Source organism: Neophocaena asiaeorientalis, unplaced genomic scaffold, assembly GCF_003031525.2.
Source record: "Neophocaena asiaeorientalis asiaeorientalis breed wild unplaced genomic scaffold, Neophocaena_asiaeorientalis_V1.1 scaffold118, whole genome shotgun sequence".
Taxonomy (NCBI): domain Eukaryota; kingdom Metazoa; phylum Chordata; class Mammalia; order Artiodactyla; family Phocoenidae; genus Neophocaena; species Neophocaena asiaeorientalis.
Genome location: NW_020175528.1, coordinates 3,323,736 through 3,446,131, shown reverse-complemented (window position 1 = coordinate 3,446,131; position 122,396 = coordinate 3,323,736). Strand labels below are relative to the sequence as shown.

The window sequence follows — 122,396 nt, the reverse complement described above, 5'->3', positions numbered from 1 at the left end:
GGGGGGGGGGGGGGGATGTGACCCAAGGTAGGCCTGTGAGCCCAAAGTGTCTCTGGATTCTGTACTTTCCATGACTTGCCTGCATATGACTTTATGTAATCCTGTGAGGCACCCATAGCCTTCAATATATTACTTCTTTTTAAAATTATTTTCCCCTTAAGTTAGCCAGAAGGTTTCCATTTCCTGCAACTAAAGAATATTGACTGAGGACTTCCAGTTTCTGGTCTGGCATGTAAAAAGCTTACAAATTGTCACTCTATCCTAACAACAACTAAAACTCTGAATAAACCAAAAAGTCAACAACTCTTCTTGGATCCATCAGAGAAGTGAGATCACAGAGCAAACCATTGTCTTCAAAATTAGAGATCCAGACAGGTGGATGCAGAGAATTATAACTTGCCATGTTAGGAATCCATGAGCAGAAACTTCTGCAGGAACAAGTACTGGGTTCCTTTTACCTGATATGCATCACATCTAGCTTTAAATAAAAAACTACAAGGCTACTAAAAGGCCAAAAACATAGTTTGAAGAGACAGAGCAAGCAGCAGAACCAGACTCATTGATAAGGCAGGGATACTGGGATTATCAGACTAGGAATGTAGGACAACAATGCTAAAGGCTGTAATAGAAAAAGCAGACAACATGCAAGAACAGATGGCTAATTGTAAGCAAAACAATGGGAATTTTAAGAAAGAATCAAAAATAAATGCTAGAAATCAAAAACATGGTGACAGAAATGAAGAATGACTTTGATGACTCATTAGTAGACTAGACACTCGGGAAAGAACCAAGGAACTTGAGGATACATCAATAGAAACTTCCAAAACTGAAACGCAAAGAGAAAAAAGACTGGGGAAGAATGGAACTGAATATTCAAGAACTGTGGGACAGTTACAAAAAGTATAACATATGCGTAACGGGAAGGCCAGAGAAAAAAGAAAGAAAGGAACAGAGCATAGCGAATGATACAACACCCACTCAAAATCTGTACAAAGGAAATTCTACACGTAGACATGACATGACTTTTTAAAAAACATTTTTACTGGAGTATAGTTGATTTACAATGTTATGTTAGTTTCAGGTGTACAGCAAAGCGAATCAGTTATCCATATACATATGTTCACTCTTTTTTAGATTCTTTTCCCATATAGGCCATTACAGAGTATTGAGTAGACTTCCTGTGCTATACAGTAGGTCCTTATTAGTTACCTATTTTATATATAGCAGCATATATATGTCAATCCCTATCTCCCAATTTATTCCCCCCACCCCCCCCAAAAACCATAAGTTTGCTTCTACATCCATGACTCTATTTCTGTTTTGTAAATAAGTCCATTTGTACCATTATTTTTAGATTCCACATATAAGCGATATCATATGATTGTCTGACTTATACTTCACTCAGTATGACAATCTCTGGCTCCATCCATGTTGCTGCAAATGGCATTATTTCATTCTTTTTTTTTTTTTTTATGGCTGAGTCATGACGACTTCTGAAGCATCTGTAAATAATTTCTTTCTCTCCTTTCTGTCTGAGGAGTCCACTCACAGTTTCTGACCTCCAATTTTTTTTTTTCTCCAAGAGCTGAAGGAATTCCTAAAAGAAGGTAGAATTTAAGAAATTGGATTACCTTTGCAAATATAAGTACTTCTTAAAATCATAGGACTAATAAAAGAGGTCCCATATCCTGCCTGCTCACGTAGTACCCAACCTTCCTATCCTGAACCTATATAATGGTAAAAATATATGAAGAAAACTGAGAGGTAGGGAGAAGGCACGTGAGCATTTATTGGTACAAAATGTAATTCTCTAAGAGCTACATTATTAATTAAAGGTGCTCTGAGTGGGTTTTTACTCCTGCTCTTAATTCACTGGTTCACTGTATTATTTCATCCTTACCATCTATATAAATCTGTTTTGATGGTAATCTATAAATATCAGTTTAGAATTCTTTCATATTCTTATTTTAGTTACACAGAAATTTCAAAAAGTACAAAAAGAAATGAGCTTAAGGAAATAAATATTTCTACAGATATATGCATATAATACACCAACTATAAGAAGATCCTGATCATATCTTGCATATAAATAAGGTAAGAAAAAGGTGCATGTCCTCATTTTCTCTTGTTTGTTTTGGTTTGATTTTTTGGTTTTCATCTGAATTTTCGCTTTTGGTTATGGTGTTTTCTTTTTGTCACTTTTAGATCCTAGGAAAGGGTCACATATAAAAAATGGTAGATGTGAAATCCTGTCAGAAGCCCCTCAATTTGATCTCAGATGTTACCTATGTCTTGCCAAAGGTAAAGCTTGTTAATTTATAGGCGCCTATGTATCACATGAACGCATAAGGAGATCCAGGGCAAGTCATATTAATCATGGTGCCTCCCTTTAATTTGGTTACACAGATGGAATCCAGCTAAAATGAATTTAAAGAGAATGAAAAGGAAACGTGAGGGCTTTTCTTAGCACCAGGCGGCAATTCTACCCTGTCTCCCCGTCATACTGGTTCACAGAATCGTTTCAGCCCTGGGGCCATCATTTGCTTCTTCGTGGCTGGAGAAGTAGTCCTGGAAGAATGAGTCACAGCTATGCTGTGAGTCAGACTCAGGTCTGGTGAAGATGAAGCTCTCCCTTTCTTCCTGTGCGTAACAACACGGGGCTCGTCATGTGAGTAGCAGAGTACTTTAAAAACTAAACCTTTTCCTCCCTGTCCTTGCTGTTCGATGCCATAAATAGGTCTGACAAAGACACCTTAGTGTTGCTTGACTCCACCACCCCACCCCGAGGTGCTAGTGACTATTCACAGCCCCTCCTAAGATGCCCCAAAGAGGAAACCAGTGCCCTCCTGTAAAACGGGAAGCCGCTTCTGGAATCGCTGCCCAGGTGTTTGGGGCCTCTTAGCGTCCAGACTGCTTGTTGTGTCAGGAACGATGTCCCCACTGTCCCCGCTGCGGCCATGGAGCTGGATGACTGCGCACTCAGGCAACTTTGTGGAGGCGCAGCCTGAAGTTCTGGACAATTGAGAAGAAAAAGCCTGGACCCCCAAGTTGGAGGTGGGGTGGGGATCCTGCCTCTCCAGAGAATGGTATCTAAAGAGCTGTGGACAAGTATACACACACCAAACACCCTGGTCACTCCAGATGGCGAGATGACCCTCGAGCGATAAAGGTCCCCACTTTCAGAACCACGGCCGGTGGAGCAGATGGGGAGTTGCATGCAGTAGGGGAAGGGGGAGGAAATCGGCTCTCGCTGGATTTTTTGCAGGAATTCCTGCAGGGCCGACGCTGGCTCAGGAAATACATTTCGAGCAGCCAGAGGGATGCGGGGTGCTCTCCGGGTGTGCTCGGGGAGTAGTCGCCAGGGGACAGGGGTTGGAGCGGCAGCGGGGCGAGGGCCGAGGGTCATCGGGGCGCGCGGGGCGAGCGGGGCGGGTAGGTCCCAGAGGACGAGGGCGGCGGGGTCGGCTTGGGGAGGTCGGCGCCTCGCCCTCGGCCTTGGCCTGCGGGAGCTGCTGGGAGGGCGGCCGGAGCCGGCGCAGGGGCGCGGGGAGCGGGCTGGACGGTGGGATGGCGGTGGGGGTCAGGGGACCCGCACTCGAGGACCCGGGAGGCTGCAGGAAAGCCCGCGGTGGTCCCGACCCTGTCCGTGCTCTGAACTCCGGCCTCCTCCCACTGCAACTCCTGGCCTCTCGCCCATCAGACCTGGACGTGGGTCTGACTTCTCACGCCGCGATTTCGTTGTCATCTCAGGAAGTTACTTGGCCCCTGCAGACCTCCATTTCCTCATCTGTAAAATCGAGTTGGAAATATTTCTTATGTCCTAGCAGTGTGAGAATTCAAGGAATGAACGTAAAGCAATTTTACTAAGTGCCTGCTACATGCTAACTGTTCAGTACATTTTAGCTAGGGCTATATTAGCTCAAACTCTTAGGAACTCATAACATCCCCAATCCATAAGGATCCTTGAGGGCACGTGTGCAGTCTGGGAAAAAAATGGAATTGAATTAACTTTCTTTCTAGATCAATGCCGTCCAATAGAAATATAACACAAACCATATATGTAATTTTCTAATAACCACGTTAAAAGGGTCAAAAAATCAAGTAAAATTAAATTTAATGATATATTTTGTTTAAGCCACTATATCCAAAGTACTATCATTTCAACCTGTGGCAACAGCCCAATTTCAGGAGCTTCAGTCTCCCATGTGCTGGACAGCACAGCTCAGACTCCTTGCCACTATTTGAGTCTCAGCTCAAACGTCACCACCACCTTTGACTATGTAAGTAGTGGCCCCTGTTTCCTCCCTCCCTTCATACACACACATTCACCATGGCTTTACCTTATTTTATTTTCTACACATTATTTATCACCATGTGAAATTACCTTGTTTACTGTTTCTGTCTCCCCATTAGAATCTAAGCTCCAAGGCTGCAGGTTTGGATCCTCAGCACCCAGCACAGTGCCTAGCATACTGTAGGCAGTTGTTTAATACTTGTTGGATGTATGAGTTAATGAGTTAAATGAATAGATGACTGGTAGTATCTACCTCCTCTACAGACAGAACTACTCAATTCTGACTAAGAAGATCCCTCAGCATCATGGAAATAATATTATATTTGAAGAATAAAGAATGCATTATACTCCCAGGAATATGAAAACAGGCTTCTATAAATCTGACGATTCATCAGGCAATGGCAAGTGACTTAGCTACCACCTTGTGCCTGAGGTTATAAACTAACCCTCCCAACTGTGATGATGTAAGTTTCAGATGTTCTTCAACTGCCGTTTATTTACTTCATAGATTATCTGAAATGTAATGCCGGCTCAAAGATAAAAGACTTTTAAAAAGAGTTTTAAAATTAAAGATTAATATATAAAAATATTAGACTGAGTCTAAATGGTGAAGAGCCAATCCACTATGGATGGGTTAACCTTCACTAAAGAGAGAGTAGATGGCCTGGCCTAAGATTATGTATATCTGCTCTGCTGAGACCATCTAACACACGAGCTTTCTGGATAAAACTAAATATTTGGGCTATGGGTCAATAACAATGGTTAAAACCTACTTCTGGACAGGCTACACAATTAAGGCAACAAATGTGTTTGTGGTACTGGTTCTGATGGACTCATATGCTGTTATAAATTGGTTAGTAAAATAGTGGTCTCCAAACCTAGCTGCACAGTAGAACTGCCTAGGGAGTTTCACAAGACAGAGATTCTAATTCAGGCACTCTGTTGGGGCTTTGCAACCTGTCGTTAGAAAGTTCTCTTGGTGTCTTGAATAATCAGCCAGGTCTGGGAACCTCACAGCAGAATTGTCCACGTGCCACCAGAGGCAGATTCACCAGGACACCAAGGAGACTCCATTTTCAAGGGCCTAACACCCGCACGGGTCCCTCCCAAAGCCTTGTATCTAATTTCGTATTTGTAATTTTATATAATTTTTTTTTAAAAAGAAGGACCCCTTAAGCTAAAGAGATGTGCAGACTTTACTTATTATATGACCTGGATGGCATCCTGTACTGAAAACAGTCCTACATAGGACATTATTGGCACAATTGAATAAAATGGAGTGGGGGTTGTAGGTTACAATAAAGTATTGTATTACTGTTAAATTTCATAAATTTATTAGTTTTACTGATGTTACTTAAGAAAATATCCTCATCCTTAGTAAATGCAAATTGAAACATTCAAATGATAAACTGTTAAAAAAAAGAAAAAAGAAGAAGAAGAAGGTCCCCTTGTAAAGAGTTCTTTCCTCACAAAACCTGAATCTGCTTCTGGCTTTAAACTATACTGTCCCAGAAAACCACAGCTACAGAGCAAATCCAGCCCTCTGCCTGTTTTTGTACAGGCCATAAGAATGGTTTTTACATTTTTAATGGTTGAAAAGAAAAGTAACACTTTATGACCTGTGAAAATTATATGAAATGCAAATTTCAGTACCTATAGGTAAAGTTATATCGTTCACAGCCATGCTTATCTGTTTATAAATTGTCTGTGACTGCTACACAACAGAGCTGAGTAGTTGCAACAGCGATTGCGTGGCCTGCAAAGCTTAAAATATTTACTATCTGACCCTCCAAATATTTACTATCTGACCCTCCAAATATTTACTGTCTGACCCTCCAAAAAGTTGGCCAACCCTGACCTATACCATCGAATGATTACATCATAGATACAATAGAAAATTGATTTGAAAGGGTTACTTTATTTAATGTGAAAAGCATGATAGGGGAACTGTTTAACTCCCATTGTAGAGAGATTTATTCTATGAATCTACAAGTGATTGCATTCAGATGTGAATATCAAAGACTTTACAGAACCATAGCATCTTATTCAACATTATTTAGAGTAAGCTGTGCTTGGTCTATAGGTTAGGAGCAGTGTAGTATAAGACCGAAGCGTTTGTGAGATGATTCAGGATAGAATGATTATAAGTAAAAACCTTCCCAGATAGAAAATACTGGAAAAATCTTGGAGGATAGTTGCAAAAGATGTATGCCATTAATGATTAACCATTAAGCATAAAATAGTATGTGCTCTGGGTTGTGGAAAAGTATAGTAAAATGTTGCTAAAGTTCTACTTCAAAGTTTAGCTCAGAGGTAGCTTATGAAACCACTTAACCCAATACTTTAAACAAAGCTAAAAACATTTGAACAATAACGATTAGACGAATTGGGCAAGAACTGTGACAGATCATCGAATTCTGGCAGCAAAGGAGAGCAAAAATATTGATTTAGCTGTCCCTCTTCAAAGTCGTATGATGGACACCTATGCAGAGCAGTGAGCGTAGCTCTGAAGATCTGAGATGGAGGAGAGGAGTCTTTGAAAGGACAGCCAGTGTAGCAACCTGAGTTGGTGTGAATGCTGACTGGTCAGGTTCTGTAGACATAGCAGATTTCCCAGTCAGACAAACAGCAGGTGGAAAACTAGACCGAAGGACAAATCAATTGGGAAGATTAGTAGGTGAAATGTTACTAGGTTGGGAGGTCAATGATAAAGGCAGAGCTTTTTTTTTTAATCAGTCAGTTGACTTTACAGAATTTATGATTGGATCATACAAAAGAGAACAAGAAATCTTCCTTAACTGATTCAGGGGCCCAGGTACTTTGAAGATCCCAGTAGTCTGCTACTCCAGCTTCTGAAGGAATCTTGGCTGTTTGAAGACAATTGCTTCTGTGTCTTTTGGAAGGAGCACAGTCCTCTGCATTCCAAAGACTACCTGGGAATAATATCCCAAATGTAGTCCAACCTTTCCATTTTCATGATAAGAGAAGGGTCGTGAGAGCTGGAAGGTAAGAGGTTTGTTGAGTCAGTCTGAAGGATGAGTGATTTACCGGGCAGACATAGGGAAACAGGAAGTAAAGCAACATTTTGGAGCATCTGCCATGTGCTAGGTACTTTGCATATGTTACTTCATTATCTCCACATCCCCTCAGTATAATTATCATTGATTCCACTGAACCCCTGAGGAAACAGAGAGGATCAGTTTCACTCTTGCAACCAGCCAGCCAGTAACTGTAGAGCTGAAATATGAACGCAGGTCTGTCTGTCTGCCTGGCCCTGAGTCCTTACTCCTTCCTTCCTTCCTTCCTTCACCATGCTGTTCCTGGCAGGCTCTTCAAGCAGAGAAAGCAACAGCAGAAAAGCACAGTATCATAAATATGTTTTCCCACTCTAAATGACCGCTAAGACATTCCTTTAAGTTTATTAGAGTTATAAAAATAAAACTAAACTAATACACTTCATCAATTAATAATACTGTCTCTAAGGTGGAAGGTCGCATTACCCATTGTAGTCTTTCTTAAACCAAGTGTCAAATCCTAAATCTCAGAAATGTCCTCAATTTGGTGCCTTTGAGAGTTTCTACAATTTAACCCTCCAAATTGACTGCAAAAATTGTCTCATATGCTGATGCAAAGCTTTGCTGACGATTGGTTGCAAGACAAGGCAAGCAGCCATCCTGGCCCTTTGTTCCAGTTGTAACTAGTGTCTTTTTCACCACACTCCAATTAGAAATGAGGCTGTACAGGACATGGAAGCAACCTAAATGTCCATCAACAGATGAATGGATAAAGAAGATGTGGCACATATATACAATGGAATATTACTCAGCCATAAAAAGGAATGAAATTAAGTTATTAGTAATGAGGTGGGTGGACCTAGAGTCTGTCATACAGAGTGAAGTAAGTCAGAAAGAGAAAAACAAATACCACATGCTAACACACATATATGGAATCTAAAAAAACGGTACTGGTGAACCCAGTAGCAGGGCAGGAAAGAAGACGCAGACATAGAGAATGGACCTGAGGATGTGGGGAGGGGGAGGGGGAAGCTGGGACGAAATGAGAGAGTGGCATGGACATTTATACACCACCAAATGTAAAATAGATAGCTAGTGGGAAGCAGTCGCATAGCACAGGGAGATCAGCTCCGTGCTTTGTGACGACCTAGAGGGATGGGATAGGGAGGGTGGAAGGGAGGCTCAAGAGGGAGGGGATATGGGGACATATGTATACATATAGCTGATTCACTTTGTTGTACAACAGAAACAAAGCAACATTGTAAAGCAATTATACTCCAATCAAGATACAAAAAATTTTTTTAAAAAAGAAGTGAGGCTGTAGTTCTAAGTCTTTCCTCCCACGGGGGTTTCTTTATCTGAGCCATTACAGGAAAGAGTCACATGATCTTTCTTCCCTTAGGTAATGGTCAGTGGTAAAAACACATTCAGTAAATCATTAGAGGAATTATTACCAGCTCCTTTAAAAAATGACATATGCTGCCATTTAGAAGTCCTTTAGTATGTTATCTGATCAATTTGTAGATATTTCGATCCCCTCTCAGACTGCATCCTCCAATTTGTCAAAGCTTATTTACATTTTGTTGCCCATTCACGAACCACTCAGAAGAGGCTGTAGGAAGAAACTCCTACCAACTAACGCTGTCTTAAAGCCTTCTGTCTACTCTAAATTCAGTAAATTTTTTGTAGACCTAGGCCTAATCTCAGATTAAACAAAACAAACGGTAACTAAGTAGATGGCCTCTTTAAGTCTGCTTGCTTTACCACAGACGAACAAGCCAAGACTATCTTAATTTGGAGTTCAGAAAGCTCCCTCCCCAACTTAGAAGTAGAGGGAAAAAGAAGACCAAGCATCAACTTAAAACAGACATTTCATAATTACAGGATTTAGGTTTGGAATCACTTCACTTAATCTTTGCATGATCCGGAACTCAACCCAGAAGATTAAAAGAACAGTATTTTCAATTCCATTCATGAAAATTAAGGACTTGGCTAGAGTTAATAAAGCTGAGAAAAAAAATATATAAGCTGTTAGTCAAGGCAATGTAATCCTTATCCCAATGCCAAGTGAAAAAATTTTAGTCATTTATTTCCATTATAATAGGTAATACTTTTGCTTATAGATTTGTAAAAGAGGACAGATAATATCCTGAAGGTGAGTCCCTCCATGTGGGAGAACCATATTAAGATACCACTGCTGGAGCAACCCCAGAAGCTTATCAGATCTAAATAAAAGATTGATGGTGATTCTGAGTTTAAAATTTAATGTCCAAGGCTAGCTACTAAATGTTACATTACAAGAATGTTGACGGTACTGTAAATCAATAAAGTCAATTATGCTCTCTTATGGGATTAATTTTATAAGATAAAAATTATTTACATATTACTGTGTTTTTTTCCAAGGACATTATTTATTTATTTCACTTACTGTCATTTGTCAAGATTTTCATTTTGATGGATTTAATGGATAATATTTAATATATGGTACATTAGAAGTTCCTACCTATAAACATGGCATACTGGGTTTGCAGATACAACATAATAACCTGGTATACCTAAATTCAAGGAAATAATTACCAACTTTTAATTATATTTAAACTGATCCTCTCCTTGGGAAAAGGAGCTCCAAGACAGCTATATTGTGCTCTGAAGACACAATCAAAATAATACTCATAGCTATGAGGCGTCTTTGTAAATAAATGGTGTCTGTTTATCCAACACTCTAGTTACTACGTAAGTCTTTTCCCAAAACCAGGTTACCAATTCACAGGGGCTTTACCTTTGACTAAACCCATCTCTCAAGTGGGTTAGAGGCTTGTGTGAGAAAGTAAATGACCTTTGTGGGTTTAAAAAAGGCTGTGAGGTTAAGACCTGTGAAATGCCACTCAAAGGTAAGAGCTGGCAGTGTTTTCTCCTGGCTCTGTCATTAATGTTCTCACTGATCTCCCTTCCCCAGCTTCCAGGAGGGAAAAAAACCATCTTACTAAATAATGCAAATGTAAATACTGTAACAACATATGCCTCGAATTGTGTTTTCATAAAATTATAAGATCTAGTTGTTTTTTTAAAATAAATTTATTTTATTTATTTATTTTTGGCTGCATTGGGTCTTCGTTGCTGCACGCGGGCTTTCTCTAGTTACACAGGGAGCGGGGGCTTCTCTTCGTTGTGGTGCGCGGCCTTCTCATTGCGGTGGCTTCTCTTGTTGTGGAGCATGGGCTCTAGGCGTGAGGGCCTCAGTAGTTGTGGCTCGCGGGCTCTAGAGTGCAGGCTCAGTAGCTGTGGCGCAGAGGCTTAGTTGCTCTGCGGCATGTGGGATCTTCCTGGACCAGGGCTCGAACCCGTGTCCCCTGCATTGGCAGGCAGATTCTTAACCACTGGACCACCAGGGAAGCCCCAAGATCTAGGTTTTTTGATTTAGGTTGATCAGACCCTTGGTTACATTTCTAATCAAGAAATAAAAGATGCCAGTGTGAAAAAAAGTCTCAAACATTATCAGAAGGCATCATTCAAAGCATATTTCATAAGTTATAAGAAGTTATAATTAGTTTTTTAACTCAGAATTCAAATCTGAGAAAGACAAATTCCCAGGACAATAGTGAATTACTTTATTATTTTGTTTTCTTAATATAGGGGTGGGTATATTTTAATCGTGGAGGAGAAATCCTGTTTCCTATTCCTAAATATATTGGATTAAAGCCATATGTGCATCAGGTTAACTAGGAATAAGGACATTTTTAAAAAGCTTTAATCATGTGCATTCAAAATAAGGATATAAAAAGCAATAATCAATTATATTTAAGTTCTGGAATCAAGAATTAACTCAGAAAAGTTTTACTAAGTTTTCATCAGCTGATATGATTATTTGTTTTAAAATGTTTCTAGTATCAACTTTAAGCTTTTTTTTCTTTTTCTGGGTAATTTGCATCATTTCCCCTTTTATAAATTCCCGTATTTGAAAAAACACAAAACATATGAAAATTTATAGGGTTTTAAAAATTGCAAAAGATACGAACACCTGTGTGAAAGTCAAACATTACAGATATGTATAAAGAAAAAGTTATTAATCTTCCCTTCACTGCCTCCAATTCCATCCCCCTGAGAAGCACAATGTTAACAGTTTAGTGTATATTCTCCTCAGGAAGGAAATACGTACGTTTATTCAAACACAAATGCATAATTGTAAAGGCTCGTTTTATAAAGTCAGAATCAAATCATTCACATCATTCAACATATTAATCAGGACTCTTGGTTGCAAGTAACAGAAACAGAAAGTTGTTTAGCTAAAACGGGGGATTTATTGGTTCACTAAACTGAGAAGGTTTCAAGAATAGCTGGATCTAGGGACTTAAATCAGCATCTGGTTTTGCTTTGTCTTGGTGCTGGTCTTCTCTATACTGGTCCATTCTTGGGCAAATCTTCCCTCGTGGTGGCAATAGCTTACATCTTCACAGCTCCAAAACCAGGGGAAAAAAGAGTATGTTTCTCTTTCAACAGAATCAACGAAAGTTCTGCAGTTTTGCACTCACTGCCTCTGATTGGATCGATGAAATGTCCATTCCTGAGGCCAGAGGAATACTCTCGTTGTGATCTTCCAGTCATGTGTCATGGGTACACATGGACTGAGAATAGGCTCCCTGTCTTAGTTTGGACTTCCATAACAAAAATATACTAGACCGGGTGGCTTGAATAACAAGTATTTACTTCTCACAGTTCTGGAGGTTGGAAATCCAAGATCAAGGGTTGGATTTGATCTGGTGTCTGGTGAGGATACTCTTACTGGTTTGCAGACTCTGAGAGAGAGTCTCAGAGAGAGTCTGTCTCTGACAGAGACAGAGAAAGAGATGGAGATGAAGGAGGAGGAAGAGGGGGAAGAAGGGGAGGAGGAGGAAATGGAGAAAGCTCTCATATCTCTTCTTATAAAGGCACTGATCCCATTCGTGAGGCTCCACCCTCATGAACTAATATCCAAAGTACCCAAAACATCCCACCTTCTAATATCATCACATTGGTAGTTACAATTTCAACATATGAATTTGGCGGAGTGGGAGCCATGGGCATAAACATCCAGTTCATAATACTCCCAAAAGGAAAACCACATTTACCAGAAAGGTTAATGAATCCTGGGTCAGCAAAAACAACACATTGTTCATTACTTCCTGTATCTCTCTTTCTTCACTTAATAGTACATTATGGACATCCCTCCATATAAAGTAATCAATGTAATATAATGTCAATAATGGAAAAAAACCACCTCATTTTTGTAAATTCCTATAAAGTATACCATGTCACTACTGATGAATGTTCAGCTGTCTCTGCTCCCCCCACTTCCCATAAAGTTTTATATTATAAGCAGTGCCGCAAGAAACTTCCTTCTATTGGCTAGTTCATTTATTTTTGCAATATGGATTCCTCAAAGCAGGATTGCAAGTTCTAAAGATGAACATATTTAATGTTTTAATATTTGTTACCTGATGTTGGGGGACAGAAGGAATGAAAAGTGCCCACAAAAGTGGGAAGGCATCTTGAGACTGAAAAAATTAGCAGGCAGCTCCATCTAATCAATGGATCCATTTATTAAAGGGTAACTTACAGGGTGTAATGGGGATCGAGCAGACAACCATCCAGCATTCGCAGCTGCACTCAGCACCACCCAGGGGCCACTGAAACAACTTTATAGTTAACCTAGGGTATGGGGGTTGGTGCTTGGAAACAGGACATCCATTCCTAAGTCAAGATTTAGGAATGGGTGACTAGTCTCATGGGCGCCAGGAATACGTCAGTGAAGGTCTTCATCATTGTTTGGAGACTAACAGAGCATAGAGGCCACCTGGTCCTAATGATTATTAAACAATATCTTAACTACAAAGCCCTTGATGACAGAGAAGTGATTTACCACACAGTATTGTCCTAGGTAGCCTCAGTGAAGGGACAGGACGAACTAAAACAGGTCCAAGAAGGTGTTAGTTATGCTAACAGCCATATAACTGATTATATTTCAAAATCTGTTGTTCGCATTCCCATCCACAACGTGGGATGAGAATGTTGGTTTCCTCACATCCTTGACAATGTTGTTTTATATGTTATTATAACCTATATGTTATTATAATCTCTTCCGTTTTTTCAAATCTCAAGGGTAAAAATGATATCCCACTCATAAGAAGAATGACAAATCTGCATACATGAGAAACATTTAAAATCTGCATGTCAATAAAAAGACAACTTTAAAAAAATGTTGAAAACCAGATTCAGAGAATATTTGCTGCAGATGTGACAACTGAAGGTCTCTAATTTGTGGTTCCTTAACAATTTAATGACTATTTATTGTTCTTTCATATTTTGACTGGCCACTTAACCTCTTCAGGTTGTTGGCTTATTTTGTAATTGATTGCTGATATTTTTTTTCACCAACTTTAGAAGTTCTTTATATGTTAGGAATGGTTTCTGAATTTTATCAATTCCTCTTCTAGGGACATATGTTTATCCTAACATAGGATTCTTTACTTTTAATTAGTTGATGCAATATATTGAATAATGTTGATATATTTCTCAGGACTGAGTCATCTTTGCATGTGACCGCAAGACATTTTTCTCAATCCACTTTTAGATTCAATTTCCAGTTATTTTATTTTGAATATCTCTATATAGAGAGATATGGTTTTTCTTTGTTTATGCATTTTATTTTTAAGCTTTTTTCTACATATATACATTTATAAAAATACCTAAACATAATCATAAATTTTTGCATCTTTTGTTCCTTTTTTGCTTTGCTATTCGCAACCTCCTTCTCCTCATCACCCACATCTTTCTTTCTCCACCCTCACCTTTACCTCCATGCCCATATGGCCAGGTTAAAAATATATTGTGCATCCTCCCATATTTGTTCTTCAAGCTGATGTAATCTTATAAATGCGGATGTGTGTATATGTATATATATTTTTAAATTTTTTATTGAAATATAGTTGATTTACATTTTGAGTTTATTTTTGTGTATGGTGTTAGGAAGTGTTCTAATTTCATTCTTTTACATGTAGCTGTCTAGTTTTCCCAGCTCCACTTATTGAAGAGGTTGTCTTTTCTCCATTGTATATTCTTGCCTCCTTTGTCAAAGATAAGGTGACCATATGTGTGTGAGTTTAGCTCTGAGCTTTCTATCTTGTTCCATTGACCTATGTTTCTGTTTTTGTGTTGTAATTTTTTGTTCTAGTTCTGTGAAAAATGCCATTGGTAATTTGATAGAGATTGCATTGAATCTGTAGATTGCTTTGGGTAGTATAGTTATTTTCACAATGTTGATTCTTCCAATCCAAGAACATGGTATATCTCTGCATCTGTTTGTATCATCTTTGATTTCTTTCATCAGTGCTTATAGTTTTCCGCGTACAGGTCTTTTGCCTCCTTAGGTAGGTTTATTCCTAGGTATTTTATTCTTTTTGTTGCAATGGTAAATGAGAGTGTGTCCTTGATTTCTCTTTCTGAGTTTTTGTTGTAGGTGTATAGGAATGCAAGAGATTTCTGTGCATTAATTTTGTATCCTGCTACTTTACCAAATTCATTGATTAGCTCTAGTAGTTTTCTGGTGGCATGTTTAGGATTTTCTATGTATATCATGTCATCTGCAAACAATGACAGTATTACTTCTTCTTTTCCAGTTTAGATTCCTTTTATTTCTCTTTCTTCTCTGATTGCTGTGGTTAAAACTTCCAAAACTATGTTGAATAATAGTGGTGAGAGTGGGCACCCTTGTCTTGTTCCTGATCTTAGAGGAAATGCTTTCAGTTTTTCACCATTGAGAATGATGTTGGCTGTGGGTTTGTCATATACAACTTTTATTATGCTTAGGTAGGTTCCCTCTATGCCTACTTTCTGGAGAGTTTTTATCATAAATGGGTGTTGAATTTTGTCAAAAGCTTTTTCTGCATCTATTGAGATTATCATATGGTTTTTATCCTTCGGTTCATTAATATGGTGTATCACATTGATGGATTTGCATATATTGAAGAATCGTTGCATTCCTGGGATAAACCCCGCTTGATCATGGTGTATGATCCTTTTAATGTGCTGTTGGATTCTGTTTGCTAGTATTTTGTTTAGGATTTTTGCATCTATGTTCATCAGTGATATTTCAGGTGTACAGCAAAGTGATTCAGTTATACATACATGTATATATATATGTAATAACCTTTTCCATTATAGGTTATTACAAGATATTGAGTATAGTTTCCTGTGCTGTATGGTAGATCCTTGTTGGTTATCTTTTTTTTTTAACATATTTATTTATTTGGCTGGGCAGGGTCTTAGTTGCAGCATGCGGGCTTTTTTTTTTGGTTGCAACTCTTGGGATCTAGTTCCCTGACCAGGGATCACCACTAGACCACCAGGGAAGTCCCTCAGTTACCTATTTTATATATAGTAGTGTATATATATATATATATATATATATAATAATAATTATTATTATTATTTTGCGGTATGCAGGGCTCTCACTGTTGTGGCCTCTCCCATTGCGGAGCACAGGCTCTGGATGTGCAGTCTCAGTGGCCATGGCCCACGGGCCCAGCCGCTCCGCGGCATGTGGGATCCTCGCGGACTGGGGCACAAACCTGTGTCCCTTGCACCCGTAGGTGGACTCTCAACCACTGTGCCACCAGGGAAGGCCAGTAGTGTGTATATTTTAATCCCAAACTCCTAATTTATTCCTCCCCACCCCTTCCCCTTTGGTAACCATAAGTTTGTTTTCTATGTCTACAAGTCTATTTCTGTTTTGTAAATAAGTTCATTTGTACCATTTTTTTTAGATTCCACATATAAGTGATATCATATGATATTTGTCTTTCTCTGCCTGACTTACTTCACTTAGTATGATAATCTCTAGATCCATCCATGTTACTGAAAATGGCATTATTTCATTCTTTTTTTTATGGCTGAGTCGTATTCCATTGTGTGTATATACCACATCTTCTTTATACATTCATCTGTCAATGGACACTTAGGTTGCTTCCATGTCTTGGCTATTGTAAACAGTGCTGCTATGAACATTGGGGTGCATGTCTCTCTCTCTTTTTTTTTTTGCGGTACACGGGCCTCTCACTGTTGTGGGCTCTCCCGTTGCGGAGCACAGGCTCCGGACGCACAGGCTCTGCGGCCATGGCTCACGGGCCCAGCCGCTCTGGGGCCTGTGGGATCTTCCCGGACCGGGGCACGAACCTGTGTCCCCTGCATCAGCAGGCGGACTCGCAACCATTGCACCACCAGGGAAGCCCACATTTCTCTTTTTGAATTAGAGTTTTCTCCAGATATATGCCCAAGAGTGGGATCGCTGGATCATATAGTAACAACTTTGGGTTTTTTTTTTTTTTTTTTAAGAGTTATTATTTATTTATTTATTTTATTTTTTGGCTGCATCAGGTCTTAGCTGCGGCATGCAGGATCTTTCACTGTGGCATGCAGGCTTCTCTCTTGTTGTGGTGTGCGGGTTTTCTCTTCTCTAGCTGTGGTGCACAGGCTCCAGGGTGCATGGGCTCTGTAGTTGTGGCGCACGGGCTTAGTTGCCCCACGGCATGTGGGATCTTAGTTCCCTGACCAGGGATCAAACCCACGTCCCCTGCATCTCAAGGCGGATTCTCTCCCACTGGACCACCAGGGAAGTCCCTATTTTTAGTTTTTTAAGGAACCTCCATACTGTTTTCCATAGTGGCTGCAGCAATTTATATTCCCACTCTATGTATATGTTTTTAAATTTGTCTTTCTAGGGATTTTTCTTTGTTGGGGGAAACAGGGTTAATGGGAGTGGAGAAGGCTCTTTGAATCTATGGATTTTTTTAATTAGTTCTGGAATTTCACACAAACACACCAATTCCAAGAAACAGACAACCATCAGGCCAAAATAGTAAATATACTAGGAAATAAGGCACCATGAGCAAGATCCAGCAGAAAGAGTAGATGTCACTAAAGGACTCCAAAGACCTCATATTGGATATATCAAACACAAAATATGAAATAACTATTTTAGAAAAATACAACAAGCTTGAAAAAATGGGCAGGCAATACGAAATCATTTAAAAATGTCAAAGAGACTTAAAGACCATTTGAAACTTATAAGAATGAAAAATATAGTCACGAAATTAAAAAATCAATGGAAGATTTCCATTTATGACAATATGGTTACCAAGATATTTTGGACCACTCTCCCACTGAAAATAACAAAAAAATACTGGCTAAATTAGAAAAAAAAATTATGTCTTAAGGACATCAAAGAGCTAACAAAGTAGTAAGACATAATCAAGCCAAAATCTAGGTCCAAGTGGAAACACAGAAAAATAAGCATAGTTATGAAACCAGTAGTTATTTATTCAAGGTAATTTCTAAATGTACTCTTACTTTGTGTGAGGGCATTGCCTCATAATCTGATGTCGTGATGACCCTATGAACAAGGACTCAACAATGAATAGCTGTCCCGTACACCCTGGGGATTCTCAACAAGTGTGCTTATCTGGAAAGGGGCCAATTGGGAGGGTGCTTTCCTGGGCATCTCAGAATTCGACCTATCACTTGAAAGTCTAGACCACAGACAGCCAACCTTGCTGAACCAGCACAGTGATAGGCGTGCAAACTCTTAGCTAACAATATCAAAGTTGAATGGGATTGGGGTAAGGAGAACACACGATGATTGGAAAGGATAAGCTAGCCTGTCATTCTTCCTCATGCTTTACCCGCAACAAAGAGGTCAGTGGAGAGGGCGCTTATCCTCAGATCCAGGAGGAGCCAGGCGGCAGAGCTAAGTTCAGACCTGCAGTCCTTTCCGTACTATGGTCACCACGTGACTATTGCCTGCCACAATCTCCTTGCCTGCAGCAGACGCATTGGACTAAATTCAACTCTGCACACGCCCCACTCTAACCATCTGTTTGTTATTGCTCAGAGCTCTGATAACACTTATTGCCGGTACTCCTGCCTCAGTCAGGGTGCCTCTGGCTTCGAGGAATAGGAAGTCCAGCTCAGATGGGCTTAGACAATAAAAGGGGATGTTCTCGCTAAAATTTTTAGAGAGGATTCTCAGTTTAAGCACTAAAGATGGATTCCAATTGACTTAGGAAATAACAAAGTTGTTGATAGGAAAGAATATTGGGTAGCTCAAAGGCCAGGTAGAAAGAACCAAAATTAGGCTACAGAACTATTTTGGTCATGACAGTGCACTACATCTGACCCAAGTTTCCATTCTGTCCTGGGCTGTTAGCTTCTTATCACCCTGTCGAGTGCCGATGTGCTGATCACTTCCTTCTGAAATAGCAGACAAATAAACAAAACAATAATAAGCTGTTTGCCATGAACAAGAAATCCTCAGGAACAAGGACCTAATTTATCTTGATCTCTATCTATCCTCCTGCCTAGAAAAATGCCAGGCCTAAGGTAGGTGCTTGGTAAAATGGGTTGAGTTCACACACACACACACGCACACACACACACACACACACACACATGAACACACACTTAAAATGATGCAAAAAATCATATGTTCTTTTCATGGTAAAAGCTCCAACTGGAATTTATCTACCTCAAGACAACAAGCATAAATGTAGCTTTGCTTAGCACCAATTTTTGCTCACAAAGAATTGATGTCCCTCATCGGGACTATAATGGGTGATGATATTCAGTGAGCAATAGGTACCAGACCCTCAATTATCTCATTTAAAACCCATGACGACTCTATGACTTAGGTACTCTCTTATCCTTATTTAAAAGGAGAGAAAATTGAAGCTTAAACAGTTGTAGTAACCTTTAAATGATGGCTAAATCTGGATTTTTAATCCCAGGTCACCTGACCCCAGAATTCTTGGATGAACCTTTGAAACTCTGGTCAGTTTCACAAAATAAAATGTATTAAAGTTGTATCTGAAACAACAATTACTCTTCTGAATATTGTTTTTACTTTTCTAGACTAGTCATTAGCATCCATAGGTTTAAGCAGGTTTTAAGGAACTGAAAGCTTTTCACTATATTGTAATCATTAAAAAAAATAAGGTTTGAGACTTCCCTGGTGGCGCAGTGGTTAAGAATCCGCCTGCCAATGCAGGGGACACGGGTTCGAGCCCTGGTCCGGGAAGATCCCACATGCCGCAGAGCAACTAAGCCCGTGCGCCACACACAACTACTGAGCCCGTGTGCTACAACTACTGAGCCCGTGTGCTGCAACTACTGAAGCCCGCGTGCCTAGAGCCCGTGCTCCGCAACAGGGGAAGCCACCGCAATGAGAAGCCCACGCACCACAGCGAAGAGTAGCCCCTGCTCGCCACAACTAGAGAAAGCCCGCGTGCGGCAACAAAGACCCAACGCAGCCAATGAATAAATAAAAATTTTTTTAAAAGTTTACAAGAGAGCTTGCTAGTGAGCAGCAGAGAAAAAATAGAAGTGAACTCTTCCAGGTCAGAGGCTATTCTTTGCACTGTGAGTCCATGTTTGTTTTCATTTTAGTTTCCAGCTTTGAAATTCCCTGTTTTCGCTCTAGTTTTCCTTCTTTTTCTCTGTGCTAATGGTTTAATTATGGTTTTGTGTCCATAAAACAATGTCTGAGCATTGTGACAATTTTGCTGCAGTCAGCATTCTTTGTCTGAGTCTGAGTTCCCTGGAAATTAGAGCCTGCGGCAAATTTTACATTCTGAAGCTTTACTGGAAGAATGCAAACCCGGGGAAACAAGAGTGAAGGGGAACAGGGCACTGAGGCAGGAGGAAGGGGAAGCAGACAGAAGGTGATCTTTGGCTGAGCTGGCCCCCCACACTTCACTAGAAGGCACAGTTGGTTGCTCAGTCATGTAGGAAATTTCCAGAGACCACATTGAATCATTTCTTAGAAGACTCCTTTGGGGAGAGGATGGAGAAAAATCATCCATGGATTCTTTTCCATCCTCTCAGTGGTTGAAATGTTGTTTGATTTTTTTATTGAAGTATAATTGATGTACAATATTATCTAAGTTACAGGTGTACAGTATAGTGATCCACAATTTTTAAAGGTTATACTCCATTTACAATGATTATAAAATATTAGCTATATTCCCTGTGTTGTACAATATATCCTTGTAGCTTATTTTATATCTAATAGTTTGTACCTCTTAATCCCCTACCCCTATATTGCCCCTCCCCGCTTCCCTCTCCCCACTGGTAACCAATAGTTTGTTCTCTATAAGATGTGGTATGTATACACACACACACACACACACACACACACGCACACACATACAATGGAATATTACTCAGCCATCAAAAAGAATGAAATTTTGCCATTTGCAACAATATGGATGGACTTGGAGGGTTTTATGCTAAGTGATGTCAGACAGAGAAAGACAAATACTGTATGATACCACTTAGATGTGGAATTTAAAAAATAATGCTAGTGTATAATAACACTAAATATAGCAACAAAGGATCAGTGGTTAACATTTACTTCATTGGGTGTTAATATCCTGCAGTTCCGGCATGGTTTGCAGGCTCCTCCTGGCAGCCATGAAGAAACAGCAGTGGCTTCTGCCACCTGTGAGCAGGCACAAGCCAGGGACATCCCCTTTCTGCCTGCAGCCTGCAGCATCTGGGCCCCCTCAAGCCAGTGTGCCTCCAGTGGTTCTGTTGTATCTTGTACCTCCGTGGTGACAGGGAGGGTCCAAGGTGGGAAAGAAGGGGCTGCAGTGGGAGGTTTGAGGCAGGGTGATAACTGGGCTGTACCACGGTGAACTGGGAGACCCGGAGCAGCTATACGATGGGCCCAGCTGGCTGAGCAGGAAGAAAGTGACGACGGCATGGCTTCTGCAGAGGTGGAGATTCATGAGCTTTCCTACCACAGTGGTCAAAACGACCTCTCTGTGGCTCCCAAGAAGGTGATTTTCCTGGGGGGGTCTTGAGAAAACCACGGCTGAGCCTAGGAAACTCAGTCTGTCCGAAGCATCCTGACACATCTTCTTGTGCACATACAGGAGATTTCCCTGGGGTGTATATTTAGACGTGAATGGCTAATTTAAAAACACAAAACAAAATTTTGCCATTTGCAAACATGGATGGACTTTGGAGGGCATTATGCTAAGGAAAATAAGTCAGACAGAGAAAGACAAATACTCTATGATATCACTTCTATGTGGAACCTAAAAAATATGACAAACTAGTGAATATAACAAAAAAGAAGCAGACTCACAGTTACAGAGAACAAAGTCGTGGTTACCGGTGGGGAGGAGGGGGAGGGGAATGCAGAAATGGAGAAGGGGGAGGGGCAAGCTACTGGGTGTAAGATAGGCTGCAGGGATGTATTGTACAACACGGGGAAAATAGCCAATATTTTGTAATAACTGTAAATAGAGTGTAATCCTTAAAATTGTATAAAAATAATTTTTTTTAAAAAGAGAAGTGAATGGCTGCATCATTGGGAATGTCTATCTTCAACTGTACCAGGTATTGTCATATTACGCTCCTAAATAATTACTTCTTACTGATTTGGTCTCATTCTTTTCCTTTCCTATGTATATGTCTAAAACTCATCTACCGTTTAATAAATTCACCCTGGAGTGAGAGGAATCACTGAATATACCTTCCACAATTTCCCCCTGCTTACAGAAATCTCTTGCCAAACTCATAGGGAAACTGAAAATATGAATTAAATGACGTCTGTGAGGTATTTTGAACTCGGAGAAGCTGTTTAAATCCACATTAATTTTCAAACCAAAATTTCCCATTGTTTCCAGGAGAGGGCACAAATTCATTTTACGTCTATTCTTAGTGCTTTTCACCAGCCTCTCTAACCTCACGTCACAGGCAAACATGCCTGTCTGCAAGCATACACACCCTAACTCCTATTTCGCACTCACCCAGTAGACACACAGCCTCTGCTATCATTTCAGAGTCCATGATAAGCAGCCTTGAGCAGGCGCCTCACCCGGCTGCAAGATCCAGAGGGTGTGCAGGGACTTCTTGAGGCTCCCACGGCTGGGAACTGGCCTGGAACAGAGAGGCAGGGAGGGTCTTACCAATTAAATACATGTGGCTTTAAGTTATAGTTCCTATATTAATTTTCCTCACTTCCTCTGCCATTGGTGTTCCAAGAGTGGTCACATGAATTGTCCCAGGCAGTAAGGGAGTGAATAGTCTGTAGAGAGATTTAAAACAATAATAAAACAGACTAAGTTGGTCTGCTTTTACATAGTCCCACACTGGCAATTCTACACAATGTCAGATACAATGTGAAATACTCTTCCTCTCTCCAAATCTTTTGTTTGCCTAAATTCTGCAAAAGTTCTGTGGTTACTATTCAACTTTGTAATAAGTAAAACTAGCACATATTGTCACTTATCGTTCAATAAACATTGTATTCCGCATGGACGTTAACTCACAGAAGCCTTCGCATAACTGGACTAATCTACACGAGTTTGTTTGATAGCTTAGTTCCTAATGGTTTGGAATCATTCATGCTTGCTTTGGGCACATTTCATGTCTCCAATTCTGGTGGAGTTCTCTGCTTTTGCATTTACACACTGGATTTGAAATAAGAGGCAGTCTTGGGTATAACAGAACTTGAGCTACTTCAATTCTCTCATTCAATTTAATTCTTTCATTTTTCTGCGACCACTTGGAGCTTTAATTTGTGATAAAATTTTAAAGTGAAACAGTGCAAACTGCAAGGTGGACCATTTTTGTCTGATAAAAATAGAAATTAGTTCATACGTGAAATTTAACAGCATTTGAACAATACCTTTAAAAATTGAAGTTGGGTCTTCCCAGATGGCGCAGTGGTTGAGAGTCCGCCTGCCGATGCAGGGAACACGGGTTCATGCCCCGGTCCAGGAGGATCCCACGTGCCGCGGAGCAGCTGGGCCCGTGAGCCATGGCCGCTGAGCCTGCGCGTCCGGAGCCTGTGCTCCGCAACGGGAGAGGCCGCAACGATGAGAGGCCCGCGTACCGCAAAAAAAAAAATGAAATTGATTCCCTCTTAGTTGTCATTTTCCTTATTTGCTGTTTAATTACTATTCACCTGCCATGTTATTAGTTTCTGTGGCAGACTAATATGTAGGTATATATTCCCCCTCCGTTTGAAAAATAGTAATGTAATTAAAAAGTAGTAATCCATTACTTTCCCCCCTTTTCTGATCCTGGAATCCTTTATTTTATTACTTATTTATTTTTATTGGCATGATTATACATACAAAGTTCAATAAAAGAAAAATGTCACGGTGGGTTTTTTTCTGTTCATATTATTTTTCTCATTTTATTACTATTACTGAAAATAAGGTATAAAGGAGGATCTATAAACCGATGCCATGCTCTGTGTGTCAGATACAGAGGGCACACCACTGCCCCCCAGAGCTAAGAGCCAGGGTTGGGGGAGAGCTGCCCTGGCTGGCAAGCCTTTCCCCTGCCACTCGGCTGTGAATCTGCCCACAAGGGTGATGGGCATTAACCCTCACTTTTCCCTCAATCTTCTTCTTTGATTCAGAGATATATAGTTAACTGAAATGACAACTCCATGAGCACCAGAACTTTGTCTTGTTAGCACTAATCCCAAAGAACAGAGCGGGCAGTCAACACATTCTTGTTAAATGAAGGAAGGAACGTGGTGTCACTTTGCACACATGTGACTGTGCACGTGTTCCTGTTTCTGAGCGTTTAGCGTGAGCGTTCCCAGCATAAGATGGGACCCCATCGAGAGCAGACGTCGTGTATTTTGCTTCTTTTGCATCCTCCCCATGGCTACCCCCAGCAGTGCCAGAGTCTCCACAGTGGCAGACTGACCAATTGACTACAAGGTCAAGACTCAAAACACTATTCTGAGGAAACTTAAAATGGCCAAGGAGTTAAAATTCAATAAAACAAAATAGCATTTTTTATTCTCTTCTTAGCCTCTTGCTGATTTCTTTTGGTAGAGAGGGCTACTCATTAGAAAATAAAATGCTTAACTTATCAAAAAATACTATACCTGATACTCATCTTTGCCAAATTTTAATAATGTATGGCTGATTTATATAACTGATGGAAGGGGGGTGGGGAATACATCTACCTATGTGTTAGAATTACCAAAGGTTCTAGTCAAAGTAGGAAAAGAGGGGAAATGTAACTTTTAAAGGGTCTGAGCGGCTCAGATAAGATGTTCTTTCATCTAAAGATTACACAATCCAGACTCGGTCTGTAAATAAAGGCTTCAGAGCCCAGAGAACACAAGACTTCTGTCCAGTGTCACAGAAGGGCGAGAGCCAGGACAAGAAGTCAGCAACACTGACTTTTATTCCAGCCTCTTCTTCCATATGACTGAGCTTCTAAAGTACAAGAAAATGGCTCTTTACCTGTTTATTGTATCAACTTGCTTAAAGTAAGATAGGTGCTCCAGAATTATAGCTGTTTATGGTAGCCACTGACTAAACAATGATAAAGAAACTTATAATGATATCCTTACATTGGCAAATAACAAGACACTGATTAAAGAAGATTTGAGGATACTTTTAAGAACCACTTATTATAGCACATAACATTTACAAAGTAGAATTAATAAATATTTATTGAGCATCCACCACGTACATGACCTGAGTTATTTCCTATAGAGACTACTGAATGAATAAATAATAGACACACTTGCGTAACACTCACCATATGCCAGCCTCTGCTTTAAATGCTTTACGTTCATTAACACGTCAATCTTCACGGCAACCTGCTATCATCGTCACCCATTCTACAGATGAGGAAACTGAGACACAGAGAACTTCACCAAGATCAAGCAGCTAGTAAGCAGATCCTCTATAATCTGATCACCTGGCACCATAGGCTGTACAAACTGTGATCCACTTGTTGCCTCAAGGGACATAAATATAGGAAAGGTGAAGGGCAGTGCAGATTTAAAGAACAGTTAAGGAAGACTCTGATGTGCCCCAGGCAGTACACAGAGCTGAGGGAGTGGTCAATCAGAGCTCTTTGGGTCCAAGTGGCAGAAACTAAATTAGAAAAAGCTTTCAAAGAACGAAATAATGCCATTTGCAGCAACATGGATACAACTAGAGATTGTCATACTATAAAGTCAGAAAGAGAAAGACAAATACCATATGATATTACTTATATGTGGAATCTAAACTATGACACAAATGAACTTACCTTGAAACAGAAACAGAATCACGGACATAGAGAAAGACTGGTGGTTGCCAAGGGGGGAGGGGCTTGGGGAGGGATGGAGTGAGATATTGGGGTTAGCAGCTGTAAGCTTTTATATATAGAATAGATAAACAACCAAGGTCCTACTGTATAGCACAGAGAACTATATTCAATATGCTATGACAGGGACTTCCCTGGTGGCGCAGTGGTTAAGAATCCGTCTGCCAATGCAGGGGACACGGGTTCGAGCCCTGGTCCAGGAAGATCCCACATGCCGCGGAGCAACTAAGCCCGTGTGCCACAACTACTGAGCCTGTGCTCTAGAGCCCGTGCTCCACAAGAGAAACCACCGCAATGAGAATCCTGTGCACTGCAACGAAGAGTAGCCCCCGATCACTGCAACTAGAGGAAGCCCACGTGCGGCAACGAAGATCCAACAGAGCCAAAAATAAATAAATTTTTTTAAAACTCTATGATAAACTGTAATGGAAAAGAATATATTTTAAAAAAGAATATACATATATATCTGAATCACTGCTGTACAGCAGTAATTAACACAACATTGTAAATCAACTATACTTCAATTTTAAAAAGAGAAAGGAAAAGCTTTTATAAAAAGGAAGAAAGAAAAGGAAATGCTATTTATTCAATACTTGCTGTCCATACATGTTGTTATGGGCTAAACCTGGGGTCCCTACCCCACCCCAAAATTCATATATTGAAGACTTAACACCCAGTACCTCAGAATGTGACTGTGTCTGAAGAGAGGGGCTTTAAAGAGGCAATTAAGGTAAAATGAGGCCATTAGGGTAGGCCCTCATCCAATCTGACTGGTGTCCTTATAAGAAGAGGAGATTCTGATACAGACAGACACAGAGGGAAGACCACATAAAGACACTGGAAGAAGACAGCCATCTCTAAGCCAAGGAGAGAGGCTTCCGAAGGAACCAACTCTGCTGACATCTTTAGCTCAGATTTTCTAGGCTCCAGAACCATGAGGAAATAAATTTCTGTTGTTCAAGCTAGGTACTTTGTTATGGCAGCCTTAGCCAACTAATATAGAAGGATACTGGGTAGCGTATAGAATAGAAGGAAGAGTTACCGGAACCAGTCAAAGCCAGTAACCTCCAGGACCAGATCCAGAGCCTCAACACACACACACACACACACACACACACGCACAATCTCTCTCATCTGTGTTTGACTTTATTCTTTTCTTCTAACTGCTTTTCTCTCCCAGCTTCAGAATATAAAAGTGTCAAGGATGGACACATCTGACCCAATTTGGGTTGCATGTCTAACACTAGACGAATCAGTTAATTCTCCTCTTTCAGTGAGGAGTCTCTGTACACCCCTGGCTGGTTCATATCCCTGAGTCTGGAGCCTCCTCTAGTTCGCTTTCCCCAAAGAGTAAACCTGCTTTCTGCCAGGGTGGGAGGAAGGCAGTCATTTGGCTGTGGAGAGAAGGAATTTGGGGATCTGACTGCCCCTTCAAAAGACTTTCCATGAACCTCCTGTTTGCAGCCCTGCCTCCTACCCTCTCTTTCAGAAGATCTGTGCCCCCAATCCCAGGGCCTTTCTGGGGTACGGTGCCATGAATGGGCTTCCTTCTTAGGAGTTCCCCATCTGCAGATGCCGGGGTTGCCATTTTCTCAGCTCTGCTGGGTTACTCACCACTCACCTGGTCCCTGTTCCTGTTCCCATAGAGCTGACATTGACCCCACCTCTTCCCTCTGTCCTTGTGGACTTGGGCCATTTTAGCTTGCTTGCTGTCATTTTAGTGGCGTTTTGGAAGGGATCAAAGAAAAGTGCATGTTTTTAAACGGCAATGTTTAACCAGAAGTCTATTCTGGGGATTTTCAAATAATCCTCTCTGAACATGCCACAGTGGCTGGCTGCCTTCAGGCTTGGGAGTGGTGGGATAGAGGACAGAGAGGAGGAGGGAAGCGTGGGCAGGCTCTGGACCCCACCCCTGTATCAAGCAGAAAATCTCTGCCTTTTTCTGTTTTATATTTCGGGGCTTCTCAGATTTCATTTGGACAAAAAGCCTTTAACTAAAAATAGAAAACCTTTAAAACCACTGCACAAAACAAGGCCGTCTCCTACATATTTTACAGAGTTGTAATCATAGTGTACATCCAGTTTGGTATTCTGGTTTTGTTTATTTATTTATTTCACATTATATTGCATTATAAACATGTATTCATATTTCTGTAGCTTTTTCATTACCAGTTTCTTAACCCAGTGCCGGGCACGTGATAAATCCTTAGTAAATAGCGATTGAATGAGTGAATGAATGAATGGTAATATTTAATAGCTGCTGTTTCTAATTTTTTCGTTATTGTACTAATAACTTCTGCTGAGTTCATGCATTCATTCACCTAACACGTATTTGTTGAATACCTACTATGTGCCATGCACTGGCGAATGGTGCTGGGAATAAGGCAATGAATAAGATAGACATGGTCCTTTCCACACCAAGCTTACAGTCCAAAAGAGGAACCTGGCAAGTGAGTTGACAATCACAGTACAGAAGCATAAACGCTATAGCAAACGAAAAGGACTAACCAAAAACTGGAGCACTTAATAGGGGCCACTAACCTAGACTTGAAAGCCTGAGAAGGTTCCCTGGAGGAAGAGACCCAGGAAAATCATTTAAAAAGCAAATGGCCTGCGTACCGCACCAAAAAAAAAAAAAAAAAAAAAAAAAAAGCAAACAGGACGTGACAGGTGCAGAAAGGACGATAAATGCTCCATGCAGAGGAAGCAGCAGGTGCACGGCTGGGCACAGAGGAGACCATGGCACATCCCAGGACCTGGAAGAGGTTCAAGGTGACGGGAGGGCAGAGTGCACGTAAGTGAAAGCCCAGGGATGAACGGAAAGGCAGACAGGAGCCAGAGAATGAAAGATCTGATGGACTCCCTGCATTTGGCCTGCATCCGGAGTCATTAAGCACTCTTAGGGTAAAACTCACTTGCTGTTTCAGGGTCAGATCTGCAGATCCTGTAAGGCCTGTAAGCTGTGATGAGTCTGCAACTCATCCCTAAGAGTAATGGGTACCATTAAGGGGACAATATTTTCACTGCAAAAAAAAACCAAAAAACAATATTATGGCAACATGAAGAATGGACGCAGGGAAAAGGAAGACCACTTAGGACTAGCAGAGAATACAAGAAAACGGCAATGGGGACAAAGAGAGGTAGATGGGTTCAAGGAACAGGCACAGGTAGAAGCAATAAGCCTTGGTGGGACATAAAGAAGAGGAAAGAGGCTCAGATGACGCCAGATTTCCGGCTTAGGTAACGTGTGGGTTGTGGCGCCATTTATTAAGACAGAGATCACAGGATAGGGGTAACCAGTGAGTTCAGTTGGGCACATTGGGATTAAGGTGCCTGAAGAACCTCCAAGAGGAGTTGTCTGTAAAGTAAGTGGAAATGTAGCTCAGAAGCAGATGCGGATCTGGGTACCCATCCTCAGCACGGAAGTGGTAAGGGGTGTGGAAATGGAGAGGAGCAGTGAGATCCCTCAGGAAGAGACGCGAAGGAGAAGGAAGGAGGCGTGTGGTCAGATCCCCAAGGTGTCCTGATAGTTCGGGATGGGCAGAGGGAGTTGAGCCTGCTAAGGAGCTGAGAAAGAGCAGCTCGAGGTGTTAGATGAAATCCAAGGAGGTGCTGGTTTATGGAGGCCGAGCGAAGACAGTGCGGGAGGAAGGGTCAGTGTGTCGACGCCATAGGGACTGCAAAATGGCATCAAGAATGTCACTGGTAGCACAGGGAATGATAGTCAATATCCTGAGATAAACCATCATGGAAAAGAATATGAAAAAGAATGTATGTGTATGTATAACTGACTCACTTTGCTGTGCAGCAGAAATTGACACGACGTTGTAGATCAACTATACTTCAATAAAAAAAAAAAAAAAAGGATGTCACTGGTGCACTCAATAAAGCAGTTCCAAGCAGAATGACAGGACAGAAGCCAGGCTGCAGTGGTTCAGAGCATCTGAATTTCAGACAAAGTATTTAGGCAAGACTTTCAAGAAATATGGCTGAAAGGGAGAAGAGAGAGATAAGACCTATCTGGAGGGGAAAAGAAGGTAAAAGAGACAAGCATGTTTGAATGCTACCATTGGCTCCCTATTACTCTCTATTTAAAACCAAAACCAACCAACCAACCACCAAGACTCCCTAATCTACGTACTATTCAGGGCTCTCCAAAGTTTGATTCCAACCAACTTTATTTTCTACTATCCCCTCACCGTCACCCAGTGCTTCAGCCAAATAGGTTAGTTCCCCAAACGAATTGCACAATTCACCACCTCTTTTTCTCGCTTTATATTGTTTCCTCCCCTGAAACGTCCCTGTCACCTGGTCCAACCCTACCCACCTGTACCGCCTACCCCTGGCTCTCAGGAAAGCCACGATGCTCCACCCTGAGACTCTCCACAGCTCACACTGCTTGTCCCACACTCAAGTCCCTTCTTTTCTTCTGTCCCTAAGTTGTTTGGATATTTCCCTCATGCCCCAACTTGACTATAAATTTCTTGAAAGCATGTGTTGTAGCTTACTTAGCACTTTGTAAGCTCTTTTTTATACAGTATGGGTTCAACAAATATGAATGAGTGAAAGTTCCAATGAACTTCATGGAAGTGTTTATCATACACAGTTGATGCCCTGCCAAGAGGTAACCCTCACTCCAATCCTGTTCTGAGCCCCTGCATTTTCATTAAATAGTAACTCCCTGGGCATACACGATGTGCCGGGCATATCATCTGTTTTACTCATCAATCCTATGAGGTGGCTACTATCATCACCCCATTTTATAGATGAGGAAATTAAGGCTCAGAGAGGTTAGATAACTTGCCCAAAGGTCACACAGCTAGTGAATGGCTGAAGCTAAACTCCAAATTCTGATCTCTTGACCCTTGGAGCTTGTGATCTTATCCAGGACAGCACATTGACCTTGCTGTGTTCTCTCTGCTGTCCTTGCTGACTTGAAGAATGGAGAAAAACAATTTTAAGAAATGTTTTAAAAGTGCAGTAACAGTCATATAAAAGACTGTAAAATATGTTACTTTAGAAAGCCCTTTCAGACTGGTAGAGAAGTCAGTGGATTCTGTCATTTTTTCCTTCTTCAAAATTTGGTAATGAGTAAATAGCATAAACAGTAGGAACCTCCAAAAAACAGCCAAGTAGAATATAGTCGGTGAGAAAGCAAGATATTGGAATATTAGAAAGAAGGGAAGTAGCTAGATAGGAGAAATATTCACTTATCTTGGCTTTTATCTGGCAACAAGATTTAATAAATTCTGAATATTCAACTCCCTGGTATGACTCTGAAAACAATTTTTTTATAAAAATTATATTTGTCAGTGAATCTCCTAGGAACATTCTTTGGTGATGACACAAAATTTTGTGGCTTTAGTTTTCCAAACTTGTAAAAATGACTCTTTGCTTACATGATTTTGTTTTTCTAGTAGAGAAACACCAAACATAACAACTTATCACTGCCTGGAATGAGAACCCTGCCCTCATTCCTAGGTAGTGATCCAGAAGTTGGATTGTATTTTCTGTTTTCACCAACACGTTGAGGTCAGCCTTTTCCACTCGTCTAGTAACATTATTCATTATTTCTCGACAATAATTATTGAACAACTCATTTGTTTTTCTTTGAGGTACCACTTCTAATTAGATATTCATTATAATAAAATTAAAACGTTGTTCAATTTCTGCTAATGGACTGTGGCATTCTTCATATTAGGAAAAGCTTCTATCTCTATGGCGTTATAAAGATATTGAGTCCCAGGAATATTCTGAACAAAGTCAGAAGCAGCCAGTAATAGTTCCTCCTTTGGCCAGATTCCCAGGAATGTCACTGTGTCTTTTCCCCAAATAATCTATTAGAATGCTGGTTCCTCATCTTTTAAAGATGTGCAGTCCATCCTTGTTTGATGTGAAAGATTTCTCTTTCGGTCTAGCTCCCTTTCTTCTTTCTGACCACCTGTCCTCCATCAAAAAGTGCTTTTATTTTAAAAATAAAAGTGAAATTAAAATAGCTGTGTTTTGAGAATTTTTTTCCCCACAAAATTCTAGGTCAGGCTTAGATAGAGAATCAATTTCGGTCAAGATAATTTTAGAACCCTTAGTGAATCCTTTTAGATTCACTAGCATCTAAAATTTTTATAACTGATTTACTATTTATCCCTGTTCACTTAATGAGAAATTTAGAAGTTGGTCAAAATAATTTTTTTTTAATACAGAATTTTAGCGAGGCACTCAATGTCCCGTGTTTAGCCATGCAGCAGCTGGGCTTTATTCTCAGTTCCAAGCCCCAGGGTAGTGGGTGGGGTACATCCCATCACGCAACTGGGTGAGGCCAAGGCAGGGATGAAAATCTGAGGGTGACCTGGAGTGAGTGCAACGTGGCGTACTTTAGCTGTGTCATATCATGTAGAATATGGCACTGCAGTGCCGGCCAAAGGCAGACCAGGATTCAAACCCCAAAGAACCACTCTGTGACCTTGGGAAATCCCTTAACCAACACGAACCCCTGTTTTCTCATTCATAAAATGGAAAACCTGCTATATCCATCACGGTCCAGTCAGGAGACAAGAAACCGTACCAGTTATCTGAACGGTGAGAATTTAATACATACACATATATAAAAAAGCTGTTAAGTAGGTATAATGTTGTTAACTAGGAGACTGAAAAGGTAGAAAGAAGACACTAAGAAATCACAGCAGAAGCAACTATGGGAAACAGCTACCTCCCCTAGAGGTGGGGAAGAGAGGAGGAGGGTGCAGGTAGGACCTAGGACCTCTGAGGATAGCGCACGAGGATAGGGCTGGTGTCTCCAAGGGGGTGTGATGAGGCTGCTTCTACAAGTGAAGGGGGAAGTGCAACCTGGATTCAGACTGCCCCTGGAAGGGATGAATAAGCATTGCTGATGGGAGGCGCACAGGAACAAGAAATAGATCCCAGTCCCCAGGGGAGGAGCACGTTCCTTCTCCCTCCTGCAGCCTTGTAGTCTCCCTCTGGTTTCCCCATGGGCGGAGCCCAACAAGGAATAGCGGGTAAAGCAGAACTGTGGTCTGCAGAGTCCCAGACCCTCAAAGCAGAGCAGACAGCGGTAGGTTTAGAACCGAGAGACAAAAGCCAAGTAACTGGCACAAATATCATGTTTGCAGCACTCACTTCATGCCACGCACAATGCCAAGTGCTTTACACGCATTACCTTATTTATCTTAACAACTTAGCGAAGTATCCCCATTTTACAGATGGTATGTTAGGAAGCTGGGAAGTTACGGAGGAAGACTCCGTAACTCCTCTGCTGTACACAACGAGACATTGTCTGGATCGTATCTCAGTAAGCAGATGTCCCTCCCACGTTACCCTCCCTCCCTGTCCTAATATATTCAATTTTCTCAGAGCTTGCTGGTTCCTGGGGAGAGGCAAGGGGTATGGACAGTCAGAATTTACAGAGGAGCCAGGGGGAGGAAGTGGACCCATTTCCATTTCGTGCTTCAGGTGTGCATAATGTGGCCCTGACAATAGGCAGATGGAAAAAAGGAAGAGCAAGGAAATTCACCTGGCAGGAAGGAGAAGACCGAACTCATGGCCATTGGTCCACTGGGGAACAGTGGTGCTAGTAAGTGATGCCTTGGAGGCTGGTCTGACCCAAGAGGGTTGCCAGGGTGGAGGGTTCATAGGAAGGTCTGTGAAGCTGGGGTGGAGCTCCTGAGAGAATCTCCAAGGGTAGAAGCTTTCTTCCTTGTGTCTTGAGCTATCACTGTGGCCTGGGGCACTGGGACAAGAGAGCCATCTCTGGGCTCATCAGGGCTGAACAAAGAGTTCCAGCTTCAGTGAGAGCAGCTGTGATGAGAGGTGGCATCTTCCTGAACTTTGGAGGTTTCAGGTGGGAAGGCAGAGGCTTTTGCAGCGCCCATGGCCATGTCACCTCAAACAGCTCTAGAAAAAGAGCCAGTCTCTAGAGAGGATTGTTGAGGTGAGAGCCACAAGGCTGAGCGAGTGACACATTCCATCCGCCTTGGATCAAGCTGCCTGGAGAAAAACTCAGATAGAGATTTGCCTGCAGGTGGTTCACTGAGGGGTGCAGTCGACAATAACAGCCATAAAGAAGTGAGGAAAGCGAGCAATTATACTCCAATAAAGGTGTTAAAAAAAAAAAAAAAGAAGTGAGGAAAGCAAGACTGGGTAAAGAGAGAGACTGAACTGCAATGGAGATGCAGCAGAGGCCTAACTGATTCCATCTCCAGTGGGACCTGGGAGGGCCCTTCAAATCGGGACTGATCTTTTAACTCCCACATAGACCAGCCACTGGGTGCCATCCTTGGGGGAGGGGTTGTAAATCTTGTCCTGTGGGAAATTCCTAGACATGTGCCAATTGGAAAATGTTAGCAGCTGACACCCAGCAACTGGGGGAATGAACTTGGTCCTAAATGAGAGATCAAGGAGGCCCACCACAGCATCCCCTGCATATCCATCAATTTTAAAAGTATTTGTTGAATAACTCCACCGGAAACACATCAGTGAGCAAGACAGACAAATATCCAGTTCAAGGTATAGTTACATCTACTAAACCTTTCTTTGCCTCGATGCCCTCATCTATAAACTGTGGATTATAATAGTTCCTAACTCAGGGGATTGTTGTTACGAGCGAGGAAGGGTAGCACACACAGAGCCCTGCCTGGTACATAGCAAGCTCTCAATTAGTATTAGATGTTGTTATCATTACGTATAATGCCCACTCTACAGTGTTTGAGGACTGCCGGGAGGACCAGCAGGGCCGTCAACTCCACTGCTACCATCCTTTGCAGGCATGGATTTGCATGAAGAAGAGGACATACCTTAAGGGAGAAAGAGTTGGAACCCTGGGATTGGTCCAAGTGCAATAGTAAGCAACTCCTGCCGAAAAAGTATGGTTCTCAGTAATCTACCCTGTCGACTGATGGCCAGCCCAGCCCCCAGGGACTCACAGTGGGAGAGGACTGCAGGGAAGAGTAAGTGATAATATACAGGGTGGTTTGACTAATCTCTGTGGCCAAATAAGCACAGTCTCGCCCAGCCAGCAACTCTGGGAGAGGGGATACTCATCAGGCAATCAACTAAGCTCAAGTCCATTTCTCCACATTGGTGCTCCTCAGCTATCTGCCCACCTGTGTCCCTGGACTTGGGCTCTGAACTGGGACTTGAACAGGGCACTGCATCCAGGAATTTCCCTGGGCTCCATTCCCTTGGCCTTATAACCACAAATAGTTGTGTTCCAGCTCCATCCTCTGGCTTACCTGTTGGCTGGGCACGCACCACCTGAGCCTTGTCTGCCAGGTAAGAGGGGCTGAATGACAAAAATGGGAGTGAAGGGTATTGTCTTCACATGGAGTTCCTGTTGGAGAAGTGAGAAGAGACACCAGTTTCTAAAGGGTTTGATCCTTTCAGCAACATGCACACCATTTCTGCTGCCCCTGGAGGGCATTGTGCACTGCAGAAGCAATACTGTGCTTTGCATACCTTGGCCTTGGCAGCCACAGAAAACATCACAGGAGGCCATAGCAAAGGGGGAAGAGGTTACAGGTCCTGAGCAATACCCAGAAGAACTCTTTCACAAGTGTACATGGGACTCCTTGCTAAAGTCTCCAGGGACTCCCTAAATAATAGGGGAGGAAGCTGAGGGTCTGGAGTTCTCACAGGGCAGGTGGGGATAAAACCAGAGAAATTCTAATTTGTATGCTCTTGTGACCCTCTTTGTACCTCCCATCTGCCTCAAGCTGCTATCACCACTCTTGTGTGGCCTGAGGTCTTAAGAGTTACATATGGGTAATTGACATCTGTTGTCTTGTCACTTAACCTCCGTGCTCCCTACTGGTAACCACAGCACAATTTCCCTTGGGGGATCACCAACTCTTCCTCTCTCAGTTCATGAAATAAGGGTGGGGTTGATTGTAGCCTTGGCTCAAGGTATGGGCATGTGACTCAGCCTCACCAATCAGAAAAAATATGACATTTCTTTTGGTCACAATGATTGGTTTGGGGATGGGCACATGATCCAAACAGTCAATAAAACTCAATGACATTTTTACTGGGACTCTTAAGGAAAGGATAATTACTCCTTTCCAACAGACTTGAATGAGGTCTGCTGCTCCTGGAAGCATCTTGTGACCACAAGGGACAGTAATATTTGGAAACTGAGCCAACACTGAGGAGAACAGAGGTGAGAGAGATTGGTTGGGTTCCAGTGATGCCATTGGAGCCCAGATCTCTCTGGGGATCGTTCAGTTATGAGTGTCCGTGTCTCTTGTTTTCGCTTAAGGCTGTTTGGCTTGTTTTTCTCTGTCACTTGCCACCAAGAAAATCAAGACAGATGCAGTCTGTAATATGTGCAGTATAGGATAGGGAACTTAAAAGGCGTCCGATCTCACTTCAGTTTCCGTTTCTCCCTTCATTTAATCCTCATTTCAACTATGAGAGGTAGGTAGGGGTGATGGCTTTATTGTCCCACTGAAAAGGTGATAAAATTATACCCTTGATATGCTGAATGACTGGCCCAAGGTTTTCTAGCTAGTAGATTACAGAGCTTGGGGTTGGTGACCTTCTGATTTGGGAAACAGGAAAAGTCAACAAGATCAGTACACCAAACGAGAGGTGATCTGACCTACTTACTGATAGTAATGTCTTGAGGATACGTTTGGTACTTTAAATGATGCTTCAAACATTTTCTGTTTACATTCACTAATGTCATTTTTTTATTTTGCCATTGGTCATACTAGCACCTCCAAGGGGCTTCTCATATTAATGGGGACAAAAGAAGTTCCTATAGTAAACGAATTCAATGGAGCAATAAGAACTTATTAAATGCTTCAAAACTGTTCCATCACCTTCCACCTCATTCCCTCAGCTTTTGTGCCCTTGGTTCTCCAGAGCTGCTCACCAACATGCCCACCTAAGAGAGAGAGAGCAGAGTTGGGCAAGGATTGTCACAAAAATCAGTGCTGGGCATAGGTGACATTTAAACAGCCCTGAATTTCCTATTCCCAAACATGAGTCACTGCCCCAGCCTGGGAACCCCAGTTGTGAGTGATGCCTAAGGAGATTCAGATAGATAGACAGACTGACTGAATGACTGACCGATGGACAGATTGGTTCCTTCCATTGTGTATCCCAAATTCTCCATGGCCTTACTCTGTCCACCTGAGATGTGAATATCACTTATAGGAAAACTTGGGTGCAGACTCTTGCGCTATTCACTCATGCATTCACGTTACAAATGCTAGTTATGTACCTACTATGTGTCCAACACTGGGCTAGACTCTGAGGATACAAAGCCCACAAATAGACAGTTCCTGCCCTCGACAGCTTTACAGACTCATCGAGAGAGAGCCACAATGATAAGAGTAAGTGTTCTAAGGCAATTTAGGTGCGATGATACAAATGTGTACAGAGTACAGTGGAGGAAAATAAAGGAAGGGTCAGTTCCCCCTGAGGCGGGAGAGCCAGAAGAGGCTCATAGATGATTGGTGTATAAATTGAGTCTTGAAAGAGAAGGAGATAGTTGCCAGTCGATGGGGGTGGGTGGAGGTATTCCTGGCAGGGGAAGCAGCAGGAGTTTGCCATTCCAGTTGCATGAGACAGAAAACCTGAGCCAACTGGTTTAAAGAAGGAGGGAATTTACTAGGGAACTGAGTGAGCAAACAGAAAGGCCAAGGATGGACTCATCAGGCATGGCCGGATTCCGGGCCCAACCACTGTCTCCAGGACTTGTTCTCTATCTGTATCTCATCTGATTTGCTCTGAGATGGCTCCAGAAGTATCAAGATGGTGACAGCAGATCCGACCCTACATCCTCTCAGGTTTCAGCTTCAAAGCAAAAAGACTACACATCCCACGCTTCTCAGAAATGTCTCCTTCTCCAAAAATGTTTCATGGCAACCCATGGGCTCTGGGGAGGAAGCAATCATAGGCCCATCCCTGAAGTGAGCGCTGCGGCCAGGGGAGTGTGAAGCTCTGATTTACTGCGGTCTGAGTCACTGCTTTCCCCAGAGAGTCAGGGTGGAGCCATCCTCATCAGGACAACTTGGACTAAGAGAGTGGGGAAGGGGCTTCCCTGGTGGCGCAGTGGTTGAGAGTCCGCCTGCCGATGCAGGGGACACGGGTTCGTGTCCTGGTCCGGGAGGATCGCACATGCCATGGAGCAGCTGGGCCCGTGAGCCATGGCCGCTGAGCCTGCGTGTCCGGAGCCTGTGCTCCGCAACGGGAGAGGCTACAGCAGTGAGAGCCCCGTGTACCGCAAAAAAAAATAAAAAGAAGGAAAAAAAGAGTGGGGAAGGACAATCCAGGCACTATGATCACAGGAATGGGGAGCTGACCACGAGCGTCCGTTTCAGCTCTAGTCCTGCCGACCTCCACGGCTCCATGGCATTCTGACCAGGAACCTAGAACCAAGCAATTCAACACCACAGAGTCCCAGGTGACTAGCACCAAGTCAGAGTCTCCAAAATGACCAATTTCTGGTCATCTCTTTTGTAAGCATTGTCTTCTCTGGAGCCCACACTTTGGGAAAGGTTTTTATTTCCTTCCCACCAGAGACCCCCAGCCCCTGGGGGGAGCCAGAGAGCAGCTGCAGTCTGGAGAGGCCCCTGGAGTCTCAGGGGAGCCCTGGCTGCCCGCCAGGACCTACCAAGGCAAGGCCGCAGGTAGTGCCATGTCAGTTTTCTACTTTTTTTTTTTTTTAGTTTTAAAAAAACTAAAGTGAATGAATGTTTTTACTCATGTAAAGATTACTCTATTCAAAGTTAGTGTCTGATTTGATTGGCAAGATTTTATTTGATAGGCAAGATTTTTACTAGTTGACACCAGTAAAATAAATAAATAAACTTAAATAGCCATATGTGGCTAGTGGCTGTCTTACTGAACAGCACAGATCTAGATACTTAGCTAAATTATACCGTGTTTTCATTTACTGTTTCTTAGAATAACATTAAAGACATCATAGTTATGTTTCAAAATTAGCTAATGTAAGGAGCTGGTATCTTGGATAAGTGGAGATTCAACCACAAAAAAATGTCAAGGAGCAGCAATAATTAGAGACGATCTCCCAATCACCTTCTCATTGTGTCTAATGTTCTCATATTTCCTTTTTTGGAAGCCAAGAAACAAGTCTCTCCTGTTTCTCTAGTGCTTTTTGCAGAGATAAAAAAAAAAAAAAAAAAAAGTCCAACCACCAGATATTCATCTGAAATACTACCCATCTGGACACTTACTATTCGGCTGTTTGTTTTTGCCCTGAAGAGTCCAGATGACTACTGATTTTGGTATTTCAAATTTTCCTTGGTGCTAATCTTTTTGAAGGTGGAGAGTTGCTGGCCTGGTATTTTGTTGGTTAAAATCCTTTGGGCTGCCTAAGTTTTCAGACCCACTAGAGCTATCTGACGAGAGGGCAAGCTGGAGGAGGGTTCAACTGAAGTGTAGTTGGGTATAATTATTCTGGATATAATCATGTCGTTTTGTAGCTTTTCTTTCTTTTTTTCTTTTTTTTTTTTTTGCGGTACGTGGGCCTCTCACTGCTGTGGCCTCTCCCGTTGCGGAGCACAGGCTCCGGACGCGCAGGCTCAGCGGCCATGGCTCACGGGCCCAGCCGTTCCGCGGCATGTGGGATCTTCCCGGACCGGGGCACGAACCCGTGTCCCCTGCATCGGCAGGCGGACTCTCAACCACTGTGCCACCAGGGAAGCCCTGTAGCTTTTCTTTTTTAATCGATTTTTCTTGTTTGGTCTTTCTTTTCCTCAGCTACAAGTGTTTTGGTGGTGGTGATGGTATGGTATGGTGTGGTTTTGGCTTTATTTTGCTTTAAAACTAGAGGAAAGGCAATCCAAGATGTCCTAGATTTGTAGGTGACACAAGCAATCTAGAAGAGATAGGTGTTACAGGATGCCTTCTGTGTATCTAATTCTACACCTTACTGCTGGTAGGTCTGTTGTGGGACAAGAGTGAAATACAGGATTTGGAGCCTTAGGCATCTGAAGAAATGCACCATTACAAAATAGCCCTATATGTATTTTCAATGGAGTTGGACCATATAATGACCTCTCTGCTAAAACTGGGAAGGACACAGGTATGTCCTTGTTTGGGTGTCACAAAGTTAAATTCTTTCTTGTACCATCATTGCCAATTCATAATCTGAACTTTTAATTCATATTATTTCTTCTTCTTTTAAAAAAAATTTTAATGAAGCATAGTTGATTTACAATGTGTTAATTTCTACTGTACAGCAAAGTGACTCCGTTATACATATATAGATTCTTTTTCATATTCTTTTCCATTGTGGTTTATCACAGGATATTGAATATAGGTCCCTGTGCTATACAGTAGGACCTTGTTGCTACAAAGTTAAATTCTTGATATCACAATCTTTACATGGAGGCAGCAGTGAAATGTTTCTTCTGCTCGCACTCCCACCTCTTCCAAGAACTTGAAAATAAAGTTGCGTCTGCATATAAAACCCTAAAATTCACCCATGTGGTAGCCATGGAGTACACCATATAGATGTCCCTTCAGGAGAGAACCTGGCGTAAGGACTGTCATTAGTTGTCAGCCTCCAGCTGCTGTACTTTAGAGATCTACTACAGGATACATGCCAAGGCCACCCAGGCTGTTCCCAGCCAATGGCAGAAGTACTAGAGCCAACACAGGTCTCCTCTAACAGGCTCCTTGCTAGAGGTCCTTGTTGCCCTGGCCCAGCTTTTACTCAGGGCTGCACTGTCACCTAAAGTTCTTCCAACCCAATCCCACTTCTTTCCCTAACTCCTTTCACAGGTGCCAGACCTGCATTGCAGTCTGAGGCTCCCTACCTACTCATGCCTCCTTATCCCTTTATCCTCCACAGGTGTTTCCCTCAATATATCTGTGGACATCTAAGTCTGTACTAGTGACTGTCTCTCAGAGGACCCGAACCAACACAATACAAAATGAATGAGATTAATTACTTACAGAACTAAACTTGAAGGACATTCTCAATGGTGAGGATACAAACTGGGTCTGTTCTATTCAACACTGTATCTGCAGGGCCTAGTGCAGCAGTTGGCATAAAGCATAAAGTAGCCTCTCAAAAACTTATGAAAGGAAGAGAGGGAGAGAAGAAGGGAAGATTTTGGATTAGCTGAGATTAAAAATCTAACTAAGCTTTAGTGAATGTTTAAAAAAAAAAAACACCACAGCATTAGAAGGAAAAACATGTAGACAGGAGAGGATGGTCAGTTTTGAATTTAGAAAAGGGAACGTCAAAGAGTAAAAATTTGTTATTACTTCCTCAGCACTGTCTGGAGAAGATACACACACACACAGATGCATACACACATTCCAACCTGCATCCATATCTATATATGCATGAATAATAATGTGTAGGAAATAATGGATATATATATTCATATTCCTATTACCTTGCTCAGAATTCTCAATATATACCAAGAATATACCACAAGGGTCAAAGGAAAATGGAACAAACAAAAAAATCTCCTCGAGATACTGCCAATGGAAACATTACCAATCGAGAAAACGGACAATCACCAGCTGCAGGCACAGTCACAGCGCTTCTGTTGCTACAACTTCCCATTTGTGCAATTAGTTCTACACAGCAGGCCAGAGTACTCCTGTCATTAGCGTCTGGCAAACATCCCTCAGTTAAGATGTGGAAATTGCAGTGTCCCTGAGAAAAGGCTCTGGACTCCATCAAGAGCTGTAATCCTATTAAATTCCATCAAACAAGTCTCAGGCTAATTTTTAAAATTAATAACCGTTTAATGTCCACAATAAATATATGTTGATGTTCAAGCATTTTGGCTTTATTCAAATTTACCGAAAGTGATGTTTTCCCACATATATCTTCTTTCGCAATTATCTTAGTGGAAAAATGTGTATGTAGAGTTTGACTTGTTTCTTAGGAAAAATGAAGTTTTTGTTTGGATTATTCAAAAGTATTTACAAGACAAGTAAAACAAGTGTTTTTAGAACTCTGAGGGCAAAGGACTCAGGACACATACTTGAAAGAGTTTTATTAATATCATGGATTTAGGACTGTGTTCATAGCCATAATTTCATGTTTATTTATATATAAACATATATTCATATACTACAGTATGTATAAATCCTTGACATATAATTTTTTATATTTATAAATTCTTTATATATAAAGTTTTTAGAGAAATTCTTAAATTTTAATTTCATTTAATTTTAGTTAATTCTTAAATTGCAAATTCTCTACAGAAACACTTAAAAGAAAATCAACTGCAAAATTCACAGAACTCTGAAGAATCTCGTAATGATTCAGTCTCATAGTTTTAATGTCTTTGTTCGCATATAATATTTATTTGCATAATGCCTTTTAGGTAGTTATCTTACCTTTTCAAAAGCAATAACCTTTAGCGATCTTGAAACTCATAACAAACCAGACTCAAATTGAAAATACAAATTCTTTTATTCCAGATGTTTAATGAGCAATGAATGTGAATCTTTTCCTTGAGGAACAAATAAAAGGCAATTGAATTGAGGTAGATTTGTTGGTTCTGCCTGTGTTTAGAATTGGTTTCTCCAGACCGTAGTTTAGAAGACCAATGAGTAAGCAGGAAGTGATTTGTGAATGGAGAGAATAGAAAAAGGTCCACTACCATTCCTCTCAGGAAATCATGTTCAGTCTGTCACTGCAGTAATGTTGGCACTATAAGATCATTATCATTGATTTTCCTTATTGGTAACTTTCCCAAAATCGAAGAAGGACTTGGAATGAAAACAAACTCTTTAAATCCCTAGATATAATTTCATAGTAGAAGAGGCACATCAGAAAGGACGGGAAAATAAAGGGACACTAGTGTCATCTTTGGTGGCAAAGTTAATGGTGATTTTCTTCTTTCTCTTTTAAAATATTTTCCAGAGTTTATATAATGAGCATGTATTTCCTTTCTACTCAGGGAAATTTTTTCTTAAAAAATAAAAAGAACAAGAGATGGTGACCAAAGATGGAAACCCACGCAGCTTAAGAGACAGCTTCAGTTTTCATTCCTTGGTGTTGGTTAGGGTTGGGTGCTGACACCAAATGCTTGCCTCGAGCTTTGCGAATCAGTGAGGAGGACACAGGAAACGCAGGGTAGTCTGGGGTAAAGGGGTCTGGGCTAATACGCTCTGGTGCTCTGGCATTTCTTGTTCCAGACTCCTGGTTCCTTGTTAGTGGGCAGTCATGGTGGCATTCCTCTCACCTTTGGGGTCCCAGCACTTTCCTCCAAGTAACCCTATCTTCCTTGAAGACAGCTGCCATCTTGGCATGACTCGTGATTATGAGTAATATTGAGTCCTGGTGAGAGAACCAGATGGGTTAATTGCAAAAAGCGTCCATATCTGGATCAATTTATTGCGGTTATTTAATTATGGGAAGTATACCTAACAAACAAAATTAAGATATTTCTTACCTACAGTTAATACTAATCTATCTTATAGACAAAGACTTATCCCCCAAAGTCAACATACTAAAGTAATTCCAAGGCGTTTTGGTTTGATTTGGTGGTGTTAATTATACTCTTCACTTCCTGGCCCTCGTTGTCATCAATGGCCCATACACTGAGGGTATTTTAGGATCAAGCTCGTTTTTTTATTAACACTGGTACTTACATCTTTTCTCATGGCCGGGTCTCCATATTATGTGGTAGAATCCTGTGTCCTCAACAGAATCTTTTTCGAATTCCCGGAGGGCCATCTTCATGTGGAAGTCGGGTGTCCAGTTGTTCTGAATCATTCACCTCAGGCTCGCTCTTCCTTTCCCGTAACGTTTGCTTACACGCTGCTTCCAGAGGAAGAAACAGGGTAGCAGAACCTTTTCCTCAATACCAACGATAGAAAAGTCCTGGGAGAGCGCTCTGATTGGACAGTCCTAGGTCACATGCCCCACAGGGCAGGTGAGGCGGGGGCCGGTAGGAGCAGTGAATGGAATCGGTGATCCTTGGTGCATACACAGCGTAAATCCATCCACTCCAGGCACCATCTCCATCTACACTGAACTCATGGGCCCCAAATGAGGCTCTGCTGGATTGGCGTGCAGTACTGATGAAGAGCTTGGGTTTTCCAGTCAACCAGGGCATTTCATTTACGTATGGCAGGTTTGGGATTAGCGGTTAACCTCTATAAATCTCAGAATCTTCACCTGTAAAATAGTGATTATCACTCTTACCTTATAGGGTTTTTGGCAGAGTTAAATGAAATATTATTGTAAAGCATTTCTATCACAGTTCCTGGTGTATAATAAGTGCTCAGTAAAAGTTAGGGATGATGATGATGATTTATCGCGAAGTGCTTCCATTGGACAAAGTTTCATCCCAAACCAGCAAAGGGCTGCTGACTTTTGTCCAGCGTTGGCAGATGAGTGGAGTTGTTTTCATTCAACACACATTATGTTGCCTTGGGACCCTTATACATAAAGGCTACCTTGGAGCCGTTTTCCTCAACAGAGACAGGCTAATTGAACTTTGTATATCCCTGTCACGGACATTAATCATACTTGTGCCCGCCATTATTTTTTGAGTAACTCTTTAATATTTGGGGAAATTTCTACAGCATGCAGACCTTATTCCCCACAAAGAGTTGTGTTCCTAGCCTCTCTTGCAGCTGAGATGCCGGCATGTGACACAGACATTACCATATGCACTTGCATGAGAATGATTCAAGACATCCATCTGAGCAAAGAGGGTCAGTGATGAGCTTTCATTCTGTAGGTGGCAGCAGAGCTGTCTGGCCTTTGGGGTACTAGTATTGGGAGACTGAATTTCTCGGGGCAGAAATGCATCTGCTGTGCTCACAGGTGTCACAGTGTCGGCAGGTTGAAGTACCTGCGTTTAGTACTTAGCCTTGGTGGCAGCAGTGGCAACAGATTTCTCACGGGGACATTTCTGAAGCAAGGTTTTGGCCACTATTCTGGGAAAAATAGCCTTGGAATAAGTTTCTCCAGTTCTCTTAATGGTAATGTGAACTACATTGTGTTTTAAAATACATCCCTTATACTGCTTGAATCAGCCAGTGTGGACTCAATTGCTTGTAGCTCAGAAGCCTGACCAGTACAATTCCCCTCCAATGTTCTATTCTCAGGAGGAACAGTATGCTTCCAAACATCAAAAAAATCGAACTAGGGCTTCCCTGGTGGCACAGTGGTTAGGAATCCGCCTGCCAATGCAGGGGACATGGGTTCGAGCCCTGGTCCGGGAAGATCGCACATGCCACGGGGCAACTAAGCCCGTGCGCCACAACTACTGAGCCTGCGCTCTAGAGCCAGCGAGCCACAACTACTGAGCCCACGTGCCACAACTACTGAAACCCGCATGCCTAGAGCCCGTGCTTCACAGCAAGAGAAACCACCGCAATGAGAAGCCCGTGCACCGCAACGAACAGTAGCCCCAGCTCGCCGCAAATAGAGAAGGGCCGCGCGCAGCAACGAAGACCCAACGCAGCCAAAAATAAATAAATAAAATAAAGTTATAAAAAAATATAGAACTTTTTTTTTCGAACTAACTTCTAATTCTAAAAATCCTTTTTCACAAGGGTATCTACTGATAGACCCGTGCACAAGAATTCAAAGATTACAGAGTTCCTAGAAGTTGATAGTGTCTGAAAAGCTGAATTCAGAAAAGGCACTTCATCAGTAAAGTATTAATATCCTAACTCTACACTACTATATTTTCCTAGGTAAAAGAATATGGGGATATTCCAGTTTGATAGTTTTGCAGAATGACAGATGTTATGGAAATGTCACGAACAGTATTGTCACTAAGTTGGGCTGCATAAAAGAATTTCCACACTATTTGCTTTCCAGATACTTTTCATTCCTTTCATACATTTGGAGCACTTATAAATCTAGAGACCCATGTGGTGCAGCTGGAGCAGTGTCACGTGCAAGGAAGTACAGCCCACACCTGAGTTCCAGACATGGCTCATGCCTCTAGAAGAACAATTGGAGGGATCCAGGGATAGAGCCCAGCCCGCCATTATGTCCTCTCCCGGCCTCTCCCCCTCAACCTGACGCAGTCCCTGGATTGTTGCTCAGGTGCTTTTCAAGATGGAAAAATTATCTGAGATTTTGAATGAATCCATACCTGAGATTTACTGTACTGGAAAAGGCCACTTACTTAAAACAGGTTCCAAAGTTTCATAGCAGATATTAAAAAAGTGTTTAGGGTTTTACTTTCAAAAATGAAGCTGAAATTCTTTAAGTTAAATTTATTTTGTATTTAACAAAATTTCATCTATATTTGCAGCTATGTGCCAATTCTCATAAAAAACAAAGAATGAATCAAATCTGGATTATTTAGCACAACATTCCCTACGAAATTACAGTCGAGCAAAACATAAACATCCTTCCCTTCACCTTTGATTGTCACAACATCATAAAGTAGAATGTTACTTTTGAAAAAGTAGCATAGGGAATCAATTGTTCGCGTGGGCATCTCTTTAATATTTTTGGCATTAAAAATCATTCTTTTTTGGTCAGCGACCTTTAGTATTCTTCCTTCAGTTGTTCACTGGAGTAATTCATCCAGGTGTTCATTTGTCAAAGAAGTCCATCATTCCTCCACTTCTTTCAATATCACTTGCACCCATCTTATGAGATTCTGGATCTTTTACAAGGTCAGTACTGCACCATGGATTAAATGTGCATTGTATTTCTGTTGCACTTTCAGATGTTTACAAGGTTGATGAATTGACCAGAGACTAACCAACGAAGATGTTGACATACTGGGCCCAGCTAGGTGCTAATATTATGCAACAAAGTACTAGGAGCGCGGTCTAATTTTATAAGTGGTCAGTTCATTGGTGAGTATTCTCGTATTCCCATGATTTTGAGTCTCTGTGCAACTTGGTTAACTGCAGAGACTGGGTAATATATACTTTGGACAACAAGGATCACTTCACCAACCACTCTGCACCCGCAGGGGTTTCGTTCTCTCCACCTCTCTCCTTTCCTAGTGCCTGGAGTTTTAGCGGCTCCCTACCATTATACCAACGCTGCATCTTTGAAGTCCAGAAATCGGTCTCACAGAAATGGACCTTACACAAACCTTCAGAGTCCACTTGGGTGTGTCTCAATTTTGACACATTAAGCTTCTCAGGACATTTAAGCTTTATAATTTTGGTCAGAACTGTACCAAAATGTTCATTGCAGCTCTATTTACAATAGCCAGGACATGGAAGCAACCTAAGTGTCCATCAACAGATGAATGGATAAAGAAGATGTGGCACATATATACAATGGAATATTACTCAGCCAGAAAAAGAAACGAAATTGAGTTATTCGTAGTGAGGTGGATGGACCTGGAGTCTGTCATACAGAGTGAAGTAAGTCAGAAAGAGAAAGACAAATACCGTATGCTAACACCTATGTATGGAATCTAAGAAAAAAAAATGTCATGAAGAGCCTAGGGGTAGGATGGGAATAAAGACACAGACCTACTAGAGCATGGACTTGAGGATATGGGGAGGCAGAAGGGTAAGCTGTGACGAAGTGAGAGAGTGGCATGGACATATATACACTACCAAATGTAGGGTGGATAGCTAGTGGGAAGCAGCCACATGGCACAGGGAGATCAGCTAGGTGGTTTGTGACCACCTAGAGGGGTGGGATAGGGAGGGTGGGAGGGAGGGAGATGCAAGAGGGAAGAGATATGGGAACATATGTATATGTATAACTGATTCACTTTGTTGTAAAGCAGAAACTAACACACCATTGTAAAGCAATTATACTCCAATAAAGATGTTAAAAAAAAAAGAACTGTAGCTCCAAGTTAAATATGCGTTTCTAAGAGCAAATAATAATGTCTTAGTAAATTTTTAAAATCACATGGTAACATCAGTGTCTTTCTACATGTCTCAACAACAACAGAACTATCAGTGTTGGAACCCTAACTTTTTAGTGAGGATATAAACGCAGTCATCAGTCTGTAAATTAAGAAAAGAGTTGCTGCATATTTATGTCCAAATAGTTTTCTATCCATTTAGTCATATTCCACACTTTGTTTTTTAATTTTAAATTTTGAAAACTTAAGTTTTGAAGAATGAAGTATTTTCTGGCTATGATCACTTCAAATCATTACCAGAAAGTGAATTAAGCAATATTTTCACTTCGTAATTTAAAACTACGACTTTTTAATAAAATATCATCTAAAATACGTATGCTGTTGGACAGCATATTCTTGAAATGTGTGCAAAATAAACAATCATTCATTTTCCTATTTGCTCTTTTAAAACAATTTTATTGGGTTGAGGGTGTAGGTTTCAGCATATAATGTAGCTTGCCAAATTCTGTAATCCTTTTTTTTTTTTTTTAAGTCATACAGGGCGTGGTGCCTTCAGAAAATTTTTAACAAGTTGTAATTCTTGGTGTTTTTTTCCTTCGCATTTTCAAAAATAGTAAGAAAATCTAAACCCCACAGGGAAATTCTGGTTCCTACTATTGACTCCAGGATTCCCCTCCTCTAAAAAGTGAGATTATTCTCTGCCGCCATTCTCTGTTGCTTATTTCCTTGCCTGGAGTATTTATGTTCTTAACACTGTAGGCTCATTATTAGAAATGAAGTCTTGGGACTTCTCTGGTGGCACAGCGGTTAAGAATCGGCCAGCCAATGCAGGGGCTACGGGTTCGATCCCTGGTCCAGGAAAATATCACATGCCGTGGAGTAACTAAGCCTGTGTGCCACAACTACTGAAGCTCACGTGCCTAGAGCCCGTGCTCCGCAACAAGAGAAGGCACCGCAATGAGAAGCCCCCGCACCTCAACGAAGAGTAGCCCCCGCTGGCCGCAACTAGAGAAAGTCTGCATGCACCCAGCAATGAAGACCCAATGCAGCCAAAAATAAATGAATAAATTAATTAATTAAAAAAGAAAGAAATGAAATCTTGATAAGGATTATTTTAAGGCTTATTTTATTTTGCTTAGAATGGTGAAAATACTTTAGGAGGAAGAACACCAATGAGGCATCTGAATTCAACTATATCCCCTTGTGGTGACGTGGTCATTGAAAAACCCAATGACTCCATTCCATTCTTGTTTTTCTTTTATTAATCCCTGGTTATTGGGAAGCACTTAGCAAAATAAATATTTTAAATTATTTTTAATTAAAATTAATTAAAAGTAATAAAGAAAGCCTTGATTCCATAAGACTGCAATTGTTCTTAGAAAAACAAATTCTCTGTACATCTCAACTAATCAATACTACAGAAAAAGGCATCGTTGGAAAAGATTTTTGAAGAAGAGAGAGGCGCCAGCGAAGAAGCGCTATTCTCAGGACGTAACAAGGGGTGGTGAGAGCTGAAGATCCGGAGTTTGTCTCCGTTATTTGTCACGGTAATGACAAGTCACTCACTAATCACACGGCTGAAAACTCACTTCTAAACCGCTCCCCGCCTCCCGGACAGAACCTATCTCCCTGTTCTCACACACCAGTAAAAGCAAAAAGAATCTACTGAGATTCTGTGTGTGTAAAGTAAGAGAATTAGAGGAGGAGTTAAAATATAGTAGAATCTCTCTTCTATTTTCTCTTTTCTTTCTTTGGATCTAGATGTCGGAAGGAGGAACCCTCTTTTCCAGCAATCAGCAAGCGAGAATACTTTTTATTTGAAAGCAACTAGAGAAAAACAATCCCCATGAGAGTCCGGGCCGGTGCGGAGCGCGCGGTGCTGCGGGGTGCGCGCCGGGGTGGGGCGAGCCCCGAGCGTCTCCACCGGCCATGAGGGGCGCGGACGCCTGGGCCCCGCTCTGCCTGCTGCTGGCCGCCGCCGCCCAGCCCTCGCGGCCGCAGCCCCCGGAGAGGTAACGCGACCCCCGCCCGCGCTCCCTCCCTTCCGCCCTCTCTTTCCCTCGCCCACGGCTTGGCTTTACCCACTCCGCTTCGGGGCGCCGGGGGACCCACACGCCACCACGACCCCGGGAGGGGGCCGGCCTCGGGGCTCCTTCCGGCGCCCCCCAGCTCCGCCCGCCTCACGGCCCCGCAGCTGGCCGGCCACCACCTCTCCTCTCCCCGGAGATTCAGGCGGGCGCTGGGAAGCACTGGGACCCAAATGTGTGGACTTTGCTTTACTCCTGTTTTCTTCCCCGGAGAGGCTTTGCCCAGAGAGAAGCCTAGGGGAATAACGCGAGTTGCCCAGCGCCCGGGGAGCGGCTCTTGGCAAGTTTAACTCTTCAACCTCTGAGCTGCCAGATGGCTCCAGGACCTGGGCTGGGAGACCCGCCCTATGGCCAACTTTGCCTTCTCCTTTTCAATGAGAGGTTCTGCCAATGGCCAACGATTTTCAAACAAAGAGAGAATTAGGCATCTCTCCAAATCCAGGAAATTAAAACTTTTTCATATTAACCATTACTTGTCTAGCTTTAAAACCATGCACTTCACAGAGCCTAGCTCTCACCCTCGCTCTCTCTCCCCACCCCCGCAGTTAAAATTTCCATTTACCATTTTCCTGTAAGATCTTACCACTTACGTGGAGGACTTAATTGCATATGGATGGATGGATAGATTGATCTTGTTATTATGGTGGAGACAGATGGCAGCTGGACTGAATGTTTTAGCAGGCTAGAATTTATTCTAAGAGCTAACAAGTATTTCAAATCCCGTATATGATGCAGGCAGTCAATTGTCAGTCTTCACTTTATCCATATGAATAGACTGCATCTTTCTGAAATTGACATTAAATTGTTAGACAGTGTTTCAAATTTCTTTTCTTCTTTTATTTCCCCAGACCTGTTTTCACATGTGGCGGCATTCTTACTGGAGAGTCTGGCTTTATTGGCAGCGAAGGTTTTCCTGGAGTGTACCCTCCAAATAGCAAATGTACCTGGAAAATCACAGTAAGCATTTTTTAAAGAGGGTATTCTCCAAAAGTGAATACTGGAAACAGTGGAAGAGCTGCTGCTTTCTTCCTCTGCTGTCAGAATTTGGGTTGGGGGCAAATGTCTGTAATAGTGAATTTGGGAGATTTTAAATAGAACTAGTGGTGCCCTGCATTAACAGTTAGAAAGGGCTCGAGATAATGCTTGCAGGGATAAATTCTTAAAGCAGATGTGTGTCTGAAAACCCAGTCTGACTCAGCTGAGTTTCATGGATTCAAAATCAAAATTCAAAATTCAAAATTCAGGCTATCTTCACGCAAAGGCCCATCATAGAGACTTCTAGAAGCTATTTGTTGCCTGTGCCTTTCATAAATGTCTCCTAGTGGCGGATAGAAGATCAAAGGTAGCACTCACCCCTGACTACTTTATAACCATTAGGGGGAAGAAAAGGGGAAAGAAAAAGAAAAAAACAATCCCACTTAATGTCTCTGACTTAAAACCACCACTAAAGGCAATCTAAGAATAGAGAATAACAATAACTTAGGGGAGAAAAAGCCTAAAAACAAAAACTAACAAAATGCCCAGGTTGGTTACTAATGGCATAGATTATGCTGAGTCAAGGTAAGAAATCAGATTTAGAGACAGCCAGCCTTAAAAAAGTAAGTCCAGATTTAGTCAGCTAGAGTGAGTCATCTTTCCAAGTGAGCATAGTAGTGACCATTATCTTCTTCAGTTTTTTCAATTTTGGGAAGTTGTTTGGTACTTGAACACATTAGTTCACTGAAAGCTTCATTCAGTCAGATTGTACCACCCATGAATTAATGATTTTTAAAAATAGGTACCTCTTATTGAGCACTTACTGGGTGCCAGGCACTGTGCCAAGTAGGTAACAAGCATAATCTCACTGAATCTTTGAAATCACTGTGAGGAAGTATGATTATCCCCATTTTATAGATGAGGAAGCTGAGGTCTAGAACAATCATATAAACTGACTTGATCAAGCATTGGGTAAGTCCGACTTTCTATGAAGTAAAGCCTATTTTGCAGTGAGGCCTTCCCACCAAGAAGGTCATTTGACAGACAGATATGGGGGGGTCTCCTTCCTTAAATAAAAGTCAGTTCCTATATGCATTGATGCTCTCCTGTAAAATATCGGCTATCTAATGAATTGGTACAGATTTCATTATGTTATTGCAACGCATGGGGCCAGGAGAGGATGGTCATGAAAACTAGCTCTGCAATATTGTTATTAGCATAAATGTGAAATAAGGCTCTGAAACAAACATTAACTTGGTTTTTATATTATAGTTGTGTTTTAGTTATGATTAAATGGCTGTAAGTTAAAAATGACCCAAGGAAATTAGTGACTGAGAGGCACCATGTGCCTAGCAGGTAGACTCCATGGTGAGCCCAGTGTTTTGGGTCTTCGGGGCAATGTTAGTTTTGGAGGTGGGGAAGGGTGTCCAGTGAAAGTTGTCCTTGGTAAAGGAGGGGTGTGCCCTCGCAGAGGCCTGACTACCTTATTTTTATGTGTGGGAAAGAGGAAGTATAATGGATGCTCCTTGTGGGTACAATGTAAAGGTGAGGCATGCTGGCTCTCACTCCATCACTCATAAGCCGTGTGATGGATTTATCTTTAAACCTCAGGACTGTTGTGACGATAACATGAGATGGTATGTATAAAGCTCTTTGGCTGAGTGTCTGCGTTAAAGAAGTGCTCACTAAACGTTAGCTACCACCGTTACCGTTGTTGCTAGTATTGACTCATCCTTTCTTCTGACTGGTAGGCAATATGGCAGATCACTGCCACCCCCTTAGTATATTGGCTAAGCTGGGCTTGGCATCAGCTTTAAAGCAGCTCAGACTTTGATGGAACAATAGACTTTGTTATGTGTATCTAGGAAGCACTTATTTCTGTGCTTGGGTTCTCCTGTAATCTTACTGGAGAGATTCTGTGTGCGTTAGGACTAGGTTGGCTCCTAGTAACAGAGATCCAAAGTAACAATCGCTCAACCAGAAGCTTGGTTCTCTCCCATGTAAAGGAATCTGGAGGTAGGCAATTCAAGATTGGTGTGGCAGCCTCAAATCATTAAGCACTCAGTATCTGCTTAGATGTGTGCTCAAGTTCCAGCCATCAGGTTCATGGTTTAGCCAACAAAAAGGAAGAGAGGAAGGGCACAGATCCTCCCTTTAAGGACATTGTGCAGAATTACCTGCACCTGGCTAGTTATTAGTTACATGGCCACTTCTAGCTGCAGGGAAGCCCTGAAATGAAGTCTTCATGTCAGGAATCCATGTGCTCCGCTAAAATTCAAGAGTCTTCTTTTGAATAAAAGTCTTCTATCAACTGTGGAAAGAAGGGAAAACAAGCAAACAACAAGCAGTCTCTGTGACATATTTATTTGTGGTTTGCCCAGGCTGCCTGAACTAATGCTCAAAAGTTGAGTAGCAAATGCAGCCTTTTTGAAAAATATATATTTTTAGAAAGCATAGGTAATGCACAAGAAAGGACTGTACAATTTGCTTTTCTCGTGAAAAGCTTTATAGTTTTCACTCTTAGCCATTTGATTCTGTTTCAAGGGACTGCCTCTTTTATGTTTGCATATGAGTAGCACCAAGAACTTCCAGAGGAGCCCAGTACATTCTCCTGGTTATAATTACAGCCTCAGCAGAATGTTCCCAAAGGCCTTGGATGCTCTCAAGATCTCAGTTTCAAAATATCTTCATTTCTTTGTATTTCACAAGGAAAAGCACTGAATCGTTGGAAAAAATATTCCCATTTCTTCTTCATGGTCCTCTGGTGTGTCAGAGTAGAAGAAGGGAGCTCCCTAGCTTCTGTATATCCTTGGGTTGATAAAAGAAGGAGGACTGTGATAGCACTAAAGCTTGTAGAAGCTGGTAGCCCTAAGGTCTGTCATTCATTCAGCAAATGTGTGTTGGGTCTTGGGTACTACTGGAGTTTTGGTGAACAAGGCAGCCAAGCTCCTTGCCCTCATGCAGCTAGCATCGTAGTTTGGAGAGACAGGCAGTTAATGTTTAAACAAACAAGTAAACAAGAAAATATTACATAGTGATAACTGAATTATAAAAATAAAATAGATACTACTTCATATCCATCAGGATGGCTATTATTGAAAAAGCAGAAAATAATAAGTGTTGGCAAAGATGTGAAGACACTGGAACCCTTATGCATTGCTGGTAGGAATGTAACATGGTGCAGCTGCTGTGGAAGACAACAGGATACTTTCTCAAGGAATTAAACTTAGAATTACCATATTACCCAGAAATTCCACTTCGGGGTATATACCCAAAAGAAGCTAAAGCTGGGATTTGAATAGATATTTATACGTCCATATTCATGGCAGCGTTATTCACAATAGCCAAAAGGTGGAAGCAACCCAAGTATCTATCCATAGATGAATGGACAAACACAATATGGTATACAAAGGAACATTACTCAGCTTTAAGAAGTAAGGAAATTCTGACACATGCCACAACATGGGTGGACCTTGAAGACATTATGCTAAGTGAAATAAGCCAGTGACAAAAGAACAAATATTGTGTGATTCTGCTTACATGAGGCACCTACAGTAATCAAAATCATAGAGACAGGAAGTAGAATGGTAGTTTCCACGGGCTGGGGGAGTAGAGGAATGAGAGTTAGTATTTAATGGATACAGAGTTTCAGTTGGGAAAGATGAGAAAGTTCTGGAGATGGATGATGGTGATTGTTGCACAACTTAATGCCACTGACCCATACACTTCAAAATGGTGAAAATGGTACATTTTATGTTATGTATATTTTACCACAATAAAAAAATTTTTAAAATAAAATAAAACAGAGCAGTGGAATATTAGATAATAACCGTATTCCAATTCCAAAAGGGGAAATCTGTAGAGACAGAGAGTAGATTAGTGGTTGCCTGGGGCAGGGGATAGGTATGGAGATTAACAGTTAATGGTCATGAGGGATCTCAAAGGTGGAAATGACCTATGGTGATGGTTGTACAACTTGGTATAGTTACTAAAAGTTATTTAATTGTGCCGTTAAAATGGGTGAGTTTTATAATATGTTAAATATACCTCAAGAAATATGTAGAAAAAACCAACAAACATAACATAGTGGTGGGATAGAAGTAGCTATGGATGAGGTGGTTGGGAATGGCCACTCTGAGGAAGTGACATTCGAGCTGAGGCCTGAGTGATAAGGATCCAGCCATGTGAAAGTCTGGGGAAGAGCATTTTAGGCAGAGGGACCGGTGGGTGCAAAGGCCCTGAGGTACAGACAAGCTTGATTTGTCTGAGGAACAGCCAGGAGGTCACTGTGGCTGGAATAGAATGAGTAAGCGGGACGATGGGAGAAGTAAAAAAGGTGAGCAGGGGCCTGTAGGCCATGGTGAAGAAGAGTAGGAAGCCGCTGGAGAATCTTAAGCAAAGGAGTGAGATGTTCTGATTTTAAAAGATCATTCTGGCTGCTGTGTGGAAGATGAATTGTAGGGCGTTAAGAGTGGAAACAGGGAGACCGATTAGGAAGCTGTGTGGCCTCCAGGAGAGAGAAGATGGTAGAATGGACAAGAGGGATAACCAAGGAGATGAAGAAATGTGGACTCTTCTCCCTAAAGCAGTTGTCTTAGTAGTTCTGAATGCAGCTAGGGTGGAGTGGCACCGGCCAAGAGGCCCAACGCACCAGGCTCTGGACCCTTGCTTGACATCTGCTCCAGACAGGGCTGTGCTCTGGTGTGGCCTCATCCAAGTCAGTCCATTAAAGGCTTTCTGGAAACCAGTGGATCCAGTCCATTTTCCAGCTCCTGCAGTCAGTAAACCAAGAGTAGAATTCCCACTGGCTATTCAACATCGTAGAGACCTCTCAAGACGGAAGAGTCTCAGAATAGCCCCCAAACTCAAGTTCCCATAGCTAGAAAGATCCTGCTTCTCACCACTCATCTGCTTTGCAGTCCATTCTTCCAGACTGGAGATGTGTCCCAGCAAGGTGGCTTTCACCACCAAATCCTCTTCATCAAACTCTATCTTATCAGTGGGGGCGTGGAGGTGGGAAAAGCCTAACGTTAACGTCTGTATACTTTGAGAAAGGTGAAGGCTAGTGGTCACAAGCAAACTTTCTAGCCATTTGTATTGGACTTTCTAAGATGGAAGTACAGCTTGCAGATTGGAAATTTAGATTTGCCCTTAAATTATAGGACTTTAAAATTTTCCTTGCTATTTCTTGGACGGCTGCACTGTCTAAATACACTATCAACATTGGCTATTTAAATTTAAACTAATTAAAATTAAGTTAAAAATTAAAACTCCAGTTCCTCAGTCACCCTGGCCGTATTTCAGATGCTCAATGGCTACATGTAGATGGCAGCCACCATATTGGACAGTATATAATATGAATATTTCCATCATCACAAAAAGTTCCTTTGGACAGTGCTGTTCTAGAAAACTTTCGAGGTTGATTTTACTCATGTGAAGATATGTTGGGGACGCACGTGCTCCGTGCTGCTTAGTTGTACTTCTGCTTTGCAAACCAGGCAGCTGATGCTTGTTCTGTGTAGTGCCGAAGCTGTGACTGGAACTCAAGCCTCTTGACTCAACTCTATCTTTCTGGCCACCAACTCTTGGTGACCTCAACTAGTCTTAGGTTTTACTAATGAATTTTGCTGAGTGTGTTCTAAAAAACGTATGGCTAGAGTTCAAATCAGAGAATTTGAAGGTTAAGAAGTTGTTAAGTATTTTGTTACTAATGATAACAAAGTTGAGGGTTTCTTAGTTTCTCGTAAGAGTTGAGGTTCAGGACTGTAACCTAAGGGGCATCTGCATAAAATACCAAGTCTGCATACATGGGGGGTGGGTAGGACTTAAGTATGATTTGACAGCTAAGGGAAGTATAATTTTTGGAAAATGGTGGCTGGTCTTCTAAGCGAGCTTGGAAGGACAACATGACTGGGTTGAGGCAAAAGTCACCCAAAGTGATTGAAGGATGAGAACTGCGCCTGTACCAAGCCCGGCAACAAGAAATGAAACTCCAAGTATTGACATACCACCACCTGGACCGCACTATCACAGTGGTCCCCCTGCTGGGTACATGTGCCCAAAGGGGCAAGACTGTGCAGGAGACAGTAAGAGACCTCTGAGATCCCTAAAACAAGTCAGGGAGAGTGGACCAGTGTCAAAAAGAGCACAGCCGGTGGGATGTGGCTCACTGCTACACTGGCAAGGCACGTTTACCAAGAGCCCACCAAGCACGGCTGTAGGTGCTGGAGACACACAGATGAACACCTGGGAGATATGAGCATGGGAGGCTGCCTGGGATGACGCATTCCCCAGGCTCTGGGTGGGAAGAGAAATAAAACCCAACAGGCACCTTGCCTTCTTGGGTCCACCGGCACAAAGATCACCATTCTATTAACGGTTTCCTTATAAATTCATTGCAAACTTGGCATGTCACCCAATCCTTCGGTTCCTTGATCTTTTCATCGATAACTTGTTCATTTTATAATCCCAGTAGAATTGGAGATTCATATTGATAATTTGACACAATTTAAAAAAAAAAAAGAAAAGAGGCTTTAGTAGCAAAATAATACCTTGTGAAAGCAACTCTATTCAGAGTTTGACTTGGGCTGCATATGGTATGGCCAGCTAAGTGGAACCAGCTGAAACTTGGTTTATAGCAACTATGCAAATTAGAGGAAACTTGAAGCCTAGAACATTCTGGGAACTCTCCTCGAATAGGTATGTAGGTATTGTTATTTTAAATTGGTTCCCAAAGTTAACAACTAAATATTGCATCTGAATTGCTGTTGTTATCTAACAGAAACAGCAGTTGGTATGCAGATGTCAGTGAAAATGATTTTGTTCTTAGATTTAAAGGTGGGCATAATTTACAAAACAGTTTTTAAAAATGAGATTATTCATGTATGTGGTCTTATTGTTACAAAACATTATCAGAATTACAAGGTATTTGTTTACGATTTATATCTCTTTTTTATTTCCAAAAAAAAGTTTGAAGGTACTGAAATTAGAGAGCAGATTATTGAAGGTTTCAGTTATTATTTTGAGCAGAAATCTGGCTTGGGAAAAAACCAGCAAACATTTGAGCAGTTTAAAATTTGGTGGTTCCTTTAACTCTGAAGTAAATAATGTGGGCTGATCAGAAAGTCACAGACTTATGCCAGAAATGGAAGGAGAATTATAGCAATGAATAGAGTCAGTCCTATTTAAGCCGAAAGTATGTGGCAAAGTTTTCCTTATTTAGCTAATTCATGCAGAGGAAAAAGGCATAAATTGTCATATGTAGAACATCTTCAGATTCCCCAGGTAATACACGTACTGTCATTTTGCTAACTACCTTATTTTTTCTATGCAACTGGAATTAAATATACGTGTTATTATACAGGTCGCAGATCTAAAATAATAACATATGGTTACTTCGTCTGCATCCAATTCCGTGATGTCAGTGGATACGTGTTAGTATGTCCATTTCACAAATGGCAAAAGTGAGGTCTAAAGAACTTGTATCTTGCCTAGTATCCCTGCAAATGGTTGGAAAAGCCTAGCACTTATTTAACAAATAAACATTCGCTCAATGCTTATTGTACATCCGCTAGCTATGTACTGAGCATTGGGCTGGGCCCCAGGGCTAAAAGGTCAAGGCATAGTTTCTATGCTTACGGAGTTTATAATCTGGTAGGGAGTAGTTAGATAAGAAAATCAGTAGCGATTATGTTGTGTAAATAATTATACTACCCAGTGTAAGTAGTTTTAAGTATTGATAATGTAGAATAAGGCTGATTGACATTTTAAAAATTATTGAAGTTCTTAGGTTATTTAAATGAAAACAATTATTACCTCATGCAAAGAGTAAAAAATGTTATGACCCACTTTACATCTGTGCTGCTCTAAGACTTGAGAAATTGTTATATGTCCTTTGTTTGACAGCACAGGGCTGTTTTACAACACATGCCTTGATATTTCCAAATACACCTAATAAATAATTGCGTAAAGGCATTCCTTACCATGGGGTGATTTTGTTACTTATGTGTGTTAAAGTCATCATACTGAATCCATCCTCCAAAAGCCTGATTAAGTTTAAATGGCATTCACATTTACTTTAGAGAAATGATAGATTGAAAATGTGATTGGGGTTTACATCTTCCCACTAACCTTCATATGGCTTCATGAAAAGCAAGTCAGCAGTGGTGGGGCATGGAATTGCATGAAAACTGAAACATATAGTGATGCTCTATTTAGATTGGGGCTAGGTATATAATTTGAGAAAACAAATAGTGAATTTAGACGGGAACTCAACATTTAAGTCGCTTAATCATACCTAAGGGTATGGCAAGGGGTTCTAGAATTACTGTAACTGTTATTTGCCTGGTATAACCACAGCAGGACAGATAGCGGAATGGAATTTTGGCCTTAAACACATATTTCCTGGCTTTAAAATACATGCAGGATTTAGAATTATATAGAGATTTAAATTCCAGTCAACTATGGGGTTTGTTTTAATGCACCTATACATTTGTTGGACTAGGCTTCGTTACTTCAGCTGCCTGAATAGTAATTTAACCCCATGCTCGACTTAATATCATTCATATCTAATTCCTTAGTAAAGATGAGTGCAATTAACAGAGAATGTCCGCATACCCAAACTTGAGCACTCTATGAATGGGAAAAGAACACTATAGCTACATGCTGTCTGTTTTTTAATTAGGAGAGAATAATTCAGAAACGTTGCGATTCTTATGACACTTAAACTGTCCCAGTTAGGTTTCAATTGATAAAATACTGGAAGCATTAAAACATTTTCCATGCTGCCTTCAGTCCTTCTGAGAAGCAGGGGGAATATAAATCCTAAATAAATAAGCAAGTAGGTGACGATTTCCCACTGGGGCCTCAGCCCGATTTTTCTAAGTTTGTTTAGTTTCCTGCTTGCTTTTAAGGGCTTCTGTTGCTTGTTTTGTTTTGTTTTTCTTTGCTGTCTCACATGGAAATCAAATATGTTTTTATTGATTGAAAACATGATGTTTTATTAATGTGCTTATTTGTACCGCTTGTATTTTTAGGGCTGGTTGAAGGCAGATGCCTTAGAAAGGGCTTAATGAGTAGAGAAGAAAATGAGAGACCATGAAAATGAAGTCCTCTTTGGGTATTTCTTTTTTCTGAAAGAGATTCTCTTTAATAATATATTAATGACAAAAAGTCATTTTTCCTGAAACATCACTATAGTAATAGAGCACAAAGATAACACATTTAAAACCCCTCTATTAAAGAGCTGTATAATGAGAAAGCATTTAACAGAGGTAAAACACCCAGAAATGGTTTTAAAGATTGTATTATTAAAAAGACTGATGGAATTAGTTTCACACTCCTATCCCAGAGTTCAATTTATGATGTGAAATTATAGGCAAATTGGAATTGTTCCATAAAATTTGCAGATTCCTTGCCATCTATCAGGTATTGACAGAAAAAAAAAGAAAAAGAGAGTGGTTTCATTGCTTGGTTGCTCTATGCTGGAGACCAGAGAAGCATTTACAGGGCTCCTAATTCTAAGGCTTTCTCTCTTTTTTTTTTCACATTGTCCTGCTTTCAGAGTTTGGAAAGTGTTCCCGTGGTTAGCTGCTGCACAGTCAAGTTTTATCTGTATGGATCATTATTCCTTGAGCCTATGAAAAACGTAATCACTGAAACAGTCCTGCACATTATAATTTAGCAGCCTTATTGACAGTGGCAATGGCGCTTTGGGGGTACTCTTGAATTTCTTACTCTAGGGACTTGGGAGAATAGAAGTGTTTTCTTCAGATATATTATGAGTCAAGGTGGCAAGTCTCTGTAAAACCAATATAAATATCTAAAAATAAATGGAACAACCACAGAGACGTGGGGAGTTGCAATTAAAGCTGCACAAGCCCTGCCACTAAATATCACCTCTCTTTCACCACCTCAGCCCCAAGACACTCCTGGACATGACATATAATAAAATAGTGTTTCCCAAAGTGCAGAGGGAGGGAGAGACCTTTTAGTCACAGATGGGCTGTTCTGTGGACCAAGCTGATAAGAAGCACAGGGAAGCCAGTGGAGATCTGATTGCTGCTTACTGCTCCTAGAAGTGAATTGATAGTGTTACGGACTAGGGTTCTTGACCTTCCTTAATCGATAGAAGTTGATAAGAGGCCAGACAAGAAATTCAGGCCGTGCTTTACTGGGGCCCCTGCTGCAGCAGGCGGGGAGCGAAAACAAGTAACAGGTTCCCTTGCTCATTTCTGGGGAAGGGCAGCAAGCTGGTTCCTTATATGGGGTGAGGGTGTGTCCAGGGGTCGGGCTGGAGGTGTGGCTTAGGTGGCTTGCCCACCCTTTTGGTGGAGTTGAGTGCAGGTGACCTGCACATTACCCCTGTTTTTGCTCCGGGCTCTTCAGAAGTGGCAGTTGGGTTTTTGATCTCTTTGTATCTTGTTGTCCATAATTTGCCCCAACTGGGCATGCACGCAGTTATTTTTAGTCCCTTATAGTTTCTTTGTATTTTGTTGATTGAGGAGACATTTTTCCAGGTGCAAGCACTGCAGCCGAGGGTCCCCGGTCCCAGCCTGTCTCAGTAAGGGTCTGACAGAGGTCTGATACAGACTTTCTAAAAGCCCTGGGCTATGATTGACCTTCTGGGAAGAAATCATAATTCATTACAACTATTTTTAAAGTACCTTTCAGAGATCAGATGCTGGGCTGGGCAGGGAGACTGTAATGTTTGGAAAGCCATGTCCCAGAATAGGGCTTGGTGTGGCAAGGAGGCTTTCGCTAGTCTGGGAGATGTCCCGGAAAAGATCACAGTAGCACAGGGTAACGAGGTTCACGGTGGAGTGTTGTAAGTATGGCGTCACTCAGTGACTAGTAGAAAGGGCATTGGCGAGTCACACTGAAATTTTTTTCAGCTATTTACTAGGAAGGTGATGCACTTTCTAGAACTTTCCAAAGTTGGTTATCATGGCCAGACCTGCATTGTAAAGGTAGCGTGAGGATTGAAGGAGGTGGTAGATGAGAGGCCCTTGGCACGGCGCTTGATGCAAGAAAGTAGTCAACAAATTTTTTTTTTCAATCTCTCTTCCAGGACTGTAATAAGCCATAAAAGGGTGGTGTTTGTGTAGAACTTGTCTGCAAGCCAACGCATTTCAAGCTGGATGGTAATCCCTTTGGGGCATGGCTAGCTCCCATGGGTATTGGAAATACCCATTCCTACTCACTATGTCCTTTCTTCACTTAAAATATGGTCTTTCATAAGACTTTGTCCACAGAAGTGCTTCCAGACCTTCCCTGATTCTCCTCAAGCTAACCACCTCCCACCCAGCACCAACTGAGAATGCCCCTTAACTTTTAAGACTAGGGTGCTTAGAGGCAGAGAAATGATTGTCAGTTAAGAATTGCAAATAATTTTCTGTCTTTAGAGATGGGGATTTTAATTTGCTTTTGGAGGCTCAAATCATCAGAATAGTCCCCACTAGTTACACAAATTAAGTAATGAATTTATTCATTAATTCCTAATAGAGATACCCCATGATATATTATTGATAGTTAAGAGTGCAGTTTCTGGAGCCAGACTGCCTGGGTTCAAACACCAGCTCTCCTATTATGGTGGTGAATCCCCAAAGATGACCCCTAAATAACCTCACCTCCTGGTATTCACGCCTTTTTCTAGTACCCCCAAACATTGAATCTTGGCTGGCCCTATGAAAAAATAGAATGAGACAGAAGTGATACTACATGACTTCTGGGGTTGGGGCATAAGAAATCTTAAAGCTTTTGCCTTAGTCTCTTAAAACGTGAACTCTGGGGGAATCTAGCTGCCATAAAAGGACTGCCATGCTATGAGGAAGCCCAAGCTAGCCTTGTACCGAGGCTTCATGGAGAGAGAGAGAAAGATGTTCAGACAGCCCCCAGCTGTTCCAGTATTCCCAGCTGGGGTGCCAGACATATAAGTGAGAAAGTCATCTTGGAGGACCAGCCCCAGTTAAGCCTTCAGACAACTTAAGCCCTAGCTGAGAACTGATAGTAATTGCATGAGATAATTCAAGCAAGAATCACCCAGCTGAGACCAGTGAAGTTACAAAACCATAAGAAATAAGAGTACATTGTTGTTTTAAGCCACCAAATTTTGGGGTTGTTTGTTATGCAGCAGTAGATTACCAAAACAGTTACTTACCAGCTATATGACCTTGACCTTGAGTTACATACTAGCTGTATGACCTTGAGATGAGTTTCCTCATCTATCAAATATGGCTAATAATACTCTCTACCTCATAGGATCATTTTGGGCATTAAATTAGTTATTGCATGTACAGTATTAAAAACCGTGCTTAGCACATGGTAAGTACTCGAAGAAAAAGTATTATTCATCCATGAAATATTTATTGAATGCTTAATATGTGTCAGGCCTTGTTTTATATTCTGGAGATATAATAGTGAAGGTTCTCGTACTGAAGGTGTTTACTCTCTACGGGGGGAAGAGAGACAATAAAATAGACCACAAATAGTAGGGTAGGAATAAGTACCATGAAGACAATAAAACAAGGTGATGTAATAGACTGAGGCTGACGATGTGACATTTGAACTGAAACCTGGATGATGCAAAGCATCTCCCCACTGATGGTTCCTGAGGAAATTGTGAGGTCATCACTGCTCTGAATGCAGATGACTAGGTATGTGGCCTTAAGCAACTTCTGACATTTCTTGTCCATTATGAGTACAAAATGTCTTCTGGATGATTACAAGTGAAAAGGCCTTGCTCATGAATTAAGGTTAACTCCTCTGGACAGGGTAGTGGATTTGGTTTGCTTCTTTGCTTCTTTATATTTGGTTTGTTTGCCTTTTTCTTTTGAAAGGTGCTTTGGGATGTGGACAGGGGAAGAGCTGAAGGGTCAGTTTTTGTGCGTAATGTTGTCTTGGGTCCCATGTGACATGGAGTGATGCAGAGTTGGGAGGAAGGTGTTGTCCTCATCCTGGCTCACAGGTCTCTGCAACTTGGGAGGGAGCAGAATCTTAGGGGCATCAGAAGATAACACCCTTGAAACAGATAGATGCTTCCTCTTCATCGGCCCATTCAGGGGACTTGGTGGGCACATCCATCACCAGGAACATTCTATTTATCCATTCATCTGTGAACTGACACTTGGGTTATTTCCACTTTTGGGCAATTTTGAATAGCGCTGCTGTGAACACTGGTGTTCAAGTGTCTGTCTGAGTCCCTGCTTTCAATCCCTTTGGGCATACACCTAGGAGTGGAATTGCTGGATCATGTGGTAATTCTCTGCTTTATGAGGAGCCACCAAACTGCTTTCCAGCAGTAAGAGAGGAAAGACATGTGAACACTATCACTAGGGAGCCAGACAGCTTTGTGGGCCGGTGTAGACATCCCTTGGAGATACTCCAAAACAACTGAGATTTTAGGGGGGATTCTGGCACAGTCATCAAGCTAATAGGAACTTGCACCATTGTTCTTTAGGGATTACAACTAGGCATTTATTGTGTGGGGGATACATATATGTGGTAGAAAAAACATTTTTTTTACTGCAAGGCAATTATCAGGAGCCATACATCTATCTACCCTAGGAATTGCCCAATATACTTGTTTTAGTTATTATATTATAATTGTGATTTATAATTTTAATGAACTTGTTTTATTATTCTCCATAAGTCTTATATATATTTATCCCTATAAATCTGAGCAATGCATATATTGTTTTATTACTCTCTATAAATCTTAGCTATTTATATATCTGAAAATAATGAAACTATATTTCTTAGTAGAGAAATAAATCATAGAATTATTAAGTCAGAAAGGAATTACCAGAAAGCATTCCTGACTGTCTATCCCCCAGTGCAGACTGGAATCTACTTCCTCTGTGTTCCCATAGCATCCGGGGAGTATCTTTTTTGCAACACTGATCACTGATCATCTGTTTACTAATCTGTCTCCTCTACTAATGGAAAAGCTCTTGAGGACAAGACCCTTGTTTTAGTTTTCTGTTCTCCTAGTAGCTAACTAACATAGTGCTTGACACAGGCAATAGTAGCTGATGAAAGAATGAATGTATAAATGAATGAATGTTCGAATGAATGAGTGAATGAATGAATAGATCAATGACTACACCTCCTTTTAGGCAGAACAGCACAGAAGCTATAGATCTCTGCAGAAGAGTATCAATTTATTGCCAAAGATCTCTAGGGAAGGAGACTTATTCTGAAAATGACTTATTCTGAAAATGTTTGTGATCTGCAGAATGCTACCGTTAAAAGAGATGTTCCCTTCCTGCATCCTCCTTGCCTCTAGTTGTGTGCCATATGTGTGCTGTTTGCACCTCCCCCTGCGTTTGTGCGTCATCAGTCACCTTACGGCTGTACTGGGTGACCAGCAGTCGGTCAGCATAACATCAGTGACATGAACAGAACAACACACCCTGTGGATTTAATGTCGATTTCTGCATATTTACTTTCCAATATGGGTGAACATTCTTAGATGCATCATTGTGTGAAGTTCTTCTTCTGTGCCTTCTGTTCCACTGCAGAGTGTCACTATAAATACGCATAACACTTCTCACATACGCAAAAGTACAATGCTGCAATATTAACGTTGGCTTTGTAAGCTGTTAGTTTTATGTATAAAACCATTCGGGGTTGGAATTTGTAAATAGTTAAGTAGAGAAATAGATAAAACAGTTAATATGAATTAAGAGTGTGTTCTTTTCTCTTTTTTTTTGAATTTTATTTTATTAAAAAACATTTTTTTTATACAGCAGGTTCTTACTAGCTATCCATTTTATCCATATTAGTGTATATATGTCAATCCCAATCTCCCAGTTCATCCCACCACCACCACCACCACCAAGAGGGTGTTCTGTTAGCTACTTCACTTTGGTAAAAACGTTACATTCTTTTAAAGCCAACACATCCTTATAAAAACGTAAGTGATAGAAGGCTGAATGAAAGAGATTAGATTATAACATAATTCTCACATTTGTAGAATTGCTTGGTTGAATGAGCATTTATAATGTTGAATAATATCACCTTAAGTATTATATTTAAGTTTAGGTATTTCATTCCATTTAACCAATAAATCTTTTGAAAAAAAAAAAGTCATTTGGGGGCAATCCTTCACATCTTGTGCGATGAATTCACAGTAAAATTGTCATCCTGTTGATGAGGACACTTGCCTCTGGCTGAGTAGTGATTTTCACACTTCCCCAAGATATGTATTCAGTGATCCCGGGGGCTTTTATGAGGGAAACAGACATGGTAGCTTCTGTTGCAAAGCCAGACAACAAGAGGCAAGATTTTTCTTCCCACTTAGTGTTACTCGGCAGGCGGACTCCCAACCACTGCGCCACCAGGGAAGCCCACTTAGTGTTATTTTGTGAGCTGTGACGAAGACACAAGATGGAGCACCTATGAGGGATGCAACAAGAAAGGATGTTGGTATGGGAATCAATGAAATTATTTTATTTGATTTAGGCAAAAAGTATTTACTGAGCACCTAGCATGTTCTAGGCAGTGTTTGGGCACCAGGGATATGTCAATGAACCGGGCAGACAGAGATTCTTGCCCTCAAGGAGCTTTGCATGCCTTGCATGTGCTGGGAGCAGCGAAGAAGCCTGTGGAGTGAACAAAGGGGAAGGGAGCAGACGCTGAGGTCAGACAGGGAAGGGTGGGGTAGATCCTATAAGGCCTGGAGACCAGTGTGTGTGAGATAGAGAGCCTATCAGTCAGGGTCTCCATGGAAAACAGCATGCTTGAAATAGCATGTTGGGGATGGGGTGTTGTTTACAGAGAAGCTGTTTAAAAAGGGTAGGGAAGCCTAGAGGAGAGAGATATTACTAGAACCCAGGAGTCAACCCAAGGGGACCTCACAGAGAAGGAGCCAGGGAAGTTAATATCCTGACCTAATTCTCTTCTGTGTTTTCCGTTTCCTGTTGGGGCTTCCCACGGCCACAGCACCCGAAGACAGTGGTTGATGCATTGATCCAGGTCAACCACCCAGTAAGGGGAGTAGGATGGAGATGGGAGGAGAATGGATCCAGAGGGACAAATGGAAGACATTGGGCACAGGAAGCCTGTATCAGCAGTCTCCAGAGAAACAGGACCGGTAGGACATGGATATACATATACACACATGCATATATACATACAAACATATACACAGGTGCATATAATGTACATATATGTATACATATAAACACATATACATATGTATATATAAATATACATATACATACATACATATATAAAGAGATTTGTTTCAAGGAATTGGTTTATGTAATTATGGAGGCTGGCCAATCTGAAATCTGTAGGTCAGGTCAATTGGCTGGATTCTGTCAGTCGGGAGCTGAGATGCTGCAGTCTTGAGGCAGAATTCCTTCTTCCTCAGGGAAAGGTTTTGCTCTTAAGGCCATTCAGCTGATTGGATGAAGCGCACCCACATTATCAACACAGCCTTCTTAGTGAGCTGATTGTAGATGTGAACACATCTATGAAGTACCTTCATGGCCACACTTAGGTCAGTGGTCAATTGAATCATTAGGTGCTACAATCCAGCCAAGTTGACACATGGAACTAACCATCCAGCGGCACATCAGGGTTCTGGGCCAGGAGTGACATAATGTGACTTGTGCTTGTAAAGGATCACCTGGATGCTGTGTTGAGAATAGAGCATAGGCTGCTGGGGTGGAAGAGGGGAGCCTAGGTAGGAGGGTCTTTCTGTAATTTAGATGAGAGGAGATGATGGCTTGGACCAGCATGGGAGCCACGGAGGAGGTGAGAGCTGGTCAGTGTCTGGATATACTTTAAAGTAGAGCCAATAAGAATTGTCGATGGACAAAATGTGGGGTGGAAGAGAAACAGAGGAGCCAAGGATGGCTTCAGAATTCTTGGCCTGAGCAAACCGGAAGGAGGAGATCAAGGTGGCACAGAAGCTGGGGTGGAGCGGATTTGCCGGGGTGAGCAGGGGCTCCGTTATGACATGTTAAGCTGGGGTGTATGTCAGACCCCACAGCAAAATGTCCTTCCAGATACCGCTTAACCAGCAGAGAGGACAGGCGGCAGGTAACAGATTGCTTCCTATTCTTGATCCAGTGCCTCAGAAAAAGTAATGAAAATGTTACAAACTTGATCAAATGGCAGCAGTGAGCCCCGTCTTTAAAGCGTGAGGTTCAAGGAGCTGCTGCAGTATGGGACTACGCTTAGGTGTGCCGGCGGCTGACGACAAAGGTGCTCATGAAGCTTTTGAAATGAAGAAGGTATATAGTAAAAAACAGAAAAATCACTTCACTTCACTGTTAATGTCTATAAAGACATTTCTTCTGCTTCAAATGACCTGGTGTGTTATAGCAATAAATCCTATTTCTTGCCTACCCTAAACCTATTATTCAGAGCCATAACGTCACTATTTTACATTGAAAATTAGGAATTGGAATCTTTTGAGTTTGAACTGGGGTACAAAGTGTTTGGTTGCTGAGACTTTGGCATATTCCCAACACCGGATGTTTTCCTTCACCTTTCAGAGAAATAAATCAATAACTTAACATTGGGCATATTTTCAAGCTACACCCAAATGCTGCAGCAGAAGGTGAAAAAATACTTTCTAGAGCTAAGTATTATCAAGACAGAATCAGGAACCCATTCATTGCTCTTGCCCAAATTGAAACAGTCAGCTTTCTAGGCCCTGAGTGTGATAAATCCATCAGCCTTAACATTTTACAGAATGCTGCCATGTGTAACAAGAAATCACTGTTATTCCAGGTCCTAATTTGACTTGACTCTCCAGAACTTTCTGACAAAGCCAGCAAACGCTTGCTGCCATTCTTGACATCCTATGATGCTTAGGATTTTCTAACTTTTAGAGACAAGAATAAAAAATAAAACTGACTGCCTTTGGTTCTATTACCAAATGTATTGGCACACTCTAGAATCATCCCTCTTGTTATTGTGAAAATACTATTAATTGCAAGATAGTAAATGAATTTAATTTTAGACTTTTAAAAACAGGCCTAGAGTTGACAAACTGTGTACATTGCCTGTATCTGTTAAATGGTCCTTGGAGGCCAAAAGTTTGAGAAACACTATTCAAGACAGTGCTCTCCTTAAGAGCAGAAGCCACAGTTATGTTTATCCTTTCCTTAGAGCCCAGCAGGTGACCTGACACATAGTAGGTCCTTGATAAATATTTGATTAATTTATTGAAAAAAATTGGATAGCCTTCCTAGAAGAAACAAAAGAATTATCATTATTCCCTTGTGTTTTTTGTCCTGCCCGCAAGGAACTTGCATTCGTTTGGGAAGAGTTTACAGCCATCGCATTCCTGTGTTTTATTGATGAGTTATCGTCAACACATTCTGTTGCACTTTCCTCACACGTTTCAGTTACTTTTCTGAGCAGAGACAAAGAACCACAAGTCACAACCCTCTACAGCAATTTGGCTTTAGCTCCCTTGGGAAACTGTCAAATTAACCACTAATATTTTCTGTTTTTACTCACTTATGAAATGGCTGTTACTTCAGATTAAGAATACAGTTGATATTAATGCTACTGAACTGAACTTGGGTCCGCCTGCCTGCCCACTGTGCAGCAAAGCCAATCTGATGACACTGGTTTGTAGTGAAGGAAAGTACAGTGTTTATTTGTGGGGCACCAAGCAAGGAGAATGGGCAGCTCATGTTCAAAAGACCCAAACTCCCTGATGGCTTTCAGGGAAGGGTTTTTAAAGGCAACATTTGGGATGAGGGTTGCAGATCATGGACTTTCTTCTGATTGGTTGGTCGCGTGGTAACAGGGTGATGTTTTTGGAATCTTAACCATCAACCTTCTGGTTCCAGCCATTCTGGGGTCTACAAGCTTGTGGTCAGCATGTAGTCACGATTTTCCCCTTTAGTGTGGGTCTTAGTTTCTGCAGAACAACTGGAAGATATGCATCACATTGTTATGTCTATCCCTTGAGGAGGAACTAGGACTCTGTTTTATCACTGAACTATTGTTTAGGCTATCGCTACTTTTCTTGCTTAACTGCTTTTCCTTTGTTTCTGAATTCTACCACTTCTCTAATTAGTAACTGGTTGAGTCTGTGCTTTGGAACTAAAGGAAGGCCCAAGAGACTAAAGCCTTTCCCTGCACACAAGAAACAGGGGACACGGAGGGGGGTGGCTTTTGTACCTCTGTGGGCTCCACGGGGTCCTGCTCGGTTTCACTCCCCCCTTTTCTTTGATACTCTTCAATCCTGAGGGGAACAGGGGCGGGGCAAGAACGGAAGTAAAGTTTTGGATAGAGAGGTTAATCGTAAACTTGGCAGGGTAACTCAGTTTTAGAGAGACTGGGTTTCATTAACAGGACAGCATAAATTAGATACGGCTTGTAGTAAGTTGTGAGATTTTTATACTGGATCACGGGGCGATGGACTATGACTAGACTTTATAGCAATTTGTTGTTCAGGTTCATATCAATTTCAAAATTCCTCAGTAGCAGGTTTCAAGTTTGCAACAGTGTTGTGGATGGCATTTAACTAGTGGCTGTGTTATGATACATAATACTTGTAATTTTAGCCAACATTTATTGAGCCTTAAGTAAGCAGCAAGCACTGTTCTAAACTCAGTAGACTGAAAGATATATGTTCGTACCATCTGCGTGACATTGTGTATTTCTGCTTATTTTAGTTTTGGAGGGTTTTTTTTTAGGTATACTTTACATAGAGTGAAAGGCACAAATTTAATATTTATAATTCAATGTATTTGACAAATGCATCCTCCATTTCCAGTACCCAGAACCTTCGCTCTCACTCCTTCCCAGACAATTCAACATCCCTCCACGGTACAAGCACCATAGATTAGTTTTCCTTGTCCTAGAACTTCATTAAAATGGAAAAATTTGGAAAGCACTTTTTTTTCTTCTTCAGAATTTACTCAGCATAATGTTTTTGGATTTATCAATACTGTTGTGTCAGTTTGTTTCTTTTATTGCTAAATATTATTCCATTGTATGAGTACACCACGGTTTGTTTACCCATTCTCCTGTTGATGGACATTTGGGCTATTATGAATAAAGCTGCTGTGATCTTTTTGTGTAGGGCCTTTCAATGCATATGTGTTTTCTTTTCTCTTGTGCAGCTACCTAGCAGTAGAATTCATGAGTCGTGGGATAGGTACACATGTAACTTCATCGGAAACTGCCAAAGTGGTGACCCTTTTACACTCCCACCAGCAATGGCAGAAAGTTCTGTGTGCTTCACTCTCGCGTTGTCCCAGCTTACCCTTCCCCCTCCCCATGTCCTCAAGTCCAATCTCTACGTCTGCATCTTTATTCCTGTCCTGCCCCTATGTTCATCAGAACCTTTATTTTTTTAGAGTCCGTATATATGTGTTAGCATGCAGTATTTGTTTTTCTCTTTCTGACTTACTTCACTCTGTATGACAGTCTCTAGGTCCATCCACCTCACTAAAAATAACTCAATTTAGTTTCTTTTTATGGCTGACTAATATTCCATTATATATATGTGCCACAACTTCTTTATCCATTCATCTGTTGGAAGCCCCTGTTGGAAGATTTTTAATCACATTTTCAATTTCAGTGCTTGACATTGGTCTGTTTATATTTTCTATTTCTTCCTGGTTCAGTCTCGGGAGGTTGTGCTTTTCTAAGAATTTGTCCATTTCTTCCAGGTTGTCAATTTTACTGGCAAATAGTTGTTTGTAGTAATCTCTCATGATCGTTTATATTTCTACAGTGTCAGTTGTTACTTCTCCTTTTTAATTTCTAATTCTATTGATTTGAGTCTTCTCCCTTTTTTTCTTGATGAGTCTGCTAGTGGTTTATCAATTTTGTTTATCTTCTCAAAGAACCAGCTTTTAGTTTTATTGATCTTAGCTATTGTTTCCTTCATTTCTTTTTCATTTATTTCTGATCTGATCCTTATGATTTCTTTCCTTCTGCTAACCTTGGGGATTTTTTCTTCTTCTTTCTCTAATTGCTTTAGGTGTAAGGTTAGGTTGTTTATTTGAGATGTTTCTTGAGGTAGGATTGTATTGCTATAAACTTCCCTTTTAGAACTGCTTTTGCTGCATCCCATAGGGTTTGGGTCATCCTGTTTTCATTGTCATTTGTTTCTAGGTATTTTTTGATTTCCTCTTTGATTTCTTCAGTGATCTCTTGGTTATTTAGTAGGGTATTGTTTAGCCTCCATGTGTTTGTAATTTTTACAGATTTTCTCCTGTAATTGATATCTAGTCTCATAGCATTGTGGTCATAAAAGATACTTGATACAACTTCAATTTTCTTAAATTTACCAAGGCTTGATTTGTGACCCAGGATATGGTCCATCCTGCAGAATGTTCCATGAGCACTGGAGAAGAAAGTGTATTCTGTTGCTTTTGGATGGAATGTCCTATAAATATCAATTAAGGCCATCTTGTTTAATGTGTGATTTAAAGTGTCTGTTTCCTTATTTATTTTCATTTTGGATGATCTGTCCACTGGTGAAAGTGAGGCATTAAAGTCCCCTACTATGATTTTGTTACTGTCGATTTCCCCTTTTATGGCTCTTAGCATTTGCCTTAAGTATTGAGGTGCTCCTACATTGAGTGCATAAATATTTACAATTGTTATATCTTCTTCTTGGATTGATCCTTTGATCACTATGTAGTGTCCTTCTTTGTCTCTTGTAATAGTCTTTATTTTAAAGTCTATTTTGTCTGATATGAGAATTACTACTTCAGCTTTCTTTTGATTTCCATTTGCATGGAATATCTTTTTCCATCCCCTCACTTTCAGTCTGTATGTGTCCCTAGGTCTGAAGTGGGTCTCTTGTAGTCAGCATATATATCGGTCTTGTTTTTGTATCCATTCAACCAGTCTGTCTCTTTTGGTAAGCACATTTAATCCATTTACATTTAAGGTAGTTATCGATATGTGTGTTCCTTTTACTGCTTTTTAAATTGTTTTAGGTTTGTTATTGTAGGTCTTTTCCTTCTCTTGTGTTCCCTGCCTAGAGAAGTTCCTTTAGCATTTGTTGTAAAGCTGGTTTGGTGGTGCTGAATTCTCTTAGCCTTTGTTTGTCTGTAAAGGTTTTAATTTCTCCATCAAATCTGAATGAGATCCTTGCTGGGTAGAGTAATCTTGGTTGTAGGTTTTTCTCTTTCATCACTTTAAATATGTCCTGCCAGTCCCTTCTGGCTTGCAGAGTTTCTGCTGAAAGATCAGCTGTTAACCTTATGAGGATTCCGTTACATGTTATTTGTTGCTCTTCCCTTGCTGCTTTTAATACGTTTTCTTTGTATTTAATTTTTGATAGTTTGATTAATATGTGTCTTGGCCTGTTTCTCCTTGGATTTATCCTGTATGGGACTCTCTGCACTTCCTGGACTTGATTGACTGTTTCCTTTCCCATATTAGGGAAATTTTCAACTATAATCTCTTCAAATATTTTCTCAGTCCCTTTCTTTTTCTCTTCTTCTTCTGGGACACCTATAATTTGAATGTTGGTGCTTTTAATGTTGTCCCAGAGGTCTCTAAGACTGTCCTCAATTCTGTTCATTCTTTTTTCTTTATTCTGCTCTGTGGTAGTTATTTCCTCTATTTTATCTTCCACGTCACTTATGCGTTCTTCTGCCTCAGTTATTGTGCTACTGATTCCTTCTAGAGAACTTTTAATTTCGTTTATTGTGTTGTTCATCATTGTTTGCTCTTTAGTTCTTCTTCGTCCTTGGTAAACGTTTGTTGTATTTTCTCTATTCCATTTACAAGATTTTGGATCTTCACTATCATTACTCTGAATTCTTTTTCAGGTAGACTGCCTATTTCTTCTTCATTTGTTTGGTCTGGTGGGTTTCTACCTTGCTCCTTCAACTGCTGTGTATTTCTCTGTCTTCTCATTTTGCATAACTTACTGTGTTTAATGTCTCCTTTTCGCAGGGTGCAGGTTCGTAGTTCCCATTGTTTTTGTTATCTGCCCCCAGTGGGTAAGGTTGGTTCAGCAGGTTGTGTAGGCTTCCTGGTGGAGGGAACTCGTGCCTGTGTTCTGATGGATGAGGGTGGATCTTGTTTTTCTGGTGGCAGGACTGCGTCTGGTGGTGTGTTTTGGGGTGTCTGTGAACTTATTATGATTTTAGGCAGCGTCTCTGCTAATGGGTGGGATTGTGTTCCTGTCTTGCTTGTTGTTTGACATAGGCTGTCCAGAACTGTAGCTTACTCGTCGTTGAGTGGAACTGGGTCTTAGCGTTGAGATGGAGATCTCTGACAGGGCTTTCACCACTTGATATTACATGAGGCCAGGAGGTCTCTGGTGGGCCAGTTTCCTGAACTTGGCTCTCCCACCTCAGAGGTTCAGGCCTGACACCCGGCTGGAGCACCAAGACTCTGTCAGCCACACGGCATTGGAACCCATATTGAATCTCTAGTTCAGGGTCTTTTGGAGTGAAAACGTGATGAGCTCTGGAGCAGCAACATAGATAAACCTTAGATGATCATCAGTCTTTCTAATCTTAGTTATTCTGGAGGATGTATAGTAAAGTCTCATTTGTGATTTTAGTTTGCATTTCCCTGATGACTAATGAGGTTGAAAGCTTTTCATATGCATATTGGTCTTTCTTTATGAAATGCCTGTTCAAGTCTTGTGCCCATGTTTCTTATTGGATTATTTGTATTTTATCATTAAGTTATAGGAGTTCTCTATTTATTCTGAATATGTTATTTGTTAGATATACGTATTGCAAATATTTTCTTACCATCTGTGGTTTATCTACTCATTTTATGAGTTTCTTTGGATGCCCAGAAATTTTAAAATGTTTGAAGTCCATTTATCAGTGTTTACTCTTGTAGTTAGTACTTTCTTGCTACCCAGGGTTGTAAAGATACTCTACTATATTTTCTTCTAGAAGTTTGTAGGTTTAGCTTTTGCACTTATGTCTGTGATCCATCTCAAATTAATTTGTGTATGGTGTGAGGTGGGAGTCAAGCTTCATATTTTTCTGTGTGGATTTCCAGTTTTTCCAACATGTTTTGTAGAAATTGTTGCAGTTTGAGAAATTAAGGTGAGAAACCAGTGTTCTTAACCAATGCATTCTTTGAAGGATACTGTTGTCAACTCACAGTTCTTTTGTGGAGAGTAACTTCATCAAACAAACTTGTTAGGGGTGACTTGCCCCTCCCTCTTGGCATGAAATCGATGTGCGAAACCAGATTTTGCAGTGTGACTCAGATGCTCATCTTTATTACAAGTTAAGTTTTGATGCTTTTCTTTCTATTTATAACTTGAAATTAGGGTTGACAATTAAAAAAAAATGGGCAAAAGACTTGAACAGACATTTCACCAAAGAAGGTATATGAATAGCCAATAAGCACATGAAGAGATGTTCAGCATCATTAGTCATTAGGGAAATGCAGCCCCAAACCACAATGAGATACCACTTCACCTCCACTAGGATGACTATCATCAAAAAACAGAATAATAAGTGTTGTTGAAGATGTGGAGAAATTGTAACTTTTGTACACTGATGTACAAAAGTTGTAAATAGTAAATAGTAAAGATGTAAAATAGTGCGGCCACTTTAGGAAACAGATTCTTTTAAAGTTAGACATTTACTATATGATCCAGCAATTGCACTCTCAGGTGCAAGAAAAATGAATACACACATCCACATAAAATTTTGCACAAATATGTTCGTAAAAACATTGTTAACAATAGCCAAAAAGTAAGTACATCTCAAATATCCATCAACCAATGAGTGGATAAATAATATGTGTTATGTCATACAATGGAATATTACTTACCCACAAAAAGGAATGAAGTACTAATTTATGCTACAACATGGATGAACTTCAAAGACGCTATGCTAAGTGAGAGAAGCCAGATGCGGAAGACCACAAGTTATATAATTCCATTGATATGAAATATCTGGAAAAAAAGCAAATCTATAGAGATTAGTGGTTGTCTGAGGCTGGGCATGAGAATGAGGAATGACTGAATGGGCTTGAGGAGTGATGGAAGTGTTCAAAAATCGGATTGTGAGGGAGTTTCCTGGTGGTCCAGTGGTTAGGATTTGGCGCTTTCACTGCCGTGGCCCGGCTTCAATCCCTGGTCTGGGAACTGAGATCCCGCAAGCCATGTGGCACGGCCAAAAAATTTTTTTTAATTAAAAATGAAATATTAAAAAGTAAAATAAGATTTATATATAAAAACTTGGATTGTGATGACGGCTGCCCAACTATGAAAATTTACTAAAAATCATTGAAATGTACACTTAAAATGAATGAGTTGTATGGTTTGTAATTTTTACCTCAGTGAAGTTTTTTTGTTTGTTTGTTTTGTTTTTTAAGTGTTTTAGGATTGGAACATTTTGGCCTGAATGGGGTCTGAGATATTAAGGAAACACCAAGACCCTACCTGACACTTGTGGCCAGGTGGGGAATGATATAAGCAGAACTGCCGTGTCTGGCATTATAGGACTTTGGTTTTAAGAATCACTTTCTTGGACTTCCCTGGCGGTCCAGTGGCTAGGACACCACGCTTCCACTGCAGGGGGCGCGGGTTTGATCCCTGGTCAGGGAACTAAAATCCAGCATGCCACCCGGCCAAAAAAAAGGAATCATTTTCTTGCATTGAAAATGCACAAGATAACACCTCCCCTCAACATCAGCCCACACTCTAGGGCAGCCAGGGCCTTTGAGGAAAAGGTGCTTGGTGAAACTTGGGTCTTCTCATTTTATGAATAAGCCTAAGGTTTGCAGTTGAAGAAACAAGAACAGACAGGGGACAGCATGGAGGTGGAGGAGAACACCATGCCAGGCCACGTTTGAACGTAATGACCCCTGCCCTGCCGTGACTTTTCAAGCCATCTGTGCCAGTTACAAGCAGTCTGATCTAGTGAGTTTGTTCTGAGCCTCTCTCCAGTGTTGTTCTTCCCATCCACGAGTGTCTTCTTTTTATGATTTTTCCTAAATGTGTTGTCACAGAACATTTAATTTAAATGTCACACCATGTGAGCAGAAGGGTTCAGCGTCTTTTCTCCTGCTGACTAAACTCTCCTCGGGAATCCTGAGGGTTTTCTTAAATAGCACGTTAGTTTATCCATTTTTCTTTTGTTTTTAATTTCATTTACGTTTTTTGAAAAGTTTCCTTGGGGGGTGGGGATCTGAGGGGAGGAGAATTTATAAGCAGAGTTAGCTAGGTTGTTGGTCTTGGGAAGACAGTTGTGGAAATAATGGAGGTGCCGCCTGTTTACACTGCTCACCGCCGTCCCCAGGATGTGCCCTTTGGGTTGTGGCTTCTGGCATCTCTGAGCCCCACACACACCCTCTTTCTCTCTTACCCTCTCCTTATGGCTCCGCATTTGGGAGGCATCTGGCTACAGTAAGAGTCATCTCTGGCCTCAGATTGTGTTTTCTCTTGTAAAAGTTTTCCACGTCCTCTTTCCTGACCGAACTACACCTTTTTTTTTTTTTAAATTGGAGTATAGTTGCTTTACACTGCTGTGTCAGTTTCTGCTGTACAGCAAAGTGAATCAGCTGTACGTATACATATAACCCCTCTTTTCTGGACTTCCTTCCCATTTGGGTCACTACAGAGCACTGAGTAGAGTTCCCTGTGCTATACAGTAGTTTCTCATTAGTTATCTATTTTATACATAGTATCCATCGTGTGTATATGTCATCTCAATCTCCCAATTCATCCCACCCCCTTTCCCCCTTGGTATCCATACATTTGTTCTCTATGTCTAGAACTACACCTTTTAAACTCGTTCCCCTCCCTCCAGCCATCGTTCCAGCTGCCTTTTGATACTGAAACATATACCTCTGATATCTTAAACTTGCCAAAAGCAAACTTATTACACCCTCTGTCCCTCCACCCTGCTTTCCTCTAAAACAAAACAACACAAAACCTTTCTCTCCTTCTCACGGTCCTTCTAATGTGGATGGTGCCTGCGGGGATTGAAGCCTCGAGGTCATCTTTAGGGAAGCTTCTCCTCCCTGCCATCCCCCCTCTCGTCCCCACCACCTTAAGTGAACCCAGCTTTCCACTGCAGATGCCCACTGTGAAATTAAAACAACAACAAAATGTCATTTTTTTGCCTACCAGATTGACATGTCTTGACAGCATCTGTGTAGTTGAGGGTGTGAAACGTGGGACTGTGAATTAATTCAGCGTTTCCTGGGTCTAGTCTGTAATCATCTAAAATGCCCATACTCCTTGACTTAGCAAATCCGTTTCTAGGAATTCATCCTACAGAAATATTCCCTTATGCACAAGAAGCCTTATATTATTGTGATTATAATAGCATTATTTATAGTAATGAAAAATTAGAAACGTACTAAAAGCAGAAAAATATGTAATTGTTTCTGTAAATTATGGTACAGGCATACATTAGAATAAAGCCATTACAAAATGGTAACGTAGCTGTCTTTTAGTTCTTTTGAGTCCTCCATAGCAGGGGTCCCCAAACCCTGGGCCATGGACAGGTACCGGTCCGCAGCCTGTTAGGACCCCGGCTGCACAGCAGGAGGTGAGCTGTGGGCGAGCGAGTGAAGCTCCATCTGCCGCTCCCCATCGCTCGCGTCACCGCCTGAACCATCCCCCACTTCCTCCCCTCCCCGGTCCGTGGAAGAACTGTCTTCCATGAAACCGGTCCCTGGTGCCAAAAAGATTGGGGACCACTACTCCGTAGCATCTAGCATAATTCTTGGTATTTGATAAGTGCTTAATAGAATCTGGCTTTTCTTTTTTAAATGTACTCTTGTACATAATTTTATAATGTTATACCTAACATACTCTTACAAGTAACCTAAGACTATAGTGTCATATCATTCTTACTACTTCTTAATAAAAATCACCTTAGTGACCTCTGGTTAAGCATGGTAGATTAAACACATGTGCTTATATCTGCCCCCTCTCAAGATCCCACCAAAATTACAGTAAGGAAATTTAAAAATTTAAACCCACAAATACAAAGGGAACTGGAATGGTACTAACAGTACGTGAGAGATACCAACAAAATTTTGGAGGATAAGAAAGCAGATGGCCAACGGTAACTGAATTAACAAAGGAGAGAGAATGAAATCGTGACTTTCAGAGGGGAGGGGGCGCTGCCACCGAGGAGCAAGCTGATTTGTGCCACGGAAACCCTGCCACGGAATTGGAGGCACCAGGTTTCCTGGAAGGCAGTGGAGCAGGGGAGGTTATAAATTGGAGTTATGTTTGAAAGCCTTTTAAGAGCAGTTAACCTCTCAGGTTCCCTCCCCCACTCCCAGCAGCAGGGGGGCTGCCTCCCTTCCCTGTTGCCCTCCATCATGGCAGGGCTTCTTCTCTGGGAACCAGAGAGGTTCTGGACTTGGGAACTGCAGGTCCAGCAGAAGGGGCCAGGCTGTTGGGGAGGTCCTCCCAATCCCCTTTCCTTCTGCTTCTCTCATGAAAGCTGCAGCAAAGCCTTTACCCCTCGGACAAGACATTGAAGGATCTCAGCGAAAATGAACAGCCCCAAGGGAAGGACCTCCAGACACTGACTTTTGGGAGACCCCAGGAAAAAGCCAGTCTGTCCCCAGGCACGCTGTGGTGACTAGCCCTGCCACAGAGCTTCCCATCTGCCTCACCTCAGTCGAGGGTTCCTAGACATTTGAGGAAAGGCTCTTACCTGAAAGAGTGGAGCCCAAACAGACAGAAACCAAAAAACTCCAAGGAAACAGAGACAATGCAGAGAGCAGAAGAAAATTTCAAAATGAATATTGTTCTCCTCAGAGAGATCAAAAAGGATATTGTTCACGTAAAATAAAAGCAGGATGCTTAAAAAAAAGAAGTTAAACACTCTTGGAAATTAATAATTTGGTAGAAATGAAAAATTAGTTTCAATTAATTTTTAAATTGATAGAGGGCTGGAAGATAAACTTGAAGAAGACACTCAGAAAGCAAAATATTAGAGAGAAAAGGTAAGAAAATTAGAGGATCCAGGAAGCCCCATCTGACTAGGGAGAGTTCTAGAAAAATAGAACAGAGAATACGAAAGGGAGGGAATTATCAAAGAAATAATACTCAGCACAATGAATGAAAAAGATAAACACCAAGGCACATCTTTATTAAACTTAGACGAGAAAATCCTGCAAGCTTCTGGAGGGGGCGGAAATCATGTAGAAAGGGAAAGGAACATTAGTTTATTGGAAGCTAGAAGTCAGTGGAACACTGCCTTTAAAATTCTAATGAAAATTATTTTTAGGCTATAATGCTATACCCTGCCAAACTGTCAGACAAATGTGAGCACAGAATTAAGGCGTTATTTTTTTTGTTTGTTTGTTTTGGGGTGGTTTTTTTTTTTTTGGCCACACCATGCGGCTTGTGGAATTTTAGTTCCTTGACCACGGATCGAATCCAGGCCCTCGGCAGTGAGAGCGCTGAGCCCTAACCACTGGACCGCCAGGGAATTCCCAACAAGTTTTTAGAAATGCAAGATCTGAAACTCTTTATCTCTGTATACCCTTTGTAAGAAAACTACAAGAGGATGAGCTCCAGAAAAATGAAGGAATAAAGCAAGCAAGAAAGAAGACATAGGAGCCCCATGGGGATTTCCTGAGTTAATGGCTAAGCAAAATCCCAGCCTAACAGCTGTGCAGCAGGACTTGAGAGTAACCAGACCAGACCAGAGAGGTAGAGGGCAGGAGGGTGGAAGGCTCCAGAATCAATATTTCAAAGAGGAAAATGGAACCGATAAAACACCTGCGGCTGACGATTACTGAGAGGGGTTTGAGTGACAAGCACATGGAAAACAAAGGACGCTTAAAGAACAAGGCAATAAATTAGCCCTAAGAAAAACAAAAAATTGTGCAAGAAATGGAACAACTTAGTTCAACAGTGAATAATATTTATGTGGTCGGAGTACTGGAAATCCTAAATATTGATTTAACCAGAATCTTCATGGGGGAAGAGGGGAAATAGTAGTAAGTTAAGACATAGAGATTTAAAAGCATAAATCAAGAAATAAGCAATTATACCCCAATAAAGATGTTAAAAAAAAGAAAAAAGAAATAGAAGCACAAGCATTTTGTTAAGAAGCAAGGAGGTAAATGCCAGATAAAACAGTCGAAAGAGTTAAATTGGTTATCCCTGAGGAATCAGGGATGGGAAGAGGGGCAGGGCTGTTATTTTCCGTTAAAGCCTTGTAGTGCTATTTTAAGTTATAAACTATGATTTTTTTGGATAAAAGAATTAGGTTTAAAAACAATTTGAGTTCTTTCTTGTAACAACCTAATGCGGCCACACGAACCCTGTTTCTTACTCCTTCAAGAGAACATTGGATGCTCACATTCACATCCGTTCTGCTTGGAATGTGTTTATTACCTTCCTGTGACTTCTCTTATCCCAGAAGGGAAAGGCTTTCTCTTTCATTCCTAGTAGAATAGTAGAATTTTGTGTTCCAGGGCCATTACAGATTTTTCAGATGATACCACAGATTACAAAAGGATTTTCTTGAAAATATCATTTCAGATTTTTTTCTTAGGTCATCACATAGAAATCAGTGCTATCCTATAAAAGCTTTCAAAAATAATTACACCCATGTGTCATTAAGGAGAAAACACGGGTTCTGTATGACCCAAAGGCCCCTGGCTAGCAAAAGACAACCCTGGCTTCTATGTCTGTTACCCTTAAGCCTAGCTGTCAGACGACACAGACCAGTGGCTTAGGGTAGGGATGCTTTTTCTCTATGAATCTCCACCAATCATGTTTATCCCATTCTGGATTAACTCATGCTGACAGCTTCTGGGGAATTGAAAATATATCCTAAAATGACTTAAGTACTTTGTTCTATTTTTTGAAGGTGTGAAGAAATTGGCTAGATTTAATTCTATGACCTATCTGCAGTCTTTTATCATGAAACACAGCTAAGAAAAAGCAATGGCTATCCTTTCTTTAAAAAAGTTATAATCCATCATATGCAGATTGAGAGATTATAGCAAACCAGACTGCTTGGGATGGGTGGTGTTTTTACAATCTCCTTCTCTAACATGTCTTAATGGAGCCCTAACTTGATCCAGGGAGGCACTGCCAGGTTCTGTGTCACAGGGACCCTCGGAGTTTATGTTTTCTCCACCTGGATATGTGTCACTGTGCCAGCTGCTATTATTTATGGCATAGATGGCATATGGCATAGATGGCATATGGCATGATAAATGGCGTAGAAAGTCCCCAAACTGTTCGCAGATCTGAGACTAAAATGAAGATAGAAAACTCTTCCCCAACTCCATCCTCACCTTTCCTGCATTTTTTTTGATGCCTGGACTCCAGCTGCCTGTGGGTTCAGACTCAGATGAATCAGAATGGATCAGTCCTGCCCCTGAAAGGTTCACAGCCCACCTGGAGACAGAGCACACACCCCAGACCCTGTGGGCCCCTGTGGGCCCCATAGTTGCTGAGGGACCTACCGAAAGAGAGGGGAGAACGGTAGAACACTGGGCTCTGGGAGCGGAAAGAGGGAAGATAACACCCCCGAGTGTGGACATTGGTCAAGCAGTGGGAGGCTGGTGGGTTCCTAGAGAAGGTGCATTTGGCCCAGACTTTGAAATCGGGGTGGCAGTCGATAGACTGAGATGGGGAGAGAAGATTCCACGCAGGGGTTATGCATGTGATCTCATAGAGGTGGGAATGGAAAGGGGCTATTTTCGAGGATGGGGAGATTCGAGCCCAAGGTACAAAGGGCTGGGTAAAGATGAGACCAGAATGTCAGAGGGGTGGGCCTCACACAGCATTTCTGTAAGGAGTTTGGACTTCATTCTGCAGGTTACAGGAAGCTATTCTTTCATTCTTTTATCCATTCAGCAGCTCTTCATTTACTCAACCTATGGTTTTTACTGGGGCAGCTTCTAATTTTAGAGGAGGGACCCAGATGCCCTGCGGCCAGGATAGCCAGGCGTCCTCATTTGTCCTGGACAGTTCCGATGTGTACCTGTCATTCAGGGCATCTCATGTGATTTAACATTTGTCATGGATTTTTTATTATTTTAAAAGAAATATTACTCCTGAGAGTTGCTTTAAAATAATGCAAGATGGGTTTGGTAGAGCTTCCCTTTGTGCTTCCATCTTCTGCCGTGGTCTTGTCTAGAAGGGCATCGTACACTTATGCAGTAGGCAGAGTTCTCTCTTCAGCATGTGGTTAAATGTGAAAGACAACCAATGCAAACTTGTCTCTTTTTTCCCAACACAGCTAAGACCTTTCAAGGACAGCATTCAAGACACCCACTAATCACGTGAAATAGCTTGGGCTTTAGCCACTAGGTTCAGCCACTCCTTCCACTCTTGGGTGGTAGAGGGATGAGTGTTTGATGCTTCTGGTCCCAGAAGCCAGGTGGCACCAGTGCTGTGGTTGGTGCTGTGACCAGTGAGACACACAAAGCCACCAGGCTACCAGCTGGCTGGTTCAATGGGCAACATGGGAAGTATAGGTTCATTGTGCGTGAAATATACGCTGGGGAAAGGAGGCTGAGCTGTCCTGCTGTAAAACAGTCTGAGTGTTCTTGCTAGAGTGGTTTCGTTATTTATGGCTTGGTATAAATCGACAGCTCTTTATTTTATAAATCAATATTTTATTGTATGGTAGTGCTTTTTTATTTTATTGTTGGGTAATGCTTTTTTATTTTGCAGTAAACCCTTTCAAGAATAGCTAAAAAGACAGCTCATGTGTAGTGAAAAATTAAGTAGTGAATTTCCAGTTCTCAGGAAAAGTGATGACTAATGCATAACTTGCCCAGATTTGTCATCACTTACATCTGTGGTAGGGTCCTAGTGATACCATGAGCCACAGGAAAAGCAGAAGAGGCACATCTGTGAAAAGATGTGAGCAGTATGGAGGTTCCTTAAAAACCTAAAAATAGAGCTACCATATGATCCTGCAATCCCATTCCTGGGCATATATCTGTAGAAAACCATAATTTGAAAAGATGCATGCACCCCAGTGTTCACTGCAGCACTGTTGACAATAGCCAAGCCATGGAAGCAACCTAAATGTCTGTCCACAGAGGAATGGATAAAGAAGGTGTGGTACATATATACAATGGGATAATACTCAGCCATAAAAAAGGATGATATATAGCCATTTGCAGCAAGATGGATGGGCCTAGAGATTATCCTAAGTGAAGTAAGTTAGACAGAGAAAGGCAAATACCATATGATATCACTTATATGTAGAATCTTAAAAAAAAAAGAGATAAAATGAACTTATAAACAAAACAGAAATAGATCCACAGACACAGAAAACAAACTAATGGTTACCAAAGGGGAAGGGGGAGAGGGATAAATTAGGAGTTTGGGATTAACATACACACACTACTATATATAAAATAGGTAAACGACAAGAACCTACTGTATAGCACAGGGAACTATAGTCAATATTTTGTAATAACTTATAATGGAAAAGAAACTGAAAAAGAATGGATATATGTATAACTGAATCACTTTGCTGTACACCTGAAACTAACACAACATTGTAAATCAGTTATACTTCAATAAAAAGTAAAAATAAATAAAATTACTTCAGTTTTTTAAAAAAGGAATACTCTACATTTTTAAAAATTTCTATATATGTTACATATATATATATATATTTTAACATCTTTATTGGAGTATAATTGCTTTACAATGGTGTGTTAGTTTCCGCTTTGTAACAAAGTGAATCAGCTATACAGAATGCCCTACATTTAAACCTGACTTTTCCTCCTCCCCCAGGCAAAATCTAAAGGAGTAGGTTTTTGCCCAATTGCCTGTCTCCCCATCCTGGCTGGACTTTCCTCAGAGTTCCTGTTGCCCTGGGTGCTGCTTTGTTGTGCCTTCACGTTTTTCCTATCTGCATTTTCCTGTGGCAGACTTGAGTGGCCCTGCGGGAGCCACCTTCTCCTCTCTGGTTTTTCCATCTTCACTCTCAGGCTTAAGATGCATGACCAGCTTCTTGTTCATTCCACAGCCAGGTCTTCCATCAGAAGACCCACTTCTTTTCCCATCTCGAGCAGTACCCATGGCTGCTGACTGTCTTCTCTCCTTCACTGCCCAGCCACAGATAAAGGCGTCAGGGGTCACGACGGTGGTGCCAGAAGAGCCAGTTAGACTTTGCAGGAGCCACTGAATTTACAGCACGTACCTCGGTGATGCCTCTGAATTCACTCTTTTCTGACTGCTTCAAATCGTCTGTCACCTCCCCCCGTCCCATTCACACAGCCTGAGACCGTGTCCGCTTCTTGGTGGCCATATTACAATGCTGATTCATATGGAACTTATAGGCACCAAAAAACAACAAAGATATCTCCACAGTTGCCTGTCACCGAGCTGCTGGGTCAGGACAACTGGCACGTGTCACTATCCATGTGTCAATCAGGATAATTAACCCAAAGTGTAAAGCTGTACCAAACAGCCCCCCAAATCTCAATGGCCTGACACAACAAACGGTTATTTCTTTTATAAATTTATTCATTTTATTTATTTTTGGCTGCGTTGGATCTTCGTTGCTGCACACGGGCTTTCTCTAGTTGCGGCGAGCGGGGGCTACTCTTCATTGCGGTGCGTGGGCTTCTCATTGCGGTGGCTTCTCTTGTTGCAGAGCACGGGCTCTAGGTGCGTGGGCTTCAGTAGTTGTAGTTCTTGAGCTCTAGAGTCCAGGCTCAGTAGTTACAGCACACAGGCTTAGTTGCTCTGCGGCATGTGGGATGTTCCCGGACCAGGGCTCGAACCCGTGTCCCCTGCATTTGCTGGCAGATTCTTAACCACTGTGTCACCAGGGAAGCCCCAAACGGTTCTTTCTTTTTTTTTTTTCTTTATTTTATTCAGGTGTAGTTGATTTACAATGTTGTGTTAATTTCTGCTGTACAGCAAAGTGATTCAGTTATACATATATATACGTTCTCTTTCGTATTCTTTTCCATTATGGTTTATCACAGGCTATTGAATATAGTTCCCTGTGCTATACAGGAGGACCTTATTGTTCATCCATCCTGTATGTACTAGTTTGCATCTGCTAACCCCAAACTCTCAATCCATCGTTCCCCCACCCCACCTCCCCCTTGGCAGCCACAAGTCTGTTCTCTATGTTTGTGACTCTGAACGAAGGGTAATTTCTTGCTCATGTCACCGTCCAGTGCAGTTGGATGGCTGTCCCGGGCAACTCTCCTTTGAGCATTAGCTCCTGTGTGGCTCTGCCATCTCCTAGAACCTTCCTGTTTCCTCCCTTGAGTCCCCTCCTTAGAGCAAAAAGAGAACTCTGAAAGGATTGTGCAGAGGACTTTTATGGCTCGGCCTGGACGTGGGTACCTCACTTCACCTGCATCCCACTGACCAGGACCCAGGCACCTGGCCCCAACCTAAGTGCAGTGCAGGCTGGAGCATGTCAGCTTCCTGTGTGCCTGGGGAAAGGAACCGAGATCAGTGAGCATCTCCTCAGCTTCTGCCACCGTCGGGCCATGGGAAACACAGTCGGGTAGAAGTCAGGACACCTGGGCTCTGCCGCTGACTTGCTGGGTGGCTGTAAGTCATCATACCCACTCTGAGCTCTTTCTTCCTTTTCAGAAGGGTGCCACTACTGCTTGCCTCATACCTGTTAGTTTACGTTGTTCTATAAACTTATGTGCTAGTAATAGGAGTTGTGGTCTGCACTGTTTTTTTAAAATTAAGATTATAAGGATTCCAGTCATTTGTTCAATAACTACGTTTTGAACTCCTGTAATAGCTAAGTATTGAACTAGCTGTGGGCAACCTCTGGTCTCTGGATGGTACATTCTGGTGAAGAGACAGATGATACATAATCTGTAAAGAAATAACACGGTTATATGGTCAACATGATCTAAAGCAACTGAAGGGCTCGGGAGAGACCCCTCTGGAAAGGTGACACTTGAGCTGACAGTTAAATAATGAGGTAGGTAGAGGCAGACCTGGGAATATCAGGGAGGAGAGTGTGCTGCGCAGAGGGGCCAGACTGTGCAAAGGCCCTGAGGTGGAGAACCAGCTTGGAGGGTTCCTTGAACAGCCAGATTGCTGCATGACAAGGAAAGATGAGGTCGGAGAGATAGTCAGGGGCCATATCATACAGGACCGTAAACCTCTCATTGCTTCAGTTTCCTTACCTGTAAATTGTAAAACTGGGCTAATATCAACTTCATACGGTTGCTGTAATTAAGTGGAATAATATATGTCAAGGGCTTAGAAAAATACCGGCACCTTTTATACACTTAAGTGTGTGATTACAGGTACAGTGAGGATTTTATTCCTGCCATGCTGGGAAAGCTTTGGACAGTTTTCAGCAGAGGAGTGTAACCTCATCTCCACTGGTTCTCATGGGCTGGGCTTGAGGTAGTTGGGGGTTTCCACCCTCCTTCCAGACGTAAGGGTGTAACAGGTTTTTTTTTGGTAAAAACCCTAACCAAAAACATATATATATATATATTTCAAAACATCACGTTATTTCCATGAATCAAAATGTATGTCTTATTTTCCAAATGTTTATAAGATTCCATCTTTAAAAAGAGGAGTATTTAAATAGACACAGATGATGGGAATTCCCTGGTGGTCCAGTGCCTCACTTCCATTGCAGGGGGCCACAGGTTCAATCCCTAGTCGGGGAACCAAGATCCAAGCAACGTGGCACTGCCAAGAAAAATAAAATAAATAAATAGAAGAGACACATGAATAAGATCTTGAAGCTTCTGATTTATCCCCCTCTTGAAGCCTAGCCAAATATTTGTGCGTACTTTGTACATACATTTCTCTGGATTACATTTGGAGATGTAAGTGAGTTGACACAGAGCTGCCGTGCCTCTTGAACTTGCTGTAAATAAAATGTGGCCTGCATTTTAGAACATGCTTTCTGAAAGGTCTGTTTGTGGAAGAAGAAAATCTAAGAACATTAAAACGAGGGCTTTTAAAAAAAATCAGACAGGCTGCAGAAACAGATCTTTTTGCTCAAATTAGTAAACGATGCGTTGGGGGAAGAAAAGATACAGACACAAAGGAGCGTTCCCACTTCTACCGAAATCTATTCCTCCACACAAAAGCAGCTGGCTTCTATTCGCATTTTTTTTTTTTGCAACTGATAGAAATAGATTTACTTTAATAATTTCAAGTTGAATATACACATCGATAGCCAATAACACAATTTTAAGTCCTCTGTCATCCACTCGGTTATTTATTTATTTTTACATTAATTTAATTAATTAATTTATTTATTTTTGGCTACGGTGGGTCTTCACTGCTGCATGCAGGCTTTCTCCAGCTGTGGCAAGCGGGGGCTACTTTTTAGTTGCGGTGCACGGGCTCCTCATTGCTGTGGCTTCTCTTTCTTGCATTTTGCTCATAGTATCCTGAAAATGCAAATGACCAGCTCAGAATGCAATTCCCCATTCATTCTCTGGCAGCAACCCTGGCATTGGCATCCAGCGACTTGGCATACTTGCCTGTGACCATAAGGACACCCCACGGGCTGTGGGGTGAGCTGAGGTCACTGTTGCAGTGCTGGGCTTTGGCCCACACAGGACTCGGCTACTGATAGGGAAAATCACAAGCCCAGAATTATTTTTCTACAGGCAGATGAATCCCTTGGTCAATAGAATCTCAACAACTTGGTAGCCCTGTCTAATTTGCTACCCCAAAAAAGTACCTTACTTGAGTTTCTGCATTGTTAGCATTTACGGGAGATTTGAGATATAAAGTTTCCCCAAAGATATGTCTTCTATTTTTGGTAAAGAATGACGTAGAAAGGAGAGGGGCCTTCTGGAGTTTTGCTGCTTGGTGGGATATGAAATTAAAACCCAAGAGGCAGAGCCACCCAAAAGGTGCCTCGTCCAGGATTTGTGCAAAGAAACCGGTGTCCATTTAGCTCTTGATGGATTCATTCATTTAATAAATCTTTATTATGCACCTCTACTTGGGGCCATGTGCTGTCCAGAAGATGGGGATGCAACAGTGAACAAGGCAGGCGGGGGGGATCCTTACCTTCTAGAGCTCCATCTTTCAGGGAAAACGGACACAAAAACATAACTATGTATTTTGCATGGATACATATACATGTATATAAAAGTATTTTGCGTGGCACAGAAGAAAACTCACTCAATTTGTGACAGTGGTTGCTTCTGACAAAGGAGGGAGAATGAGGCTATGAACGAGGACCAAGGAAAACTCATTTTATCTGAAATTATGTATTTACTTTCTAAAGGAGACTTTAAAGAATGTGTTGACAGAATGTTAACAATAATCAATTCTGGCTGGTTGGTACCCAGGTGTGTGTTACATTACTCTCTGTTTCTTTCTATATTTTTTTACATCCCTAACAAAGAAAAATCAAGGGTACAGACCATAGATTCTTCAAGTGGAAGGTCATCTTCAGAGAATATGCTTTCCAAAGTCCTTTAGAATCATAATCCAGGAACTCTTAGCAAAGTTCACCTCACAGAGCATCAGACAGTCTTGGTTCCTTATATAAATATGAAGAACAGCTGTTGTGTTACAGCGAAAGGGTTTGATGCAATGTGCATCTCACTTGCAGAAGAATTTCTCTTTGGCCTTCAGTGTGAGATGGCATTCGTCTGTGGTTCCAATAGACCCACAATGGGTACAGATCTCCCCTGAAACCTTCCTTCCAAAGAGTTTTTGTCCGGGTTGTTGGGTTTTGTGTTGAAAGTTATACAATGTAACCCATTTTCTGCTGCTGATATATTTGTGTCTCATTCTCAGAGAAATTTCAACTTTTCATTGCATCGAGACCAAATAAAGAATGTTGGAGAAGGAAAGATTTATCCCATTGGGAATGAGTTTCCAAGGCTTGGATTCCATTTCAACAGCCTGACCACAGTCACCCAGTTTTCTCAGTGTCACAGACCTATGATGAATGAAATGAAACAAGGCTATGATGCCCCATGTCCCTCCTTGTTGCTGTCGTCCAAAGACTCTAGGACAGTCTCCCTCCTGTCTTGTAAATTTTAGCCCCTGGCTCACGGTCACTGTCTTCAGCACCTTCCTTGTCATCATTCGCAGTAATTTCAATATCTACGCGGATGATCCCCTTGGGTCCTTAGCTTCCTCTCCTCCATCGCTCCTCAGCCACCCACTTCCACTGTCATTGTCCTTGCCTCTACCATGATCTAGGTTGTTACTGCCCTCACCCTACTGAGTCCTGATTTCTATGCTTACAACCCAACTTGGATTCCACGGTCCACCGTTATGGTCATTCTCCTGCCTACGTCCTCTCCCCCACCATAGTCCTCACTTGGCAAACACCCCTCCACCTCCCAACCTCCCCACCCAGCACTGCTTAAATCCAGCTCCAGCCGCTCTGCACCTCCACCCAGGGAGCTGAACATGGCTGGGGAGAAAAAGAACGCAACCATGCAGAGAGGACTCACTTTTTCTTTCCTTTTTAATGAAGTATAGTTGATGTACAAGATTATATAAGTTACAGGAGTACAACATAGTGATTCACAATTTTTAAAGGTTACACTCCATTTACAGTTATTATAAATTATTAGCTACATTCTCTGTGTTGTACACTCTATCCTGTGGCTTGTTTATTTTGCACATAACAGTTTGTACCTCTTACTCCCCTACCCCTATCTTGCCCTTCCTCCCTGCCCTCTCCCCACTGTGCTTTACTCTCTATATCTGTGAGCCTGTTTCATTTTGTTCACTACTTTGTTGTACTTTTTAGATTCCATATATAAGTGATATCATACAGTATCTGTCTTTCTCTGTCTGACTTACTTCACTTAGCCTATTACCCTCCAAGTCCATCCATGTTGTTGCAAATAGCAACATTTCATTCCTTTTTTATGGCTGAGTAGTATTCCATTGTATTTATATATAACACATCTTCTTTATCCATTCATCTGTTGATGGACACTTAGGTTGCTTCCATATCTTGGCAATTGTAGATAATGCTGTTAAGAGCATTGGAGTGCATGTATCTTTGAATTAGTGTTTATTCTTCCCGGACCGGGGCACGAACCCGCGTCCCCTGCATTGGCAGGCGGACTCTCAACCACTGCGCCACCAGGGAAGCCCGTGGCATCACATTTTGATCATTTTCTGATCATGGGATAAATAGAGATTATATGCAACAAAGCAGAACAAAAAAACAAGGCATTCTACAACAGCTATCTCCGTGAGCATGCTTAAAAATTTAACTGCATTTTTTGCTATCAGCTTCTTAGACTGTGGCTTTAGAGCTTCTGATATTCACACTTAAGCTTCCAGCAATTAGAATGCAACCATGTCAAAGCCAAAATATCCCTCTTCTTGTGACTACTCTGTTATAGCTTCTACATTGGGTGTGTATGTGGCAAAAAAGGCAAATAACACTGAAACACTTCTTATTATAGGAAAAAAAATTCATGGCATTTACCAGCATGGGGAAGCCATATTTATAAGAAAGCATCTGTTGATCTTTGAGTCTGAGATAGTCTAAGATGAAGCAGTCAGTGTTGCTTGTGTTTTTTTCTTTAATCGCTGACCTTTGTCATCTGTAAGCTTTTATGGAATGAAATTCTTATTCTATTGAGTATGAAACAAAGCTGATCAAGACTTTAAACAGCTTGGATGAAGAAATTAAAATAGTGTGAACTGGGAAAGAAATGGGGCTTTTGTAAGAATCCTGCCAAATGCTTTTGTAGCCATTTTCTCTACCTATTCAGGGAACAAGGAGGGAGGAGGAGATTATGGTGAGGAAAGTCTTATGAGAAAGTGAAAACACATCTTTTTCATCAGTGTATATTGTGTTTCAAGGCTGCCTGTTATACAAAGTTTTCACCTGGAAAACAAATAAAAACTCAGCGACTTTGAAAAGAGATGATTCACCAGTTACTCAATTAACATAATCATTGTAGATATTTGATCTGGATTCTTCAGGATCCAAAGTGGATTATCTGTAAATTAACTGCACAATTGCCAAATCACCCCTTCAGTTTGAACTTCATAGAAACATTCTGTATATTGAGATCGTCCTATTGCATTATTTGTGAAAAATGACATTTCAAATGTTGCTTTGCCAAGCACTATCTCTGAGTGCCATGGTGCTTTGAAATACGCAGATGTGTGCTAAGGTCCAATCAGGACTGGTATTCTTTGTCAGCAATGACTTATCAATTAATAAGACTGATGCAGTATTTTGCAGCTTTGTTGAGACAGACTCCCTAGGAATAAGCTCCTGTACCCCAGAGAATTGTGGAATTTGTCAAAAGAGAACAAATGCTTATCTTTCACTAGGAATGCATTATGGTAGAAAATCTTTTCTGGCCTAGTTCAGAGTTGAGGGAAGAAAAACCATCATTTTGGGTATTAAACTTTTATCTGCTTATTTTAGTAATTGGCTAGACGTGAAGATTTCAGATGTTTTCATGACACCGTTTTCCACTTGGCCCTTTTCTTGGCAGGTCCCCGAGGGAAAAGTAGTAGTTCTTAATTTCCGATTCATAGACCTGGAGAGTGACAACCTGTGTCGCTATGACTTTGTGGATGTGTACAACGGCCACCCCAATGGCCAGCGCATTGGGCGCTTCTGCGGCACGTTCCGGCCCGGAGCTCTTGTGTCCAGTGGCAACAAGATGATGGTACAGATGATTTCCGATGCCAACACAGCTGGGAATGGCTTCATGGCCATGTTCTCTGCCGCTGAACCAAATGAAAGAGGTATCGTTTCCATATAACAGCAATAATAAGGGCTCACCGTTGTTGAATGCCTCCTGTGTGTCAGGCACTGTTCTAGGCAATTTATATGGATTTACTCATTTAATCTAAAGTTTAAGAGCAATTCTTCTCAAACAGAGAGCTAATAAATACCACCAAACCATCAAGAGACCATTAAAAAGTCAGTCTTGGGTCTTCCTTGGTGGTCTGCTGGTTAAGCCTTCGCCTTCCAATGCAGGCGGTGCAGGTTCGATCCCTGGTTGGGGAGCTAAGATCCCACATGCATTGCGGCCAAAAAACCAAAACATAAAACAGATGCAGCGTAGTAACAAATTTAATAAAGACTTTAGAAATGGTCCACATCAAAAAAACAATCTTAAAAAAAAATCAGTTTTGCCAAGGGGGAGGGAGGGTCGGGGAGGGATGGACTGGGAGTTTGGGGTTAGTAGTTGCAAACTATTACATATAGAATGGATAAACAACAAGGTCCTACTGTATAGCACAGGGAACTATATTCAATGTTCTGAGATAAACCATAAAAAAAAATCAGTCTTTTTTAAAGCCATATATATTCTTATAAAAATTCAAATGTAGAAATTCATGGAGTAAAAATGTGAAGCCTGCATACAGATATACACATACAGCTATAGAAACATTTCACCCCATTGTAGTCCCCTCTTAGAAATAGCTGTGGCTGGTAGTTCCCATACCGTCTATATGCACTTACTTATATGTATGTACTTTTGCAATAGTTTTTAAAATATATAAGTAGTATCATACATTCATATTGTTTCACAACTTTTTCTTTACACTTCATACTACGAGTTGGGATCGTTCCGTGTCAGTATATGTGCGCTCCCAAGGGTAGAAACCTCTACCCTTGGAAGACAACCACAGTGGTCAACATCTGTTAAACTTGCAGCCTTCCGCCTGCAGGCACTCCTAATCTTTTCTTGCTTTGGGCTATAGTGCAACATCGCTGGTTTGAGAGAGCAGCCAGAACCTTTGGGAGGAAATCCCAAAGAAGAATTGAGGCACAAAAAATTTAGGTATAATCCAGCTAAATCTTTGGCTAATGGCTAAACTCTACATATATAAGGGAGAACTCAATTGGCCTGGTACAAAAGCATCATCTGGAGGTTGAAAAAAACAGAGATTACAACTGCTGCCCGCTACCAGGGCAACAGACTTTGAGCTTGGGTCTAGCCAAGTTGATTGCCTTCTAGAACAAAAGTCACTTTTTATAGGAACACAACAGAATCTAGAGACTTTATAATGTATCGTTCATAATGTCCAGTATCCAATCATGTGATGAAACCAGGAAAGTGTGTCCATATTCAAGAAAAAAAGCAGTCCATAAAAACTGACCCCAAAATAACCCAGAAGTTACAGTTAGCAGAGAAGCACTTTAAAGCAGCTATTATAAATGTTTAAGGATTTAAAGGGAAACATATGTGTAAAAAATAAACAGATTGAGAATCTCAGAAAAGAAACTATATAAAAAAAGAAAATGGTAATACTAGAGCTGAAAGATACAGAACATGTAATTTTTTTTTTTTTTTGTGGTACGCGGGCCTCTCACTGTTGTGGCCTCTCCCGTTGCGGAGCACAGGCTCCGGACGCGCAGGCTCAGCGGCCGTGGCTCACAGGCCCAGCCGCTCCACGGCATGTGGGATCTTCCCGGACTGGGGTACGAACCCGTGTCCCCTGCATTGGCAGGCGGACTCTCAACCACTGCGCCACCAGGGAAGCCCCGAACACGTAATTTTTTAATTTACCTGATGGGCTTACAAGCAGACTGGAGGTAGAAGAAGAAAAAGGCAGTGGATTTGAATAGAAATGATCCAAGCTGAAGAACCGGGAGGAAAAAGATGAAAGAAAGAGAGCCTCGGAGACCAGTGAGACAATGTCAAGCGGTCTAACACATGTGTAATTTGTGTCCCAAAAGAAAAAGAGAGTGATAATAATGCAGAAAAAATATCTCAAGAAATGATGGCTTGAGGCCACCCAAATTTCGTGAAGAACATCAATTTATAGAGCCAAGAAGATCAGCAAATCCCAAATAAGATAAATAAAAATGAAGCCACACCTAGGCACATCATAATTAAATTACAGAAGTCGAAAGATAAAGAGAAAATCTTAAAATCAATTAGATAAAACCCAAATTACATACAGAAGAACAATGGTGTGAAGGATGGCTTTCTTTTAATCAGAAACAATGGAGGCCAGAAGGCAGTGGAACAGCATGTTTAAAGTGTTGGAATAAAAGTATCAACCCAGCATTCTACAGCTAGTCTTCAAAAATGAAAGTAAGTCAGAAAGAGGAAAACAAATACCGTATGCTAACACATATATATGGAATCTAAAAAAAAAAAAAAAAGGTTCTGAAGAACCTAGGGGCAGGACAGGAATAAAGACGCAGATGTAGAGAATGGACTTGAGGACACGGGGAGGGGAAAGGGTGAGCTGGGACGAAGTGAGAGAGTGGCATGGACATGTATACACTACCAAATGTAAAACAGGTGGCTAGTGGGAAGCAGCTGCATAGCACAGGCAGATCAGCTCGGTGCTCTGTGACCACCTAGAGGGGTGGGATAGGAAGGGAGGGAGGGAGGGAGACGCAAGAGGGAGGAGATATGAGGATGTATGTATATGTATAGCTGATTCACTTTGTTATACAGCAGAAACTAATGCACCATTATAATTATACTCCAATAAAGATGTTTAAAAAATAGAATAATAGTAATGGTAAAAAAAATGAAATAAAGACATTTTCAGATAAGCACCTGCATCACAAGAAGTATTTAAGGAAGTTTCTCAAGTTGAAGGGAAGTGGCCCCACAGGGTAACTCAAAGGTAATGGAAGGATTGAAGGCCACTGGAAATGGTAAATATAGAAGGCTATATTTTATTTTCTTCTCTAATTTCTTTACATGTGTCTGTTCAAAACAAAGCAAACAAAAAACTTTACCCCTCTATTGTGGCAAGCGTAATGTATGACATAATATATATGACAACAATTGAACAAAGGATGGAGGAGCAAATGGAAATATACAGTACGTGAAGAAATACACTGTTAACTCTAAATACGCCGTCCTTGGAGAAACCATTAAAAATGCACATATTTTAGCTAAAAGCCAAAAGATTAAAATAGAATACCAGAATTATTGAACAGCCCAAAGAAGGCAGGAAAGGAAGAGCAGATGGAACAAGAGAAAGGTGTGACAAAGAGAACAAAATAGTAATTGGCACACTGTCCAAACATGTCAATAAATACATTAAAGGTAGAGGATTAAATACTCTAATTAGAAGACAGTAATTATTAGAATGGGTTCAAAAGCACAGCCCAACCGTAATTGTCTAAAAGAAAGCACTAGAAATACAAAGACAAAATAGGTTCAACATAAAAGGATGGAAAAATACATACCATGCAAACTGCATTAAAATCAAAACTAATGCTTATAAAAGGCAATGTTACAAAGATGAATAGGCAACCTACAGAATAGGAGCAAATATTTGCAAAACTACCTCATAAAGGATTTGTATTCAAAATATATAAAGAACTCAACAGTACAAAGATAAAGATCCCCATGAATATAAAAATGGGCAAATACTTGAACAGATACTATCCAGAAGATATATGAATGACTCATAAGTACATGAAAAACTGTTCAGTGTCATTAGTTAACATGGAAATGCAAATTAAAACCACAATGAGATACCACTGTGGTTTTACATACCAACCGGGTTGGCTAAAACAACTGACCGCACTAAATGGTGGCAAGGATGTGATGCAACCAAAGTGCTTATCCCTTGAGAGGTAAAAAATGCTACAACCGCTTGGGGAAAAAATTTTGGTAGTTTCTTATGAAGTTAAACATCTACATCTACTCTTGGCCCAGCAATTGCATTCCTGGATATTTATGCAAGAGAAATGAAAATACATGTCCCCAAAGAGATGTATACAAAAATGTTCATAGCAGCGTTATTCGCAGAAGCCCAGACTGGAAGCAAGCCAAATGAATATCAGCAGGAGAATACGTGAACAAACTCTGGTTTCCACACCCCAGAATACTACTTAGCAACGTCAGGGAACAAACTACTAATACACACAGCAACATGAATGCATCTCGGAAATTGTACGAAGCAAGAGAAGTCAGACACAGAAGAGGACACACCGTATAATTCATGTATGTGAAGCTCTAGAATAAAATTCATCTAAGGTGAAATTTTTTAGAAAAATGGCAAGAAGAGCCAGCAGACTGACTGACAAGGGATACAGGAATTTTGTGGGAAATGATTCTATTATAATCATAGGAGTGTGGCTCCCACGGGCAGATCCATTTTTCAAATTTTTACAGCTAAGACTTGTGCATTTCAGAGTATTGAATTTACCTCCCCCAAACCTGTAAAATGATAATAATAATAATAATGCAGGTGGTGAGCATTGGGTAGTGACATTGATAGAATAGTAAAATGATGATAATCGTTGAAATTGGATGATGCATACATAGAGATTCATTACATTGTTCTGTTTACTTTGTATATGCTTGAAATTTTCCATGAATTAAAAGTTACAGATGGACTTCCCTGGTGGTGCAGTGGTTAAGAATCCGCCTGCCAATGCAGGGGACACGGGTTCGAGCCCTGGTCCGGGAAGATCCCACATGCTGCGGAGCAACTAAGCCCGTGCGCCACAACTACTGAGCCTAGGCTCTAGAGCCCGTGCGCCACAACTACTGAGCCCACTTGCCACAACTACCAAAGCCCTCATGCCTAGAGCCCGTGCTCTGCAACAAGAGTAGCGCAATGAGAAGCCTGCGCACCGCAACGAAGAGTAGCCCCCGTTCGCCACAACTAGAGAAAGCCCCTGTGCACCAACGGGGACCCAACACAGCCAAAAATAAATAAATAAATATATATTTTTAAAAAGTTACAGAAATTACTCCAGGCTCAATTTTTATAACACATTGTCTTAAATTTAGAGACTTCCTTTAAGAATGATTAGCTTCTGTGTCACAGAAATATTTTTATTAAAGTATATTAATTCCTTTCAGTGTTTCTTTGTTAGTTAAGTCCCAGTAAAATTAAGTGTAAAACTTGTATTAAAATGTCTTTCTAAAATTATTTCTGTGAACCTTTTTGTATTCGGTTGACCAAAAAGTTCATTTGGTTTTTTCCGTAAGATGCTACAGGAAAAACCCAAACGAACTTTTTGGCCAACCCAATACATATGCATAGAGATTGGTCTAAAATGATGTTTGTCACATGTTCGTTGTGGTTAGTGGGATTTGAGGTAATCTTACCCCGCATTTAATTTTAATTTTTTTCCCCCCACCAATGAAGAAACAGCTTTACTAGGAGTCTAGGCGTATTGGGGAAACCCAGTTCAGTCCCAGAGAAGCGAGGCTAATATCGGCACAGAGCAGGAATCTAACACTGCAGAATTTTCTCTTGAAGACCAAGTGTGAAACTAAACCTCCATCTTAATATCCTAACAATCAGAAGTGCTGCTGAGTTTAGCTGTGGTGAAACTTCTGGAAGCTCCTAGTGAAATAATGAGACTTGTGCATAAAGGGAGAACCTCCAGCACTGCTGAGTCTGAGCTCTACATGAGGTTATGGGTCTGGGGTGGGAGGAATAGAGGAAAAGGTAAGGGGATGGTCTCATCCCACACAAGGCCATCTCAGTGTGCAGGTGAGGGAGGAACCAGGGGTTTGGGGACAGAGGGCAGCAGAGGGACACTGGCTGACGAAGCACAGTCCCTGTCATAACGCACAGGGCCTGTGCTGTCTGGTGTGAGGGCACCTCCAGCAGGTCCTGGCAACACCCGGCGGCACCCCTTCCTGAGGCCCTTGGGAGAGAGCCTTCCTGGTTCTGTTCTGAGTTCATTCAGAGCAGAACTGCTCATGCCTGATGGCAAGTCCAGGGTCATGGGTAGCTGCGCGGGATGGAGCGGCCCCCCCGTGACACCTATACCTGTTAGTCCAGGAGACTTTTCTGGAGCAGTCACTTTCTCAGACCAAGAGGGAGCTTGCCCAACACAGGCCCAATCTAGAAATCACTCCCACCTTCTTTAATGCTTTTCTGTATTGCTGAAAATTTATAAACATGTATTGTTTTTACAAACAAAATTCTTAAAAATTGTGAAAGATGTATAGTATAAAAAGTTTTCTAGGAATGAGTGTTGTCTGTAACAGCTAATTCAGATTTTGTCTGTGGACGTGGACAAAAATAGTATTAGTAAATAATACCCCTGCCTTGAGAGTTCTAATGAGCCTGCATGATTTCTGAATGAGTGCATGCCCAAATGTTTTGTCTCGTCCAAAAAAATGGGAAAAAGGAAGGAAGCTATGGCCCTGATTTCACTCCTTCTCTCTCTTGTGCTGATATGATATGTCAGTTAACCTAGAGATCATTCTGTGTGTGTGTATGTGTGTGTGTGTGTGTTAGGGAAGGGGGTGGGTTTAGAGGAGACTAACCATTTTTTTAAGAGAAAATTTAAAAGCATCTGCCATTGTCTTTATTATAGTATCAATATTCCAAATTCCTAATTTCCCCATGGTTGCATTGCCATAAACTTGGATTTTCTTTTTTCGTTTTTAATAACTTCAGGGGATCAGTATTGTGGAGGACTCCTTGAAAGACCTTCCGGCTCTTTTAAAACCCCCAACTGGCCAGACCGTGATTACCCTGCAGGAGTCACTTGTGTGTGGCACATTGTAGCCCCAAAGAATCAGGTGAGATTCCCTGAAAACATGAAGAAAGTATGCATGTGTGAATTAGTGTGAACTGTTAAAGGTACAGGGTGAGGAAGACCCCCTGGACACAGTATTTCTTCACGCAAAGGCCCAGGTTAAAATTGCCTTTGTGCCATTTGACTTGTAAAGTCACGGATTTAATTTCCTATTATAGAATTGTAATTTTCAAAACAGGTTTTGAAATACAAATGGTCTGCAAATTCCACATGAGATTGTTTAACCCCGTGGAAGATGTTGTAAGCATGGGGTTATAAGCAGCAGTGACAAACCGTGGGAGCATAACAAATCCCCAAGTACATGTACGCTTCAGGTTACCATTTGCTCACAGAGCATTATGTCCTGATAATGGCCCTCTTAGAGACCAAATCAGAAACAGCCTGAATGCTTCACTTCAACAAAGCCAATGCAAGCATACCACATCATCTTTTCTAAGAACATCTTTTCTAAGAATGGTAGAATGGTCTGATGAGAAAACTGGTGGTGTGTGTTTTGTTTTTTTTTTTTTTGGTTGCTGTTTAAAATAAAATTTGTGTAGGTTCCCCACAAATAACTTTATTCATTGCTCGAAAACAATCAACAGAGAAGTTTTCCATTGTTTATTAGTATGTAGTTATATGAATTTTTACCCTTTTTGGGGCCCACTTTCAGATATTAATCGCAGGGTTGAACTTAGCATGAGAATAGACCAAGCTTACATTGTGGAATTCTGAAAATAACTTTTAAAAAAATTGTGATTATTACAAAACATTATAGACTTAAATCAAAACACTGTATGGTAAGCATTACAATACTGTTAAAAACACTTTTCTAAATTGATCTTTTGTATGGCTTACACAAATATTATTTGACATATATTCATTTCTTTAGTGGAAAATTACTCAGGTAAATATACCCTGCAAGTTAGTGATTTGACACACACACACACACACACACACACACACACACACTTCACACACTTTGATCATAATCCTAAAATTCAGTTTTATTTTTAAGATGAAAAATATGTTCATTCATTTGATAATGAAAGATTCTATAGATCTATTAAACATTTTATAGTTTAAAATAAATTTAAAAATTAAATTTCTCAAACATTTAAGCCATTATGTAACTCTTGAGATAGTACTGATCATTTTTCTCTCTGTGTCATTTGTAAATATGTTAGATTTTTTTTTTTTTTTTTTTGCTTGATAGATATTTTTTATTTATTTATTTTTTAAACATCTTTATTGGGGTATAATTGCTTTACAATGGTGTGTTAGTTTCTGCTTTATAACAAAGTGAATCAGCTATACATATACATATGTTCCCATATGTCTTCCCTCTTGCGTCTCCTTCCCTCAATATGTTAGATTAAATAATTTGAATTTAATTATACTCACAGATTACAATTTAGCATTTTTTCCATTGTTTTTCTCTTGGATTATTTAAATTTGGGTTTTATCTTTTTATATGACTTTTGGCTTCAGCCAGCTGAGTTTTTAATCATGGTGCCTGAAATCACTGGAAACTGTCCAAATGAGAAAAATAATATGAGAAAGTTAAGTCCTAAGTAATTTCTATGTAAATCTATGGGCATTTTCTTCTATTAAAGACTTACTTTTTAAAAAATCATAACTTTCCCCTTTCCCCTTCTATTTATTTACTTATTTTTATTTTCTCTTCAAAAGTTCTGTGACTATTTTCTAAGTAGAAAAAGTTCAGCCAATTTTTTAATAACCTAGAACACATTTTATTACTAACCGCTGAGGAGTTACAGGACCCAAAAAGGAAATATTTTAATATAACTTAAAGCAGTGTTAAGTATGAATAAGCAATTATTCACCCATCACTGGTGCTGACTTTTTAAAAGTGAATAAATATGTAGATAAGTGGCGGTGATGTTCAAAGCCACATTTTACCTCTGTGTCTCTCTGTGGTGCCATTGCTGTTATCACCTTCACCCACATTACTGTGTCTAAGTCTTTGCTAGCTAACAACTAGTAACAGTGTGCCTGTCCTAACAGGAGTTAATGCCTATTATATTCCATAAGCAGCAAGGAGGGTTGCCTGCCCACCTGCCATCCAGCAAGAGTGGGGACCAGCTCTCTGGGTGCCATGGGTATTTATGAACCCCGTGAGACTTCCTCTGATTCACAGGTTGGAGGGAGTCTTGAAAAATCTGCTTATGAGGGGAATGATTGCTCTTACATCAGAACTTCTTATTGATTCGAATAATTTAGGACACTATTACTGGTACCAGTGCAAAAAAAAATTAAGAAATACTTCAGAAATCTAACACTGACTTTGTGTATCCATGCTTCTATGCAACCTCTTCAAAAATCAACCAGATCACCAAGTAGACTGTGTTTGGCAGGCACAGTTTTCAAACATACTTCCAGAAGACATCATAGTCAGTTCCCACTTCCCTGAACCTCTGGTCCTAAAGAATTTGACTTCTTTACATGTGGTGGGAATGTGAGTCTCCTTTTCTTGAAAGGGGAACTGTTGTGTCCACGCATCTCACGCACCCCAACACACACTACTGTAGGGGACATTGTAGATAATATTTTTATTTCTATTAGTTTTCCTCTAGAGAAGAATGAAGTTGGTGTATAGCCCCGCTTCCCACTCCAACACAAGCCCAATTTAAGTCTTAACATAGGTTTCTGGGGTTATATAGCTGTAAGTGAACAGAGTTCCCACGTTTAAGATCCTAATTAGGATTGATTTGGGCTTGAGATGGTCTTTTGGAATGATTAAAAATGAAAGCAAAAGAATACCACAATTTTGATAACTAATAAGTATGTAAACACTAAGAAAAAATTCAAACACAGTGAATAAATTTTTTTAAGAAGGAAAATCGTGGTACGCTACAAATCTGGGGAGAGGAAGAATTCTGTTTGAGGTTGTTCCACACTGCTCCTCTGACACTTCTAATGTTGTGCTTTCACTAAAGCTTATAGAATTAAAGTTTGAGAAGTTTGATGTTGAGCGTGATAACTACTGCCGGTACGATTATGTGGCCGTGTTTAACGGCGGGGAGATCAATGACGCTGAAAGAATTGGGAAGTATTGTGGCGACAGCCCCCCTGCGTGAGTAGCACCTGTTTTATTTCATTAATATTTTAGGAGTTCTAAACTTGTTTCTTATTAAATTGCCCAATTATACTGTATTTTCTGGAAGATTTTGTGGTGTCGTTTTGTTCTCAAATTCTTGGGTTCCATGGCAGTGGAGTCCCGTACATCATCAACACAAAGAGCAGCCAACCCAGAGAGCGAGGCAACATTAGCAAGAGTGTAGAGAGGGCTCGGCAGGCAGCCAAACAGATAAACCGAAGTAGAGTTGGTGATGCCCCTGGGGCAGATGCTGAGCCAGAGACCTGACCTGGATACCTCACTGCCCTGCAAGTGGGGAGCTGAAGCATCAGAGTGGAATGAGGAAAATTCTGAGCAAAAACTAGGGAGCTGATTATTGGGAATCCAGACGAGGAAACCTGGAAGCTTATGACAGATCCAGGTGATTTTACCTGTCCTGGACTTTGGGGGCTTTACGCCGCCTCGCATTGTTGCTCAAATTCTTGCTGAGTGAGCCTGGAAGGTACTGTGTATTTATCAGCAAATATTTATGGAGCTAAGAGCTCTGCCACTTACTAGATGCATGACTGTGGGCAAGTTACTTAACTCCTCTGTGCTGTATTTTGGTGCAACACATGACTGTTTTGGTGCAAGATATTTCAAACCGTCACATACAGTACTAGGAAAAGTGGCAATGACATTACTACAACTTGCCGGCAAAGTCCCCACTGTGCCAATTTAAACAGCCTTTCTTATTCTGTTGCTTCAACATAATTAGAATATCTGCATCACTTGATCTTACATGCATTTCTATGATTTCCCATAGACACATCTGAGTTAAAGCAAGGTACTTTGCGGTTTAAATTCATTTATATTTATTATGTTTGATAATAGTAAGCATTTTTGATGTGGATTTTACAGTCCAGCTGTAAAATGTACATGGCATTGCTAGGGGAGGGGACAAAACTAAGACAGTTTTGAAGGAGAAGGAACCGGCAGGAGGATTTGACCAACCATGGTGGAGCCAGGTCAGAAAGCTGTTGTAATTAAGACAGTGTGGTTTTAACAGAGAGGTAGAAAATTTGACTAATGAAAACACCAAAGAGAGGCCAGAAACACATCCACATGTCTCTGCAGATGAGACACATCCCAGAGGCACACAGATCAGCAGGTAAAGGATGACCCTATTGAAGAATGAGGCAGGGACAACTTTTGCTTCTATGGTAAAAATGAATTGTATTCATATCTAATAGCACACAAACGTCAATTACAGATGGATTGGGAACTGAAATGAGAATTTCTGCTCATCAAAATACACCTTAAAGAGAGGGAAAAGAGAAGGCACAAAATGGAAACAGATATTTGTAAAATATTTGGTATATTTGACAAAGACCTAGGTCTAGGTTCCAAAACATATCAAGAAATCCTTAAAAATTATTAAGAAAAAGATAACAACTCAGAAAAAATGGACAAAAGACATGAAAAGGCATTCCCCAAAGAAGAAAGCTGCACAGTGAATAAATCTTTGACAAGAATGTAAATTGGTACAATCACTTTGGAAATCAGTTTGGCAATATCTAATAAAATTGAAAATAAGGACTTCCCTAGTAGCACAGTGGTTAAGAATCCACCTGCCAATGCAGAGGACACGGGTTTGATCCCTGGTCTGGGAAGATTCCACATGCCGTGAGCAACTAAGCCCATGAGCCACAACTACTGAGCCAGTGAGCCACAACTACTGAAGCCCGCGTGCCTAGAGCCCGTGCTCCGCAACAAGAGAAGCCGCCAGAGTGAGAAGCCCGCGCACCGCAACAAAGAGTAGCCCCCACTGGACACAACTAGAGAAAGCCTGTGTGCAGCAACGAAGACCCAACGCAGCCAAAAATAAATAAACAATTTTTAAAAATTTTTTTATTTATTTTATTTTTGGCTGCGTTGGGTCTTCATTTCTGTGCGAGGGCTTTTCTCTAGTTGGGGCAAGCGGGGGCCACTCTTCATTGCAGTGCGCGGGCCTCTCACTATCGCGGCCTCTCTTGTTGTGGAGCACAGGCTCCAGACGCACAGGCTCAGTAGTTGTGGTTCATGGGCCTAGTTGCTCCGTGGCATGTGGGATCTTCCCAGACCAGGGCTTGAACCCGTGTCCCCTGCATTGGCAGGCAGATTCTCAACCACTGTACCACCAGGGAAGCCCAATAAACAATTTTTTTTAAAAATTTGAAAATGAGCTTGTATCCTCTGACCTGGTACAGAGCATATACCCTACTCTTCTCGTGGACAGTTTTTTCCTTCTGCATCACAAGACATATACCGGAATGTTCTCATTAATATTATTTGTACTGGGGGCAGAGTAAACAGCACAATGTTTATCAACAAGAGAACAGTTCGATTCTGTTATAGTTCACACTATACAGCCCTGAGCACAGTGGATGAATCTCACAGTTACAATGTTGAGGGTGAAAAAAATAACAGAAAAAGACACACTATATTCTTTCATTTATATCAAGTTTAAAAAAATGCAAACCTATAGAATATATGGTTTCACGATGCATATGTATGAGTAAATCTATAGACAAAAGGAAAGGAGAAGCACAAAACTCAGGGCGGGTGGGGGCAATGGGGATATCACTTCAGCATCCCTGTGCCTGGTTCAAATCAGTATCGATACCACTGGATTCAGTTCAGAAACATTTACTATATATACCCCAGCCGCGTGGCAGACACGATGCTAGGGACCTCGAACACAAAGATAAAATAAAAGATACAGAGGTAAGTAGTGGGAAGGACAAAAACAAGGCAGATAGGTAAACTGGCAACGGAATGTCCTGGTGGATTTCTGACAAGGAGTCCTTTGGTCCAGTCGGGACAAATGGTGGGAGGTCAGGGGAGGTTTGGGAAAAGAGATTATGCCTGTTGAAGCTGAGTCTTGAAGTAAGAGTGAGAGTTAGAGGCAGAACTTAGGACACACTCATTCCAAGCAGAGGGGACTCCGTTATTGAAGATCCACAGGGGAGATCTATGCTATTCTGGAGCCTGAACCTTGAGTGGGCGCCCAGAGAGCAAGGAGGCGGAGAGTGGAGCTGGGTTCCACGTCCTGCAGACATGGGGACTCTCGAAGTGCAGTTAGGGGAAGTGACAGGACCGGTGCTTCTAGAACACCCGCCGTAGACAAGAGGAGCAGGGAGCTGGCAAGGAGGCTGTAGCAGTGGTCCCGGTAAAGCTGAGGTGGTAGGGAAGGGTGGTAGAGATGAAGAGGAGGTGGATCAAGGAATATTTAGGAGGCAAAACTGGCAGGACTTGGTGGCTGGTTGGCTGTAGTGATTGATGAAGAGGAAGGCTGTGGATGACAAGGCAGAGACAGCTCACAGAGCCGGCTCTATAAGACACCGGTCAGCATCCTCAGTCCATCCTGGGGTTTGCCAGTGGGGAGTGGGTCCAAGTGAGATGCCCCCTTGCCTTCCTGGCGGTTTGTAACAATTTGCAGATGCAGCACTCTGCCCTCAGCACCTTCATGGCACTGTGACTCCGTCGCATCCACACTAAGGCTCAGTAGCAAAGTAACTCAGTAGCGGCATATCTTTGTTACTAAAATACTCTTCCTTGAGAAAATTCAGCTTCCAATGTCGTGCTTCCAAGATGAGTTCATAGAAAAGGCAGTGAATGATCACTATGATTATAACATCATGCCTAGAAGGCTGACCTGGTTGGATCTTAAGGTTTTCTTTGCTGCTTATAAGAAGTGCTTTTTGTAATTTTATCATCTAAACAAGATTAACGTGTCTTATTTGTACTTGTAGTTGAGAACTGTGTTTCCTGCACACTGTATTTGTTCAATGGAATGTTTTCAAAAGCAAGATAAAATATTTCTGTTCCAGGCTTGATTCTTAGAAGCATTATTTAAATGACCGTGGTCACTTTTGTGACTGGAGCTCTAAATGGGGGTCACAGAGCTTGCTCTTAGGTTTGTCTCGTCCCTTGGCTAAGAAGGCAATAACCTTCAGGACAGAAAAGAATCCTGCAGTTTTTCTAACTGGTTGGGTCAAGTCCAGATCTACCTTCCCCTCCACCCACTCCACTCAAAATAGCTGACAGGTTGCCTCATTACTTACTATCCGTGAGGGCTAAGAAGCGATTCAGCTGAGAAGACGACTCAAAAAAAGGAGTTTAGTCAAACCACCAATTAACTCAATTAAATAAATTTTCCACTTCTGAATTAAATAGTTTTAAAATAGAATTAGCCAATTTTAAACCATTTTTAAAATAACAATAGCAAGATTAAATGAAACTACCATCTTGTATAATATAGTTATCCCCTAAGATTTAACAGAGCTTCTGAGCCTCGGTTATTATCGCCACTAAACCTTTAGTACCAGCACGCCCCTAAAATTGCTTTAAAATTAGAATTCTTAATGATGTCTTTCATGACCACCAAAACAAAGGAATCACTTTCTCTTTCTCCTTCACAGCATTTTGCTACCCAGATTATAAACAGAAAGGCTTCCATTTCAGGCACACATAAGAACTCTCATTAACAATGAAATGAAAGTCCCATTAAACCCTGCGTGGCTTTCTTATCCCTAGGTGACCAACCCACTAAGGTGATCCCTTCGGTGGTGTCTTCACAGGGTGTGGGAATTTGTTCACCGAAGTTCTCCATCTGATTCCCCAGGGTCAGCAACCCTAGCTCCCCAGGCCAGCTGGAACCCAGAGTCTTAGTTCAGAGAAGCCGTGTGGTTGCCAGGTCAGGCCAAACCCTGCGAGGCTCGTGAGGAACCAGCTGCAGCTTCGGTGTTTACATTGGTCCCAATGTCTACCAGCGTCTCTAAAGACACCTGGTCCTTTCAAATGCTGACTCTCCCACACACTAACCGAGGGCCTTGGGCAAATCACTTGAACTCTCCGATCTTCACTTGCCTATTCCATGAAGAGGGGATGATAACAGGGTTGTAGTGAAGACAGAATTCAACAGTTTTCACAAAGCACGTGCCTAACTGAGCAAATGTTCAGTAAATGTTAGCTATTCGCATTAATACTGAGCAGATTAAGACCATCATCTTTTTAAGTATTTCAGCTTTTCAGTTTAAACAAAGAATAACCTATCATCAGAAATGGATGGAAAGTTAGAAAATGCTACATTTCAGAGAGGTGTCACCTAAATTTTTAAATATATATATAATTACATCTTTTTTTCTTTTAGGCCAATTGTATCTGAGAGAAATGAACTTCTCATTCAGTTCTTATCAGACTTAAGTTTAACTGCAGATGGATTTATCGGTCACTACAAATTCAGGCCAAAGAAATTGCCGGCAACTACAGCACCACCTGTTACCACCACCTTTCCTGTGACTACAAGTAAGTTTTCCTCGTTTGAAGTTTGTACACAAACTTGAGTATAAGAAAAATTCTTCTGAAGTACGAAAAAAAAAAATTAAGAGGAAAATACTTGAGACTAAAATAAGTTAAATAAGATGACAACTTATGGAAGAGAATGAGTCCATGAATTAAAGAAAAGTGTAAGGTGTAAGAATGCTTCTAAGCTAATAATTTTAAAATGTTACCTAAGAAAATTACGGTCACTTAAAAATGCTAGGAACCCTGTTTTGGCACAGATCATTACAAGCCTACTTTTTATTTTTTGGCACTTATAACATTATGTGTTTTTTTTTATTACGTAGAACTGTAGTGTTTTAGGTTAAAGTTTCAGGGCCCTGATACCTGCCTGTTTTCACATCTGCCGGTATTTGGACTTTTTTGAGGATGGGGTATGCTCCAAAATGTGTCATACAAAATGTATTATTTTTTCAAATTGGAGTAAATCAAACAAAAATATTTGAGGTATTATAGAAGCCAGTCGGGAAACTCTGGTATTATCTAAGAAATGGAGGGGCAAGTGTGGGTCCCTGTATCTTGTCTCTGTACCCTGTCAGCTCCACCCACCAGGATTTCAGGCCTGAGATTTCAAAATCTAAATCCAGGGAGGAGAAAAAAAGTGGGAAGGAAGGATCTAAGGTTAAGATATGAAATAGGCTGAGATAAACCCAGCTTTACTGCCCACCATTTTCTGCAGGTACCCTGAGCAGGGCTGTCCTGAGTACAGGCACTTCTAGAAGGGCTGACTTTTCTGAGCACTCCACAGTGTGCCACCTTGTGGCCTGCAGGTGTACTGCCGCACGTTACAGCAATATTTCTCCAGCCTATCTCAGTGGACCCTGGTGTCCTATTCTTTCCAGTGAATTATCTGTCTGCATTCATGTGGTTCCCCAGCTTTTATCTTGTGGTTCCCCAGCTTTTATCTCCAGTCCTAAACTTTCTCTGAAATTGCAAACATGAATTTGTAAATTTTCTCCTAGAGTTTTGCAACTGCTAGACATTTAAATTAAAACATATCAAATGTAACTCATTTCTATCACATTATTTTCTGTCTCAATTCTGCTTCTCCACCTGTTTTCCCAAGCATGGTCCACAGCAACTGTAGCCACACTCTTAGGGTCCCCTTCCTCTGTCTTAATTCCCCACTGAATGCCCCATACCCACACACACACACACACACAGCAGACTGTGTCCTTCTCCCACTTAAATTGTCTACACCTGTGCCATCCAATACAGTGGCCACTGTTGAACACTGGAAATGTGACGAGTGCTACTAACGATCTGAATTTTAATTTAATTAAAATTTAAAAGCCTCCGTGGCCAGTGGCTACCATACTGGACGGCACAAGGGCCAAACCCCTTCGTACTTTGTACCTAGCCTCTCTTGCTAGGTTCATCTTTAGGCCCTACCACCTCACTCCTGATGCTCTGAGTAGCTGGGGTTTTATCCTAAGTGCAGGGGAAGCTGTTGGTGGATTTAAGGAAAGTTCAGAATTAGATTCACGCTTTACGAAGATCACTCTGTGAGGCCCCAGTGAGGTGAATGGACTGTAGGGGTCAGGAGGGTCAGCGTGTTCTTGGGGTTGTCCAGGGGAACTGCACCAGACAGAAATACAGAGACGGTCAAGAGACACCGACAGTTCTGCAGGCCAGAGACCTTGGGAGATATTGACAGGGCTCAGTGGTTAAATGGACTAGGGCAATCCAGAAGCATGCCTCCCGGGTCCCTGGCTTGCACAACTCAGAGGAACAATGTTACCATTCATAGAAGTAGAGTCATAGGTTGAGGGGTAGGTTCATAAGTTAAGCTGTGCCCTTGTGGGGTTAGAGGTGTCTGTGAGACAAGCAAATGGAGCCGTTATGTAGAGAGTAAGATCTACGGGCCTCCAGGCCAGAAGAGAGATTTAAGCAAGAGATTTAAATTTGAGTCTTCAACATGGTTGACCCCATGGTGCAGAATGCGATTGCCTAGGGAGAGGTTACGGGGGAAAGGAGAAGAAGGGCTGGAATTAAATCTCTAGAAACTCCAGGTCTTTAAAGAGGGAGGATCTGCTGGCAGAGAAGAATGAAAAAAGCAGCTAAGGGGCGGCGGCGGACGTGGGGGGAACCCAGGTGTCTTGGGGGCCGGGGAAGAGAGTGTTTTGAGAAGGGGGTAGTCAGAAGAGCCAAGTGTTGATGAGGCTTCAAACAACGTCAGGACTAAAATGTTACCATGTGATTTCATGACGTGGAGGCTACTGGACACCCTGGCAAGGGTTATGAGTGGAGCTGTGCAGGCAGAAGCCAGATGGGGGTGAGGGGCGTGTGGAGCAAGGCGAGGGAAACTAAGTCCAGCAACTCAGTGCACAGGTTCAAGCCTAAGGGAGGGTGTGACGTGGTAAAGCCAATGGGAAGTAGCCGGCACAGCAGGAGAACAGAAGGGCAGAGTGAAGGAATAAACTGTAGAGGAAATTTCCACAAAGATGAGCGGGTCTGGCCTTCGGAGGACGCACAGAAGGACAGACCTTAGACCAGACGTGGGCAGCCTCCTCTCTCAGGGGAGGAAAGAAGAGAGGGGGGCCAGATAAAGACAGCTCGGAGGTCTGGTGGGGCTTCGAGGACATTTTCTTCTATGATCTCTGTTTTCCCCAGAAAATAGGCAAGGTCACCTGCTGAGAATGAGATGGAAGGGAGGCGGGAGCCCCGGGGGGTTGGGAGAATCCGAAAAACAGCTGTGGAAATTGGAGACAGCTTGTCACTTGGACGAGGGTCCATTTGTGTCCTCAGCTGTCTACGTGCGGGCACAGAAGGAGAAGCAGAGGCTACTTCAGGCTTCCTAAGGGTTGGAGGGCAGAGGGGAAAGGGAGTTTAATATATTGTCAGGAAAGTGAGATAACAGACCATGGAAATTAAGTGGAGTAGCTAAGGAAGTAGAGACGGGCCAGGATGGTGCAGTGGGAAGAATGCGAGGGGTCAATGTGTTGAACCTCTAAAGACAGAAAGCAAGTACTCGTGCGAGTCTGAGAGTAACTAAATAAGCTTGAAGCAGAAGAGGCTACACTGGCTGAAAGGGTGTCCACACTTGGGAGATTGGTGATGAGACTTCAGCAGGAGGACATGGAAGCCTGGGACTGAGGGGCGGAGACGGAGCAGAGGGAACGTCTCTGGGAAGGATGGGGCCGTGGCGGTGCCGAGAGGGATCGTCCCCGAGGAGGGAGGACCCACCGGCACGGCCGCGTGAGCACATGGAGAGGAGGGCTGAGAACCAGGTGCCGTGCTGGGGAGTGCAGGGCAGCAGAGAGGACGGGAGCATGGCGAGGGTCAGGGTGGGACAGCTGACGGCTGAAAGGCAAGAGAGCGGGGATGTTCCGAAGGGAGAGAAGGGGCCGTGTGGGACACCCACCCAACCTCCGGACTAGCATTCCGAGGCCGAGAAGGAGCTGGTTTCCAGTGGCCCACGTGAAAAGATGCTCTTTCATCAGACAGGGGGAACCACTAACGCCACTACCTTTTGACTCAGTGAGTGAGGTAAATTCAGGTCCCCAACTCCTAGAACAATAGTCCCTCTAAATGCTTTCTGAGCTCTTTCTCCATATATATGCTATTGTGTTTATTTTACCATTAAACTGTGTGTATTTTAACATTAAATTGTATATATTTTAATACTATAATCCACTTTGGATCCTTTTTGGAGTTAAGTAGGGGTACACATTAAAAGTAAACTCACAGGGAGTAGATATGGGGATATATGTATATGTATAACTGATTCACTTTGTTATAAAGCAGAAAGTAATACACCATTGTAAAGCAATTATACTCCAGTAAAGATGTAAAAAAAAAAGAGTAACTTCACAGAAAAGTTAGCAGAACATATCAGCAGGGCAATATTACAGTTGTAAATTCTTACCCACCAAGTAGTGTTCTGTGACAGCTTTGTTTAGTTCTTCCTAGCATGTTGCCACATATAAGTGAATCATTAGGAAATATTTTGGAAACATTTTTAATGAGGATTATTTTCATTTCATTTCATTTCGTTTCATCACAGTACAGTTTCTCAACCTTGGCACTATTTACATTTTTGGCCAGATCATTCTTTGCTGTTGGGGGCTGTCCTGTTCACTGTAGGATGTCTAGCAGCATCCCTGGTTATATACCCACTAGATGCCAGTGGCATCCCCTAGCTGTGACCACCAAAAATATTTCCAGGCATTACCAAATGTCACCTAGTGGGCAAAATCACCCCTGACTGAGAACCACTGTGGTTATCTGTTTAGTTGTACTTTCAAATTTGTCTACTTCTCAGTTCTTAAGATCCTTCTAGGCAATGAATAATCCTTACTAATAATCCTTACAGGCTCAAAATAAATGTTTAGTGATTGGTTGCATCTAATTACGGCTATAACACACCTTACCACATGAGCAGTGTTCCCAGAAACCTGTACTGCTCCCATTTGGGCGACTGTGTATATTTCAGATGCACCAAGAAAGCGCCCTCCACCCTCAGGGGGAGACCCATGGGATTCCTTTCGGAAAATGAGGAGTTAACCTACATCTCCTGTGTTCATATTTGTTGTACTGGGTTTTTCTAAGCAGGGCACATGAGACTGTATCTATTTTTAGTTACAGCATTAGTTATATATAAAGGAAGAAGAGAATAGGGCTAAATTTGGGTTATCTTTGATCTCAGGTTTAAAACTCAGCAGAGGGTATTGAGTTACCCTGAAGAAATTAGAGCAGGAGTTGGTAGCATGAAGAGTCGCCTTTGCATGCTTTTTAATTATTTCATTGCAATGACAGATTGGTGGCTCAGGGAAACATATGGGAATTTTAAATTGGTAGATTCAGATCTAAACACCAATTATACTTGAATTCATTTTCCTGAATCTTATGTCTTTCTTCTCTGAATGAAGGTTTAAAACCCACCGTGGCCCTGTGTCAGCAGAAGTGTAGACGGTCGGGGACTCTGGAAAGCAATTATTGCTTGAGTAACTTTGGTAAGAAATAAAACCCAGCCTTTCCTCTTTAATCAGAAACCTGAAACCTCATGCTTAATCTCAAAGGAACTGCCGTGAATGTGATGGTAAAGGGTCAGTTACACTCTTCATTTACCCAAGAAAATATTTTCTTACACACTAGGGTATGTTGACTTGTGCCTTTTGACATGTTAGATTTCACACCTGAGAAAAATTCATGTACAGAAAATATACAGTTTCCACGTAAACTTAATAATTTGACTCCTGGTACGTGATACTACCGCTCTGTGTCTTCTGGCTGGCTCCGTATTCCTGAAAAAACCGGTATCCCTTTCTTCTCACATAGTTTTCACGCACTGAGTATTTTTTCACACATCTGTAATTCAACTGAAGTTAATTAGAAACATGTCCAAGCTGGCCTCTCTCCGAAGAAATTCAAGTATTTCCTCTGTAGTGTCCTTCCAAAGTACTAAATTCAAACTTGGAAATCTGAAATCCATTTGGAAACTCTTATAAACTGGAACCTGAGGAGATGTTACCTAATGACTTAGAATTTCTAAGAGTTTTTTCCAATTAAAAAAAAAATTGCACTTTCTGTGAAAACCACTTAAGAGCAAAAGATCCCAAGTTTAATTATGTTGGTTATGTTTAAAAGGAACATCGAAGAGAAGTCTTATCAGGAAAAGAAAGTTGGTACAGCCTTTAAATAGGTTACCCAGAACAAAGGGCCTCCCAGATGAGGCTTTGCTTGCTTTTTCGTATGCCTTCAAGTGGTAACTGCAGCCCAGGCGGACTATGTTGCAGAGAAGGTATGAGGCACTAAAGAATCTAGGGCCCTAAATCTAACTGGAGTTTGCAGCAGAAATTCAAATAATGGCATGAAAATGAAAACCAGTAGCACGAGGTGTCACTGCTCCCACACCCAGTGTCGTCTTCTGTAGGAGATGCTTAAGGAAATCTCCCTTCCTGTCCTCAGAGCCACCTGATTTCACTCGGCTACTGACTGACGTTTTGCAGTAAGCACTCATGACCGAAAGTCAAAGTAAGGCATGAGAAGAATTCTGATGTTATGAGCTTTGCATACCACATAAGCAGTGTGTTCTCACTTTATCCTGAAAGGGTCATATCAGCCAAGTCCAAAGCTCGATCTATTCCACTGTGACTCACTTCCATGGCAAAATGACCCAATACTATCACCAGTGGCCCATTGGTTTCCTACCAGCATTGGTAACACTCCTTTAGGGGCAGGTTTTGATTGTCACAATAACTGCCGGGTGCTACTGGTTTTCTGGGTAGAGACAGGATTCATCAGAAAGTCATTCAATGCAAGTCCTGCCTCACCTGGAATGTCCACTGCCCACCCCCCCCAGAATGCCAAAAGCACACCTTTGAGAAACACAGCATCTTTCTTTCTGTGGGTCAGAAGTGAGACTCTTCTCTGAGTGTCACATAGTAAAAAGAGAGAGTGACATAATGAAAAGCAACTGAATTTTGCTAGAGTTTTTTTTTTTTTAAGCAAGAAAATGTCTTAAGCTATACCTCAGTTCTATACTTTGACTTGTTAAATGCGTTAAACAGGATGGATAAAAAAGAGAATGTGAAAGACCCAGAAAACCACAGATATTTAGTGATCATTAGAGGGAGATGGGGATCTATGGATGAATCAAAGTTCAAGGAGAGAGCACCTGATATCCACTGAGAGAAGACAAATAAGGGATCCCAACCTGCTGCTTCTAATTCTCTTTAGTTTCCTCCAGCACCTGCAATTGGTCATTTGCTGTAGAAGCCTGGGAGAAGGCTTAAGGGAGTGGATATTTGTAAGACCGATTTTTCATTTAATAAATACGTGTTTTATAAAAAAAAGTTCAAGGAGAGAGGCCAGCTAAAGAGAGGAACCGGGGGAGACACAGAAAGGTAGGCGCTCACCCACACAGACACAAGGACTCAGATCTTCGTGGCTCAAACCCCCATCATGCAGCCTCTTAGTATGGTGTTACCTCTAAAGGCACAAGGTCCTGTTGAGTATTCATAGGTAGAGGCGCATGAGCCCATCCCTTATTTGGTAACTGATCCATACGTTGGATAAAACATTGGAACGAGTCCTCATCTCAGCAACTGACTACAATTCGGCAGATATTTTGGTTTTCCTACTCAGTATCAACACCTAACAGCTGCGGTAACATAACAGCTTCACGACTCCTTTGCTTCAACCTGAATTTTGGTGACAAATGTACAGAATCAAATTCAATGGCTCTATTAGGACCTTCTTTCTTACATTAAAATGTTTCCCATCTGACACTTAGAGAAATGTACAATTACGTTCAGTTCTGCTAACACTTGCCTTCACTGTCCCATTATTTCAAAAACGCTTTCTTTTGCAGTCTTGGCCGGCACTGTTATCACCACCATCCCTCGAGGTGGGAGTCTGCACGCCACGGTCTCAATCATCAACATCTATAAAGAGGGAAATCTGGCAATTCAGCAGGCCGGCAAGAACATGAGTGCCAAGGTCGTCGTGGTCTGCAAGCAGTGCCCACTCCTCAGAAGAGGTGAGTCAGAGGAAAACTTCAGTCTTTCTTCCAGGGGAGCTCAGGAGCAGAGAAGGGGATGGGAGAGCCTCTCTGAGAAAATCATGGATCTTTCCATGCCATGGCTGGTCTAGGGAAGTAAAGTCAGGGCTACTGTATTGCCCACTTGTGGTTTCGAAGGAGGGCCTTTGGAGTCAGCCAGAATTGGGCTCCAATCCCAGTTCCGGTCACTTGTGGAAGAAGACGAGATAATGGAAATGATCAATGAGTCCAAGAAACGTCTGAAGTTGGATCAATAGGGAACAGACAGAGAAGGAGTACATCAGGAGAAAGAGATTTTGAATTATTGCACTTAAGGTGCCACTACTGTGTGTAGAGGAAGAGATCCATCAAGGAACAGGAAATTCAGAGCTGGAGTTCAGAAGAGAGAGGTATCTATGGGCTAGAATGAAAGATTTGGGATTCATTTGTAGATATAGGATTATTAAATCCATAGATGGGGATGAGTTTATTAAGAAATGTTGGAAAAAGAAAAGCTACTTCAGAGCCAAAGGTACATGATTTTTTTTAAAAAAACAGGTTCTTTAACTTATAAAAGTAATGTATGCTCTATGTTTTGTTTTTGTTTTTGTGGTACGCGGGCCTCTCACTGTTGTGGCCTCTCCCGTTGCGGAGCATAGGCTCCGGACGCGCAGGCTCAGTGGCCATGGCTCACGGGCCCAGCCGCTGCGCGGCATGTGGGATCCTCCCGGACCAGGGCACGAACCCCTGTCCCGTGCATCAGCAGGCGGACTCCCAACCCCTGCGCCACCAGGGAAAGCCCCTGCTCTATGGTTTTTAAAAAGTTTAAATAAGTAGAGAAGGATATAAAATAAAAAGTGAAGCCCTTTCCCTTTCACCAGAGGCACAATGAACAGCTCCTTCCACAAAGTTCTATCCATATAAAGCCTGCACATACACACGTAGAGAGAGGGATCATGCTACACATGTTCTACTGAAACTTTTCCCCCACGTGATGTACATGTGGACAGCTTTCCATCAACAGCACGTATAGATCTCTTTTTTGGCATGGCAGGAATGCCTGGCATTCCACTGTGTGCTCTGCCATGATTTCTCTGTCCAATATCAGCTCATTCCTTTCCTCAGTCTTTTTACACACCTCTACTACAAGTGAAACAAACGAAACCTCTGCCACACACACACAGAAATATAGCATATCCACTTCAAGAAAGCTTTACTATGAATTCAGATTGTTGAGAAAATCGGAAGGTGAGCAGCCTCACATTGACTCTTTAGAGGGAATAGCAAAGACTCTGTAGAAGGTAACACTTCTTTCCAGAACTGCCCGGAACAGCAAATAATGCACATCTAGACACAGTCAAATCTCGATGCTAGCAGCCCAGGCTTTCGGTGGCATCTACCTGCTCATCCTACCAAGCCTTCACAGGCTCAAGACCACTGTGTTGCCAGTGTAGGCCCACAGAGGAAGGCCTATGCAAGAGAAAAAGAAACACTTATTCCTCTTATGACACACGGGGGAGAGGGAGAATAAAGGGGGTGGTAAGACACACTTCCTTTATGACATTTTTCTGAAGCAGTATAAATCTTCAGAGTTGAATCCTACATAGCTCAGCTTGGGCCCCAGTCTAGGCCTACGTTAGCCAGAAACACTGATATATAAAAAATAGTATAACAGAATGAAGTACTTTTTAGTACTTATCTTTTTGCAAGGGACTATAAGAATGGAAAGAAGTATATGATCCAACCATGCCCTCAAAAAACTTACATAGTATAAATGTTGGAGATGTTAATAAAAAGTCCAAGACAACAACAACAGAAGACGATGGATCATTAGCTGCCAAATGCCTGGGGAGATCCAGAATCCTTGTGACACCAAGAGAGGCCATCTGAAGCCCCTTGAGGAAGGAGAGCCTTTCACAGAAACAGTGTATTGTTGATAGCAGACACTCAGTAAATACATCAGACCTTCCGCAGAGCTGGACGTGACCGGATCAAATCATTCCATCCACTTTCCTAGCGTTAGCAGAGCTGGAACATGCTATTCAGTTACATTTAGATTTTTTCCCAATGAGAATCTTAAACCAGATTTTATCCTAGATAGGATAAATGTCTAATTATACCATTTACAGAGCATTTACCTAGAGGTGAGTTATAGTCGAAGTTGTTTCAAACCAACAGAGAGAAAAAAATTAATCTTATATTCTCTTTTAGGTCTAAACTACATTATTATGGGCCAAGTGGGTGAAGATGGGAGAGGCAAAATCATGCCCAACAGCTTTATCATGATGTTCAAGACCAAGAATCAGAAGCTCCTGGACGCCTTGAAGAACAAGCAATGTTAACAGTGAACTGTGTCCATTTAAGCTGCGTTCTGTCACTGCCTTTGAAGGATCTATTTTTTTCTCAGTAGGTAAAGAAAATTTATAACCAGAAATATTGAGCGTTCAGAGAGATTTACTCTTCACATGATGTAGGTAGGAGAGCTCCGGTGTCACTGATGGAAGTTCTGTTGCCTACACAGAAGAGAGCCGATTGGAAACCTGCAGACTTAGTGAGGTGATAAGAAACTAAATGTATCAAGCGTTGACAGTTTGGAAGCAGTTTATTTATACATCTCTGTAAAAGGATATTTTAGAAATGAGCTGTGTGAAGATGTAAAAAAGAGATTTTATACGTGCAATATTTATAGTGATATTTGTTTTACCTTCAAGCATTTGCTCTGAGTTGTTATATTCTTCTCTTGCATTTTTAAAATCAGTGCTTAATAAAATATTTTTAAATGATTATATAACAGCCATTAGACTTGCTTTTATAGAAAGTGGGACACTGTAAAAAGAATATTCCCTGCTATTTACACATAAGGTTGTCCTTGTATCAGTTTATACTTTGCTAAAAGAACATTCCAAGAACCGCAGGGACTAGATGGACTCAGTAATGTAAACAGACTATAATTCTTCTCTGCAGAACCAGAGAATGTTAGAGCTAGAATCGTGTCCCTCAAGAATCTCATTCAGGTCCTTCATTTTGTGATAGAAATGGAAGCTCAGGTATATTTAGTGACTTGTGCAGAGCACACATCTCCCAAGAGACAGAACAGGCAATCTAGCTCAATTTATATAACTAGACTAAAAAGTTAAAAGCCAAAGATTATCAGACTGGATTAGAAAAACAAAATACAACAATATACTATTTGAAAGAGACACCTAAAGCATAAGGACACAAAGAAGTTGAAAAGAAAAGGATAGAAGAACATAAATATATCAGGCAAATATTAACCAAAACCAGACTGAAGTGGCTTTATTCATATTAGGGAAAAAAATAGACTTTAAGGTATTTCTCAAGATGAAGAGGGTTACAAGGAGATATAACAATTCTAAAATTTGCATGCAGCTAATAACATGCAAAGATATATAACTAAAATATATATTTTATCCTTCAATATAATATAGGCTTCAAAATATATAAGTCTGGCATAGTAAAAATGAAAATTGACAAGTTCACCATCATAGTGGGAGATTTTAACACACTTCTCATAGTAATTGGCAGATTTAAAAGAAACAAAAAAAGATATAATTTTTTTAAATAACATCTTCATTGGAGTATAATTGCTTTACAATGGTGTGTTAGTTTCTGCTTTATAACAAAGTGAATCAGCTATGCATATACATATATCCCCATATCTCTTCCCTCTTGCATCTCTCTCCCTCTCACCCTCCCTATCCCACCACTCTATGTGGTCACAAAGCACCGAGCTGAAAAGATATAGATTTGAACCACACAGTTAGCTAGATTTACCTGATGAACATAAAACAGAACCAAAAGCTCTTTTTTTTTTTTTTCCATGCCACGTGGCTTGTGGGATCTTAATTTCCCGACCAGGGATCAAACCTGGGCCCTTGTCAGTGAGAGCACAGAGTCCTAACCACTGGACCGCCAGGGAATTCCCCAAAAGCTCATTTTTAATCTCAGTATGGAACAACTTCAAAACTTGACCACTTACTGCACCATGAAACAAATTCCATTTAAAGAACTAGTGTCCCACAGACATCCTTCTCCAGCAACAATGAATAATTAGAAATTAATAGCACAAAGTACACAATAATTAAAAAAATAAGAAAAAAAACCCTGATGTTGGAAATTGAGAAATGTACTTTTAAGTAACTCGTGATCAAAAGGAAACTGTCATGGAAAATAGAAAATATTAAAAACTGAACAATAACAGAAACACTGAATTTTAAAATGTGTGGAATGCAATTTATAACCTTAAATGTTTATATTCTAAAAGGGTGAAAAATATTTTGTGACTGATACAAATTATGGAGGTTAGTAAAAGAACAACAGAATACACTTCTAAAAATTGGAGGAAATAAGCATACAAGCATAAATTGAGTAAAAGAGAATCATAAATAGAGACAACAAAATAAAAAATTGGTTCTCTCAAATGACTCATATAATTGACAAAACTGACAAGATTAAGCAAGAAAAAACGTTAAAAAGGACAAGAAAATGATTTAGGCATGAAAAGGGACCTTACAACAGATGTTAACGCACTCTCAAAAAGCAGTTAAAAGGATATTATGAGCCATTTATGTCAGAAGATTTGGAAACTTAGACGAAGTGGACAAATTCATGGCCAGGGGGTGAGGACTTATCACTTGGACTCAAATAGAAATAGAATACCTAAATAGTCTTATAATCATTAAAGAAATTCAATCCTTTTTTTGGGGGGGGGGGCGGTACGCGGGCCTCTCATTGTTGTGGCCTCTCCGGTTGCGGAGCACAGCCTCCGGACGCGCAGGCTCAGCGGCCATGGCTCACGGGCCCGGACGCTCCGCGGCACGTGGGATCTTCCCAGACCGGGGCAGAAACCCGTGTCCCCTGCATCAGCAGGCGGACTCTCAACCACTGCGCCACCAGGGAAGCCCAGAAATTCAATCCTAATTTTAAAACTTTCTTCAGATAAAACCCCAGGTCCAGACAGTTTTACTCAGAAGGTCTACCAACATCTAAGGGACAAACACAGCCAATCTAACATATACTATTCCAGAGTACAAACAAAGAAGTAACACTCAGCAATTCTTTTTATGAGAATAATATAATCTTAACATCAAAACTTCAGCAGACAACAGGATCTAAAACCACTAGTCTGATTTTACTTCTGAACACAGGTGCAAAAACCCTAAACTAAATATTATCCCCAAAAATCCAGCAAACCAACCAAATAGGTGACAATCAAGTTGAGTTTATCCCAGAAATACTTGATTAATTTAACATTAGAAAATCAACGATCACACTTCACTGCATTAATAGAACTGCAATGCCAACTAGGGAGTCTTAAGGGCAGCTAAACATCCAGACTTAACAGTATCACAGGCCTCCCTTGGTACCAATATCCTCAGAAAGATACTGTATAGCACAGGGACCAGAGCTTAATGACACAATGTCACACTTTCTTCTCCGGGAGTCTTTGAAGCCAGCTGGCAGCAGCTCATACCAGCTATCCATGAGCTGTTTTCTTTGCCTCCCTAGATAAAGTCTCAGGTGCCAGGAGACAAGATTCATGCCAGATGGGTGTAGACACCCCAGTTTAAAGGTCGCATCTCCACAGAAGCCAGTTATCTCTTGTAACAACTCCATAAGCCCAGCTCCCAGACGCCTCATAGATGACACACCTGTTTATGAGTTATACACTCAGGAAAGCCCAGAGCTCTGGCTCCCCTATCGGGTGTTTATAGTTCGCTTATACTGGATTGGATTCCTCCCAATCCAAAGCAATTTACCAATCAGGGATCATTTTTACCAGAAACAAGTTTGTCTAGCAACATAGTTGACATACTGTATTAACAGATTACTAGGTAAATAAACTAAGCTAGAGTTAAGCAAAGATCATCGCTTAATGGGGAAAGGTTCTGTTAAGCCCTATTCACAGTAGATTAAAGAAGAAAAATCATTTGATCTTAGTAATGCAGAAGTACTTGATATAATTCAACATTTACTCATGACAAAAATAAACCCTGAGCAAACTATGAGTAGAAGGGAACTTCCTTAAGTTGAGAAGAAAACTTGCAGCAAATCTTATATTTAATGGTAAAGTATTGAAAGCATTTCCTTTAAGATCAGTGATAAGACAGGAATGCTTGAAATCACATTTCTATTAAAAATTGTACTGGAGGGTCTGGTCAGTGTAGTAAGTTAAGAAAAAGAAAAAATGATATTGGAAAGGAAGAAACAAGACTATTATGCAAAGATGATATGATTATCCAAATAGAAAACCTGAAGCAACATGCAGGTGATTAGAATTAATAGTTTCACAAGTTTGTCTCTTAGCCCTAGCCCAAAACAAGATATAAATATTATTTTATAATTTATAATTAAGCATCATGAGTTAAGTACATGAGGCTCATTATTCACACGCTAACAGCCTCTTTTTAACATAGAAACTATGGGGGTATACATGGACGTACAGAATTAGGGATTCAGATGGGGCAGCTCCGGGACATACATAGAAGTTTTTCTGAGGGATTTTAAAGTTATTATGTAAAATTCTGACTTTGTTTTTGTAATCTGCTTCTTCCCTAAGTCAACAATTAGGTTTAAAAAGGCTAAAATTTAATTAGATATAAATTTGAAACAGTATCTTTTGCTTGAAGGATGTCCCTGTGGCATTCTGATACCAACATTAATTTAGATTTAAACAGTGAGGGTTTTTTTTAACATCCGTATTGGAGTATAATTGCTTTACAATGGTGTGTTAGTTTCTGCTTTAAACAGTGAGTTTTGAAGTATAGAAACCTATAAAGAAAAATTACAAGCTTAATGTACGACTTTATAAAGCTGATTAGAATCACATCAGATTGGAAGAGTGAGGGGGAAGAGGGTGGAAGAGTAAGACGCGGAGATCACCTTCCTCCCCACAGATACACCAGAAATACATCTACACGTGGAACAATTCCTACAGAACACCTACTGAACGCTGGCAGAAGACCTCAGACCTCCCAAAAGGCAAGAAACTCCCCACGTACCTGGGTAGGGCAAAAGAAAAAAGAATAAACAGAGACAAAAGAATAGGGACGGGACCTGCACCACTGGGAGGGAGCCGTGAAGGAGGAAGGGTTTCCACACACTAGACGCCCCTTCGCGGGCGGAGACTGCGGGTGGCGGAGCGGGGAAGCTTCGGGGCCGCGGAAGAGAGCACAGCAACAGGGATGTGGAGGGCAAAGCGGGTAGATTCCCGCACACAGGATCAGGGCCAACCAGCACTCACCAGTCCGAGAGGTCTGTCTGCTCACCCGCCAGGGCGGGCGGGGCTGGGAGCTGAGGCTCTGGCTTCGGTTGGAGCGCAGGGGCAGGACTGGCGGCGTGAACACAGTCTGAAGGGGTTAGTGCACCACGGCTAGCCGCGAGGGAGTCCGGGAAAAAGTGTGGACCTACCTAAGAGGCAAGAGACTTTTCCTTCCCTCTTTGTTTCCTGGTGCGCGAGGAGAGGGGATTAAGATGGCTGCTTAAAGGAGCTCCAGAGACGGGCGCGAGCCGCGGATAACAGCGCAGACCTCAGAGACGGGCATGAGACGCTAAGGCTGCTGCTGCCGCCACCAAGAAGCCTGTGTGCGAGCACAGGTCACTATCCACACCTCCCTTCCGGGGAGCCTGTGCAGCCCGCCACTGCCAGGGTCCCAGGATCCAGGGACAACTTCCCTGGCAGAACGCACGGCACGCCTCAGGCTGGTGCAACTTCACGCTGTCCTCTGCCACCTCAGGCCCGCCCCGCACTCCGTGCCCCGCCCTCCCCACCCCCTC

At 41.4% G+C, this 122,396-nt stretch overlaps 1 protein-coding gene across 2 annotated transcripts; it reads left to right on the top strand.

Annotated features, from left to right (window-relative positions):
* The first annotated feature begins 49,103 nt into the window (after window positions 1-49,103).
* Window positions 49,104-117,390, top strand: PCOLCE2 (procollagen C-endopeptidase enhancer 2). Of its 2 annotated transcripts, XM_024769098.1 has the most exons (10): window positions 49,104-49,258; window positions 50,182-50,290; window positions 91,664-91,919; window positions 98,532-98,656; window positions 101,613-101,749; window positions 106,926-107,080; window positions 110,081-110,083; window positions 111,988-112,071; window positions 114,432-114,599; window positions 116,811-117,387. In XM_024769098.1, the coding sequence occupies exons 1-10, from the start codon at window positions 49,176-49,178 to the stop codon at window positions 116,939-116,941; spliced, it is 1,251 nt and encodes a 416-aa protein (XP_024624866.1). In that variant the 5' UTR covers window positions 49,104-49,175; the 3' UTR covers window positions 116,942-117,387. The 2 variants fall into 2 exon arrangements, with proteins under 2 accessions (XP_024624866.1, XP_024624867.1); XM_024769099.1 differs by lacking the exon at window positions 110,081-110,083 and having other exon boundaries at window positions 116,811-117,390.
* Window positions 117,391-122,396: the final 5,006 nt, after the last annotated feature.

Excerpts from the sequence above, each read along its gene's own strand:
- PCOLCE2 (XM_024769098.1), top strand. The coding sequence starts at position 49,176 with ATGAGGGGCGCGGACGCCTGGGCCCCGCTCTGCCTGCTGCTGGCCGCC. Across the intron at positions 49,259-50,181 it reads CGGCCGCAGCCCCCGGAGAG|ACCTGTTTTCACATGTGGCG; the intron begins GTAACGCGACCC and ends TTATTTCCCCAG. Across the intron at positions 91,920-98,531 it reads CGCTGAACCAAATGAAAGAG|GGGATCAGTATTGTGGAGGA; the intron begins GTATCGTTTCCA and ends TAATAACTTCAG.